The sequence below is a fragment of the Pipra filicauda genome, unplaced genomic scaffold (genome assembly GCF_003945595.2).
Source record: "Pipra filicauda isolate LSUMZ 115617 unplaced genomic scaffold, ASM394559v2 scaffold118_size2161507_pilon, whole genome shotgun sequence".
NCBI lineage: Eukaryota > Metazoa > Chordata > Aves > Passeriformes > Pipridae > Pipra > Pipra filicauda.
This window is the reverse complement of record NW_024103640.1, coordinates 103,157-241,622: the sequence shown is the minus strand read 5'-3', so window position 1 is coordinate 241,622 and position 138,466 is coordinate 103,157. Positions and strand designations below refer to the sequence as shown.

Genomic DNA, 138,466 nt, shown 5'->3' with positions numbered 1-138,466 from the left:
AAAACGAGCAACAAGTGCTTCAGGTCCATCTCCTAATTCCTTCCCTCTGTCAAACCTCAGGAGCATCCCCCTGCCTCGCACACCTCAGCCCCAGCTCAACACCCCCTGCCAGAGCATATTTACCACCTCAAAAAAGCACCTTTGCTCCAAAGGCACCGTGCAAATACTTAAAAAGACGTATTTGCAGAATCTCAAATGCTACAGCAAGCAGGCCTGTGTATTCAGGAGGTAAGAGGATACAAACAGAGTCCCCCATGTGGCATCATCACCTGCCCCACTGACCCGAAATATTCCTGTTTCCTGGGGAGCTGGGGACAGAGAAAGCAGCTCAATAAAAAAGTGGTATAAAATACAAAGGTAACTCCTTCAAGAGGAAGAGCTTGTTAAAGGGAATAATCCTCCTTTAAGCAGATGGAAATGCAATCTTAAATAATACAATCTTGTAGCACATGTACACATAATGATATCAGAAGAACCCAGACTTCATTTCAGAAGATCCTAGACTTAAGGCATCAGGGGAAGTGAACTGAGGTTGTTTCAACTGCCAAAAAACCCAAATCCACAGCTCCCAGAAACCATTACAGTTCTAATTCGATATTTGACCAAGGACATTGCAATTAAACAACAACAACAAAAAAAAGGATCACAGACCAAAGTATTTTCTTTATTATTCTGCTCCTGTTGTTTTCTGTTGTAACTGCAAAAAAAAAATAGCAACTGCTTTCCTGAAGTTCTTCACTAATTTCAGATTTCACAGCAATAAAAAACATAATTCAAATGGCTTAGAAGTTCACCCCTCAAAAGAGAAAAGTATGAGCATGACATACAGGCTGCATATACACAAACATTTTAATTACTATCATACCCAAATAATTCTCCTGGAAAATAAAAATCTCCTCTGACAATTGTTCAATCCTCTGTCCTACTTGCACCTACCTCTCGTGCTGGAGTCCATCTTCCACTCCCAGGAAACACAGAGTGCTGGGACATCAGGGAGCAGAGCAGCACAGAGCCCTCAGGAAACCAGGAGAAAGAGGAAAGAGGGCTGCTGCTGCCCTAAAATAGGCTGAGAGACACAGGTGCCCCACCAAGATCATCACATGGGACCAGCTGGGTGGTTTGTTTGATGTCATCAGCCCATCTCCTTATTCCTCCTGGAAAATCCCTCCTCCAAATCAAAGATTACACCCACCTTGATCCCCAAGCTCATCCAAACGAGTTTCCTGAAGAACAGTGAGCCATACTCGGGTTATGGCAGCTCAGGACATCCAGCAGCATCTGAAAGCCATCACAAGACGTATGGCAGGGAATGACATTAAAGTAGGGCTAAACATGGCAAGAATAGGGGGAGAAAACCAAGTAAAACATACAAGGATTTGGTTTAAAATCATGCTATTTTAATGTACACTCCTAAGGCTTCTTTAGAAAATTAGGAGAGATTATATATCCTGCTAAAATAGGTTTATCAGTTCAAAGAAACCGTCCTACCTGGCCATGGTGGTGTGGCTGGAGCACTGCTGGGGAGCTTTCCTGGGACAGTCACAGGTACAATTTCTCATCAGCATTGTCCTTGTCTGCAGTGATGGGAAAGAAATCACTGTCAGGCTGGAGGTTTTTTATTTTATTTTGAGGTAAGTGCCCTCCTGAGTTGCTTTCCTAGAGCCAGGTTTGTGTAACGGGTTGCCCTTTAAAAAAAACGTAACAGATAAAATAATGAGTTCATGTAACTTCACGACAAAACTATGCAAAGAGCTCAATTTAATCTTCTGTATAAAGAGCCATATGAATTTAAGACTTGGAGGGATCAGAGCCATAAGAAGGCATCCAGTGGAAGGGTGTTTGCAAAATGGTCACTGTCCCTAGTTATGAAAGTTGGCTCTATGTTAATCATTCCTTCAAATACCCACACTTTTTTGTTTTACAAGTGTCTGGAGCACTTTAAATGAGACATTTATTGAGCTGCAGGGTGGGGAGTGGATGAGGATGGACAGAACTGGGTGATAAACTACAGATGTACCCCGGCCAGAATAAATAAATCACTTGGGACTAAGTGGATCACAACTGATTCCCTCATGGAACTTGGAAAACTTTAATGCAGTTGAGGTTTCTGGTGCACCAGTAAACCCAGTGAGCTGCAGAGGATGGGGCAAGAACATACTGGCCAAAAGGAAAAAACACCTATTTTTATTAACAACCACAGGGTAAATATCAGTAAAACTCATACAGCATGAAATGATGGAATAATGTAATGTACAGATATTAAACATGTTTATTTCAGTGTGGCAGAGGCTGCTAGAAAGGCTCAAAAACTTACTGCTGGTCTCCTGTGAGCTTTCATAATAATCTAAAGCAAATTAAAATCAAGTTGATGCATTTACTCAATGCTTATACATCCACACCCAAGCTTTGGGTGCTTCCAAGGGCAGAAGGAACCTGGTGAAGTCAGTGTTTTCCTCAACTGCTCCTCAGAGCAAATGTCTCCAGGAGAAATTCACGGGCTTTGTGTGACGTGGGAGACTTTAAAATGGTTCTAGCAGGGCTTTCTGAGAAGAAATCTGCATTTATACATTATTATGGAGGTTAAGTTACCAAATACAGTAAATAAATCCCTACTCTGAAATCTCATTTTACAAGGAAAAAAAAAAAAAGACATACTGAGGATGGACTTTAAAAGTTCTTGGCAGGCTCAAGATTTTTATGTTAAATCACTGCAGGTGCTTCCATTGGGCTGGACTCATTTGTGGTTTGCTTTGGGTCTGTTGTTTGAATTTCCAGCTGATTCCTCTTGCTTCCAAATGGAAAAGCTTGGCCAGATAAGTACAAATCCCTAATCAGTGGAAACAGAACATATGCTGTAGGTGTCCTTCTGAATGGGACAAGAAACAGGATAATATATATATCATTAAATGGAATGTGGATCTAGGAAGGGGAAAATACCAGAGGAAAAATTTAATGAAGAGGGAAATAAGATGCAACTCTTTCTTAATAAATCAATCATAATTTTGCTGTTTCTATTCGGTTAAGCATTAGTTTTATTTGCTGTCTCTTACCTTATCCTGCTCCTGTTACAATGGTGTGGTCACAAGTTGTGAGTCCATGACAGTGATGGAACGTTCACTTCTCACTGTGGTGGGTGTGGAAAAAGCTACTTAATCGTTCTGTTTTAAGTCAAAAGATCTATTTTCAATGTTTACTGTTGTCTGTGAACAATTTAACCCTTTTAAGGGTTCATGTTCAAATAAAAAAAATACAAAGGTTAATCATTATTTTTAAAAGCATAATCTGAAAAATATTTTATGTTGTTCTGGATTTTTTTTAAAATTTTTTTTTATAACCAGACATCATCTCAGCTATAGAATTCCAAGGTCAGAATACAAGTTCTGGCTGTGTAGAACTGCTGATGACATTCTGTCCCCCTCACTTCTGTCACTTTTACATATAAATTATTGAGACAAAGTGCCAGTATCATTTGCCATGAGCTAGAGAAGAGCAATTTTAATGAGTAATAATGACATAAAAACTTTCCAATCAATCATCTGTTTGTCAGCAGTAAAGTGAATGTGAATTTGGGAAAACTCTGGGAACATTCTTGCTTTGCCACTCAATATATTTTCGTACCCAATAAAACTGTACCAATGAATTCTGAATGTGGACAAAGTTAACAGCCCTTATGCCCAAGCCAAATCCCAAGTTTCTGATTGTTTTATCTCTCTCTTTTGTGTCCTGCCAAAAAGATAAGAAACATGTTGGCACAAAAGAAAAATTATTGCTTGGACTGTTCTACCAGCCAGCGAATCTTTTTCCTATAAATGCAACTTTAACAGAAAAATTCAGTTAAGTAAATAGAAAAGATAAGTGAGACAAGAAGCAATATCAAAATAGCATTTGAAATAAAAGAGTAGTAAGTAATTAAGGGGTTTTTTTATTAAATATTTGTCAAAATTTAAATCTTTAACTCCAGATGGCAGATGACTTTAAAGTGATGTGTGACAATTAACGTTAATTTAATCCCACATGGATCTATCTTACTGTTGCTGTGATCAGATCTCCACATAAATAACATAAATAATGCTAATTAATAATTTATTTTGCATTCCACTGAGGAATAATTAATGAAAGAACAAAGCTATTGTCTCCTGAGTGACATTCTGGTGCTCTCTGAGCACGTAACAGCACAAGTCCGTGATGAGGGATGTCAAATGTCTTAGCCCTCCTTGTGCACTTAGGAAAATACTTTGGTGTTCCTGTTTTAAAAATTCCTGTTCTTGCCTTACCGAGGAGGAAAGTGAGGAATGGTCTGATGGAGGAGCCTCTTCAGCTGCTGGACAGGAGCCTGATCTTGGATTTGGCATCTTTGGATGCTGTTGCCACACTCCCATTTCCAGACTGTGCTCTGGGATCTATAACTAATACAACTGTAAGGTTAGTCACTTGAAGAATTCAGAGGGGTTAATCACAATTCTTTATTTTGAAGTGTATGGGGGTTTTTTTGGTTTTTTGAGGGTTTTTTTTGTGTGTGTGTGGTGAGGATTTGTGGTTTTTTTGGTGTTTTGGGTTTGTTTTTTTTTTTGGTTGGTTGGGTTGGAGTTTTTTGGTGTTTTTTTTTTTTTTTTTTTGTGAGTGAATTACAGCTCTGAACACAACAGGCACAGAAAAAGGTCTTTGGGGCAAAGGAATTTCAAAGACATGTATTTTTCCCCTCAGGAAGGGCCGCGAATTTTTGGCGGTAACGCTGACTACTCTCCCCGACGCCATCTTGGCTCCTGAGGTGCCATTGGCGGGAAAAGGCGGCACTCGGTGCAGGTGTCCTTTGTCTCGCTCCGAGCCCCGTTTGGGCAGGTTTTCCCCCAGATTTCATCCCGAACTGTCTCCAAAGCCGCCTCAGGCGCCAGCTTGAACCTTTTCCTGACACTTTTTACCTCAGAATTCAAGGGTTGTCGAGGGTTGCGATATTCCCGCCTTCGCGCGCTCTGCGCCGCCTGACCCCCCTCACCCGCCGTAGCGCCCGTACGGAACGGAAAGTGGCGCGGGAGCGGCAGAGCCAATGGGTTCCGATCTTACTGCGCGGGGCCGTTGCCAGCAGCCAATCGCGTGGCCGCCCCTTCCAGCCGCGGGCGCAATGGCGGCCGCCACGAGCTGCGGCCGCGCCGCGCTGGGCGCGCTGGGCCGCGATGGCGGCGGGGCCGCGGCGCGATGGCGAAGGGTCCTGCCTGCCCTGCCCGCGGGCGGCTCCGCGCTGCGGCTGCCGCTACTCCCGGGCCGCTCCGCGCTGCGCTGGGTGCCCGCCCGAAATGCCGCGGCGGGGCCCGGGCAGTGCCAGGCCGTGACGGTGGAGGTGGGCGGCAGGTGAGGGGCGCTGAGGGGAGGGGGCGGTGCAGGGGCTGTCCCGGGGGGAGAGAAGGCAAACGTGAGGGGAAACGGGTGCGAAATGCGGAGTATGTCGAGATTAGCTTAGCTAGGGATGTTCTTTGATGGCGATCTTTGCTGATAGGCTCGAAAACACACAGAGAATGAGCCTCAGTGGGTGGAATCATCCTGGCCATCCCTTAGGGACATCCGGGAATAACGAGCCCTAAGGATGCAGTGAATCGAGATGCTGATGGGTGTCTGTGGGTGCCTTGCCACCTTGGCAAAATAACTCAAGGTCCACTTATTAGGTTGGACTGAGTGATCTCAGAGGTGTTTTCCATCCTGATTGACTCTGTGATCCTGTGAGCTCATCCTGGGGGACGAGAGGCTGGGCAGGACCCGGCAGTGTGCCCTGGCAGCCCAGAAAACCAATCCTGGGCTGATCCCACAGCGGGGGCAGCGGGGCAGGGAGGGATTCTGCCCCTCCGACCCCTCAGGCGAGACTCCCCCCTCCTTGCAGAGCTGCTTCCAGCCCTGGGGAACAGCACAGGAAGGACATGGAGCTGCTGGAGAGAGTCCAGAGGAGGCACTAAGATGATCAGAGGGATGGAGCAGCTCTGCTGGGAGAGCTGGGATTGTTCAGCCTGGAGAGGATAAGCTTTGGGGTGACCTAATTGTGGCTTTTCAGTGCCTGGAGGGAGCCTGCAGGAAACATGGAGAGAGGCTGCTGTGGTGGGAAACAGTGCTCTGTGGATTTGCAGACAGCTCCACTGTGCCTGTGAGGGTGTTTCCCACTGGCTGAATCCCACCTGGAACGGTGGTGATTCACTTCTGTCTCCAGGGAATGGCTGGAACTCCAGGTGGCACCCGATGTGGCTGCAAGGCTTTGCTTCAAGGTGAAAGGAGCAGGACACTTGAGGCAAAAGCTCGTTCAAGTTAAGAGGATTTGGTCACTTTTGGCCAAAGAGTTTCGATTTCTGTACCTGAGGTGGATGTTTGTCTTGTGTGAAGTGTAACCTTTGTTCTGTGCAGTTGGGGCTGGAGATTAAAGCAGAATTGCTGGAAAATTTGGTTGAATTCACCATGAGTAACAAATTATGTCTTTCCTTCAGAAAGATGGAGCTGTCTTCTGGAAAACTTGCCAAGTTTGCTGATGGTTGTGCTGTTGTTCAGGTAAAAAAAAAATAAGTAGTGAAAAGTCGTGCAACTTCAAAATTTCTGCATCTTACAAGTCATTGTTAGGGTATCAGAGCCTGTTAGATGTGGGATACAGAGACTCAAGGAGCAACTTAATCCCTAATGAAAAGACAGTTGTGTTCTATAGGAAAAAATTATGTTTGAAAAGCAAAAATATTGGCGTGAAGGGTGGATTTATGGGGTTGTGTCCTGCAAAGAATAATTGTTTTTCGTAATTTAGTTTGTGAATAAGTTTAGAACATCAGGGGTCATTTTATTTGCAGGTAACTTCAGGTCTTTTATCTTTTTTTTTTTTTCTTCAACCCAGCTGGGTGACACAGCAGTGATGGTCACAGCAGTCAGCAAAACCAAGCCTGCTCCATCTCAGTTTATGCCATTAGTGGTAAGTACTTACCAAAACATTAGGTTTGTGATCATTTGTGGAAGATTTAGCAGCAGAATCCTTAAATGGAGGAGTTCAGGGCGCTGGGGGGAGTGAGGAATGCACTGCAATGGCAGACCCTGGAGTTCATGGTAAAATGTCTGGATGTGTAGGATCATTCTCTGTGGATGGGGGATGAGCCCTGGAGCTTGTGTGCCTTGACCTTGTGACCTTTGCCACGACATCCAAGCCCAGATATTCTGTTTTAGTTGGTTTAGGAGGCTCAAAAGGCTTGTGATTATTAAGGAGTGGAACTACGGGGTTGGGGTTGGAACTGGATCATCCTTAAGGTTCTTTCCAGCCCAAGCCATTCTGTAATTCCATGATTGATATTCCACCTTCAGGGAGGGAACAGTGAGTCCCCCAGGGATCTACCCTGGAACAGAGCCTGTTTCATACATGTCACCTGAATTCTGGGTCGACTTTGCTCTGAGCAAGGGATGGGATTATAAAATATATATAAAATATAATTGTGTTATAAATTATATATAAGGTGTCTCTTCTGAGTGCTTGGGTGGCTCTGCAGTGAGTATCAGTTGTCTGTAGGGATGTGTTTTGTTTTTCCAAGGTTGACTATCGACAGAAAGCTGCTGCAGCAGGAAGGATCCCTACAAACTACCTGAGAAGAGAGCTTGGCTCCACAGATAAAGAAATTCTTACAAGCAGAGTCATAGGTAGGCTGAAACCTTTCAGTCACAATGTATTTTAAATATTTTGAGATGTTCTCATGAGTGTTTGGAAATGCAGTCGTTTAGAACTGCTGTTTGCAGGGTTGGTTTTCTGTGGTAATGTCAGGAAATAAAGCTGTAGTTGCTTGTTTATGAGTCTTCATTGGAATTTTAGGGTTGTATACATCATGCTAAATTTCTTTCTGGGTTCTCTGCCTTTTTTTTTTTGGGTGTTTCATTTAAATAATTTGATCAGGTTATTGCAAGACAAATTGAATATTAACTACTGGAAACCAGCTGCTTCTTAGCCTTTGGTTATTTCTTCTGCAGATCGGTCAATCAGACCTCTCTTCCCAGGAGGATACTTTTATGATACACAGGTGGGTCATGTTACCTCCAAAATGGAGAGCTGGGGCATGGGCAATGAAAATTTCACATGACACAGGCACTGCTTTAAGAAAAATGATTTTGAGTAATATCCAGGAAGGGTTTACACTTGGCAAACCATTCTAATAGTGTAATGCTGCTTTTTTACTTTGTCATTAAAGGATTTTTGTTACATCCTATTTTCCAAATTTTGTTGTCCAGATAGAAGAAAACAATTGAAATCTCCTCTGTAAAACAGAGGCAAGGAAGGCCAGTGGTAGATGTTTTATATATGGCACAATATTATACATTAGTGGGGGTTTTGTCAGCTTTCTGCTTTAAATACCTGCACAAATTTCCATCTGCAGTCTGGGCTTGTGTGGATATGTGCAATGTTCTGTTTTACTGTCCTTAGCTTTGTGTTGACAGCTCATAAAAAATGTGTAGGTCACAATTATTCATTGTCTTTTATCTTATGCCAGATCCTTTGTAATCTTTTAGCAGTAGATGGTGTCAATGATCCTGACATTCTGGCCATTAATGGAGGTAAGAGGGCTGGGAGGAATCACTGCTCGTGTGGGATTTCACGGGATCCACCTTTCCTAAGCCACATTTTTATGTCTCATTTTAGCTTCTGCAGCACTTGCACTGTCTGATATCCCCTGGAATGGTCCTATTGGTAAGTGAATACCTTGAAATTATGGATGATTTGAGTGTAATGAGAGACCTAGACCACAGTTCCTGCTTTAGTTTTTTTTAATGAGAAGCTGAATCTAAATGTTGAATTTCAAGCACTGAAAATAATTTTACAATGGATAGGATTATTGCACTTCAAAGGATTATTTTTCCTGGACTAAATAAATTTTTTGAAAGGTTTATAATGCAGAAATAGTGGAGTATAGAGACCAATAAATTATTTTTTTTCTTAATAGTAGCTTAGTCTTGAAAAGCATTGTTTTGAAAATAGCTGGATAAGAATACTTTTTCTCCAGGAACTCAAGAAGAGATTAGTTTAGTTATGCATATTTTTTGGGAAAAGAAATAACCCAACCAGGAACAAATATTTAGCTGTATTTTCCTGTCACCTGCCTTTTTTTTTTTTCTAGAAAACATGTGCTGAAATTACTAAAAAAACCCCAGTAGACTCACAGCATTGTGTGTATAATACTTGGCATTGTCTTCACCCAGAAATAGTACCCAAAAGTAATTCAAAACCAGATAATTTTGTCTTCCACAGTTGTTCTTAATATACACTCAACGTGCTGATATTTTAAAATTAACGTACAGCTTTAATTATTGTTGCTAGATCTATAAATTTCCAAGTAAGATGATGCCTCAAGGAACTTCCTTATTATAACCATAATTTCCTGGGTTTTTTCCTTGTAGGTGCAGTGAGGGTGGGGCTGGTGGATGGGGAGACTGTTATCAACCCCACTCGAAAGCAGATGGCTTCCAGTGCTCTGAATTTGGTCGTGGCTGGAGCTCCACAGAGTCAAGTTGGTAAGTGTTGGGTTCATTTTGATCCGTCGAGTGCCTGAAAACCAAATATTCCTAATGCTTGAAACTTGTGTTTTGGCACGACAGAAATAACCAAATTCACGCAGTTTGGCGTTAATCTGCATTTCCTTAGCCGAGCTAAGCTGCTCTCAAACCACAAACCAGCAAATTACTGCGTTTTTTTACCTTTCCTTTGGTAGTTATGCTGGAAGCAACGGCTGAGAACATCCTGCAGCAGGACTTCTGCCACGCCATCAAGGTGGGGGTGAAGCAGAGCCAGCACATCATCCAGGGCATCCAGCAGCTGGTGAGGGAGCGCGGCGCTGCCAAGAGAACCGTGCAGAAGCTCTTCGGGGCTCCCGAGGACATCGTGGAATGTGCCAGAAAGTAAGCTCAGAACAGATCATGCAGATCTAGCTGGGGCTGGGAATGTCTGTGAATGTCACTGTGGTGCTTTCGTGCTTCTAATGAAAGCAAATATTTAGTCTTCAAAAAAAACCCTTCAATTATAGAAAGGATTTTTAAGCTGTGTTTTTAAAACTTTTCTCTTTCCTTCCTGCAGACTTGCTTCTAACAAGATCTATGCAGTGTTCACAGATTCTAGCCACGACAAAGTAAGTGCTCCAGGCATTATATCATTATTTTTTAATAATTATCACAGTTCAATCAGTAAGATTTAGTTCTTTAAGCTGGTGTTAACATAAACTCATCTCCTTCCTTGCATATATTTGCAACAAGTAATAATAAATCGTTCTGTCAATGGTTATCTACCAGAATATTTATTTGCAGCGTGTGGAGATGGAGACTCCCCTTTTAAAAGGAGGGGAAGTAGGTACAGGATACTGCTGGGAGATTTGCACAAGAGGGAAGTTTTTCATGAGGAGAACCATCAGCCCTTGGAATAATCTCCCCAGGGAAGTGGTGGATTCCCCAGCATTGGCCACTTTTCAAGGGCAGGGTGCTGGGCTGTCTCAGCTAGTCTGTGCCTTTGCCAGGAGAGGCTGCAACCCTTCCAAACCTGATCATTGATTTTTGAATATGTGTGACACTTCTGGTTTTTATTCCTTGAATTCCACAAAACTTTAAACCCAGCAAAACCCCAACGTGTGTTGTTGTTCTGCCCTGTAGAGTTAACTGGTTGCAAATCCTGTGTTCTAGATTTCAAGAGATGAAGCAATTAACAAAATCAGGCTGGAAACAGAAGAGCAGCTGAAAGGTATTTTCTGCCTTCTTAATATTTACAGAGTGCTTAAATGGAATTAGGACTGCTCAAGAGTTACAGTAAAAGGGCTGTAAAATCCGTGTTCCAACTTCAGATGCAATTTCTTTTTTTTTATCCCCAGAAAAGTTCCCAGAGGCTGAGCCTTATGAAATCATGGAGTCTTTCAATGTGGTTTCAAAGGATATTTTTAGAAATCTCGTTCTGAACGAATATAGAAGGTGAGCACTCAGTCAAACTGCTGCTGAATTAGTGTATCTGTCAGCTTTTAATCCAAGATGGGTTTCATTGATCTCATGGTTTCTCCCTGTTCCTTCAGGTGTGACGGGAGAGATTTGACTTCCCTCAGAGACATTAAATGTGAGGTGAACATGTTCAAAATGCTTCATGGATCAGCCTTATTTCAAAGGGGTCAGACACAGGTAGTGCCATTTAAACACCAGAAACTATAAATGACTTACCAAAAGCTGACAGATTTGTCTTTCATTTAAGTGCCAAGTTTCTTTTTTTTCCTCTCATGTAAATGTAATAAGTAGAAATGGTGTGTGGGTTGGGAAGTGGAGGAGAAATCCTTTAAAAGGAACTTCTACAGAACCTGAGCTAAAAAGGGAAACTGTACCCAAAAAATTGCATTAATGAGATTTTTTTTTTCTCTTCTTTGCCTGAAGTGTCAGCTCTTGGGTGGATTGAATTAAGACTGTACTGGAGATTTGGTCTCCTGTGTTTTTCTAGCTCCTTTTCCTATAAGATTCAGCCACTGATCTAACTAATTGCACTTATTTTTGGGTGGTAGTTGCAAACAGTGATTTACTTTTGAGTGTTGTTGCCTGTTATCCCACTAAAAATAACACCCACTGCAGATCTCTGTGGTTGCATCTGGCCCAGTCTCTTAAATAGCTCAGTTGTTTTTTTTTCAATTAGCAGATTAATAATACAGAATAATAATAAATTTCTGTGAAAAGGAGGAAAAAAGTTTGCAGGAGTGGCTGGTGATGGCATCTTATTTGTTGCTGAAATTCCTTCTGCTTCTTCATAAACAGTAAAAGTTGTTTAAAAGGAGTTTATTTTTTTTACTTTGGTTTCTTTTTGTTGCAGGTGCTTTGTACAGTCACGTTCGACTCCCTGGAATCGAGTGTCAAATCAGATCTCATCTCCACAGTGGTGAGGTAGGTACACCTTCTGGTGTTCTGGCAGGGGTAGGAAGAGGGGGAGCAGTTAAACACATGTGATAAAAGTCCCTTCAGCTTCACACAGATACAGTTTTTTGTTAAATTAGACTTGGAAGTGGCCTGTTCTCAAGAGATCACAAGCAGGTATTTTGTGTTAAGGGAATATTGAAACTGGAGAGTATTACAAGAAACATCCAGTCTGGTTTATACATTTAAAATATTTGTGTTCTCTTTTTAACAGAGCAAGGAAAACTTAATTTCTTATTGTAGCAAGTGAGTCCTTGTGCTTTTAACACTTTTTATTGCTGAGGGCTGAAGTGAAACTCCTTCCCTTCAAAGCTCCAGTTCAGTGATCTCATCCCACCACTGTGGCAGCTTTCACATTTTAATGTCTCAGCTTTACTTTACTTTAATTTTTTTGGCCCGGAGGTGTTTGTCCATATTCTGTAATTTTGGTAATTGTGGGTGATCAGCAAATGTATTGATCTGTAAGTTTTCCCTGGGTCCATTTGTGGGCAGAACAATGTAACCTTGAATTACCTGTTGTATGTAAGAAGTGTTTGGTTGCTCATTTTTTGACATGGTCTTGTTTTTAATTAATAGTGGCATAAAAGATAAAAACTTCATGCTGCATTATGAGGTGAGAGCTTTACTGTGTCACAGCTTTCTGCATGATTCACAGAAGGGCTTCGTGGCTTGCTTTTAAACTGATCACTTCCAAGGATATAAATTATCTCCAGCTTTGCTAAAATGCATTTATTTTAATTCATGTGTGAATTGATCAGAACTGAAGTGCTGGTTTCCTAAAAAGCACTGGGTAATTTGTAATGTTAAAAAGTCTGTATAAGTTGGAATATCTTAACATTAGGTGAGCTCCTTAAGAGCAGGTTACTGCTGAAATCAGGATGAACCTGCACTATGGTTTTTGGTGAGTTCTGTTAATGTGCCCAGCTGGCATGGTAAATAAGTGCTTTTACATCTTGGATCTCTCTCAGCCTTTGGAACTCGCCCAGAGTATTTCCTACAGGCATATCTTGTTCCATTATCTGTAGGACAGAAATAACACTCCTGCTATGTTGTTTGACAAGTTTATTTGAAGGGAGCTTGTCATGTTGTTTCTCAGCTCCCTCGCTACTGCTTTTATTCCCCTTTGTTCTGTGGCAGTAAAACATTTACCAAACATTGCCTGGACTGGTCCAGGCTTGCAAACTAAGTGACTGATAAAAGTCAGCTGGTGATTTGATTCTTTTTTTTTTTTTTTTCATTTGTTTTTACCTCGAGATGCCCCAAAACTTTCAAAGACTTTTTTTTCCCAAGTGTGTGTTTAAAAACACGGGTTAATTTTCTGCGCACACGTTTCTTTTACTTCCCAGTTTCCACCTTACGCCACCAACGAGATTGGCAAAGTCACTGGTATGAACAGAAGAGAGCTTGGACACGGTGAGTTCACACCAGAAGAGTCCCATGCTGCAAGTTTTAATATTTCATCTGATTTTTATTTATGTGTCCGGGGTTGTTTTTCAACAGGTGCACTGGCAGAAAGAGCTTTGAAACCGGTCATTCCCCCAGATTTCCCGTTCACAATACGAGTTACTTCTGAAGTCTTAGAGTCTAATGGTATTGGTTTTTTATTTTTAAGCTAGTGCCAAAGACTAAATTTGGTTATCAACGGGTTAGAGGGGATAGATTTCAATATAAATGTTTTTAATAGCTCTGTTACTTGAAGGACTTAAAATAAGAAGCATGTGCGTGCGTGGTCATGAACAATGGACCTTTCCATTTGTATCAGTGTGAGATGTAAACATAAATCATGAGTTTCATAAAATATTTGGGGGCGTTTTTATGCTACAGAGTGAGGAAAATAGCTTGTGTTGAGACCCATTTTTCACTGTTTAATCCCTTTTCCTGTGTCCCAACTCCGTAGGTTCCTCCTCCATGGCTTCTGCCTGCGGTGGAAGTTTGGCACTGATGGATGCAGGTACAAAATACGGCACTTTTAAGGATAAACTGCTTTGGATCGTGTCTTTTAGGATCTAGAAATGACCAAAGGCTTCAAAAATGTCATTTTTTTGTGCTGCTCTCAGGAGTTCCAGTGTCCAGTGCAGTGGCAGGTGTAGCCATAGGTCTCGTTACCAAATGCAGTCAGGAAAAGGGGGATATTGAGGATTATCGGCTGCTGACAGACATCCTGGTGAGTGTTACTGCTTCATCCTGTAAAATGCCTTTTTGGACCTTCTTTTGTAACGCTTTACCCAGTTAATTCTGAAATACTGCTGCTGGAAATACTAGTTTTCTGGTTTGTCTCTCAGACTCCTCCTTTATTTTGAAAAATCTCCAAGAAATGTCCAGTCACGTTTCTTGTATTTTGTGTAATTAGTTATTAGGCTTTTGTGAGCTTTCTTTTTCCGATAGATTTTGTCTTTGGGAGGAGGAGGTTCATATTTCTTGAATAATTTACTGAAAAACACGATATATTGGATGGAGAATAAGCATTTGCTGGGGAGGAAAAATGCACATTGTGATACAGCCACCAACAGCACAAAATCAACTCTGGTTCTGTTGTTCAGAAACTAGTCCACAAAAGCTCTTAATTTCTAAGGAGAGAAGGGAACAGGGTTAACCCTGCACAGCAAAATAAGGCTGAAGAAAAACTCAGAAGTAATTCCAAGGCCTCAGAACTATTTTATGGCTTTTTGAAACACAGAGTGTACTTTTAGTATAGTGAGACCTGGCACTGGGATCAGGTTACTCCAATTTGCTTTCTTCTCTCTGTGCTGGCAGGGAATTGAAGATTATTATGGAGATATGGATTTCAAGATGGCAGGTACTAATAAAGGAATAACTGCCCTGCAGGTATGGTAACACTGAATCTTCCTAAATCTGAGAAGGTGTTAAAAAAGCTTTCCTGACTTACTGATGTGACTTCATTCTTTCCCAAGGTTGATCTAAAACTGCCAGGAATACCAGTAAAAATTGTCATGGAAGCCATTCAGCAAGCCACAAGTAGGTCCATATTTGTATTTGCACCCATTTTATCATATGGAATGATAAATTGTATTAAATTCTAAGTTTTGTGAAAACAAGTAATAAACTAATAATTTTTTGTTCTCGTTGTGGGGAAAAAACCAAGCTGTTATCTTGATAAAACGGCTTTGGTTTAATAAATAAGATCCAAACTAACTCTAAAGTAACTTCAGGCCCATTTTTAAATGTTTCTTGAGCAGTGAGTTCTTAAAACTTCAGTACAAGTCTGTGTCACCTCAGGGAGTTTGTGGGTAAGGGATAATGCTATAAAAAAAACCAGCAAACTTCTTCTCATTTCCCATAAATCCAGCTTGTATTTCCCAGGGTAACTTACTGCCCTCCCTCTGTATTCTGACATGTACAGCTCAAGTGTTCTTGGAGCACATGGAGAACTGAAGCCACGTGCTTTAATAGGGATTTAATTAGTTGGAAAATGTTCAACTCGATCGTGACAGCGAGATTTTAGTAAGAACAAGTAATTCCTACTCAGTGGTGCACCACTTCAAGCAGCTCAGCTGAAATTCCAGGCTGTTGCTCTTACCAGCAATCTGATTTATCTCAGGAATACCTCAAAATAAAAAGTATGTGGTGTTCTAGGTGCATAAATTCAATAGCTGTGCTGTTGTGCTGCAGCAAACGTGCCCCGCCTGAAATGTGCTCAGTTACATCCTCCACTTAGGCAGGAGGCAGGTTTTTATCAGGAGATATTTATCTAGTTTGTAGCAAAAACTGTTATCAATTCATTCTAAGCTTGCACAAAATGATTGATTTCCTTCTCCTTCCCCTCCAGCTGCCAAGAGGGAGATTTTACATATCATGAACCAAACGCTGGCAAAGCCCAGACCCAACAGGAAAGAAAGTGGACCAGTTGTAGGTAATGTTGGTTGTGTGAATTCATACCTTTCATGATAACCTCTTTAACGGTAAACTTCTTAAATCAGCTTTTTTAAATGAATTTTACGTGTTTCTGCCTCTGCCCTATGGGGTTATTTTTAATTTATGGGGGGTTTTTGGTTATTTTGGGGGCGGGGGGTTATATTGCCATGTGGGACAGCACTGCACTATTTCCCTGCACACCAGAAAACAAGATTAAAGTGAAGCTTTGTGAAACTCCTGTACCCATTTTGATTTTCCATGTCAGCAGCAGTGTGGCTTGAGGTAATTTCCAGTCATCAAAGCCTATCCTGTGTCTTCATTTATCTCAGTTCTTGGATGTAATTACATCCATGTTCAGCAAATATTACAGGTAGCTATAGAAGACTAAAACCTGACTTAATGTGACCTATTTCTTGTGGTAGTTTTCAAGATGGCTCTGTTTAGCATTTCAAAGTCTCTTTAAAATGTTCTTTCAGAAACTATCCACGTTCCATTATCAAAAAGATTAAGATTCATCGGTCCTGGGGGTTATAATCTGAAAAAGCTTCAAGCACAGACCGGTGAGGCATCCTTGATTCCTGGGATGATTTATCCCAATGTGTTTCCCTTTGTTTCAGACTTGTATATTTAGGTATTCCAATGCTCAAAGTAAAAATGGGAAAAGGTTGATGGGTGTAGAGTAGCAGGGAAATGGGACTTGAAACTCTTAATGCTCTGCCAGCTTGATTAGTGCTGCTCAGGGGGTTGGGGTGGAGAAAAGGAGGAAAAATCCAATTTCCCTTTGGTGCAGTCCTTTGGCCAGAAAACTGCTCTGGAGGTGCAAGGAATTTTACCATTGTGGCTCCAAAACACTGTCATTTCCATCAGCTGTTGATGAAAGCTGTGGTTTTATTAAAAATCTCTGGGAAATTCATTCATGAAAACCCAAAATGCTTTCAAGAATTTTTTTTCCTGCCACAAAAGGACTACAAAAATAATTCTGTGTTCCTATATGGACCACAAGTTTATCCAGGAAAATATCTGGAATGGGGTTGCACATAAAGCTGTTTAATGCTTAAATTAAAGATGGCTTCAAGTGATTGAAACTCTGAGATCTTAAAGAGTCGGTGCAAAATCATTTTTCTCTCTCCAAGCCTTTACTGACTGAGAGTTTGCTGCTTGCTGGAACGTTCCCCTAAACCCTCTCCTTAAATTTCCCTTTCTGAGGTGTGACTGTGAGTCAGCTGGATGAGGAGACTTACTCTGTGTTTGCCCCCACGCCCGGCGCCATGCACGAAGCGAGGGAGTTTATTGGGGAAATCTGCAAAGATGATGTAAGGACACGCTTCTCAGACATCCTTTTTTGGTTTTTCAGTTTGCTTTTGGGGGAATATTTTTGTCCTAATCTTTTCTTTCTTTTTTTTTTTTTTTTTCCCCTCCTCTACAGCAAGAAGTTAATTTGGAATTTGGTGCGATTTATACAGCCACAATAACTGAAATAAGGTATAAAAACTGCTCTGGAGTAGAAGTAGAAATCAGTGAATTTACATAGATATGTAAATATGATGTGAAATAACTGATTTTTAAGCTGCCACTTACGCAGGTGCCAACGTCACCAGCCTAATTTCTGGTATTTCCTCTGTTGAAAATGTTTTGTGTCCTAATAAGGCTGTTTATTTCTGCTGCTTCTTTGGTTTCTAGAATGCCTCTACAAATTATAAAACCTCAAGCCTTTTTTCACCTTTGTATCTGAAAGAGGTGGTACGGATTTCCTTTCCACTTATTCAATCCAATATTTGTCCTGTAAAATGGTACCTATTACTGAAATATTGTGCCCTGAAATAGGAAATTTCCATCCACTTCTGATTAAGGAAAAACGAGCGGACGTGTTGTTGTTGCTGCGAGATTTTTAAAAAAGGGAGATAAAATTTTGTATATTAGTTCACTAATGCTTGCTCTGGGGACAACGTGCAAAGTGAAATACAGGCTTTTCTGGGTGCATTTTGAAGTAACTGTGCTGTTTTCTGCTGCAGGGATTCGGGAGTGATGGTAAAACTCTATCCAAACATGACACCGGTACTGCTTCATAATTCACAGCTCGATCAAAGGAAGGTAATCATCCTTAGACAAGTATCAAATGGACACTTACATATTTGTTTTTTAACTTATTAGCACAGCTCCAACACTTTCCTGTTGTGCTAGAGTCCATTTCCAGGTTAAAATCTGCTAGATTAGCAGCACCCTTTCGTTTAACTCTGCTTACCCTGGACTTAGAGCTTCAAAAACTCAACTGCCACTGTCCTTTTGACAAGGCTTTTGTGCACATCACCGAGTTCTTTGGCTCTGCAATACTTTTTTCTGTGTGACATTTAGAAGCCTGTTGTTCCTAAGGTAGTGCTGAGCCACTGTGATTGTCTGGAATGGAGCATGAAGAATTCCTGAAAGAAGGAACTTTTATCACTGACCTCACAAAATTAATCACTCTGATATTTTTTTTATTTTATTTTCTGAAAGATTAAACACCCCAGTGCCCTGGGATTGGAAGTTGGACAAGAAATTCAGGTAATTGTATTTTTTTAACTTTAAAGTGCTAATAAACCGCTGTTCATATTTTAGAATTCGAGTGAGTTTTTTTATTTTGTGTTAACGAGGAAAATACTTTGCTGTGTTGGATTCCCATTCTGTGCTGGTTAAAGGCCTGATCATCCCAATATAGATCTGTTTAAGTGTCGTGCTCTTGCTGTGTAGGCACCACTGTTATTTGACAGTCTGAAAAGTGGTTTGTTTTCTCACCAGGTGAAATACTTTGGCCGAGACCCCACTGACGGCAGGATGAGGCTGTCACGGAAAATCCTGCAGTCCCCGGCCACCACCACGCTGAAAACCCTGACTGACAAGAACAGCATCGTGCTGGGAGGGGCTGTTCCACAGACATCCTCCTCATCCCAGTGACAGGCAAGGCCTTAGGATCAGCAGGCTCAATCTGATTTTTACATATTACACTTCCCCTTAGTGCTGTGCACACACTGCTTGACATTTATGGGAAGCGTGTTGGAAGTTGGTTCGAACGCCTGCACGGTTCCAGGCATCCTAAACGGCCTGCTTTCTCCAAAACAAGCTTCTTTGTTCATCTGCAGCATCCTTTTTCTCTACCTTGCCACCATTTTTTTAAAGGGAAAAAAAAAAAAGGCAGGGCGGAGGAAGAAATGAAAAATAAGCTGCTTTCTTGATGAAGTCAATTAGTGGAGTCGATCTCAGTCAATTAATGCAACGCCCAGAGCTCTCCCTTAGTTTTCCTGCATGTATTTGACTGCCAATACTTATGCCTGATTTTTTTTCCCAAAACTTGTGTGGGGTTTTTTTGTCCTTAGAAAGCTGCTAGAAAAGGAAGGTGTCTCATCTTAAAATCAGGAGAAGTTACACGGTGAGACTGGCAAAGGGAAAGGCACAGAGCACCGGCGATAACTCGAGGAAGTCTTCTAGGAATGATTCACAGCAGCAGAAAAAATGAAAGTTCACTGAAGAAATGTTGTTTTTAAGAAATGTTTTTGCATCTCGTGCCTTGATGTCGGTTGGTTACAGAGTATTTTCTCTCTCTTTCAGGAAAAAAGGTGTGATGGCTCGTGGAAATAACAAGTGACCTTTTGCTAGAATCTGTTGATGCCCTGGCAGGAATCTGCAGGTGGATGGTAGTGAATCATATTTTTAAAATAGACACTATTTATGCTTAAAGGTGATGTAGAACTTCAAAGTCTTCAAATGGATTAAAAACCTTTAAAATAAAACCAGAAAGAAACAAAGCTCTTCTCTTGTGTAGCAAGGCTGAGATGAGAATGTGGAACTTTATAGACATTTCAGTGCTTAAGATTCCTCTCACTATCAAGTCCAAATAAAACTGTAGATCTGAGAAGCAAGAATGGCTTTTCAGAGAACAGGATTGAAATGCTGAGCAAAACATAAAGGCTTAGAAGCATCACCTTTAACATGATCGATGCTGTTTTAGATAAATACATCTGTGACTGTCATAGGGTTCAGACTTGCTAAAATATCTGAGCAGAAGGGGGGTTAAACAACCTGGCTGAAACACCATCAGTTATTATCTGGGTCTGTTAGACAGTGAATTTTAAAATATATAATTAAAGCAATAAAATTAAAATACTTATTTTGGAATAAACAATGGATGTGATAAACCTTCCCCCGAAACACTCTCATTAAGAGTGTTGGAATCCCTCTATTAATTATGTTCCATCAGTGGGTTCACTGATCTCTTTTAGACTTCAAAACGTTTCCCAGGGGCTCAGGAGAACGACTCGTTTTTCTGCTGTGGGTACAGACTGTGAAAATCAAAGAGGGTCCTTCTGATGTTCACCAATCTGTATGCAGAACTCAGAAGAAAATCAGCTTCCCACCTGATGGCAAGTGGGCTCTGAACCTCCTGAACGAAAAAACAGAGCACTGGGGAGAGGAGAAATGTGATGTACAGTAAAAAAAGATTCTTTTTTAATTATTATTTTAACTTAAAGTATTAAAGAAGAAAGAAATGACTGGTATACTTCTCTGTAGTTGTCTTTCATCATGTAAGATTGAAAAATTGGTTGGAAAGATGGAAAAAAATATTTCCTCAGCAATCTCTTCCTCTTTTTTGAGGAGTGTTTTCTGTTATTTCTTAATAAGAATTCAAATGTCATTTCTGACTGTGACAGTTGACTGCTATGTTGTTTGTTACATGTCCTGAATAGTGTTAATAAAATGATGTAGGTGATTGTTAAAGTCCCTGAACAGCAGCTCAGATGTTTCCATTTCTGATAACTCTTTTCAGAACCTGATCTCCCCAATTTAAGTGGTTTTCCGAGGTTTATTGTAGAATAAATTTCTGTAAGGCTCCTGTTGGTGCTGCTCCCAGTAAATCAGCTCCTGGAGCGCTGGGGATTGTCTTGTTTGTTGGATGATAAAGGAGGAAGAAAGACTTTGATGTTGCTGTGGCAGAACCTGTACAGTCAGCCTGGCTTTCTGCACCTGTAACAACCTCCAGGCCCTATGGGAAGGGGTGGGGAAAAAACACACTTGGGAATATCTGGGAGGAGCAGAGAGCAGCTGCTCCTACCTGAGGAGAGAAGCTCAATGGGAGCCAAGGACTGAGAAAGCGTGTGCTGGTCTGAGCCTTCCTGGAGGGAAGGCAGGGCTGGGTTCAGACATCCCGGGTTCTCCCCGGAGCCGTCGGAAGCGCAGGCTGGACCGTGGCAGGAGGGACTGGGCTCTCAGGTGATATCAGCCATGAGCAGAAAGCAGGTGGGTTAACAGTGCTTGACAGAGCCAGCTCAGTCCTACTGCAGTAGCTGGTTTTTCATGTTTGAAATAGTGATTTATTTATTTTTTTTTCTCTGCTGCTCCAGATAATTAGCTCCTGTAATGACCCATCTTAAATGGAGCCTTTGAAAGGAAGTGCCTTGGAAAAGCGAAGCTGGGCAGCAAGTCAGGAGGGCCACAAGTGCCTTTAATTGAAAGGAATTGCCTTGCAAAGTGAAGCTGAGCAGTTGCAGCATTACAGCAGGTCAGGAGGGCCACAAATGCCTTTATTTGACAGAGGCAACATTTTCACACGGGCACAAAGAGCTGGGGTATCTTTAAATGCCAGCAGTAAATATTACAAGAACTATCAAAAGCATAAGAGCTGGCCTAATTGTACTTCTGGGATTCCATGCCAGAGGGAGTGGTGCAGTCTCTTGATATCACTGTGAGACATTTTAAGTGATTTAGGAACGAGTTGTCTGTCTTGCTTCTCAAAACTAAAAAATGGGAGCTCCCTGCTGCTCGTGTTGTGGCAGTTGATGAGTTGCTCTGTCTGCAGCCTACCTAACACAACCTCTGTGTTTGATGAGGAGCAGAGAGCTCAACATCACTGCCTCCATGATGGTAATGGGGAGGGATGAGCTGCTGGCAGGTGCACCACCACGGTGGGACATGCTGCCTTGCTTTCTGTGCATCTTACAGGGCAGACATTCAGATATCTTGCTTTCCTGGTCTTAAATCAGGTACATAAGAGCTCTTGCAGCATGTGTTGCGTGTCTTCTCCGGGCAAAGACCCCGGAATGGACTTGCTTGTTGTGGGTATGGATGACAGGTCACGCTGGGGTTCACAACCCCCTGGGTGCTGTGTAGTGCAAAGAGAAGCCCCACATCTGAGTGAATGCAATGCAGGTGTGTTCTGGAGTGATGTTTTTCCACAGAGGTCATTGATTTAATTGCTTGGAGGGATCATGAATTTATTTCACAGCTTAACAGGATAAATAGTTTTTCATGCCAATTCTGCCTCGTGTATCTTCTACTCCTCCTGTACCTGTTCACCATAATAGATAAGAATTATCTACGGCTATTCACCACAATAGATAAGATCTGATAGGTGAGATAAGAATTTGCTCCAGAATATTCTGCTGTGGTTTCTTTTATATATCTGGAGAAGGACTGCATTTAATCTTGAGTAGAAGTCCTGCTTTATTTTTGTGCACTTGGCTTGAAGAGCTAAAAAGCACACGTGGAAGTCGTGCAGAGGGGAGGGAGAGTTTGTGAGTGGCAGATGTCCTGAGGCAGCTGTGGCCAGTGGGGTTTTAGTTTCTTTTTGTATTTTCCTTTTATGGAGTTTTCACTAAGGCAGAAATATGCCCAATGTGTAAAACCTTGAGAGGATCAGTCTGTGTAATACAAAAAAGGTACTGATGCATAGAGGGGAAGAGTGGAACCCCACTGTAAACTGCTTAACGTGACTCTCGAATCATTGTTGGTGAAATTACTGGTGTAACGTGGTCTTTTGTATAGTTACAGACTTATTTATCCATAATGATGAAAATACCCTAAATTATGTTCATATACAGCTAAAGCTAAGTGTAATGATAGTTTCCTCAAAGGTGTATCTTACAGCTGCCATCTTCTGCAAAGAAAATTCATGGTAAATCTTAGAGGCCTGTTACAATGAACATCAGCAAAAGCTGAGATTTAAATGTTACATAGATACAAATTTTCTAAATCTGCCTAAAGAATGTTTCTTTAAGCTATGGAAAAGTTGTACATAGTCACCCAGAGTGGCATATTTTGCTGTGAATTTTTTCTTTCTTTCCCTTCCTCTGGAACAAGATCGAACTTACACCAGAGACATGCCAGTCTTGTAAATAAGAGCTATACCGGTGTAACTGCTTTCACCGTGAGGCAAGAGCCAGAGAAGTCTGGCTTTGTCTGGGAATGAGGCACACCCTGGCCTCAGGAGCACTTGCCCTGCCATCTCCCTTTCCTTTTGGATCCTCAAAAGCTCGGTTCTGAGACACTTTCAAGCTTCTCCTCCTCCCCCAAGTCCCCACTGCTTCACGCAGCTTGACTTCTCGCATCACTTGTGTCCTTTTTCCCTGTTCCCACGCGAACACTGACATGCGATTTATTTTTTATTAGTAGCACAGAGGAGATGTGTAGCTGGTGTTTAGTGTGTAAAACTAAGATTTACGGACACCACGATGCCTGGCATGTGGTTTGTCTTAAACTGTAGTGTTTATAATGGATAATTAAGCTGTTTCTCTGATTTTTGAAGTTTCAGAGGACAGCTTCAACTTCAGTTTAGCTTTTGAGCTTTCTGGGGATCTACAGGGCATCTACAGAATGTATGTTACAGTGTGGCTGTTGCTGTGAGGAGATGCCACTGAATAACCTTTCTGCTGTTTTGTGATACGAGGAAGGACTTTTTTTTTTCTAAAAATGAAAGGCAATGTTTGTGTTTCGTGCGCCGTTTAAATTTATCGTGGCCGGGCTCGCCCGTCATTGTGTCACCGGTTGTGGGTGGCACTTTCTGTGGCGTGAGGGGGGGAGGCGTGTGCTTCGTCAGCGGTGGCACCAGCTTTCAGACACGTTAAAAAAATATCTTTTTAAAGTTTTTTGTCGGGGGGACACTTGAACTATTTCCCCCTTCAGAAGCCGGGGGTGTTACACGGCCCGCACTCCCCAGTGACTGAGGGCCGCCGCCATTTTGTCCCCGCCTCCGCGCTCCCGCCCGGGAGCCGCCCGGGGCCGTGAGGGAGCGAGCGCGGGCTCCGCCCCGTCCCGCCCCGTCCCTCCGTCCCTCCCCTGCTTGTGGCCGCCGTCCCGTCGGCGGCGCGGCGGCAGCGGGCGGCCGCCGTAGCCCCTGCGAGGGGAGCCCGTGGCCGGGCGGGGAGGAAGAGAAAGGCGGCCCGAGTCGGGTTACAAGATGGCGGCGGCGCTGTGGTAGCTGCCGAGGCGGAGCGGCGCCAGCGAGGCCCGGGCCGGGGCGCGGCGGCGCCGACCCGCCATGGACAGCGGCGCGGTGCAGGCCCCGCGCTGCCCCTGAGCGGCCCGGCCGCCCCGCTTGCTCCCCGCCGCCCTCGCCCCATCGCCCCCGCGGAGGCGGAGCGGGCCCGGGGCTGCACCATGTCGGACACCCGCCGGCGGGTGAAGGTCTACACGCTCAACGAGGATCGGCAATGGGACGACAGGGGCACCGGGCACGTCTCCTCCAGCTACGTGGAGCGGCTGAAGGGGATGTCGCTGCTGGTGCGCGCCGAGTCGGACGGTGAGAGCGTGGCCGGGGCTGCCCGGGCCCTTCCCCTCGCCCCCCGCCGCCGGGCTCGGCTCGTGGTGCCTCCCTCCGGACGCCCCGACGAGCATTGTAGTTATTACGCTATCACTGCGCCCTTTCCTGCCCTTACCTTGCGGCTCCGGGCGGAGTTTCCTTCCCCCCACGAGCCACAACAGTGCTTGCCACCGTGGCCCAAGACCTTCCTTCCCCCCCCGCCCCAGTTCGTGGAGTCCTGGAATGGTGGAATACGCTGGGTTGGAAGGGCCCCTGGGGATGAGCAGCCCGGCCCCGCGCAGCACACCCACCCCGCCGGTCCCACCATGTGCTCGTTCGTGCCCGGTGCCCAACCACCCTCGGGGGGGGAAAACTTTCCCTAAAACCCCACCTGGCCCTGCCCTGACTCAGCCCCACGCAGTTACCCCGACCAGCTGCAACTCCTCCACCTGCACGGGGCCGGGGTTGTTACGTGTGACGACATTTTGTTCGCTTTCAGAATGATTTTCTTTGCTTTGGAAATGCTTCCCCACCCCCCCTCCCTTTCTTACTGCTGCAAAAAGTTGTTTGTTTCTTGCTCTTTTTTTCCCCCCTCAGGAATTCCCTGATTGTACTCGAGCCGTGTGGCGTTCCTCGTGTTTTATTGCGCTTTAAAGTCACCTTAAAGGGGCTTTTTTGGAGTGGGGAGGTACGTGCTCCCCACTTCATCAGCCGACAGGTGCTAATGTGCTAAATAAACCACCTAAGACTGGGATAAATTGCTCTGGAGCTGTTGCCAGGAGACATACACTACTTGCATACACAAGATAAAGTCCCCTCTTATAGTATCTGAATGATTCACTTCTGAAGGGCAGCTGAAGGGAATAAAAGCAAGCGGCCCACGTGGCTTCCCTGGGCAAAAACATTTTTATGCTGGGCAGCACCTTAACTGCTGCAAACTCGTGCAGGTTTGGTAAATGGCCTTTGAACAAGCTGCTTCTTGCACCAGGTTTTGGGAGAAAAGAGCGCTGCAAAGAATTTTAGACTAAATTAGAAGAGAGAACTACGTTTTAACGTGGATATTTCTGTGGAGTTTTGCCTTACCCGGCTTATTTTAGGGAGTTATATTTAAAGAAGGCGGTTCTCCCGGATTTTCTGTAAGATTTGGATTAAGCTGAGCCTGTGTTGGCTGCCACACGGGCAGTGGTGTGAGAGGAGTGGAGATGTTTGTTTTGTTGAACTCAGTAAATGTCTCTTCGTACCTTTTTCAGGTTCACTACTGTTAGAATCGAAGATAAATCCAAATACTGCATATCAAAAACAGCAGGCAAGTATTATTGCTAGGCTTTGTTTTTTCTGATTGCTGAGGAATTGTTTTGTGCTTGAAGTAATCGTGTTTTTCAGGAAAACGGGATGACATGGAACTGTTGATGGTGTTTTTTATAGAGGTGAAAAACTTCCTTAGAAGCCTGTAGGGGCTATAACGCTCTGAATTCTAGAAATTAAAATGCGTGTCTTGAAAAAGCGTTTCAGACCTCAGGCTTTGAAGATAATGTATGCAAGTTGGATAAATACTGAACTCATTACAGGAAAAAATAGTTGGAACCATACATGTGTAACTTTTGTCTCCCACCCCGAGCTGTCTGAAATAATTGCTGTCTTATTTCTTTGGCCAGCTCTGTTGAAGCGTATTTATTTACTTCTTGAGTTCTTTTGCTGGAGTAACATAAAGGAATTTGTGGGACTTCTTTCACTATTGTTGCTGTTCAGTTTTTATTTTAAGCCCTGAAAACTTGTGCTGTCCTTGGGAAGGCTCTGAGCCATGGTGAGACTTACCTGCATGGTTCCTTTTCCTTGGGGAAAACCTGCTGCAAAACAAGGCAGTAAAGCAGCTGGGAGCTATGTTAATAGGTCATTTTTGGCTAATCTACTGAAAAAAATCAGCTTACTGAACCTCTACTGCTTTTATCACTTTCATTGTTTTCCCTTTTTCAGCTTTAATTTTTGGTGTCTCTGCCTACATTGTTCTCCTGGGTTTTCTGGATTTTTTTCTGTCTGTTCCTTTGTTCTGCAGTAGATTCTCTGTTCCTTTTGTTTAGTATTTGCTCCTGTTCTTCATCACTGTGGCACCCAGAAGTGTTTCAGCACTGGGAAACAGCAATTTTGTTCTTCCTGAGTCCAAAGAGAGACGTCTTTTAAGGATTTAGTTTTAGTGACAGTGTGAGAATTGGAGAAAGAAACTTTGTTATCTCTTGATCGTGGGTTGGCTCACTTCAGGTTAGGAGGGAGTTGGAGTCCTGGGCCAACCTTTCCAGAAGGATCTGTTTGCTGTGGTTTCTGGGTGGGTTGAGTCAGGTGGGTGACATCCACAGGCTGTCCCTGGGTGGGCCACGCTCAGGAAGGAGGATGGTCTTCGTGGAGCTCTGCAGAGCCTTGCACTGCTTCCTGTTTACTGGGGGAAACCAGTACACATCAAAATACAAATGCAGGCTATGGCCCTGTAGAATTTAAAACGCTTCCTTTTGCACCCTGTTTCCTGAAGCTTCATACAACTGATTAGTTGAAAGCTTTTCTCACTTAATTGGTAGCGAAGTTTCAAGTGACTTAAGTAGCTTTGGTTGTCGTTTTTCATGTGGAAAAGGTAGGTCATAGTTTAGAAAAACCTCAAGCTGAGGTTTATTTTGGTTGGCTTTTGTTCCTGATTCTAATCCTTTTGTGTCCTTGTGGCAGAAAGGGTTTGTTTCGCTGTTCACTCTTTTGAAGAAGTTTAGGTTTGCTTTTTTTAAGAGGAATAATGATTGATGACTTCCAGAGCCAGGTTGATGTTTCCTGGCGGTAGGGAAACGTGCCCTGCCTACACATCTGTCTTCATGTAAATGCCTTGAATGGACTTAGAGGAGAGTTAACTCTTAGACTGTGATTTGTGTAACAGCGTTGTGTGGAAAAAAGGGAGCCAGCTGATTTTTGGGTGCTGTGCATCAGTCTGTGATTATAATCTCTGGTAACGTGGATGCAGAGGACACAGAGCCTGCAGAGATCCCCCTGGACTTTTGGGCCCAGGCTTTGGGAGGTGTGTTCCCCTGTGGAACACCCCACACTGGCCGAGGGGCAGGGTCACATGTGTTCTGGAGCCTCTTGCAGGAGCAGTTTGAAAAGTTGTTACCACACCCATTTGTTGTTTCACCCTCTGCTCGAGGTTGCTGTTCCCTGGCAGGACTGGCAGAAGAGCTGGAACTGCTACAGAAATCCTTGCTAGGAATGCTGCCTCTGATGTTAACTTTTTCTAGGTGTGCTCTGAGATGAAAATGTGTGCAAATCCTGTCTTTTGCCCGGAGTTGCCATCACTCGTGACAACAGAGCCGTTTGCTAGAGGCAAAATCCGAGTTCCTCGAGGCTGGGATTTAACACATTTGCAGGGGGGCTGTTAAAGCAGTTGCCAGAGGGCTTCTTCACTCCTATTTCACTCTGTTCACAGCACTGTGTGGCAGGTCAGATGTAGGAACTGAGGGAGCTGAAAACGTCCTCTTGCTGGATTAATTTCCATCAGCTTGTCCCTCCATCTGATTCCCCGTGCAGCGTGAGGGGCCAGAGCAGGAACGAGGAGAGGGGGAGCAGCAGACGCTGTGCAAACCAGCACTGAAGAGAGGCTTGAACTACTGGGAGCTGAAATTTTTGTTCAGAATTAGTTTTTTTTTTTTTACTTCCTGTGGTGTTTGAGTGAGCTGGGGGGTGTTGCTGGTGGACAGAGCAGCACCATGGGTATGTGGAATACCCAGGGGTTGGCTGAGGTCGTGCAGGAACCGTGTGCCAGATCACTTTATATTGGTTTTGGACTATTATCTTCTGATGAAACCATCCCTCAGTCTTTCTGAAATATTTTTGGAGAAGCTTATGTAACTTGTGCTTTGTGTGGGCAGTACAGATTGTAAGAAGCACCATTCAGTAACTCGAGAACTCTCACAAATTTTTGCCTGCAGTCCCTATGGATGCCTGGAGTCATTTTAAGGTACTGCACTAATTCTCTGACTTGAATCATCCTGGGCTATGAATAGAGCTGCTGAATGTGTGTCCTTTGTTCAGTGAAGCACCTCTGAGCCTCGGCCTACCTGGGAGTGCACTGATTTGAGTGTCAGGGCATCAGTCATTTCACTGAATGTTTCAAGACACACATTTCAGATTTTGAATTTTTTAACAGCTGTAAATTTGTACTTAATAATTCTTTTTTTTTTTTTTTTATTAATCTCTGGAAGAGAACCGGATCAGGGAGCTGATCAGGCTGTTCAGTGCCTGCAGTTGACAGTATTTTTTTCCTTGAAGCCCAGTTCAACTGTTGCCTATAAAATGGCCCACAGCAAACAGAGATCCAGCTGTCCCTGAGCTGGAGATGAGGGGGGACAGCTGGAAGTGAGAACAGTGTCAGCTGTAAGGAGCTGTACCCTCTGTGCACACGAGTGGGCCCAAAAGCAGGGAGGCTCCTGGGAGCATTTGTGGCTGTGGGATAGAAGTGCCAGTGGAACAAGGACACTGCAGTACAAATAAGCAACTCTCATGAGCAGCACTAAAACCGTAGTGCATTGAGCCCAGTTCTTTCCAGAATGGGAGAATTTGGTTTCTTCAAAGAAATCAGTAAAAATCGGTAAGAAAGGAAAAAAAAATGGAGTTTGTGCAAATGGAGTTGGTTTTAGCGTGGCCTGTGACTCTGTTTTGGGAGAGGGAGGCTGATCTCTTGGTATAATGAGCACCTTACAGACAGTAAGCAATGAGCTTATAATTTCCTGGTGTTTCTTTGGATCTCCTTGCTAGGCTTAGACACCACTCCGAATATTTTGTTTCCAGCAAAAGTGATGCGTAAGGTGAAGGCTTGACAAGCCTTGCTAGGTTGTGTGGTGAATATTGAACATTCTAAGTGTGGGAAGTGAGTTACCTCACTGACCATTAAGCAAGGGCTGGCTAGTGTTTAAAAACCACTTTAGTCTTTAAGCTGCGGTAAGGGTCAGGAAGTCAACAAGCGTGGTTGCAGGTTGAACTGTTTTGCTGAAGCCCATCAACTGCAGTGCAGAGTTAGCAGAGAGCTCTTCAGTTTGGACACTTACCTGGGGTGGGTTTGCTGCAGGGTGGTGAACTGCTGCCCTGGTTTCAGCTGGGATAAATTTCTTCCTCTAGTGGATGCTGTGGTTTGGGTTTAGGGTGAGAACAGCACTGATAACACAGGATGTTTTGGTTGTTGCTGAGCGATGCTTTCCTTAAATCAAGGACTGTGGAGTTCCCATGCCCTGCAGGTGAGGAGCTGCACAAGGAGCTGGGAGGGAGCATGGCCAGGGCAGCTGAAGTGGCCGAGGGGATATTCCAAACAATTGGACACCATGGGCAGTAGATAAACTGGGGGGGTTGGCTGGGAGGGGCCGATCCCTGCTCGGGGACATCAGTCAGGGGGCTGAGCAACTGTGTTGTGCACCACTTGTCTGTCTTGGGGTTTATTCTGCTCTTTAGCTTCCTTTTGGTTGCTGCTATTATTATAATTATTAATTATATTTTCCTTTATTACCTGGATTAAACACTATGTCAGCCTGTGGGGTTCACCTTTTCCATTTCTCCTTCCCATCCCACTGGTTTGGGGGAAGTGAGGGAGCAGCTGGCTGGTCCTTAGTTGTCATCTGGGGTTAAACCACATCAACTCTGTATTTAAATGTCAGGGTACAGACCTACCCTCCTCATAGTACAGCAGCAAGTGTCCCAGTAAAACCTCTTACAAAAACTTCTTAGTCTATTCAGAAATTCCAGCGAAACTTCAGAGCTTCTGTACAAGTGCAGGGATGGAATTGGTGGAGACAATAGTGACAGAGGAAAAAAAACCTTGCTCAAATGGCAGCAACTGGCAAGATGCTGGTAACTTTAGTAAGAACTTAGGAGGTTTATACTATTCAGGCTGTGTGTCTTTTAATTCAGAACAGATTATGTGAACATCAGGCCTTATTCCTGTCAGTGCTGGGGCTGTCTGAAACCCCTTCTGAGGAGGAAACTGAAATCTTTGGGGTTTGTTTCAGCTTTACTAAATATGAAAATACTTAAATTGTTCTACTGCAGGTTTAAGTTGATGTTCCTTATGACAGAACAGGTGATTTAGTATTTTAGTGTCATATGTTCTTTTATTGACAAATGTAACTTAATTAAAACTTTCTTCTGTAGACACTGGCTGTAAGGGATTAGAGATTAATATGCAATGCAGACCTGTTTCAGGAATAATTATTTTCTTGGTTTTATCTTAAACAGGACACCCTGATTGTTTGGTCAGAAGCAGAGAACTATGATTTAGCACTGAGTTTTCAAGAAAAAGCTGGCTGTGATGAGATTTGGGAAAAAATCTGCCAGGTACAGTTCACCTTACATATTTTGTTTCTTCCAGGTGTTTTATTGTCTTCTGTGACTTTTGATGCATCCTTTTTAAACCTCCTTGTAAAATAAGCAAATGCTCTTTGTTATTTTTTGTGGCTTTTCTGTGTAAGATCTAAAGTTGCCCCCACTGAGAGCACCAGTTGTGGTTTTAGTGATGGAGTGTCAGGCTTGTGAAAAGTCGATGTAATGGTGACACCCAGGTGCTGGGTGTTTTGGGGAGGTTTGTGGGATTGCTTTTATTAAAAAGGGGCTGCCAGAGCTCCAGGTTTTGATTGTCCTTGTCCCAGTTGGCCCCAGGAGGCAGCTCGCTGGAGTGCAGGGGAACTGCAGACGTGCTGCAAGGAATAAGGAGCTGGATGTGCCAGGGACAGGCAAAGAGGCGGCAGAGCCCAAACTGTCAGACCAAAGACTCAAAAAAAAAAAAAATAGGGGCTAAAAACCCCCAGCTTTCACATGGGAATTACCATAACCTTCCCTGGGACAAAGCAGGCAGTGGAGATGTGCTGTTATGTCAGTTATTGATTATTTTGGTGTGTGATTTGGGACGAGGCAGTAACTGTGTGCACTCTCTGCTCAGGTTCAGGGCAAGGATCCCTCGGTGGAAGTCACACAGGACCTTATTGAGTCGGAAGAGGAGCACATAGAGGAGATGCCTGAAACCAGTCCCTTGATTGACCTTCCCACTTGTGAACTCAACAAACTTGAAGAGATCGCCGACCTCGTTACCTCTGTCCTGTCCTCGCCCATCCGCAGGGAGAAGCTGGCCCTGGCCCTGGAGAACGAAGGCTACATCAAAAAACTGCTGCATCTCTTCCAAGTGTGCGAGAACCTGGAGAACACGGAGGGCTTGCACCACTTGTACGAGATCATCCGGGGCATTCTGTTCCTCAACAAAGCGACTCTGTTCGAGGTGATGTTCTCTGACGAGTGCATCATGGATGTGGTGGGGTGCCTGGAGTACGACCCTTCCTTGGCTCAGCCCAAGCGGCACAGGGAGTTCTTGACCAAAACGGCAAAATTTAAGGAGGTTATTCCTATCACAGACTCTGAACTCAGGCAAAAAATCCACCAGACTTACAGGGTACAGTATATTCAGGACATCATCTTGCCGACACCATCCGTTTTTGAAGAGAATTTTCTTTCTACCCTCACTTCCTTTATTTTCTTCAACAAAGTTGAGATTGTCAGTATGTTGCAGGTAAGTGGTTTTCAGTATGCTCTGGATGGATGATGTGTGGATACCTGTAGCTGTAGTTTCCAGTGGATTACAGTTAATCACACACACTTCCATTTGCACAGTGTCCCTTTCTTTTGGATGCCTTTGCTTTTGTATCTTGAAAAGGTAGATTTCAGGTGAGTAAATTTAATATTTTTTTTAACAGGTTGTAAACAGTGAAAGATTTTTCTCCTTGATTCCCAAGCCACAGAGACCTTTTGAGCTGGTTTTATAGAGGTGTTTAGGGAACAAATATCAGTGTTCTGTATGAGGGGCATTTGTGCTGTGCTTGTAACAAACTCTGTGGATCTGTGATTCCAAAGAGCACGTTCAGAACCATTCCTGTTACACTGCTGTTACTTCATGGTGCTGATTTCAAATGTTCATGTTGCCATAAAAATCAAGGGATTAGTTGCTGGGGTTTTTTCATCCTGATACCCAGAAGTAATAATTAATAAATAGCCAAGATGTCACTGCCAAAAACTGTCCTGCATGGGTGTGCCAACGGAGCTGGAGCGTGGAAGGAGCCTCAGTGAAGAGCTGTGTGTGAGCTTCGGGGCATTTGGGTGTTTCCAGTGTGAACTAAAGGGTACCAAAGGGGCTTTATTCTGGTTTGGATCCATGTCCAAGGAGGGCACATTTGTGTGGAACAGATGACAAAGCTCCTGGGCTGGGTGTGGAGAGCCTCTGTGGAACAGGGAGAATGGAGAAGAGTAAAAACTGTGGGAAGAGAGGGGCTCTGGAGAAATAACATCCATATGGAGTATGGTAATGAGTGCAAATATGGGTGGAATATGGTAAAGAGTTCAACAGAGGACTGGAAAAAAAGTCCAAACTGTATAATTGCACAGAATTGCATGAGTAAGCTTTTTGGCTTCTTTCTACTTTCTTCTTTGTGGCTGAATAGCAGAAAGAAACTAAAAATTAAATCCCCCTTGCAAAATTAACGACTTTGTGTTAAATACAGATTTCCCTTTAAGTTATTTTGCATCTGTTTTCTAAAACTAAAAATAAATTCAGCATTGTTCTCCTGAGGCCACAGTCCTTTCCATTTAGAGATTTTTAAGTCCTGTAAATTTATTTTTCATTGAGGCCTTGCAGTGCTGGATATTTAATTGTGCTGTGGTTTGCTGTTCCCTCTAGTGCTCTTTGCAGGAGGCTCTGAAACCCTCTGACAGTTCTTTGCTGACTCTGTCCCTGCTCTTTGCCATCAGAATATGTGGCACGTAGGTTTGCCTGCTTGTTTTAAAGCTTGTCAAGGAGACGTGGGTGATGGTTTACAAATAATGTTGATCCTGGAGAATTACAACTGAGCAGAAAGCACACGTGGAAAAGCTGTAACTGAGGGGAATTCCCTGGTGGTGTGGAGCTCAGGGCTGCTGTCCCAGCCCTCTGGTGTCAATCAGCTCCTCGTTGTGGCACAAGAGCTCTAAAGCTCCTTTGGGTTTGGTGAGCGCCTTGGACTCCTGTTACCCCAAATCCCCTGGCAAAGCTCCCTGGCTGAGGGCAGCTCATGGGAGGAGCAGATTGTGTTGGCCACAGCAAAGCTCCTTCCTACGTGCCACGGAGCACTGGATCCCAGTGCTGCTGGGGATGGGAGGGAAACAAACCCGGAGCCAGCCTGGGCCCTGGGACATCGGGATTACTCTGGAGCAGCCTTGGGAAAGCAGATCTCTCTAGAGTGGGGATTTTCTGGCATACCTGCTGTTGGTATGGTGTGGGTTTGGTTTTTGACAGGCTTAATGAAGCTGTTCAAGCCAGCAGAGCTTAAAATAAACCACTCAGTCTGTGTACGTTGTGCTCTCTGGGATGTTTGGTCCAGGTATCCCGTGTTTGTAAAGCACTTCTTTCCACACATCTTAAAAAAAAAATCATGAGCCTTTGGCTGCACTGCTGTGACTGTAACAATTGTGTATTAAGTCAGCCTAATAAAGCACAGGTTTTAGTGGCAGCACAAGGCCAAATAGAGAGGTGAGCACCCTCCATGTTCTGCAGTGCCAACCTGGTGTACATTTGTTATAGTGCTGCTGTTCTGCTCCTGCTTGTTCAATGCAGAAGTGCACAGAGTTGGGTCAGTGCATAGTTTTGTAATGCTGTAGCGTGTTACTGTTTGCTTTCAGATTTATATTGTCTTTAAAAGATAACAGACATTTGATTTGAGAGGATGCCAACACGATTCTCCATGTGAAGGAGTGCAGAGAAATCACAGGACAGAGAGGGCAGGAAGTGCCCAAACACTGGAGAGATGGTGATGTCACCCTGGGTTTTTGGTACCTCTTGAGTCCTAAGCAATGGGGTGACTGAAATGCTTTACAAGAAGTGAGGTGTTGTCCTGTATATGTTAAATATCTATTGGTAGTGGAGGGTGTGAATATGAAAAGCCAGTAATAGTCCAAAACCCTCTGGGAATCATCCTGCTGGAAGTGTGCTGGCCTTGCTGCACTGTGGGATCCTACAAAAGTGGAAGCTTTACCTTCTTTCAGGGGCTCTCTAAGCTGTGTTCCTTTTGTGTGTTCCACAGGAAGACGAGAAGTTTCTGTCTGAAGTTTTTGCACAATTAACAGATGAAGCTACAGATGATGACAAACGGTGTGAACTGGTGAGTGTGAGCTCGGGGGGTCCCTCAGCCCTTAAATTGCAGCCAGGAAACAGAAACAGTGGAACTGCTCTGCTGGTTTCTGTGGAATCACCCAGCACGCACACTGCTACAAATTGGAACTGTTTCCTCCTTCCAGAGGGTTGTCAGACTCATGCACCTGTAATTACATTTTCCCTGTGCAACAGGTGAACTTTTTCAAGGAGTTCTGCGCCTTCTCTCAGACGTTACAACCTCAGAACAGAGACGCGTTTTTCAAAACTTTGGCCAAGTTGGGAATTCTTCCAGCTCTTGAAATTGTCATGGTAAGTGAATGCCTGGGGCTGATTTCAGTCAAGTAGAGAAGGCCCCAGCCTTTGCAGCAGGTCTGGGCTGTGCTGAGCAGCCCTGTGTCAGTCTGCTGGGCCAGCTCTGCCCTGCTGAGGCTGGAAGGTGACAGGGACATTCAGAATCCAAAGGCTGCCCCCAGGCTCTGACCTGGGTGCTCTGGCCATTGTTACTCTGCGTGGCAGAGAAGTCTGATCAGTGCAGTCCTTGTGCCAGGGAACTGTAAAGATTGAAAGAGGCTCTTTTTTTTCCTGTGGCAGCTCAGTTGTTGTTGTTGTGGTTGTTGTTGGGACAGGGCCAAAGAAGTATTTTTAGATAATCTTGAACTGTGAGCTGGTCCCTGCCCGAAAGATCACGTAATCCTGTCATTAGCAGATTAATCTTTCCTAATCAGCAGTGGGAAAACATAATTTTTTTTTCACTCTTTTGGTTGCAGCAGCTGTTGCTGCCTGACCATTGCAGTTCATCTTGCTGGTTTATTGTTGTTCTTCTGCAACCCTCTTACTGTGTTTCTCAGAGAAACTTCTGCGGTGAAACGTTCTCAAAACTTTCCAATCCCTTTCCTTTGCAGCTTTACTTGATAATAAATACCAATCTTAATTTGTTCTAACTTATTATTTTTTTTTAATTAGGGAATGGATGATCTGCAAGTTAGATCTGCTGCTACAGATATATTTTCTTATCTGGTAGAATTTAGCCCATCCATGGTCCGAGAATTTGTAATGCAAGAGGCCCAGCAGAGTGATGATGTAAGTGAAAGTGGTTCAGAGTTTGAATATACCAGTTTTAGAGCAAACAGGGGAAAAAACAAGCATATCCCAAGTTCTGGAGAGGTTTGACCCAAAAATGTCGATGTTAGAAACACAGGACAAAGTAGATTTAAAATACAGACATTTGTGAGCGTGTTGGTGTTCCCTGAGTTCACAGTGTGACTGACAGGGATTGTGGGTGTGGAGGGTTGTGCTTGACAGAATTCCTGTATCCCAGTGTATCTCCACGCCTCAGTTTCACTTGAATTTGTCTTCTAAAAACCGACAGAAGTTAGGGGAATTGCTTTCCCCCCTTGGCTGTGTGTGTGACCGTGTTTGTCTGGGGTTTCTGTGCAGGACATCCTCCTCATCAACGTGGTCATCGAGCAGATGATCTGTGACACTGACCCGGAGCTGGGGGGAGCTGTGCAGCTCATGGGGCTGCTGAGGACCCTCATCGACCCCGAGAACATGCTGGCCACAGCCAATGTGAGCAAACACAGCTCTGCTGCCTGGGCAGAGTTAAAAACCTGTACTCTCTGTGTCTGGGCTGACAGGGAATTTTAACAAGCTAAATAGCAAGCTGCAGCTTCCCTCAGCTTTTGATAATAAAACATGTTTTTGGGGCATTGTACAGGTATTCATTAAACAAGTTTTGTCAAGCATTCCGAGTTATTGACGTATTTCCAGCATATCTTTGCATGGTGAGGATTTTGTGGTGACAGTTACCTTGGTTAGGTATCCCAAAATGAAAAAAAGAGTCTTCCTTGAGCGAAGACAAATCTGCAGGCCTGACTGATAACGTCCAGGCAGACCTGGAGGAGTCAGTGGAATTCTTTGTGGGCTGTCTCCCTTGTTACTGTTCTTTCTTATTTAAGAGCTTATGCCCAAATGCCAGTGTTTAATGAGGTGATTTTTCTTTCAGAAAACAGAGAAAAGCGAGTTTCTCAACTTCTTCTACAACCATTGCATGCACGTGCTGACGGCGCCGCTGCTGGCCAACACGGCCCAGGAGAAGGGGGAGAAAGGTACTGCCCTGCTGCTAATCGTGCTAATAGTCTGTTGTTAACAGCACTCGAATTTCACCAGTACAATTCGTAAAACTATTTGCTGTAAAGCAGGAGGTGTCTGCAGGTCACAGGGGCTTTTGTGCAAAAGTTTACAAAACTGCTGTGAGAGCCCTCGGCAGTTTCATGACTCAAAGCAGGGCAGCTTGGAACTCCCTCACCTTGTTTCTTCGTGAACTTTTCCTGGTGCCAGTAAAAGAATTGGAAATCTTTTGTTTGTTGCAAGCAAATAACACTCATTAGTTTGCCTCTAGTGCTTTACAAACAGGAATTTAACATGTCTTGATGCTGACTTTGTGAAGCCTCTTGCCTTGGACTTCATGAACACTCTTTCAAGAGATTAAATCAAACCAATATGTATTTGGTGAAAACATCTGTTTCATCTTCCCCATCTTCTCTTATTAAGTAAAAAAAAAAAATGTTTTGGCATTTTATACAAAAATAAACCTGGTAAAAACATCTGTTGTAGTGCTGAGTGTATTATTTGAAAAATTTAGACCAGGCACTTTATTCTATGTAGGGATAATATTGGAAGTATCAGGTTACATACTTTCACCTCGTTGGGGTTGGAAACTTTGTAATGTAAATTAAATATTATTTAACGTAAATGAAATCTCCCCTGGCTGCATCCTTGTTGCACGTTGATTTCTGTATAGCTTCCAGGAACTTTTCATCTGGTGAAAAGTCTGACCATCTGTAGAATTGATTGTTTATCCCCATACTGACAGAGCCTTGAAAACCTTTTCCTGATGTTTGTTTCTGTTTTCTCTTGGTCAGATGCAGTAGTTGGATCCACTAAGAGTAATACAATTTGTCCTGGTAAGTTTTAATTGACTTTGAGTTTTGGAAGTTACCTTTTGGAAGTTTGCTGTAAAACCAAACTCCATTAAAAACTGTGTCAGGAACTGCGATATCAGCTGAGCCTGGTGAGGATTTGGTGCATGACTGCACATTGTTTATTTTGGTATCATTAAAGTGTTCGTTTCTCTCACAGATAATTATCAAACGGCACAACTACTTGCCTTAATTCTGGAGCTGCTTACTTTTTGTGTGGAGCATCACACATATCACATCAAGAACTACATCATGAACAAAGATTTGCTGAGAAGAGTCCTGGTCTTGATGAATTCCAAACACACCTTCCTGGCCTTGTGTGAGTATGGAGCTGTTGATTTCCTCCTCCAAGCTCTGTGTGCACTTGGGGAAGCTGTTCCAGTGCCAGTGGGCACTTAAAATGCCTGGTAATTCCCTGTTTACTACTGACTGCTGTTGAGTAATTGCTGCTGGACATTAGACAGAGATCAGTGGTCCCTGATGGCTTTCAAACACCCAGGAAAGTGAGAGAAGGAAAAGGAAAGGTGACCTGTCAGCACCTGCTGCTGCTGCACTTGCCCAGGGTGCTCCTGGGTGCTCTGGGTTTGGGGTGCACCTTCCTCAGGGCAGCACAGGCACGGGGTTAGTGAACCCTGGAATTGCTTTGCTCATGCAGGTGCTCTTCGCTTCATGAGGAGGATAATTGGGCTGAAGGATGAGTTCTACAACCGTTACATCACCAAGGGAAACCTCTTTGAGCCCGTGATCAACGCGCTGCTGGACAACGGCACCCGCTACAACCTGCTCAACTCCGCCGTCATCGAGCTCTTCGAGTTCATCCGGGTGGTGAGTCCTGCTCAGCTCTGACCCCTGGGGACATGGCAACCCTTCCCTTCCACCTAAAATCCCTCCTGGACATAAACATCCAGGTCAAGTGACCCCGTAAGGTGCCCGCTGTACGTGCTGTCCCACCGCGGAGGGCCTGTGGGCCCTGCTGGTGTCAAGCTGTCCTGGGGCTCAGTCCTGCTCAGGGCTTCCTTGTGGTGCTTCTGGACCAAACCTGGCACTGAGGAATGAAGGGAAATGTGTTGTATGGCACTAAATCTGGGTATTAGTGGGTCTCAGTGAGACTAATTTGGCTACGAACGTTGTCCTTTAAATCCTACACAAGTGTTTCCCTGGCCAGTGGCAGCTTTGGATCAGTGTGTGTGGGAACACTGTGTGTGTGGGCAGGACAGGCAGGAGCACCCGGCTCCTTGGGAAACAAGGACTTGGAGCAGCTCCTGAGCCACTGGCTGGGAGAGCCTCGACGTGTGGGAGGCTTTCCAGGGAATCTCTGTGCCCTGGGAAAGTGAAGGGCAGTTTTTACTCACAGGATATTGTAGCTGCTGTCTTTTCCAGCAAGAGGAAAATTTGGAATGTTAGGGTTTGATGTGGTGACAGACTTGTTAGAGGGACACTGACCAAGAGGTGCCTTGTCCCATGGGAGCTGCTGTAGTTACTGAGTACTGGGAGAGCTGGAAGCTGCAGGGAGAGCAGGGCACAGCTATCCCAGATAGAACATCGTGGTTCACGAGAGCATCACAGATTGCACTGGGACACTGCTGAGTATTGTCTGTGTCTGTGGGAAATTCAGTAATTATTTCTGGATCTCAGCTCTTTTATTGAAGATAAATCTGAATACTTCACGTTTGTACAATATTGTACAATAATATTTTGGTTCTAGGCAAGGAATCAGTTCCTTTCCAGACTAAACTCAAAAACTTTGAGCTCCTGCCTGTGACCACGTGAGACTGAAACCCTGTCTTGTTCTCCTGCAGGAAGACATTAAGTCCCTTATTGCACATATAGTTGAAAACTTCTATAATGCACTTGAATCTATTGAATATGTTCAGACATTCAAGGGACTGAAGACAAAATATGAGCAAGAAAAAGACCGACAGACCCAGAAGCTGAACAGGTGGGCCCTGCTTTGTGTGCTCTGAGTCTGTCTCGGGGAGCTGGCACATCACTGCCAGCTGGGGTGGGGGTACAGCTGGGAATGGAGGGCCAAACTATCCCCCTGGAAGTCTGGGAGCCGCTGCTGCTCCCCGGTGTGCCCCGGCAGCAGAGCTGGAACCCCTGTGCTGTGTCTCTTGCAGCGTCCCCTCCATCCTGCGCAGCAACAGGTTCCGCAGGGACGCCCGAGCCTTGGAGGAGGATGAGGAGATGTGGTTCAATGAGGATGAGGAGGAAGAAGGAGAAGCTGTTGTCCCTCCAGTTGAGAAGTCAAAGCAGGAGGATGATTTCCCAGATAGCTATGAAAAATTTATGGAGACTAAAAAAGGTACTTACTCTGCTTGAGCTTGTTGGCACTGGAAGGGCTCCTGGCAGACCCATGGATTGTGCCCTGCACCACGAGCAGCACTGAGGGTGTTCTGTGTCAGTCAGGCAGGAGGTCTGAGCGTGTCTTTGCAAGCCAGTTCAGGGTTAAAATAACGAGTTAAACTGCTCCGGGCACACGTTTAGTGTAAATGGCACTCAAAGGCAAGACTGTGCTTGTGTGCTCTGAGTGAGCCCTGGCCCTCAGCGTGTGGGCCCTGCTCAGTTTGCTGCTGAGGGCCCTGGGTGAGGCCGGATGGGGAACTGTCCATTTGGAGACAAAGGACAACCAAAAAACCCGTCGGCTCTCGCCCCGCGCTCGTGCTGTGATGCAGATGGTGCTCCTGGTGTGCAGCTGTTCCTAAGTGTGGCAATGTTTGTCCCTCAGCTAAGGAGAGCGAAGACAAAGAGAATCTTCCAAAAAGGACTTCAGCTGGGGGATTCAAATTCACTTTTTCCCACTCAGCCAGCGCAGCCAACGGTGCCAACGGTGCCAACAGTAAATCGGTGGCAGCTCAGACGTCCCCGGCGAGCTCCAACGGCTCCTCCTCCAAGAGCACGGCCCTGGCCCCGGCGGTGACGGCCCCCAAGGTGGGACAGGGGCTGGCACGGGGGGCTCAGCAAAACCCTGAGCGGGTGGGGGGGGTTTAGGGAAGGGCTGGGCGGGACTGGAGCCCCTTGGTGTCCGGTGCCACGGTCTCATTCCGTGTTTTCCTCACGGCTTCACTGCTGCCACTCCTCAGCTCGTTCCCTGCCCGGTCACTGCTCCATGTACAGGGGAGACTGAGGTTTTTGGGAACTCTGTTAGTGCTCCCTGTCCAGGCAGTTCCCGGGTGTTTCTGAGCAGACAAGGCTCCTCTGTGGTGATGGCCCCTCTGTGGTGCCTGGCACAGCCCTGCACTGTTGGAATCTCCAGCCCCTCAGCACCTATGGAAAAGTGGGGCAGGAATTTGATTGCCCACCCCGAGGCTGAGCAGCCAGAGGGATCTCGGGGTGCACAGCAGGTTTGTGTCCATCCAGCAGGGAGCTTCAGAAGGGGCTTCCAAACAATTGTGAGGCCAGACCCAGAGGAGTGAGGGGGCTCCAGTGTTTTTGCAGCTTCAGGACCACTCTCCAGACAAATGGGTCTTGGAATGCCAAAGGCATCACCAGAAAACCCGCTGCTGCAGCCTGTGGTGTCCTGGCAGATGGGCTGGGGCTTGTCCTAAAATTGCACATTCCTTGGGGTTTTCTCAAGGTGAGAACTTCCTTTTTCCCTTTCTCTACTTGGCAGGGAAGTCTAGTTGGCCTAGTGGATTATCCTGATGATGAAGATGATGATGAAGAGGAGGAGACATCTCCAAGGAAAAGACCTCGTCTGGGTTCATAAAAGAAACCAAAACTTTGGAATAAGAACTTTTCCTACGGGGTTTCAAATGCTGCAACTGTTTCAAGAGCTAAAAAGAGTCTGATTCAGAAAGCTTTCTCCCATGAGTAAATAAGATAATACGAGGAGTAGCAAAAGAAACTCGGTGTATCAGCTAGAAAGGGTTAGTTCTGTAAACACAAAGCTTCCAAGGAACTTAATGTCTTTCTAGAGAGTAAGGAGTCTGCCATTCAGGCTGTCAAAAAAAAGAAAAATGAAAAAAAAAAAAAAGTGGGTTAGTATTCTCAGAACCTGGATGATGGCTTCTCAGCAAGGAAAGTCTCAGGTGTCGGGAGGGCAGGGGGAGGGAAAGGTATGGTAATACTTTTTTTAAAATATATTGCAGGGTTTCCCCAGTGTTTAACAGAACTAGGAAAAAAAATAAAAGTCGAGCTTAAATTTTGAACCCAGTAATCTTAATTTTGTAATGGTGCTGTCAGTTGTGTTCTTTTAGCAATGCCTCTTTTAAAAACAATTTTAAGGGAAAACTAACTCTGTTTGCATAAGAACAATCCATGTTTTGGGACCATTTCTTACCAACTAAATGACATTTCTCATGGTTGGAGGGAGGGAGGCTGCACTTCCAGTGCATGTGGAGTTGGTCAAACAGTTCAGGGGAGCTTTGAGCTCTGTTTCCCCAGAGGAGAGAGCGAAGCTGGATCCAGAATGGGGGGTTTGGCTTGGCTTTTTGGGTTAGATAGTATCAGTAATATCCATGCCAAGGAGCAGAAGCTTCCCCAGTCTCTGCAGGAGCTGCTTGGTGCTGTCCATGGCACAGCCCAGAACTGCTGGCTTCGAGGTGGGCGAGATCCCGAATTCCCGCCGCGCTCCCTGTCGCTCCAAGAGCTGCCTCAGCTGGAGCAGCCCCTGTGTGTGAGTTCACGTTGCAGGATGGAGGTGGGAATGAGAAACACTAACAGGCTTCTCCTCGGGAGGAATTAGAGCAGCAGGTCAACACCCAGGTCAGCGTGGACCAAGCTGGAATTATTGCCAAGAGAACACGGGGATCTGGGGCGGGATCAGCAAGCAGCACCTGAACCTGGGTGGGACAGAAGCTGCTTTTTTAACAAACAAAAGCACATTCCACGTAGGTGACAGGGAGAGGGCAGTTGGGGGAGGCAAACAGTCCAGGTTTTATTTCACAGAGCAGCACATGAACTGTAAATATTTTAATGTTAGTTTGCCCATTGTGATCCGAGATCATGGCAGAGCGAGAGGAAATTTCCCAAGTGTTAAAGGATGGAACCAGCTGCAATCCACCACATAGGTCACTCTTGTAATACGTGTTATGGGTCCATTTCTCCTGGAATAGTTTAAACTGAAGCAGTTTCTCTGTTTTGGAGATTATTTTTTTTTTGGTAGTTTTAATTTTAGCTCTTGTTTGGAAAAAGATGGGCTGTCTGTGTAGATATGAAGTATAGTTTTTTTCCATAAAACAGAAGTTTATTTTGTATTAAAGATACCACTGTACTTGTTTTACACCATTTGTATACATGTGGTGATATTAATGCTGAACTGTAAAATTCAGGAATTAAAATGTGACCCTGTAATTCCATAATTACTGCTTTTGTTTGGTTTGTTACACGGGGTGAATTAACTGTGGCCGTTTTAGGGCATTGTTTGAGATGAGTTGTCCTTGCAGTTCCAGCAGTAACTGTCCAGCACTAGCTGGGATCCCGGTGGGAAGGTGTGAGCTCCTGGATGGACCTGGGGCCAGTGGTGCTGCCCCTGAGGGCTCCAGCCCCCCAGCTGGGACTCCTTGTTTCCACCCCTGGGATGGAGCAGCTCCGGCTCTGAGGAAGCGTTTGCTGGGAAAGTGGAGCTGCAGCCTCACCATCCCCACCTGCCTCTGGCTTTGCTTCCCCAGGGAAGAGGAACTTCCTCAGCAACTGCCCGGCCACGGAGCAGCAGCTGCACTGGATGTGCCTTCACCTTCTGCACCCCGGGAGTGACCTGCGTGTCCTGAGCCTCTGGAACAGCCTCCCCAGCTCAGCCCTGACCCTGCTCTCACCCCCAAGGCCTCGCTGAAGCGCCGGCAGGAGCTTCACAAACAGACCCACAGGAGGTTTCTTTACAGCAACACCAAGGATGTCACGAGTTTTTCCAGGAGCCAAGTGGCGTGAGCTGTCCCACTGAAGCCACCCTGCAGTCCCAGGAGGTGACTCCCAGCACTCTGTGGTGGCTTTGCCTGGGGCTGCCACCCCTCAGTGCTGGTTCCCCAGCCCCGTGTGTTCCCCTGCCTGGGGCCCTCCCACGACCCCCCTTTTTGGAGGAGAACAGAGCACCTGCCAACTGTACCAGTTATAAATGCTATTTTAATAAAAATTACGTGGAACCTGACCAGGTGGGTTTGTCTCTTTTCCTGTGGGTTGCTGGGGCAGTCAGGGGTGTGATGCCCTGGGCAAAGGGGGGTCTCTTTCCCCACTTCCAGTGTCTCAAGGCCAAACCAGTAAAGGATTTAAAACAATTTCTCCTACTCTGGAAGGGAGTTTCTGGTGACAGCCCCGACTTTGCAACTGAAGCAATTCCTTTAATTTAAGTTGTGTTTGTAGCAAACTTGGGCCCTGGGGCTGGTAAAGTGCCCCAGCAGTCTGTGAAAGGCTGTGAGCTGGAGTTCATTCTTACACCCCTAAGCTGCACTACCTTTCTTAAAAATGAGGTGGCCAAGGTTGCACTTCCTTGGGGAATTGGACTTTATTACGTTGCACAGCTGCCAAAGAGTGATTTTATAACGGGCTAATAAAGGGACCAAGTCCTGTACTGTTAAAAATGCCGAAGTTACAATGTCTAGCTCTGACTTGTTGCCATAGGAATGACTTCACCTGCTCTCCATCTCTGCTTCCCTTCTCCAGGCTCTGCAGAGGCCGAGCCAGGGCTGGGCAGTGCAGGGTGTCCCAGGGCCTCCCTGCTGGACAGCCAGGGAATTCCCAGTGCTTGGAAAAGGAGAGCTCGTGCTGTGTGTCAGTGTAACCGAAATACTGATTTACCAAGGACGGAGCTGCTTGTCTGAGAGATCTATAAAGCTAAAGGGTGAGACTGGAAACCAAACCCCCTCACTCAGTGATGACAGAATTTGTTCTAAGAGCACCCTTCTGTTCCTGGGGCCTGCAAGGAGCTCTTAAAGCTATCGCTTATTAATAACCTCTTCTTTTAGTTTCTCTGCCAGCATCTTCCTCTTCTGGAGCAACCTCTGCTTCTCTTCTGACACTTCCTAAACAAAGGGAAAAGGACAGGCCATGAGCAGCTTCCCTGGCAGGGAACAGGGAGCAGAGGGGAGAACATCCCCGAGGGAGCCCAACCAGGACACAGACTAAGAGCAAACAGGCATTTTATCCACTCAGAAACTGAGATGAATCATCAGGGTTTGGTGGTCCTCATGCAAACCAATGCCAACTGATCACTGAAACTTCCAGCCCAAAGCTTCTGCAAACCCAGTGAAAATACTGGAAATATTTCCTCCCTCCTTCCCCCCTCCTGCTGTTTTTGACCCTGCCCCGCTGTCCAGCAGCAGCATCAACACCTGCCCTGGGGGTTTGTGACTGAAGTGTGGGAGTGCTTCACCTGTCTGGGTGTCTCCTCCTCTTTCTGCTCTGTGGTGGGGGGTGTTGGTGCCCTGGTTTTGGACTCTTTCTTCGTGGCCAGCAGCAGGTCTCGTTTTTTCTTCAGATACTCCTCACGTTGCTTCAGCTCCTGTTGTTCGGTTTCTGATAAACTCTGGGGGAGGGAAGATTTAAACCACGTGTTGAAATTAAATTTTGGTATCAATGCCCTGTGCAAGAAAAGCATTTACACCCTATTTGCCTCCAAAACTGTCAGCTGAGAACAAACCCAAGCTGAGTGTTCAAGCCAGAGCTGTCTCCTAAGAAATTATCATGGCACTGAGGCTGAATCCTACTCTGAAAGCAGAATCATGAGCTGAACTCTGCTAATTAACCTGGGAATATCAAAAGTGTTTGCACGCTGGTTTTAGAAGAAAATTAAACTAACCCAAAGCAACCTGATTCCAAGAACAGAAACAACACTGTCTTAAGTGTATATTCCACGTGCAGTCCTGCTCTTGGCCCTGCAGTTCCACGTTTGGGGTTTGTTCTTGTTTGGTTTAGACTTACAGGCCCTTTTCCCCCAGCTTTCTGTGCTGTGTTCTCTGAGTGTTTCCCAGGCCTCTTCTTAGTGTCTTCTTTCCCCTTGGCACAGGAGGGCTGAGGTAAGTTTTCAGTTCCTTTTTGTACTGGGCAGGCTGGTTTTAGGTCTTCCTTCGGAGATTTATGAGATCCCTCTAAGGAATTTTACAGAGAAATTGGAAAGAAGAGAAATGAGATAAGAATAACAAATCAGTGTTTCTTCCACTATCCAGATGTGTCTTCTCATGAAATGGAAAACTTTAAAAAAAAAGGCACATTTCTCCCCTTTTTTCCTGAGGTGGGAGCCAAAGCCTCTCCAGTCACCAGACAGGGGAGCAGGGGGTGTTCCAGAACTTTCCTGAGACTCCTCTCGACCAGAACTCCTCCCAGGTGAGGTGAGGTGCTGCTCCTGCTATTCTTTTATTATTAATGAAGAGCCCTGTGACTGTGCTGTCCTGTCTGCCTGAAGGTGTTCATATATGTGCAAGAAAACAGGTGGGGAAATACCAGTTTGACTCTGTCCATTCAGTTTGAGTCTGTCCATAACAGCTTTAAGCTGGAAAGCGTCACAATCCCACCCAAAACCACAAATGTAACGTTGAAAAAATTAAAATGAGTAACTCAAATCTGAACCAAAGGCAGAAGGATTCAGTTTGGTGGGCTGTGAATGACCCTTAACAGTTGAAGGCTGGTTCCTTCAGAAATATTTGGTGCAATTGTAAATTTAATGTGTAAATTCGGTGTATGAAGGGAGAGAGGGCGGAGCTTTTTGAGTGGATGATTCAGAGTTGCTTGCAGGGAACTTGCTCTTCTTATGGTGGCACAAACACAGTCAGTTCAAAGATAAAAACTGCTGTTGGACTCCTCTATTCCTCCTCCACTTGGAGTAGATTTGGAACACCATGGAATAGTTATAGGCCCTGGGTCGGGAGGGATTCCTGCAGGGCACTTTGTGCCAACACCCTGCTCAGAGCTGGGGTGTTTTACTCACAGCCTGAAAATCTTGGCACGAGTGGGCTCTTGTATAATTTAACCCCCAGCTCATATTGCACACTCAGCATTGCACACCCCCCTCACACCCCCCTCACACCCCCTAAAATTACCTGGGGGACATCTGGCAGTTTCTGCAGCACCCTCAGCTCCCTCTGTGGATTCCTTTACTTTGACAGCTCCTCTCGAATTCCCTGGAGAACTGTGGGTGGCATCTGGTGCTCTGAGTTTAGCTTGTGCCTGAAATCAGAAATCAAGGAAACCAAACGAGGTGTTACAGCCCCTGGCACTGCACTGCAGGCATCCAACTGGCCACACTAGGAAAGCTCCCAGAAGAACCTCCAGGTAAAGCTGTGTTCTTTCACCTTACACACCCCCCAGTCCACCTCTTGGAGCAGTTAAGCCAGCTGGGGTTTGCCCAGAAAATGTCTACACTGTTCATCAACCATCTAACCCACACCAGAGCCCCTCAGCAGTCACTAGAATATGGAATTATTTTGTACTAAAACACCCTCCAAACAACAAAGGCAACACTGAACACTATCACTGAACACCATCACCTTCTCTGTCCGGGGGAATTTGGCTGGGCCTCTGCAACCTGGCTCTTTTAGGAAGAATACTGCTATCCCTGGATAAAGCTGCCTGCTTTCCCAGGGCAGGGGGGGTATTGCCATGACTCCAATCCCCTTTTCCACGTGGTTGGCTCTGCAGGACACCCGGGGCTGGGCTCCTGGAGGGGGTTTCTGGGTGCTGGGGATTAGTTCTGGCAGTGCTGGGGGCACTCCATGAAAACTCTCCTGCCCCTGAAGGGGTCCTGGAGGTAATTCCTGCAGGATTAGGGATGCTGTCATCCCCAGGCAGCTCGTGCTTTGAAGTCTCTTTGATCCTGACAACATCAGTAATTCCCACGTTCCCTGGGCCTCAAAGGTTGACATCTGCTCCCAGGATTTTAGGATTCGGGGCCTGAGGGGGGAATGTGGTTGTCATGGGATACGTGTCCTGATGGCACACTTGGAGTGATCCAGTCACAGCCAGGACAGGAATGTCGGGGTATTCCTTAATTCTAACTCCTGACTTACTCAAAAAGGTCAGGCACTCACCTCCTCAGTCCTCTTTCTTTCCTGCTCTAGGTCATATTCTTCCTTGGATTTTCTGTAACACAGAGCACAAGTGAATACTCAGAACTCATTTAGTGTTAGTGATTTTTAGGTAAATTTAGCACTGCTTAAATATTCCAGGACTATTTGGATACGGATATTTATTAGTATCCAAAATATTTCCATGACTTCAGTGAAAACACACTCTTAATAGAAAATAATAATTGGGAGAAGCACACAAACCCCACTGCCCTCTTTCCCTGTGCAAAAATAACTGTGTGGGAATTCCCAGGGCTTTTCTATCCCTGGTTTAAAGACAGGGAGGGAAGTATTTGCAGGATGGAGAGGGGAAGCAGCACCATCCAATACAACCTGGATTTGTTTCTACACCTGTGAACTGGGAGTGGGGGCTTTTGAGGATATCATTTGTTCAGCAGGATTTTGACAAGAACACTCCTGCCATCAGGAAGATGAAGGCAGTTTCCTGGGAAAGGCTGGAAGAGTCAGGCCCTACAGCCCTTTATTTCTTGTTTTAACAAAACACCCAAAGCAGGAGGGATTTGTTTCTCACCTGAGAACCTCCTTGAGTATTTTCATTTCTTCTTGCTCGATCTCACTGAACACATCAGAACCCTCTGTCAGACACTCAGGCAACACACCTGGAAACAAAAAAATAGGGGAAAAACATTATGTCTTGCTATAAAGGAAATAATTTTGTGCTTCAATGGGCAGAGAGAAGAAAAAAAATATATCCAAAAAAAAGCAAACACAAGAAAACCACATCCACAAACCCAAAGCCATCTAATCCTTCCTCTCTGTAACTGTTTCCAAAGGGGTCCTGGCTGATCCTGGAGGTCCTGGCAGCAAAAAGGCAAAAGTTTCTGCCTATGGAAGTTGGGACATGCCAGGTAAAGCCAAGCTCTGTGCTGGCCAACTGAACCACTCCCAAATGTAGCTGTTAGATGGAAGGGGACATTTAAAAATGATTCCCTGAGAAACAGGAGGCAAACCCAAATGGTGACACTACAGACAGGGAAGAAAGGAGCAGGGAGATGGAAATCCTTTCAGGAACATCAGCAGAGCAGCAAAGCCCGGTGTGGATTATCTTCCTTATCTCCTTTTTCAGGTGTGCATTAGCATGGGGAAGGCTTTAGCTCCTGGTTTCCCTGTGGATTTTTCAGGGTGAAGTGCAGAGTAAGCACAGCAGGCAGTTCAGCAGAATTCAAATTATCTGTGTTGGCATGTTTGAGGAACTCATTGCTCCAACACTCACAATTGTCACCAAAATTCTGTAACCAACAACTCAGTCAAGTCTCACAGAGACTCAGACAAGCAGAAGTGAAAAATGTGTTAAGTTTATAAACACAGGCAGCTGGCACTGGGAATGCAAGCCAAGGACCGAGGATTGAAATCCCAGTCCCAGTAACACCAACTGAACGTTTCCCAGTGACCCGAGCTGGGACAGAACCACAATTCCACACCCATTTTGAATGGATTAAACAGCCCCCCAAAGAACTCTGAAACCCTGAAGGGACCCCCCCTTCACCCCTTCTCACCATTCCTCTCTTTGATGATCCGAATGGCTTGCAGTTGCATTTCAATGTTTTTCTGCACCATCATTTTTTTAAATAGCCTAAAATCCTCTGCTGCCAACACTGTCTGCAGGATGGCCTGGGGGGGAAAACACACCAAAATCAGACCCTGCAGGAACCACAGCCAGCTCAGGCTGCCTGCAGTTACACTGACACTCACATTCTGAAGTTTAATATTTCATTCTCCTACCTGTCTGTTTTTCCAGACATACAGTAACAGTCAGGAAAAGAATTTGGTGGGTCATGCCTTTGGATGAACGTGTCTACAATAATATTATGACAGGACTGGGTTTCCCAGTGTAAGTTTGCAGCTGTAAGTCGTTTGAAAGTTACAGTTTTAACAAGAAAGCTTTTCCATGCTCCATCTCCCCCCAGCTGTACCAGTGCAAACGTAAAGCTAAGAATGAAATCTAAATCATAAAGCTGAGAATTAATCTGTTTGCTTGAGGAAGGCAAATACCTGTGAGGTGTGAGTCTTTGCAAGTGGGGATGAAAAAGCCTCTTGAAACTTCTCCTCATTGATTCCAACCTCTTTGAGATAGTCCTCTAGTAACCTCTCCACCTGTAAGGAAGGACAAGCCTCACTCTGTCAGCTTTTTCCCCAAGAACCACGTGAATTTTCTTCATCACTGCACGTTCTTTTCTGCTGGGGTGCTTCTTAAACTCACAGGAGAATCATTACAACAGTGCCACTCATTTTTTCTGGTGGATGCTGGCTCCTGTTTATCCAGCTGATGCTTTTTAACATCGAGCATTCCCAAGCCCCGTTACAAAAAGAGTGTTTTGGAAATCTGCATGCATTGGTTTATAGGCATTTAAGCTCAAAAAAAAATCCTGTCATTTCTTTCTGCCAACTGAAATTTAAGTCAGAAGATTTCCCAGACTCCCCAGTGAACAAAATACAAGTTGTGTGTGTTCTCAGACCTCCTGCTCTTTGTCATTTTAACTTGACAGAAAATAACATCACTGCCTTCAAGACTGTATTTAGAAGCTTGGTAGATATGTTAATTTTAATTAAAAAGGTAGCACAGAGTAAGATATGAGTGTGTCACAGTCTCTTTTCTACCTATCTGGTGTCTAAGCATGAAAGCACAAAGGACAACTAGAGCTCAAAGGATTTCTAAAGAACAAGCAACGTTAGGAAACTCTAAATAACAAAGATAACCCAATGAGAAGTTCAGCTAAACGCTAATTTAACATTTTAAATCGGTTTTCTTAGAAATTTCCCCCCAACAGTGAATGATGCTCACCAGAGCTTGGTACTCCTGATAAATCTCTGTGTAAGACAACTTGCTTTCTTCTTCATCATCAAAAACTGGGGGGGGAGGGAGGAAGAAACATTTTCCAGTCAGTGTACACAGCGCCACAGATTTACAAGGGAATATATTCAACATGTTTAATCACCTGAAAATATGATTAATGATTTATTATAGTCATGTGTTTCTTCCCCACACTCAGGCCAAGCGTGTGCTTTTGGTAATTTAATGTAATTAAGTGTCATGATTTAATATTGGGGAAATGTATCTTCCTGATAGACTTGTAAGTTGAGGACTGAGCAGCTACATTCACTAAAAATTAAGATTTAATAGAGGAACTACCACAGGAACCTGTGGAGGGGTGTTCCAAGGTGGCAGACGACACAGAGAGCAGGGAATTTCTCTCTCTCCATCTATTTACACTGAGGATGGGTTAATTAATGACTTTTTTAATGAGTTTTTTTAAATGTCAGCCTTTTAGCCAAGGTGATGCAGGAAAATGAGCCCCTGCCTGCATAAAACCAGGCAAACCCAAAGAGGAAATGTGGTGAAGTTCTGTTTTAATCCTGTTTGCATAAACCCATCTCAAGAACTCCTGAGTGGAACTGTCAGGCTCACGATGTCCACGCTGCAGAGGAGGTGGAAGGAGCAGAATGCCAGGGAAGCTGAAAACTAAGGGTTTTGGGGGGGGTAATTTACATTTTTTTCATGCCAACAAAGAAGAGAGGTAATGTAAAACCTGGCAATTAAAGCAGAGGCTTAGAAATAAGGCTGCCTCAATCCCCTTCAGGATTAGCCACTCCGTGTCAGACAAGTCACTTCCCGGGAGCATCCTTTGAAGTGGTTGCAGGAATACGGGAATTCTGCTGGAACTGGTGGGCGAGGGTGGTTTAATCTTCACATGTAGGTGACATCCCTGAGGGGGGTGATGCCCACGGAATTAGTGTGACCTTCACCCACATCTGGGGTGACTTTGTGAGCTCCTCCGACGCCTTTCCCGGCTGGGAGTGCCCCGAGACTGGAGGAGGGGGCAGTTCCTAAAGCAGGAGGCACTGCCACCACTTCCTAACCCTTCCCAGCAAGTGCAGTGAGAGAAATCCAATCACACACTTCAGGCCCCGTAATAAGCAAAGAAAACTTGCTTTTTAATCAGAATCTGGAACAGCAACGTTGCTTTTGGTTTTTTTGCACGAGGCGACAATTTTAATGAAGAAATTAAAAAAATAAAAATCGAATTAATTTAAAATATCTAATAATAAGTTCAAATGGTAAGAAATGTGTACAGTTCTTACTCCCACGGCAACCACCACATTCCCAAAGCCAAGAGGGTGGAGACATTTGACAGCCCCTGTTGCCTCCTGCACCTCCTCCCCTCCGGGGATCCCTCACAGCCCTTTGCAGACCCCCACCTTCCCCTCTGGCTTCTCTGTTCCCTTTGTCCGGGGTGACACAGGGCTGTGCTCTGTCCTCAGGCTCAGGACACGCTGGGATGAAGTTCAGTGCCACGTGCAGGGAGCTGCAGTCAGCATCTCCTCCCGGCTAAGTGGCATTAGGAGTGCTTGGAACGGAGACCTTGGATTTCATTGAGTCAGGGCTCTTAAATCACACAGTCATTGTTCCTTTAGGGGTTTGGCACAGAGCCTTTGGTTGCCCAACAGCAACAAAGATCTGAAGAACCACCCTGTCACGACAAGCCAGGGGACCCTGATATCCCGGGAGACAAGCTCACCATTTTCCTGGTAAAACTGAAAATCCTGCCCAGAACCCCTCAAACGGGATGAGCTCAAGTCAAGTTTGGTTTGAGTCATGGGCTGGTGAGGTGGTTCTGTGCTGGGAGGGAGTCCCAGGCCACAAGGGCTGTTTATTCCTTTTGTACCTTTATCTGCTGGTGCTCACAGCTATTACCAAGCTTATTTATGCCCAAATGATGTTTCAGTGAGCACCTTTGGAACATCTGAGTAAAACCAGAAAGCCTTCTTGCCCTAAATACACACCCATCGATTCAAGTGCAGTTCCACATCAAAGGAAATCAGTGCAGCCATAAGAAATTATGGGAGAGGGAAAGAAAACCATTATGATCATTTACAAGCTGAAGTGCAAGGACTGGGCCCAAGTAACTACAGTTCCAAAATGAATTCCTTACACACCGACTTGCCAAAATTCACATGGTGTTTTCGAGCAATCACAAATTATTGTCAGTTGATGAAAACGTTGCTAATTTGCTTGTCCCGCCCAAAGACCGAATGTTTTGGCAACGTGAAGAACTGTGCCCTGACAAAGTCTGTGGGTGCAAGGGCAGCAGTGGGATCAGCCCAGCAGAAGGCCCCATCCCAGCCCTGGAAAATTACAGCGGGCCCACAATCTTCTTACTGCCTGCAAATTCCCCTCAACCTTCTAAAGAGAGATCATCGCTCCCGAGAGGGATAAATCAATTCCCTGGACACCTAAACCTACACCCTTCGCATGAGACCGCAGCGCTTCGCCAACTTTGGGCAGACTTCCCAGGAGAACGCTTCCAGGCTGGATTGCCCTATCCCTTCCCACCTCCAGCAGCTTTCCCTCCCTCATTTCCTGCTGTAGTAGGGCAAGGTGTACGGGCCCCACCATGATCATGCCTCAGGTAAAAGCTTGGGAGGAGGAGAAATGATTCCGGGTAACTGAGAAGCAATTTTTGTCAATAATCGCAAATTAAAGCTTCTTTCGATTTCCAAAGGGTTTAGGCACTGCTTTCAGACTTGCCCAAATTGTCTCTATTTTGGTACCACAAGGCTCCAGGTATTCTTTGGGCAGCAGAAATTGTTCTGTGAGCAGCAGAAGTAATTTAGCCAAATTTCTACATCAGGAAATGTTTCCTCCTTCCCTCGCTACAGACACACCTGTACAGGTCTCCCCGGGCTACAGGGTGATCCCAGGTCCCCCTCACTGCCTGGACTTCCACTTTTCCAGGCTGTTCCCCAAGTTCTTCCTTGATTCCCTCCTTTCCTTCTTGAGGAAGAAAAGCAGGTTTAACTGGAGTTGCTTCTGAGCTAAACTCATGCACAGGACCAACTGCAACACACGACTGGTACCCACTGATTTTTAGTGCTGACTGTCATTTCTGGGAGGTACTAATTTAGGGCTTCTCACCTCTGAACTGACAACGTTCACACAACTGCAGGAACTTAACTTTGGGCCTTCTCCTCCTCTGTCCCACCGGCCAGGCGGCGCTTTTGGCTGTCCTGCCCCGTTTCCCACGGAAAACCCGCGGCTCTGGGAAAGCCTTGGAGGCCGAGCGGGGCGAAGCTCTCGCCCGGTGTCAGCCGTAAGCTCCCGCCGTAATCCCAGGACGAGCTAATGGATGCGAGTCCTGGCACGGGGCTGGCTCGGGGGCCGGCGCGGGCCCCGGGAGCGCCCGGCGGGGGCCGCGCCCGTTCCCGCACAGCCCCGGGCTCCGGGGGGACCCCGCGGAGCGGGCACAGAGCCCGCGGGGCGATCGGGGACCCGCCCGGCCCGCCCGCCCGGCCCGGCGCTCACCCTCGCAGTTGTGCTCCATGAACTCCAGGATGGGGATGGACCAGGCGGGCCCCCGCAGGAACCCGGCGATCGTGTCCACCACCCACTCCACGTCGTCCTCCTCCTCCGCCGCCATGGCCGGCGGCGCGGCCGCGATGGCCACCGGCGTCACGGGGCGGGACCGCCCGCACCGGGGCCGCCCTCGCGGCATTCCCTGGAATCCGCCCGGCGGGAAGGAGGCCCGGCAGCCGCTCGGCACGGCGGGCTTACCTGGCGCAGGTGGGCGCCGGGCCCGCGCGGCAGCAGGAGGGGTGGGCACCGGGGGGGAAGGTGGGCTGGCGGCAGCATCTCCCGCTCCATCATCCCGCTCCATCGTCCAGCTCCATCAATCGTCCCGCGGCATCCCGGCCGCCCGGGCGCGGGCACCCCGCCCCACTGGAACAGAAGGAATTAGTAACTGCAGTGCTCGGCACCCCCCGAAGCCCGAGGGTACCTGCCGAGGGCAGGGTCACCCAGCACGGCAACAGGTTGCTCAGCCAGGCTGCGGCTTCCCTGTGTTTGGGGATAACCGGGATACGGTGGGACATGGCCCCGCGCCCCCCAGAGACTCCCCCAGCTGTTATACTGCCTCCGTCAGTGTCACAGCACAGCTGGGCTTATGCATTCAATTTTTATAAGGATGATCCCGGGTGGTGGAAAATTCCCGTTACCCCCCATTTTATCATGCCCAGAGTGCAGGGACAGTGTGCAGCAAACAATACCTCGCGTGTGCCCTGCTGGCTGTTGTACCTGGTGCTCTAATTCTAATTAAAACGCTGGTCACTCATCGGGCCTTCGCGGGAACAGGGATAATTTGTAACTCGGTAATGTTGTAAATACCCTACGGCGAAGGAATTGGGAAACGATTTACAAGGCTACAGGTAAGAGGGTTTACATGAACACTCCGTTATTGGGGGGGTTCGTAGGGCTGCTGGTTGTGGCACGTTTCTCCACTAAAATTAAGGTTATTTCTCTCACTGTCCTCGCCTGTTACACTGCTCAGGGACTGGGAAGTTTTTCCCAGTACTGACATTTATTTCCCTCCTAATGCTGGATGAATGGCACTTTACTGGTGTGTCACCGGTAAGTGAAAAACCTCCAAAACAACCAAAACTCTTTGATATCCCCTCATCCTTTTAAAAAGATGTTCATAGCCATTTTATCCCCTCCCAGGGGACTGCCCAACATTGTCACGTTCTGCCCGTTGTTGTCAGGGCAAACACTGGAGTTGTGGTTGTTAACAACACAAGAGATAAAGCAGGAAATGATCCCTGTCTGAGTCACAGAGAAATTATTGCTTATTTTTCTCTTTTCTGTGAACAAGTTGCTATTTCAGACATTTTGACACGTTCTTGGGTCATTGCTTTATACATATATATATATATAAATATAGTAAAAAATATAAATACTGACTGGTAAATTTTGTCAAGGCCTTTCCAGTCTCTGCATTCCACTGAATTCTTTATGTCAGTGCCCAGCTCTCTTCACTCCAGTGGGTTCCACTCATATGCACAATAATAAGGAATTCTTAAATGCCAAAATCTTGGGAATATCTGACTTCTTAGTGGTGAACGTCGCTGTTGATCTATTGCTGCCTTTCTAAATTTATTTATCTATTTATAAACAAAAAAAAGGGGCAAAAAAAGTGAGCAGATGAGCTTTCAGCTTTTGGCAAAGCAATAGTTTTTACACTACCTTTAATTTCTTCCAGGTGGATAATTTTGCAGATGTTTGAGTAGTTTAAAGGATATTGGCAAATGGTTAAACAGTCTTATTATTAATTACTCTTTTGTTTAGGCTTTAATTCTTGTTATTAATTACTCTTTTGTTTAGGCTTTAATTCTTCCATCCCCCTGTTTTGTAATTGTCTTACAGCTGCAACAGCTATAAATATTTTCACTTTAGTAAACCTGATACAACTTTTCCAGTTTGTTTTCATAAATTTTCATTTGGGAGGGGTTCTTTTTTAGGGAGTAAGTCTACCTTTGAAAGGAAATTCTAGAATTGTGGTATAAGTCTGACCTCAAAGAGAACCCCGAGCTCAAGTTTCTGGAAACCTGTGGAGCAAAGGCCTTTTCCTTCAGTTCAACAGACAGAGCTAAATGTGACTTTTGCATGAAAGGTCACAAGTTAAAATACTGCTTGGTTTGGGATTGTTGGCAATTACTTATTGATGAGGTTTTTTGGTTAAATATGTTACACTTCAGGGACTTCCCTGTGCTTTAGTCAAAGCTCAAACAGAAGAGAAATGCAAACACGAAGAAGTGCTTGAAGTCAAGCAGTGAATCCTGAGCTATCCTCATTTTCCTGCCCTCAGGGATGCTGAGCTCCTGCAGGAACTTGTGAAGCTCTTCCTATTTAGGTCATTTTCTTTCCTTTTATAAGGCTTATCTCTTCCCTCAGCACTGGGAGGTTTCACACAAATGTAAGGCTGTTTCCCAAGAATCTCCTCTGCCTGAGAGGCCATTCCTAAGGTAATTATCTAACAATAAGCACGTGCCATCGCTTTTCATGTAATAATGATTCTTAGCTAAATTATCTAATCTTAAAAGCATCTCAAGTGTCCAACATCTAAAGCTTTCACTTTATGACTTGTGGAAATAAGAGACACTAAAACTACAAGAACACTTATTTCTTCCCTCTTTTATGTTTTTTTTTTTCATTTCTATACTTGCCATTTTAACCATGCTCATTTTATCCACACATTTATCCAAAAGTCTATCCATAAATCTGATTTCTTCTGTTTTCCTGAAGCAAATTTTGCTCTTCATTTATGGGATTTATTCCCATATACACCTGTATATTTTCCATGGGGATTTTCTCCATGCATTGACCGAGTATTTTAGCAGCATTTGAGTAATTGCTGCAGTGCTTTCACCATTATTTTTCCTGGGCTGTCTGCACCTCTCGAATTCTAAAAAGCCTTGAAATGATGTGGATTTTTCCGTGCAGCTTCAGCTGTTATTGATGGAAGATGAACTAGAGCAAGGTGAAGTCTGTGGTTTGATTCGAAGCCTGTGAGCTTTGTTACTCTAATCTCTTCTGGCACCGAGTTCTCCAGCCGTGAGCAGGTTAAAAAGGGAAAGGGAAAAGGAAAAAGGAAAAGCTCTGTGACCTTTATTTGGAAGTGGGTAATTCCACTGAACCAGGAAAAGCTCTCACACCCTTACTGACACCATTTCGTACTCCACAGATGCAGCTTTTCCTGGTTCAGTGGAATTACCCACTTCCAAATAAAGGTCACAGAGCTTTTCCTTTTTCCTTTTCCTTTTATTCAGGCACCAGAACAGATCTGAAGGCTGACCTTGGGGTTTCCTTGTCTGCCCAGTGCAAGGGGGAATTAATTAGTTTGGGACATGAGTTGGGTTGGAGTCTTTTAGTGTCACTGCAGGGCTTGGCTTTCAACAAGGCATTTACAGACAAAAGTGCTGCTTCTGGGGGCTCTGTGGAAGGGACTGAAGGAGAGTTTGCATTTCTGAGTTTTATTATCCACATGTTTCAGTTGCCCCCAAGAACTTTGGCTAATTGCAATGTATTCTTGGTTATAAAAGCAAAAAAAAAAAATAAACAAAACCCAAAAGACAATGCATTGGAGAGCCTCACAGAAACTGTGCTTTCTGCTGCAGAAACAGAGAAATCAACGGGATGGACAAGAAAGAAATCTTTCTGGGGAGATACAGATGGAAGTGGTTTGTACAGGCCATGGGTTTCAGATGGCAGGACCTGGAGCACGTGGGATATCGGGATATTTATGCAAATTAGGTGGGCAGATTACACACAGTAGAGAGCAGAACTCGATCCCATTTCCCAGTGTGCCTTATCTGTCGCATCCCAGGTGCAGAAGAGGTTCCGTGCTCACCATGGGATGAAGCCATGTGTTCAGGGTGACACAGCAGGGTCAGGGTGACTTGTTTTGGGATCTGAGCACAGCCCATGAATTCCAAACTCCTCACCCCACCCCACCAACTCATCCCTGCTGCAATTGGCCTCCCAACAGCTTTCAGGTGAGGGGCACCGGGCAATGAGGGGTTTGCCACCACAGCCAGCACTGGGAAGAGTAAAGGTGCTGTGTGGTGTTGCTGCTTCACTCCTGCTCTGCTATTTATTTTCTGCGCCTACGACCACAGGAAGGCACAAAAAACAGAGGTGGGATTGCAGCTGGAGCTTTTCCCAGCTTTATAAACAAGTTAAATGATAGCAGCACTAGCAGGGCTGTTCCTGTTCCTACTTGGAGGGCACGCTGGGTGTAGGATTCCAGTGCCTGCGTGGTTTTCATTAGGCTCTGGGTAAGTTTTCGTAGCGGATTTTTATGAAAGCACCATGAGTTATTTATTATGTAGTTTGTATTTGTGGGATTTTTTACTTGTGCTTTAATGTTATGATTTAAAAAAAAAACAACAAACCAACCCAAAACAGTTCTAGCAGTTTGGCAACTTTGCTTTCATGGAATGTTCATCATCAGGTGACGTAACTGTGGTGATTTTGTGCCTGTACCATGGATTACCTCACAGCAGAACTCAAAGCTGGGGGCTGTGCTCTCATTGCAGAGGACTTATTTCACCCCCTGTGTGCCTTGCTCGTGCTTTTTTAACCTTGTAAAAGTTCCCAAGTGTGGCAAGTGTATAAAACTCGTGAACACTCCTCCCCAAGGTGTGAACGAGCAGGCTGGTTAGAGTTTGTAGGGAACACACACAGGGAGTGAGGTGGGATGAGGAGCAATAAAACCAGTGACTTCACGTTAGTATGACAATGGAAGGCAAGGAGGGGAAAGGTACCGGTGCACAAAGCTTTTGCTGTGGCCTTTTCTCTCTAGTCCCAGTGCTGTTTTCTGGAGAGGCACAGACTGGAACCCACCCTGCTTTCAGCTGGGGGGGACAGGAGTCAGCCAGGGGCTCTTGTTTTCCACAGCCTGCAGGGACAGAGGTTGAATGGGGAGTTTATGAGATAAACTGCTGTCCCCAGAACGAAGGAGCATTGACGATCCTGTCAGACCAGGCTGATCGCTCCTTGCCTCTTTATTGTTGCTGGTTTGGGCTTTGAGGGGTTTTATTGTCTTGGGGTTGGGTTTTTTTAGGAGTGGGGTGGTGCGTTGCTGATGTTTTCTTAGCCAGTTCCTGATCCTGGTTCCTCAGAGCTCGGGATCTGTTGGGGAGGGGTTTGCCATGATGTGTCTCTGCGAGGTTTGATGGAGTTCTGCTGGTTTGCATATGCTCACAGGCTCACGGGGTGAAGCTAATCCATGCTTTTGCACTCTTGGCAGCAATCCTGGCAGGACTGTGGGCCATGAGGAGAGCTGGATGGAGGACAAGGGTTAGAAATTGCATTTGAGACTCTGCTGGGAGTCCTAATACCGGTAATGTGTTCACTGTGATAAAGTAGGGAAAGTGCTTGCTTGGGAAGGCTGACAAGAGACCAGCAAGATCCATTTTGGTGCTGGGGATCAGAAGGCTCCTTCCTGACACTTCACTTGGCTGGACAGGCTTAGCTTACTATTCTAGAGCAAACAACAAAGCAGCTCTGCATTGTGGTGCCAGAGTAGTAACAGAGCACTTCCTGTACTTGAAATTCAATTTTACATTCCCTGCAGAAATACACATGGTTTCCAGTGAAATAAATAGGGTTTAGCATGTTTGGTATTAATATTACTGGCTCCTTGCTGTTTGTATGCATTTTGGTGCCAGAATGCTTTTGTATGAGAAAAATATGGCCTGAAAGCTTTAGTACAGATGAAATGCTGTACTTGGAAAATGCCTCCCAAAGGCCTCCTGTGGTGCTCTGTGCTGTGCACTAATCTGTACTAGGATGGAGCGACTCGAACCCACCCTCACAAAGTGTTTAGCTCCCTGCTGCACAGCCTGGTGAACACTTTCTGTGGCAGGATTTCCAGCTGTAAATCCAGGATGCCGGAGGGGATAAGGGATGGGAAAGAGAAGCACTTCCAGAGTGGCAGACTCTGAAGCTGAGCCAGCGTGAAAGAATGGGATAAGTAAGTCACTGAGCAAGAGGTACCAGTGAATCCCAAAGCCTGTGGTGGTGGGGTTTTGTGCCAGGCCTTCACTGCTCCCCACAGAACCCTCCAGTGAGGAGGGCTGACACTGGCAAGTCAGGACAGGTTGCTCAGAAAGGTCAGTGACAGTCTGTGACAGGCTGAGCGATGCTGTGGTGGGTTAGGAGCAGGTGACTGGGGATACCCGGGGCAGGGATTCTTTGTTTTAAGGTGCACAGTGAGTCTGTATGGTGAAGGGCAATGCTGATGGCACACAGGATAAACACCAACAAGCCCGGGTCTGGACCTTTGGGTGTGCACAGGGGCTGAGAGCTTTGTTCTCAGGGCCCACTCCAGCCCCTGCTGCTCCCCAGGGCTCAGCCAGGCTCTTGCATAAAGCTCTTGGAGCCTAAAGCCAGCCCTGTAAGCACAGAGGACACCGGGGCTCTGATGGGCACAGCAGGTCCCAGAGCAAACTGCCCGGGCTGCTGGGGAGGCAGGTTGGGTGGAGAAGCACCAGGGGGGCTGCAAAGCAAAGCCCAGCTCAGAGGCATCCATAGCAAAGTCAGTGCCAACCCACCGAGCCCTCGAGTCCCTTGGGACCAGAAGCAGATGTGTGATCTCGTGCCAGTCGTGCATCGTCTGGGCTCAGATGGTTTCAGGGAGCAGTAACTGAGCTCGGTGCCCTTAATTTGTTCCAGTCCCCTGTGTGGGCACACCCTGCAGCAGCAGCAGCTCTTCATTTTCAAATCAGCACTTCTCTGACCAGATTTTATACACAACGCTCTCAAAATTCCTCATGTGCTGTTCCTCTTGTATTTTTTCCCACGTCAGAAAACTTGTTTTAATGCTTTTTCTCCTTTTCTCCTAATAATCTGTTGTCTCATAATACACCTTATTTATTTCCTAACTCCTTACCTGCCAAAATTTCCGATTTTTTCCCCCCCCCCTTCTCATCTTCTGGATCAAAGCATTTTTAAGTTGGTCTGTACCACAGATCAGCACTGTTATTTTTGTTGAAGATTTGGTGGATTTTAGTTACACAGTTTTAGGCAGAGCCAGGATTACAGAGAGGTTTGGGAGCAGCAAGGCTCGTGTGTATCCACATCAGCCTAATAGAAAAACCGTGTGCAAATTTCTGGGGCTTTATTTGCACGTTAAAGTAGAAAGTTTAATTCACTTTGTAGCTGAGCAGTCGCCCTCAAGCTTTCTACTCCTGTGCATCTCTACAAACACAAATCCTCACGGGGGCACTCTTGGTTCAAGCACAGAGCAGAGGAGGTGCAGTTTCAGCTGGAGTTTTCCTTTGTAGTGCACTGACAAAAAAAAAAGCCTAAGGAGCTCCTAGGATGACTTTCAAGTCACGGTTAAAAATAAGCTAAAATAAGTGTTACATAAGGTAAAGGAGCTTCAGTTCTACGATTCTGTTATGAAGTGAATCTAGTTATATAATGTCTGCTGCCAGAATTTCAACTTTCACTTCAAATAGGGTCACACTAGGAATGAAGGCTTAGTACTGAGAAATGGTATTTACCTGACTTACCTTTATCAATATTTTTCTTGTTTCTTCTGCAACTGCCATTTTTTTTTGCGTGTGTAAAAGCAGGGGGGAAATAAACTGTCACTGTGTGTGATGTTATGGATTTCCTGCTGTTACAGGCTGTGATACATAACCCATAGTGACAGGGAAAACTGGGATACTTATGGGAAGGATTTATTTGGGAATTTAGAGGGAGCTTCCTGCTTGGTGTCCATTTCTCAAACCCATGATAATTGAACTGAAATTATTTCTAACCCTCTGTGCCGTCAAGCTTCTTTTCCTGTCTCTTGAACAGCTGGATTTCTCTTTGTTATTGCTGTTAATAAGCACTGGGAGAATTATTAGCTCTTCAAAGAGCAGACATATAAATATGACATTATCAGAACAATGCCATCATAAAACAGCTCCAGAAAAATGGCATTAAACCCCTCTTTTTGCCTTTTTTTTTTTTTTTTGTCTTGCTGCAAGAGCATTTAGTGGGCAAAACTGAACCGTGCCACGGGCCCTGGAGTGAGAAATTCCTTCGGAGAAACAAGCCTTGTGTTGTTCACCAGGAGGATTAGCGGTTCCTAAACGCCTGAGTCATTTCTCAGGCACGGTCCGTGTAGCTGTGACAAAGGACACTCCAGAGCTCCTGACACTCCTCTCAGCGCAGGTAGGGCCGGGCTGGGGGAAGGCTCCGGGGCTCGGAGGTGGATAATCTGAGCGGGAGGTGACTCGTGGGCTGTTCCCACCATTAGTGCCCGAGCCCTGGGCAGCAGCCCCTGCTTCCCTTCCCTTCCACAGGCAGGGTGGGAGCTCCAGCTCCAAGCAGGGATCTCCTCGCAGGCAGGAGCCCTCGCCGTGCTTTGGGATAATGATTATTATTGCTGCCAACACCCCTCTTGGGTGACTGTCAGCCTGAACTATAGCACCAAATTGGCTGTCCTCCTTTGCTAATTAATTTTGTTTGTAAAATACTCCTCCGAGGGAGAGGGAATAAATGTTGCCATTAAGGACTTAAATAGGCTTTCAGATGAAATGCCATAACCAGCTGCAGGTCAGCAACAAACCATTCTTTGTTAAGGTGTTTTCCTTTTGCAGAGATACAGCCTGAACAAGCTGAATAATCTCATCCTTTTAAGGCAGACCGTTAAGGTGGACTAATTCTGTGATCAAAAATATCTCATGGGTCACAGTAGCAGAAAGGAATAGATTCTGAACTGTTCATTATTTTAGTGTAACACTTCCTGAAAAACTGTGTGAAAAGGGCTACAGTGTTCTACTTGCTTTGTATATTTATATAGTTTGACCTATATTTAAAAGTAATAACCTTAAGCAAAATTAAACCCTTTCTGGCCCACAGAAAAAAATATCACGCTGAAATCAAGACTGATACACACAGAAATCAGAATTCTAATCTTACCCAGGTTATTAAAAAAAAAAAATCAAAGAAGTCATAGACTCCTTTAGGTTGGAAAAGACCTTTAAGATCGAGTCCAACCATCAACCCAGCACTGCCAAGGCCAGCACTAAACCACGTCCCCAAGTGTCACATTTACACGTCTTAAAGCCCTCTGGGGCTGGTGACTCCACCACTTCCCTGGGCAGCCTGTTTCAGCAATAATTTAAGCGGCTCGTTGATTAATATTATCATTAAAATATCAGTAGTGTACGAAATTGCTTCACAATAGATAAAAGAAAAAACCCAACCAACCAACTGACATCTCGGTGTAAGTGTGAAATCACAAGGAAAAATATTAGTCTTTTGGCTTTTGAGCCACTGCACACCAACCCTTAACTCAGGAATTGTGTCACAGGGCAGCACGTAAAAACCAGGGGGAACTTCAGCACTGTATGACCACCTTAGGAAGAAATATAGCGTTTTAGGGGTATATAAAGCTGGCAAGAAGAGTCCACCCAAGGGAGACGTTTAGACGCTACAAAGGAGGAGGCAGGAAATAAGCTGTTGGTGGCAGTGGCTCGGAAAAGCCTGAATTAAACGGCCTAAAGTGTCACTGGAGGTTTTAGCAGAAAAAAGAATTAGCTGGCACAGAAAAATATTTGAATGATACATTTGAAAGCCTGGTAGGTTTGGGTAAAAAAACGGCTTATTTTCCAGAGACGAACAGCGTTAGGTAAGAATTTCAATTTTGTGTTAATCTCCAGTTAAATTGACAATTAAAGCGATGCCACAGGGAGTTGAACCCTCCGGACTCAGAGCAAACAAAGGGGTCTTAGAGTTACCAGTGGCCTCTGAAAGAGGTGTGAATGGGGAGGCTGTTCCCAGCTTTAGGTGGCTCTTGATCCACACTCTTGAAAGAAGCTTCTTCAGGAATCCCATCTAATAAGTGTAATTACCATTTTTTGACCTGGCATTAGTTACTTCTTCATTACTTTTATTTTTTTTCTATTAATTGGTTAAAATATTTTTATATCACTCTTTTTAATGTGATGCTGTAAAAGAATAACGTGTGTTTTCTTGTTCTACAAGCCTGTCAAAAGATTTTCCTGAAGGCAAAATAAGGGATATCTTAAAAGCTTTTAATTGTTTCACTAGTATTTCATAGAGAGAAAAGCTGTTTTCAGATGTAAATAATTTGCCAAATAACCAGGGGTAAAATCAGACATGGAAATGGATAGGATAATGGATAGGATAATCCTGAGCTCAGAGGTTTGAACAGAAGTGATTCTACCACAATTGTGTTTTTAGTGCTGTGTATTTTTCCTTCTTCTTGTGGGCATAAGGAAGTCCATAACTAAGTAGACAAATGGAAACCTCAAACACAGAAATGTGCTGCATCCAGTTCATCATGTAGTGACCTTGGGAAGATCCCAAGTGCCATCTCCAGCTGGAGAGGAATGCCTCTAATGAGCCACGCTGCCAGCAGAGGTTAATGCAGGGCTCTGGAAGTTAATAACTCCTCCTGAGCTCGGGAGCCTGGCTCTCATGGCAGCATCACCCAAGGTACTGGGGGCAGGTGGCATCGAGCCTGAAAACGTGGGTGAGAGGAGGGAGGCACCAGCAAAGGACGGGGGGGCAGCTCCCAGCGAAGTGGTGCTGGTTAAGCAAACTTAGGGTCATAGTAAAGCAGAACTGAGGCAGCTGGAGTTCGGAGGGGTACGGAATTCTTTCCCAGGGGTTACAAAACCTCTGGTGTTCTGCGAGGCTGAGCGGTGGGAGCGCCCCTCGCTAAAGGAAAGCCCCAGGGAAGGAACCCAGCTCCTTGTTTGTGTCCGTCCCTCAGGGCTCCGAGGTGCCACGGTGCTGCTGGTGCCACGGTGCTGCTGGTGCCACGGTGCTGCTGGTGCCACGGTGCTGCTGGTGCCACGCCGTGCCTCGCTTTGTGCAGACACCCGGCCAGCTGTGCCTGCTGACAGCGAGCACCCCGGGCTGCACTCTGCTCCTCCTGCTGACAGCGAGCACCCCGGGCTGCACTCTGCTCCTCCTGCTGACAGCGAGCACCCCGGGCTGCACTCTGCTCCTCTGCACTCTGCTCCTCGGCGGAGGAAGTGCAGAGCTGCTCTGCCGTTCGTCTCCCTGACCCAGTTCGTAGGAAACGCTGCTCGCACTGGCATGGCCTTGTTTGACAGAAGGCATGTCAGCAAGGGCTTGTGCTCAGTCTCACTCCACTGGCCACAACAGGAGTGAGTACCAAAGCCATTGTCCTGGTAACTGCTGTTCTTGCTGTAGTGCTTAATGCTCGATTTTTGGGGGGGGGGTGGGGGGGGAATCTATTTTCCTTGTACGCAGCAAATACCAAAGGGAAATTCCCAACCAACATTATTAGGCAGTCTTGTAGCTGGCAGCTGACAGCCAGAAACACAGCTGGACGTTTTATTGGCTGAACAGGAAGGAGATCTGAATTGCAACACTAAGTTCAAAAGAGTTTTCTTTGAAAGGCACTATTTCCCTGACACTCTCTTACAGCGAGTCTCATCCTATGGAAATATTTAGGAACAGCTATTCAATTTAAAAATCAAGGTAAGTACTTGGCCTATTTTTGATCCCATCAGCTGACCTGCCACAGTAACATCCTTCCCGCCACTCCAACTGCTTGAAAAGAAACAAAGAGCTGCAGGCACCTCCCTCCTCAGATGAATCCCGGTGTTACATGTAATACTTTCACCGGCTCTTTCATGGTTTAAGAACTGTCTGTGTAGCCCTTCCAGGAAAGTGTGGATGTGTCAGGTGGGCATGGCTGGAAATGGTCACTGCCTGTTCCTGCAATGAGCATTCTGCCTGACAGGAATTCTGATGCCTGTGATGCAGAGAACTGCCCAGGATGGCACGTACCCACTCAGGGTATTTTGTCTGCTGTCTCTACACTTATTTCTTGCTACTTGGTACAACGGGACACAAACTGCAAAATGTCTGGGACCTGTAAAAAACCTTAAATGGACAATGCCAGCTTTCACCAAGCCCCCGCTGTTTTGTTCTTAATTTTTCCCTCCAAACACTCTCATTTTGAGGTTACTTACGGTTTTCTCAGAAAATTCCCTGAAGGTTGATGGGGGATTTTGGTCACCTCAGAGCAGACACTGCAGCAGGGAAGAAATCTTCAAGAATTGTTGTGGAATTTTCAGTTCTTTATTCACGTTACAGAGGGATTTCCCCTTCTTTTCACTCCTGTGGAACAAGAAGTAACTTTTAGCTTGCTGTGTTTGTGGGACCTTTAGGAATTCCTAGCAATACTTAAAAAGGCTCAGCCCCTCAGTGCCTTTACTCTTCCCTTTCTTTCCCCATCTATTCCTATAGCCTTGCTTTGAGAGGGAGCAAACACAGGACAAGGAAGGTGACTCTCCTCGCCATCAGCTTGCAGTTTTCGCTAGACACTGTCCTCTCGAGTCAGCCCATGATCAGAAAATTCAGGCTTTGACTGTGCTTTCATAACCCTGCCGTGGATCCCAAGCATCCACATTTGGTCTGTGTTTTTCCCCTTTTCTGATGTCTCATCAGGCAAAGGCCTATCAACACAGCAGGAAGCAAAACCAGCAGCAGCAGCAGCGTCACCTCCTTTCTCGAGAGGAGAGGAAGAGAAAACCACTGTGTCTTGCAGCAGCTAAGAAGGGCAGGGTGCTGGTAATTTATTCCCCAAACAGTCCCTGGCTCACTGAGGGCAGGGCTGAGCAGAAATCTTTGGACCAACTCAGCCAAGGTAAGTGGGGCTGTGCAGTTACACCTTCCTGCCCTCTGCAGGTTTAAGGCATCGCTCGGTGTTCTAGTGGTTCTTTTTCAGATTTTATTTTGCAACAACAGGCACAGGAAATGATGCCAGGAGCAAAACGAGTTCCCTGAGAAGATGAAGTAACCCTGTGATTTGCAGATCTGGGGTCTGGGCACAGATGATTGAACGTTTCCATGTCTTCTGTGTCGAGTCTTCGTGGAACCAAAGGAGGTGCAAGAGAAAGGAGCTGGGGATGCTTCACCTGTACAAGAACAAACACTGCTCTTCAAACAACAAGGGTAATCTCTAAATCCCTTTGCTCAAAGGAGTAGGCTACACACTGTATTAAACACTGACAGTTCTGTCCTAGAGAATGAGATGGGAAAGAGAAGTCCTGTTCTCTGTGCGTTTTTTCAAATTATAAAAAGGATAATTTTTTTAGTTCCAAAGTACTCCCGAATATACATTCTTATAATAGTTAAAACCATTAAAATTTAATTTAATAATAATGTTTCTTCTCTGTTTCTGGGTCAGTTGTCAACTTCCTCAGCTGGTGCTGAATTGGAGTAACAAAGTTCTGGGATTAACCACTGTAAATGTAGTCATTAAACTTGCTTTTAGGTGCCTTCCCAGGTAGAAAGTGCTAAAACAGTGCAGCCAAATATATCACAAACTACAGGTTATAGTGGTGTTGCTCCATCCCCTGAATTAGAGCTGTGACTTGTAAGTATTTCCTAGATCAGTGCTCCTGAGGACTCCCGACAGCCATGCCAAAAAATGGAAACCTTCCCTATTCGGCTTGGGATCAGAGGAACAACTCAAAAGACAAACATTTCAATGCATTCCGAGGGTTGTCCATCAAAGAAGGAATCAGCCATCAAAGGCTGACACCTTCCTGTCCAGGGGTGAGTTGTCTCACCTCTCTGAGGTGGCTGCAGTCCAGTTCCTTCTGGCTCTGATGCCTCTGCAAACGTCAGCCCTGGCAGCCACTCGTCCTGGTCCAAGTCCGTGTGTCCCTGAAAATGAGGTAAATGCTCTTACACTTGGTGGGACAGAGTGGAAATCACAGACACTTTGGGGCTTCTCCACAGGTTTTCAGGCCTCTTAGTCCTGAAAAAAAAACCCAAACAAACCAAACCAAAACCGAAAATAAAACTCCTCAGACTGTTTCTGGAGAGCTTTTCTGAAATTTTATCTTGTGCTGATGTTTCCGGTTCAAATAAGGAACCGTAAATCATCTGAGACCAAACAGATGACGAGGCATTTCATAGAGACATTGTGCAGTATTTATCTCAAACAGCTTCTGCAGGAACGGTGCTCGACAGCCGTGCAGGCCAACTGCAGGATGAGGATGGGGGAGCAAAACCACCTGAAACTCTTTAATCCCATTTTTAACGTTATGGAATCTCAGCACAAAACGTTTTCTCCGGGAGCCAGCTGGTGTTAGGAACACGTGACTACTACGTGGGCTATCAACCTCTTCCAGCCAGTCTCTAATTCCTAGAAATTGCTTTATGCCCAAGTCATTACTGCCTAATTAGAGCCCACAAGGGAAGTTCCATGGCACTGTGGGCACAATTGCATGTTTGGAGGCTCCTGCCAGACACAGGGACTGTAAGTGCTTGGTTGGTCAGGCTCGTACAAAAATGCTTTTGTAGCTGCCTTCAAGGGCTGGGAGTTTATTGGCAGTTATTTCACCCATGGATCACCAGGTTCTTATTCAGAACCAAGACTGCAGAGTTTTCCTTTGCCCTTCCTTATTTCTTTTGTTTTGAGTTCACTCAAAAGGTCTGGTTTTGGGGGCGGGGGGGGGGAAGACCTGGTTATGGCTGAAAAAGTCTTAATTGTGAGAATCAAAACAGTCATGTAACTATGAAACATTGTTTTTAAAAAATCTAATATTTCAAGGTCCACTTTATTTTTCTAATCTAATTTTAGACCTTCTTCATGGGAAAAAGGTCACGATTGGAATTTTTTTTTCCCAGTCTTGGACCATTAGGACAAATATTATATCCAGTATTTGGGTTAAGAAAAAACTAATCTGTTTAGGTGTTGCTTGATGTTTTTCAAAAGGACTTAATTTCAGTCATTTTTATTGCAATGTTTTGTGGGTTTGGTTTTTTTTGGTTTTTTGTTTTTTTTTTTTTTTTGGTGGTTTTTTTTTCTTATTGTATGTGCAAAACTAAAGGTATTGGGGAAAAAATGCTGCTGCAGTTTAATTTATACTACACAGAACCGAAGCTGGATTTAGCTGGAGATTTTTTGAGATGCTTTGTCAATAGACTATATAATGTATTAAGCAGATATGGCCCTGTGTGTTAATGCAGGATTGGAGATTGGAAGCACAAGTGGCAGGAAGTGGCTCAGGGAAGGGACAATGGCTCAGGCCAGCAAACTGCTTGTCATCCTCTGCTTCCCTGAGAAACCCATCCAGAAAACTGGATTTTGCATTAATGTGGGTGTCTGGATTTCACCCCCTGAGGGGGAAACCTGTCCTGATTCTGGATTCCACCCGCCGAGGGGAAAACCTGCCGAGTTTTTCCCCTCACAGACACCTTTACTCGCAAAAAGGAGAATGGAAGAGCATCTGCCTCCTGCACCAAGTTTTCCCCCTCACAGGTACTTTTATTCCCTTAAGGGGAGTGGAAAAGCACCTCCTTCCTCATGCCTTTTTCCCCTCATGGGCACCTTTATTCTGCATGAAGGGAATGGAAAAACACTGAGTATTTCCCTCACAGGTATCTTTATTCTCCTAAGAGGAGTGGGGAATCTCTCTCCCCTGCCAAGTTTTCCCCTCACGGGCACCTTTATTCCCCAAGAAGGGAACGGAAGAGCATCTCCCTCCTGTGCCGAGTTTTTCCCCTCACAGGTACATTTCTGCCCCTAAGGGCAATGAAAAAGCATCTCCTTCTCGCCCTCACAGCTACCTTTATTCCGCATGAGGGGAATGGAAGAGCATCTCCTTCCCTCGCTGACTTTTTCCTTCACAGGCACCTTTATTCCCCAAGAGATGAATGGAAGAGCATTTCCCTCCCTCCCGCACTTTTTCCCTCACAGGCACCTTTATTCTCCTGAGGGAAATGGGGAATATCCCTCCCGTGACGAGTTTTTCCCTCACAGGCACCTTTATTCCCCAAGAGACGAATGGGAGAGCATTTCCCTCCGTCCCGCACTTTTCCCCTCGCAGGCACCTTTATTCTCCTGAGGGAGATGGAGAATATCCCTCCCGCGACGAGTTTTTCCCTCACGGGCACCTTTATTCCCCAAGAGGGGAATGGAAGAGCATCGTCTCTGCGGGGCACGTTTATTCCCCGGGAGGTGGGCGGAGGAGCCTGCCGGTCTCTCTCCGCGGAGGCTCTGAGGGCTCGGGGCTCTGAGGGTTGGGGACACTCTGAGGGTCGGGGACACTCTGAGGGTTTGGTCTCCCGCGGCTCTGAGGGCTCCGGGCTCTGCCCGCAGCCGCATCGCTCGCTCGCGCGCGCGCGTCCTGCAGCGGTTCCCCCCCGGCCCCGCCCCTCTCTAATCGCGCCGCCATCCCCGCGCGGCGGCGGCGGAGGGATACGCGGCTGCGGGCGGAGGGATCCACACGGCGGAGCCGCCCCGGGCAGGGAGAGCGGGCGGGAGGGAGGGGAGGAGGGAGGGGAGCGGGGCGAGCAGGGGGCGAGCGATGCGGCGCGGCCGCGCGGGCTGAGGCGAGGCAGCCCCGCTGCGGGCACGACGGCGGTGGGCGGCGGAGCCGGTGCCGCGGGAGCGGCGGGAGAACAGCCGGGGAGGGGTCCGGGGGGCTCCGGCCGCGGCGAGGGGAGAGCGGAGCCTGAGGGGAGGCGGCCGGCGCGGGGGAAGGGCGAGGCTGCGGGGCCGGGCGGCGCGTGCCGGTCCTGCCGCGCTCCGGAGGCGCAGTTGAGTGGAAAAGGGAAGGGGGTAGAAAAGGGAAGCGGTTTAAAATAGCCCCCGGTCGCTCCGGGGGGTGGCTCCCGGTCCGTGCCGTGGCGGGGGGGCAGCGGGGCTCTGGTGCAGCCGCAGCCCGGGGGGCTTGGCCGTGAGAGGGGCGGGGGGCTCTGCCCTCGCTGCTCCCCTCGCCCGCCCGCCCTCGGGGCTTTTTTTGTGTGGGGAACGGGCAGGATGAGCTTGCGGAGTTTTGCTGGAATTTCTCCTTCCTTTCTGAGGCGCTGCCGCTGCTGAAGCAGATTTTCCCCTTCCTCTCTTTTTTTTTTTGTCTGATGCAGAATCCCAGTAGCTAGGCAGCCTCCCTCTTTTCTTTCCTCCCTTCCTTCCTTCCACCCCTCCGCTATGTAGGGAGGGACGGGCATCAATGGAAAGGCTGAAATACGCGTAGATGGACTTGCAGATGCATTTTTTCATGAAAGAGGAGGATAAATCCCGCTTGCCCCCGCACTGACTTTTTTATTGCTGTTGCATCGCCTGGAAAAATGGGTTTCGCTCGCTCCTGCTGAATCCTCGGAGCATTCCAGAGAGTTGCTGCAGCGAAGGACTTCTCTAATTTTTTTTGCGTCGGAGGAGCTGCGTTGATGTTCACCGCTTTTTTGTAAAATGGAGAACGAGATCTTCACACCCCTTCTGGAGCAGTTCATGTCGAGCCCTCTCGTCACCTGGGTAAGCGTTCATTTTGCCTCCCCCCCGTTACTCGTTTTATTTGCTCATTGTTCGACGAGAAGTGCCTTGCGGCAAGAGAGCGAGGTGGAGTTAATGTCAGGGTGGTGGTGATGATGAGCATTATGTTTTAGGTTAAGACATTCGGACCGTTAGCCGGAGGAAATGGGACCAACCTGGAGGAATATGTGGCGCTGGTGGATGGAGTGTATCTGAACGAAGTCATGCTGCAAATGTGAGTGTGGGCAGGCGCTGCCTCGGGGTTATTTCTTTTTTTTTTTTTTTTTTTTTTTTTTTTTGCTGTTCTATTTCTCCTATATTTTTGCTTCCTTGTGAAAAAATCCTTTTCCCCCCTCCCCGTGTTGACCTTGGGGAAATTTTTCTTTTGTACGTGACACGGTCATGTGGTGAGCGAAGAGGAGGCTTGGGAGCCTGGCAGATCCTGTGCGATGTCCGAGGGATGTATTTGCAGGATGTATAGTGTGATACAGGCTGAATCACGGCTGGAGAATTTACTGGAAAACGGGATGACTGTAAATACTTTCCCAGATTTCCACTGAGAGGAGTAAGGATTCATTCTGCTGTTAAGTCCTGCTCATAACCAAAAATCTGAATAAATTTGCTTGGCTGATAAGATTCTAATCCATATCTTGGCTCACGTGACCTACAACTTGAGGCTGGCATGCGAGTCACACAGTGCTCACTGAGCAAATGGACTGGCCTTTAACTCCTTCCTCTTTATTTTCCACGCTTCCAAATTCGAGTGGATAGCAGCTGAGCTGATAGTTTGAGAGTATAGAGTGTATTCTGGCTGCAAACCACGGAAGAACCGTTTTTACCTGGGTTTGTAAACCGTTCATTGGAGAACTCTGATTGTTAGAAGGATTTCTTGACAGTGGTTTTTTGTTAATCATCATTTTGACTGGAATGTTGCCCACTGCTGTAATGCTGGAGAGTAACACTTCTGTCAGGTGTCTGGTGATAGACTCATGAAAGTGTTACTAGTGCAAAAATTTCTACATACTTTTTGATATTTTAAGTCTTTACAGAGAAATAAGCCTTTGGTTTGTACAGGTATGGAAAACTAGGCTTGTGGCTGGAAACTGGGTACACCAGTGCATGAGCAGCTTGTGTTGGCAGCTGTTCCTCAGGAACACTGCTCAGGGATGGGCATCCTCTTAACTCTGTTTGTAGTTTTTTACTCATATTTAGGACTTTAAAAGTTCATGCAGTTGGTGTTCAGTTGGTATTCGCATCTTTTTGCAACCACAGTTTTCTTTGTCACCTACCTCTGCTCAGCCAAAATTCCAAGTATTCACTTAAAATATTCCCTCTAATGTTGAGAAACATGGGAAACTTGGTGGAATTGAACTTTATGGAAAACAAAAAACCAAAAACCTGAGTCGATTCTGGCACATTATTTTTATTTTACAATTTATTTTTTTCCTTGGGCTACTTGTAAATTAAATGTCTTGTCAGCTACATCCATGCATTTAACATGGAGAGCTTCTACTTGGTAAAAAAGTTTGACTCAGGGAAGGCAAATTTAGCACTGGAACAAGGTGATTCTGAAGAATATAGTCCTGGAGTTAAACTTTATCAGTAATTTTTTTAACAGTGAGTATAAATTGATACCCAGCACACGCTTGTGAAGTGGAAAGCTGTTGGGAAGGAACATTCCCGTGCCTAAGGCACCGTGTGTTGAGTTTGGCTTTGACTTTGTGCATCTTTGACCCCATGCCATGATTGCTGGAGTTTACTCAGGAGGTGCTGGGTGTGTAGGTATAAAAAAACCACACACTGGAGATGTAAACTGAAAAGAGTTTGGTAAGTCAGAGCAGTTAAAAACTACCTGAAACTAGAGGTGAATGTAAAAGGATCGGCGTACAAAGAAAATTAATTTTAGAAATATGTACCCACACTGGAAGGTGTGTTTTACTTTAAATACATTATTTGGGAGGTGAGGTTGGTTACTGCTTAGAATTGCCTTTCATGACTGTGTTCATATTTTGGGAAGGTTCAGTTTGTTTTGGGTTTTGTGCCAGGACTGAAAGAGGGGAAAAACTGTTTCATGTTTTGCAGACTGATTCTGTCAGCGGTGAAGTCACTGTGGAAAGCTGTGTTCACCTCCAGTCCTGTTCACCTTCAATATCCACTTATTAAGCACACATCTTCCTTTGCAAAGAGGCAGCCCCAACTAACCATCCACAGAACTTATTTCCAGTGTTTGCCATTTTTATTTCTTTTATTTTCCTTTCATTCTTGACTACCACGTGTTGAGGAAATGTGGCAGGAAAGTTTGTGTCACGTGACTTCAAAAGAGAGGTGTTTTTCGTCAGAATGTTGGGATTGGAGGTTTTGTTGTTGTTTGGTTGGTTTGGTTTGGGGTTTTTTTTTGAAAGCTCTCAGTGACTTCCCACGAGAACAAGCTCTGTGGTGAGGAGCTCTGGCAGTGGAGGCTGTTAGAGGTGCTGTGCTCCTGCTCCCCATATACTTTAATACTTAACTGTGTTCTTGCCAAATGTTGGAAAACCAAATTCTGTGACCCCAAAAGTGAGCGTTAAATATTGGATTAGGCATGGTTTGCAAACAGTGACACAGTCAAAAAAAAAAAAGTGGCTTTGTTAGTTAGGGAAGGTTTTTAATTCAGTCAGAAAAGAGTTAATCCTGCCCTCCATCAGCTACCAGTGGGAGTTTGTCAGGACAGGATTTGTTTCTCCTTGTGCTTGTCTGGATCAACTTTATTTCCCACAATTGTAATGATTCAGAGGAAATAGGTGTGAGCACTGGAATAGTTGCAGGATGCTGATGGGACTGAGACTGTAGGGTCTGTCAGCACTGAGTTTATTAGTACCTCATGCACGAGAGGGGAAAATTCATTGCATTCCTTGTCTGTCTTTTGACTTTGGCTTTTTGGACACTTCTGAACATGTGAAAATTGCACAGATTCCATTCGGTGTCCAGTTATATCTGAAGAGCTCTTCCTTTGTTGGAGATGCTACAGGCTCATTTAATTATTGCTTTTTTAATTTTGTTTTTAATTAAGGAGAGTCCCAGCGTTACAATATTAGCTCCCCACTTGAGAGAATGCCTCTAATTTCCTGTTTAAATTTAGGCCCAGTTCTTCAAAAGTGTTGGGTTACCTACCTTCTGCTGGGATCAGTCAGTATCTGATACTTGGGCATAGAAACCCATCTGTCTTTCTAAATCTGAGCCTTTATCTTTGTGTTCTTTGATACAAAAAGGGGGCCACGCTGCCTGCAAATCAGTCAGAGCCCAGAGATCCCTGCAGGGCTGCTCTGCCAGGGCAGGGAGGGGGGACACGCCAGGAACCCTTCATACCTTCCCTGCACCTCTGTATCATGATCCTTCTGACATGGGAAAGTTAAAATCTGTTGTGTGCAGTGCTGACATCAGTGAACCACTGTCATTCAGTGGATTAGTCACCTGTTGCACATCTCTGCACAATTGCAGTAAAATAATACTTGCTTGTCCCAGAGGTACTTTTCCAGCACCTGACTGGCATCACCTCAGGGGCTTTTTATAGTCTGAGCATTGTGCTGTTTGTGTTCCTCTGATCCAAAAACATCAAGGTAACTTTACAGAAACACTCATTTTCTGAGTGCTGTTTAATTCACATTTTTTGATAGGTTCCTGTTCTCTGATATTTAACTGAATTCCAACAGGATTGTGTAAGAAATGCTGGGAGTCTTGTAGTGTGAGCTGTGGTTCCCAGACTGACAGGGGTCTTGCTAGTTCCTTTGAATAAAAACAGACAGCTGCAAGTAGTTACGAGATTGGGGCTTTCATTACATTTACCACCACCATTAATATTTGGTCAAGCAACAAAGACTCGAAACTGTATTTTACTTTTTTTGTTTTATTTTACTATGCTTTGCAGTTGTGGAAAGAAATCTGGTTTAAAGGAACTCTTGGACACAGACTGTGTGCAGGGTTGGTAACGTGCAGACCCAAACTCTGAATTAATTTAATCCACTGTCTGGAAAACCTGGCTGCTTGCACCCCAGTGTGCCATTTATAACTTTGCTCTTAATTTAATCTATTAACCAGGACTTTCCATATCAGTTGCTGCATCCAGACATGCTGAAAGCCGCTTCAAAGGGCGAGATATTTTATCCTCCTCCTGTTTTTTTTCCCCTTTTGCTATTCTCGCACTGCTTTTCCCTGGCTGGATTCACTTGCAGGCCTTTCCCACCCCTCAGATTTTCCAGGTGGACGGGCTGAGTGTTTCCTTGCCCGGCTCTGGCGGTGTGTGCCCAGAATGTGGACTGCTGCCCTGGCTGCTCTTCTGAGCTCTCAGTCTTCACTTGTGAGCTTTTTTCCAAGCACTGGAGCCTGCCAGCCCATACTTCTGGCTTGCCTATATCTTTCCCTGAAAGCTGGACTCGGTCTCTGGTGCAGCAGCCAGCTGCCTGCTCTGGGAAAGGGAGCAGGAACAGCCACTCCGCTCCAATTAACTCCTTCTTGGGAACACCAAGCAGCAAGAGGCAGGTTCTGCCTGGGTGGGGAAATAGGGAAAAGAGGGAAATGAAATCGGTGACTTTGGCTGTAGGAGCATCTATTTTAGGACGAAGGTCAAATATGATGAAGTCTGCACCTTTCTCACTTTGTTGTAGCAAGTGCATTTGATTCCCACTTCTCAGACGTGCTCTGTTGGGTTTCCACAGGTGCAAGGTACATCTCCCTCTCAAAGTTTGGAGCTGTTGCTCTCTCCTGCAGCAGCAGCAGAGCCTAGGTTTTTCTTCAGGAAAGATGGATTTCTAACAGTAATTTTTCTTCTGTAAATGGTCCAGCACAATGTGCAGCGTGGTCAGGAACTGTTGGGATTAAAACCTTTTGATTACAGAAAAGGAAAACATCATCATCATCATCACGGAACATCTGCCTGCAGTGAGCTCTGAAGTAGGCAGATGAGGGGCATGTGGGCTGGTATCTGCACTGCTGAGGGGCTTGGTAGGAAAAGGGAAGAAAGAGTGGGTTGAACATGGAATGTTTGAAGTGTTTGATCTTGGCTTATGTTTCACTAGGGTTTCTAATGCACGTGTACCCTTTTCCACAGTTGATGTCCCCTTTCCTTCCTCCTGGCTGCTCTGACTTATTGCTGAGCAGCAAACTCTTCTGTGCTTTGCTCTTGTTCCTTGCAGAATTTTGAAGATAAGGAATTAAATCATCTAATCTTCCTCTACATGTATGCATCCACTTCTTTTCTCTCTTCTTCATGTGCTGTCTTGATTATCTGTCTTTGTCTCCTTATTTCTTTTGGTAGTGTACTACTTATCCCACCCTTAGTCTGGGCTGCTCGCTGGGGCCAGGGAATAAAGGCTGGACTAAAAACCATTTTTAATACATGCAGAGGTGGTTTTTTGGGTCTGTCTACCTGTTTCATGACTAACCATCTCAGATCTGAAAATAACTTGTTTCAGCATTGAAAACATTCTGGTGAGGAAATAACATATATTATATTCACTGTGGCTTTTGTAATGTCATTTTCAGAGGATTTTGCATTGCACTTACCTCTGTCTGCTGTTCCAAAGCACTCCATGAAAATCATGGCAGCAGTAAAATCCAGAGTTTTAGGTGAGCTGCAGATCCCTTTCCTGGGGCACTACTTCAGGTTTCCTGGCTGGTCTGGAGGTCTCTACACCACAAACCTTGGCAAAATATTGCTGTGCTCTGATCTTTCCTTTAAAACCTACCCATGTTAACTGACAAATTGGTTGCTAAATCAAGCACATCATACCCTTTGCCAAATTTGACAAGCTTGCTTCTAGATTTTCCTCATTTGTTTCTTCTGCTAAGAAAGGAATTGGAAGGTTTGTGTTCTTTCATATGTTCATCTTATTTTGGTTCCTCTAAACTGAATACCAGCTTGTTTCCTTGTCTTCCCTACTGCACCACTTTTCCCTATGTAGTAATTATTTAGGGATCAAGGCATTTTTTTTTGGAACTGCTGGTTTGTTAGAGCACATGACCTCGGTGGTCAGAGATTATTTGGGAATAACTGCGTGAGTCTGTGGGTTTGCTTTGTTTGGGAGTCCAGGATTTATCCTGAGGATGCTCCAGAGGCAGTTGTTGTTGAGCAGCGTTTACAAAATGCCTCCCTCTCGTTTCATGGGATTAATTGATGCCAAGGCATTGAATGGAAGCAAAGCTGCTGCTTGACCCAAGTGAAAATTACCTTCTGTTACACTTTTACCCTGGGAAATGGTAAGGGGTGAACTCCTAAATGGTGTGTGCCATATTCCTGGCCACTGAGTGAATCTTGGAATGTGTTGCTCCCAAATTTGCTTCCTTTCCTGCAGTGATATGAGATAAAACCACTTAGGTTTATTGCAGAATTCTGTCTTGGTTTAAGCTTCAGGGAGATATTTGCTCTAGTTTTTCTTTGTGTGGTATCTTTGTTTTTCTTAAATAAGCCCTTGAGCGAGGAGTGTCTGGTGTAATTTCCTGGTAGCTTGGGAATACACTTGCTGTGTGTTTAGTGTTGTGTGTGCTGGACAAAACCAGCCTACAGACAGTACTTGATGTGTCAGAGAAGGGAGACAAATGTCACACTGTCACTAGGCTGAAAACTGGTATGGCCAAAGGTGAATATGTATTTTAGTGTTATTATTTTACTCCTAGAAGGTTTATTTCCCTTCGTGAGAAAGGGAAATGCTAAAGTAATAGTGCTCCAACCAAAAGCCTTCAGTGGAAGTCATTGTGGCGCTATTTTTACAGCTGAAGATCCTTTTAGTCACAAGAACTGCAATATTTGGGTGGCTCTGGTGTCATTTCACTTGGCTGGTCGCGCATTGTTTCCTGTGGGTTTAATGCTCCGGGTGCTGAGATGTTTGACCTGTGGTCAGGCTGCTTTGACTCTGAAGTGCTCGTTTGTTTCGAGAATTTACAGCTCCAGCAAAGCTCCTCAAGAGGGAAAATGAGGGAACGTTTTTCCAAGTCTTCCAAAGGAGGAATTGGTCGTGGTAGTGCTGTGATTATCAAAGAAAGCGAAGTGCATGGTGCCGTGGTGCTGGAAGTTTGGTGGGACAGAAGAAAAAAAACTTATGCATACAAACTACCCCAAGAGGTTTTTTTCAGCCTTGCATAAAGAAGACTGCATAAGTGTGTATTGTTTTAAAATCCTACGTAGCAATTTCCCCCTGCATTCATATTTTAAGTGTCTTAGAAAGCGTGTTAGCTCCACAAATGCCATTTGCTCGGGGCAATAAGTGTTTATTGTCTTCTCCTCTGTGCTGCTCGCTGCTTCCTGTCAGCGATGACAACTTGCTGGCCCCGTTCTGCCGCTTTTATAACTGTTCCTGATGTTCCTTCCCGAGGGATACCTGCGTGTTTGCACGGTGTCGTTCCCAGGGCAGGTTGTCGAAGCCCTTTGTGCCGTCAGTGCCCTGTGATGTTGGGTGCCAGGTCGTGCCGCGCCTTGGGATGCCGAGCTGGGAGCGCCGAGTGCCGCCAACTTCATCTGGTTGTTGTCGCAGGATCGTCGTGGGGGTCGATGTTTGCGGTGTTTTAGTGCTCGGGTGCTTTGAGGTGTTAATCGCCAAGTCGAGGAGTTTGCAGTTGCTCTTTTAATTAGTACTGCGCTGAACGGATCTTCAAGTTGGAACTCCTTTCAGAAGTAAAGAGCTGACCCTGAGAGGGAAAGTAACATCAGGGCTTGAAGTAGAAGTCAAACCTTCGGGATTGCTGATCCTCAGGAGTTTGTTTCTGTGCCGTGTCCATCCCTGACCTTTGTAGCCTGTACACTCCTGCATCCTGGGCACCTTTTGGCTTTAGTTGAATTTGGAAAGTGGTGTAGAGCAAGTCCTGCAGCATTTTCACTCTCCCTTTTCAAACAGTAGTTCATACTAGTTAGAAAAGCCCTCAAAAACCGACCAAGCAAACCAAGAAGATACTCAGAGTTGTTGGAGTGAAGTGTGTTTGTCAGCCTTTCTGCTTCTTATGCATTTCCTCAAAAAAAAGGATTTGTTTGTTCATGTTTCTTCTAGAATTCTCAAGGTTTTAATACCTACGTGTGTTTATTTTGAGTGGCAGCATTAAGTGTTCTGGGATGCTTTGAATCCCATGGGTTTTCCCTCCCGTGAGTAACACTTTTTACTTTGATGGAGGCCAGTTCACCTTTTGCAAGCTCCACGTCGTCATTGATTGTCGTGGGGAGCTCACTCAGGTTACTCAGTGACTCACTGGGTTCAATTTTTGGCAATTTTTGATTTTTTTCACCTTTTAGTGTGATAGGAAAAGAGTAGTCAAGGTCAAGGTGAAACAGTAGTAATAAAGTCATTTCATACCAGCGATGCTAAAAACAGAGGTTGCTCTCTAAACTTGGAACTTAGAGATTTTCAGGGGGTGTTAATTCAGTGTATGGTTAGTCAGTGACAGGTGAACTCTCTTCTTTCCTTGCGCATTTTGCTCACCTGCAGCACCTTATTGCTGTTAAGGAACAGAGACAGGACGAACAATAAATCTGGGCTGTTCTGGGCTCTGTTGTTTTGTGTTTTTTTTTTTTAAACCCCGGGAGGGAGAACTCAAAGCTCGGTCAGCAGCCTCCTGAACAGCCGTGATTTCGCGTGGCTGTTCGTGTGTTCCCACGTGAGGGGCTGTCCCTTGGTGCCGTGGGGTCCCCCGCAGGTCAGGGCAGCCCCGGGGTGCTGTGCTGGGCAAGGGGGGCACGGGGTTAGTGGGCGGGCCAGCAGCCCTCGGAGCACACGTGAACCGTGAGTAATGAGGCAGCTCCTCCGCTGGCGGTGCCGGCGCGATTGCTCGGGCACCGGGCAGCGCTCCGGGAGCGGGGCAGCCCGGTCAGATGCCGGGAGCAGGGAAGCTCCACGTATGCCCGGGATCCACTCACATGCCCTTGGCACGGCTCCCTGTGATCCCCACCGGCCGGCCCATTTGTTTTAGGCCAGTTGGTCGGGGTGGTTTTTGTTTTTTTTTTTTTTTTTTTTGAAAGTAGGCGTTGGGCTGCAGCCTCCTAATAGCTTATGATGTTGGACATAATCCTGGGAAGTGGGGTTTTGTGCAGGGGCCAAAAGACTCTGGATGTTAGACCTACTTCCTAAAGCTCACACTATCACGAGGCAAAAAACGTTTGATGCAGCTTTGAACTTCTGGCTCTCAATCTTTGCTAAGTGCAGAGCTAGAAAAGGGTCCTTAAACTGAATTTTAATACCTTGTTTTGTGGCAAAGGGTATCTCAGTGCTTGGAATGGTTCTCCAGGGGTTTGAGCAGATGTCTGCAGGGATACATGACCAATTTAACTGTGCACTGCCTGGTGCTTGGGCACGATTGTCTCAACATGTTTGCACGTTCCAGGTTAGGGTCAGAGCATCCTTTTCCTGGGTCCAGTGTAAGTGCACAAAGATCCAGTGGCTAAGCAGGGTTGGGAAGTGAATCCTTGAGCATCTCTGGAGCGTAACATCCCTTGTGTGTTGAGCACATGGGGTGTGCCTGGGGCAATATCTGCGGGCATCGTGTCCAGTGTCATCCACACCCCGTGGCCTCAGGGCTGGCACGTCCTGCCAGGTGCTCTGCAAGAGGGAGGAGGATTTTATTGCCTCTGTTTTTCAGATGAACACGTGCTGAGTTAGTTCTCTGCACGGGTCAGCAGCGGACAGTCTGTGTGAGGAATTATTCTGTAGGGAAGGTGGATGCAGGAGGAGTTTGAAGGGTGGCATCTTGTCCCAGCCTTTCTAGAACGTGTGTGATACTGGTTATATGGTAAATTCAGGATCTGCCCCCTTCCTTAGCACTGTCCTTCCTGCAGACTCACCCAAAGTGACGATTTTTCCATGGATCAGGCAATCAGCTGGTGAAGCCCAGTGCTCCTTTAGTCCCACCTGCTTCTGATAACTTCATTGCCTCAATGTACCACTTACTGGGGTGTTGCTTCAAATGTCTAAGCAATTAAATGTTATCAGTTATTCTCCCTCGAAGGCCCCAGTTTTATTTTGACTTTGTACTGCTTTGTCAGTAAAAGGACACTGCTCTGTTAAATCTCTTTGTAAAACACATTTTGTGCACGCTTGTTGTTTCCTTGCCAATAGTAATATTGAAAGGCTGCTTTATTACTTGAAATCTATCGAAAAATTCTGTTATTAGTGAAATATTTGGAAGATAGCAAGAGTGAGCCTCAGCATTGTGGTTAAAAGGACTTTGCAAAAAATTTAACTTTAGTGAGCGAGCAACATGTACTTGTACAAGTGAGTGCTGTGGTGCTAAACCACAGGGTACCAGCCAATATTTATTACTCTTTGAGATGTTCACTTGCACAGAATTTTTTCCAAAGTGCTGTTGCAGCATTTCACTGCACTTTACCCGGATAGATCCAAACAATGGAATATTTAAAATTAGGGTGCGTTGCGATACCAGACTTAATCATTAAGTACCATCAAGGAACAGATGGCAGGAGGGGACACAACTGGTTTGCAGTCTGCACAGATTTAAGCATGAAGCCATTAAGCTATCACATTCCCATTTCTGATAGATTTTGGTCAATGAAAAATGAAAGGCACATAATCCCTGATTATTTGGAGTCTCAATCCGCGATTCATGACACTGGTAGTATTTCCAAATCACCCAGGTTCCCCCTGCAATGAGGAGTTTTTAAACTAATGCATCAGTGGGAGGGGATGCTCCTGTCTGCTTTTGCTGCCATTGAAATTAATGGCTCTTGTCAGAAGTAGGTTGCTCTTAAATGTAAAATTGCTGAAGGGGATCTTTCACCGCTCTGCTTCCTATCGACTTGTGCACAGATTTGCCCTATTTTGCTGGGCTGTTTGCCACTGAAGCAGTTCAGCATCTCCACCTCAGAAAAAGGAGCAGATCATGGCCTTAAAAGTGGTTATAGTAGCCACCAGAATCTCAGCTTTAAAACCAGCTTTTTAAAACCGTATCTCTTACAAAGGTCTGTTTTGGAACCAGTTTATACTCCAAAATGGTTTCATTTGCCTCCTGTATTCCAGACAGCAGGTACCAGTTTATTTCAGTGGTATTGGACCAAAAGTATTCTAATAAAGAGAGCTGTTTTGCATTAAATAAAATGTAATTATTAGAAGCATTTTATTGGTCATAAAAATTAAACAATTCAATATACGAATAGAAGTAATCTATTAAAATCTTCAATGAATTTTCGAAAAATGTAAACTAGTTTATAGCTGTTCTTTTGAGCCATACAGGTTTGGGCAGTTTTATGTTTAGATTTTTTTATCTTTGTGCATGAAAAATAATTGCACCTCGTGTTTCATTAGTTATTTCGAATGCATGGTCAGAAAATCAGTATGTCCTGGCTTGGACCAGTCTGGCAAAGTACAATTCTACAAAGAATATAGGATGGAAAATGTGGAGCCAACATCGTGCTGTGGTATTTCCTCTTGAGAGGGACAGATTAAGACATCTTAGTCATGGCTAACACGTTAACTGAGAGTGTCAAAGACAACTCACATCCCTTGCTTGAGGAGTAATGAGACAATACAACATTCTCAAACAAAAACAACCAAGAAATCTGCTACCTGTAGTGAGCTGTTGAGGGTACTTGTTTAATTAAATTAGAAATGATTGGTAGAGATTAGCAGTGTTACTGGTATCCAAGCACCTTGGTTTTGTTGATCCTCAAAAGCAAGGGGTTCAACTTCTTGCCACCGTTTCCTGTTTTAAAGTTCTGCTGGAAAATGTGAAGGAAATTCGGAGTTTGGGGGTTTCTGTTGGACCCGTCGGCGTAAGGTTTTGGAAAAAAAATTAAAATTCTTAAAATAAATTTGTTCTGTGCTCCAGGTTGTCCCAAGAGTGATCATCTGCCCTAGCATGACATTCTGATTTTAATTGTTGATCATCTGCCCCAGCAGAGCATCCTATAACTGGACTCTGAGTTTGGTCAAGATGCAGTTCCAGAGCACATCAGTGGCCCAAGTTTTCCCAGCAAAAAATTCACAATCTCAGTAAACAGTTTCCTGCAATTTGTGCCAAAAAAAAAAAGGATTTAAGAAAAAAAAAAGTTGAATGCCTTCTGCCTAGACCAGTCTAAATATTCCAGCAGAGCTTCTGAAATGGGAAAATGCAAAGCCTGGGCTTTGGTGACATTTGTGTTCTGAATTCCTGTGGTTGCACGCTGAGTTTTGTGTTGATGCCCGAAATGAGAGCTGTGACAATGTCCAGGAGGCTCCAGTGCCCTGTGCTCGGAGTGCTCTGCAGGGAGAGTCCTCTCCAACGCGGGGCTGCAGAAGCGCCGCCGCCGAAGATGATGAAAAAGCCCGGAGATAATCCCGTGGTCATTAAGATTAAACATGAAGATTAAGGGCCCCAAATCGGCCTTTTGGAGATATGAATGTAGAAATAGGAGACTTCAGCTGATCTCTGTAGGTCAGCAGGGTTTATCGTGGATTTTCTCTTTGATTTTAACAAATCTGAATGAATTCAGCGTGGAAAGGAGTTCAGTTCTGTGCATCTGCAAAGAGGAGTTATTTTTAGCCCCTTTAGTTCCTCCTGCAGCCACAGGTTGGCTGAACTAATAAATCCAAGGTGACACCTCAGTCACACAGTTTGGGCTGATGTATTATTCTCAGATGTACTTTTAATTGTTTATAGTATTTTTAGGATCATGGTGATGAGCATTTGGGAATGAGGCAATTACCCATGTCCTAATTTTCCTAGATTTATGTTCACATATACAAAAAAAGGGTGCTGTGCTTACTGCTTTTATTTCATAAATGGCTGTGTATTGGCAGTGCATTTTATATATGACCCAACTTCCTTTCCCAGCACCGTTTTTCCTCTTATTTCTGTATGTCCTTATGAGCCAGGAAATGCTGAGAGCAGTAAACTGAAGGAAAGACATCAATATATATCCTTTAAAAATTCTGGTGTGCTGGAAGTCGAGCAAGCTGTGAAAGGCAGATACAAAGTTTTACCAGGGAGAGAGGTTGGTGCTTTCTGCTTGGAGCGCAGCAGCCCAGCCAGCTGCTCATTTAGCTGATAATAATGTCATTAAACTGCACAATAATGCCATTAAACAGCACAAGTCGTGTTGTGCAACTGCATCGAGTGTCTCTGTAAAAGGAACTTCACTTTGGCCATCCCTTAGGGATTGTTTAACGCTTCAGGAGGGTGTTGAGGGGGAGTGCTTTGATTCTGTGTTGTTTGCCATGGAAAATCCCAAGGAAAGGTTGTCACAGTGTCCTGTGTGTGTTAATAACTCGCTGTGTCCTGAGGTATTGACAAAGGGTGACTCATCCGCATTTCCTCAGGTCCTTTCTGCTTTGGGAAGGAAGGAGAGATTGATTTCCTCTCTGAAGCCAGAGAAAACTCTGGTGGTATGTGATAACACATGACAACATACCAGTTAATAACCCCTTTGTTGACAGGTCTCAACCATCTGTAAATATATTTAAAATAATTTAATATGTGTTAGCATGATGTATTTCATTTTGGGTTCTAAAAGCCAAAAATGACGTTGCTTCTTGCGCCTCATGATAGCAAAACAGCATTTTATAAGGTACACATCAAGTGTACCTTTAGCTTTATGGTAGAGAGTTTCAAGATTCATGGTCAGTTTATTCTCTTTTGTCCCTGTTTTCTCTTGCAGCAATCCAAAGTCTGCCAATCAGAGGATAAACAAAAAAGTCAACAATGATGCCTCGTTAAGGATTCAAAATTTGTCTATTTTGGTGAAACAAATCAAAACTTACTATCAGGTCAGTAATTGTTTCTTGTGTTGTGCTTTGCCTGGAATTATTGTTAAGTGTTCTTTTATAACCATGCCTTTGAATGTAAGAAAAATAAGATGAATATTTCGAGAGACTTGTAGGAATGGTTGTTTATATATCTGGTCAAATGTTTTATCATGTTTAATTTACAGCTGTAGTGGAAACACTTATATGTGAATGATGATCTGTTAATGTAACAGATACTCTGTGTGTTGAATTACTCCTGTAGTACAGTAAATACTGCTGGTTGATATTTGTGAGCTGCAGCAAGTTTTGTGCCTGTGAGGGAGATCATTACACGTGCATTTAACGTTACCAGCGGAGCTTTTGTAAGAAAAACGGGACAAAACACACTGGGTTTAGAAATAATTTCATTTTCAGCAGGACAAAACCTTTGCTCTGCCTCTCCCTGTGCATCCTGGCCTGGCCTGTGCTGATGTCTGTGCCCCTCCTGTGTACACATGGAGCGTGTGCTTTCCCAAACTCCCGAGTGCAGTGAGAATTCCCAGCTGTCGCTGCCGGGACCGGCCAGCGGACGTTATTCCAGCGCTTCCCGTCCTTCTGTCCTTGGCAGCCCCTGCACGTGGGTTTATGTGCTGCCTGCTATGACCCAGATGCTTTTCCTTTTCCTAATGGAAGTGGTTTTCCACCAGGCATTAGTGCTCCACAACTGGTGCAGCAGAAGGCACAGGCACTGACGGGATTGATCTTTATTGGAATACAAAGCATTCCCTGTGCTCCACTGGCCTCGTGATATCAGCCAGTCCCAGTGCTCCAGGACCAGGCAGAATTCCTGGCAGTTGGGTGAATGTTCAGGATTGGGAACATTGCTCCAAAGCTTCGTGAGAGAAAGCATTTATTATATCTTTTTTTTAAAGTTAAAAAAGCATTTTTATTGAAGAAATATTAAAACCACACCTTTGAAGATCGAACAACACTTTTAACTGTTTTACACTTTTTTCCCTCCTTTTCCCTCCCAAGTTTCTTGGACTTGTGAGGTGCCTCATGTGAGGGAACATGGAAACACTGCACAGCTTGTGTTTTAGCAGGAATAAGGATTTGTTTTGGGGATAAAGGGTGGGCTGGAGCCTTTGCTCCCCCTCCAGCTCAGAGCAGAGCCGGGGCTGTGTGGGAGAGGCAGCTCAGCAAACTCCAAGGAAGGGTCAGTTGAGTTCCTGTCACCTGTGAAATCCCCCCAGGCAGGAAATCCTGGGCTTGATGGATGCCCTGGAATGGAACTGAGAGGCCTCCCATAGCCTGGAGTGGGAGCTCTCACACCTCAGTGCTTCCCAGTGTTCCCTGTGTCTGCCTGAGATCCAGGAGCAGGGAACGTGGAAAGCAGTGGCTGTGCTGAGATCTGCTATTTCTCCCTGCCTGGAATATTACAGCAGGAATCAGACATGGACATGGGGATTTTTAATTTTTAGCATTATGTTAACCTAACTCTTAAAGCTTCTTATTGTGAGCTTGTCTGTCTGAGTTTATTCCATGTGATTTTATAACATCTGTGGAAAATGCCCTCTCATTTTAGCAAACAATTGCATCAGTTTGTGCTTGTCAAAAAAAGCTGCTCTGGGAGGACATAACATGCAAAATTAAAATGGTATGTGTAAAGCTTTAGGAAAGGAAATACTCCTGAGCTCTAAAAGTTTGTACAAGCAAGGCAGAATTTTGTAAACGGGCTGAATTGATTTTTGCAGGTTAAACAAGAGTTAAAAAATCTGTGAGTTTTTTTCTAGAAGTTTTTTCTGGCGAGTTCAGAAGGACACACAGGTTGGGAGCAGGGCTGGAGTTAATGCAGGGTGACAGAGGAGGTGGCACACACCTCTGGAGCGAGGCAGAGGTGTTGTAAGGAAACAGCTGATAGTGTCATTTTTTGGTTGGTGTTGTAAGGAAACAGATGACAGTGTCATTTTTTGGTTACTGCTGCTCACACCCTGCCTCATGGTATGGTGTGATCAGCTTTATGACAGCAGCATGGAATTATTGGAGCTGTTACCAAAAAAAAAAACCAACAAAAAAGCCACCAAGCCCCCAGTTTGTAGCAATATTTGGTTTTCTTTCACGGTAGCTATAAGTATTCATTGAATTCCTCGTGTTTTATCCGTTCTGTATAGATTTAAAACATCCTGTTTTAAACACCCTTCATATCTTCATTTTTTAAAAAATTGTCTTTATCAAGTGGATAGTACAGCTTGGTTGAAATTCATGATCTTTGAGTAGGTCAAAGCTGCTTTCTCCCTCCTCATGATTTGTCTCAGGCATGTGCTGTGAAAGCACATATTTTTCAGTCTAGTATTAATCCATTCAGATATAATTTTTTATGTCCTGTATTAACTGGTGGGAACTTTCAAGTACAGCTATAACTAATAATTTCTACAGGTGTTTTTGAAGGAGTATTGGGCTTTTCTTAGGTTAGGTTTTTAGGCTGGAGTGTGACACCTCCACGTACCTTTGGCTGTTCTGGAATACATTGCCTTGGAGCAGGAACATTTTCTGTATTAATGACTCTGTCACTGTGGAAAAACAAAAAGCCTGGCTCCCGAGCTGCTGCTGGGATGGCATCTGCTGGGAATAAACATCTGGGAATAGGAGAAAGACTACTCTGCTTCAGGAGAATTAGGCTCTGTCTAGACTGAGGATTTGACCCGATTACAGCCGGTCCTGGCCAGGGCACCTCTCCATTGCTGGAACGTGGGGGGCAGCCAGGCAGAGCTGGTGGCTGGCACTTCCATCCAGTTCCATGGCATTGTGCAGGCAGGGGGTGGTACCTTTATACTCCCAGCTCTCCCAGTGCCACTGCACCAAAGCCCCCTGAGGATTTTCACATCCATTTTGGGGAAGCCAAAGAGACTCATGGAGGGGAGAGGAAATTGATATTTTGCACCATAAATGCAGCTTAGAGCCAAGAAAATAAACATTTATCGATAACTTACCCGGAGAAACACAAACATAATAATTTAAAGGGGTTTTGCTGCATTCTCACTGAGGATCTAGTGGGCTTAAGATCCATAAGCCAGCTCATTGCCACGAGAGGATTTTGCTGTGTGGAGATGACTGTGCAAACCAGTAAAACAGGGCTTTTGTAGCACTAACTCATAGCCTGTAAGTTTGGTTTTTTTCATTAGAGTCCAGATAATTAAGTGTTTAACATCTATGCATTAAGACCTGAAAAAATTCAAACTATTTGTGTAACACTAGTGGTTGTTGGTATTTGATGTTTGCTTTCCTTCGATGCATATGGTGTAAATGACATTGTAATTAACTTTTACAGGAGAACTTGCAGCAGCTCATCATGATGTCTTTGCCAAACGTGTTAATAATTGGCAAAAATCCCTTTTCTGGTAAGTTTATTTTTGACTAAGATAAAAATGTGCACTGCTGTGATAATTTGTGTGAGTTCACTGGCAATAAAATTCATATAGGATCGAGCCCTTTCGACAGAAAATTGTGTGAGTGCTTTGGCAAATAAGTGGGTTAATAATGATTAGGAATGGTTTAATGATTTAATAATGGTTTTCTTTGTTCACACAAGGGGTCCACACTATGCAGAAATGTGATTTGTCCCTCTCTCAGGATTTATATTGGACCAGAGTTCATTTCCCAGCGACCAGTGAGCCACTGATAGCACAGAGTTTAAGTTTCCTGTACTCCCAGCTGCTGCACTTCCAACTTCCTTCACCTGTGTCACCGCTGAGGAAATTCAATGCATCTCACCTGATCCAGCTCCTAATCCCTGTTTTTCCTTCCCCCAGATCCTCTGCTTCTCTTGCATCCTTACCTGACAGTTATTGCTCTGACCACCTTGCTTTCTCCCCCGAACTGACACTGTCTTCTCCATGCTCCCACCTTCTCTGCTTCCAGCTCTGAGAGTTGCAATTTTGAGCCCAGGACACTTAACCTGTGTGGAGCCAGCTGACTGTCCACAGCCTCCTGGGAATCTCTGCACCATGCTCTCAATTCCAGAAGCACGGAGCAGACACACCTGGCCTGCATGGAGCCACTCTGGATGGGGCAGAGTTTATTTACTTGGGTCTAATGTGTCCCAGGTTCTCCTGATGTTCTGACACCTCAGCAGAGAGGTTAGGAACTCCTCTAACAGGCTGTGCAGCTTCCCCTGGCTTGTTTTATTTATTTGGGATGTCTCCTATCCATGCTTCCGTGTCTGTGACACCAGGGCTTTCTCATGAGCCAGAAGAACCATCTGTGTTTCCTCACTTTGCAATCCCAAGGTTCATAACCTTGGTATTTTCCATATCCCATCTGCACACATCCCATTTATGTAGATATCTTGCTTTTTAATTCTTTTTTACCTGCTGCTTTTGGATATTGCTGCTTTTGCTGCTGAGGTCACAGCCTTTTGAGTTTCTCTGTGTGTAGCTGCTGTCATATGCACAAGAAGTGGTGTCAATGTGGTCTCTTTTTTTCCAAGACAGTGGAATGCACCATGCTTTCCTATTTTGATTCCAGACTTTCTTAAGGTTTTCGAAAGACTCCGTGGATTTAATGGAAAAAACAGATTCGAAAAAAAACCCCGGTCATTGAGTTTTTTAGTGATGTTTATTGTTCTCTTCGAGATACTGAGACAAAGTGTCTTGGTATTGTGTAGTATAAGATGAAATTTTATTAAAGCTGCACTATAAAACCCCACAGAGATAAGACTGTATTTAGTTGTACACATAAAAAAATCTATGCCTTGTCATTAATAAGGAGGTGTCTTCGTGTTTTGGGATCTCAGCCAAATCTGTGCAGCTTCTGTGGTTTGGCAGCTGGTGTGTGCATTGCTCTCCTGTGGGTTTGGGAGAGAAAATCAGGACTTCCCTGTAGCACAGCCCTCGTATTAAAAAAGAATTGTTATGTTTGGGCAACATTCTTGCAGGTGTTTCACATTCCTGCCAGAGTCCCTCGCAGAGCTGGGTCTGAATCCAGAGATAGGCCTGTTCCTTTGGGGTCCCTCCTGAACCTTTCCCCTTTGGAAGTCAGGCCTTGCTGTGTCAGCTTGAGAAGGATCTCGTTCCAAAATGGATTTTTAAGCTTTATTTGGTGGGCAAGTGCAGGGCTGTTAAACCCTTGGAGAGGCCTGCAGTGTAAATCTGATTGCCCCAAGGCAAGGCCCCGCAGCAAAAGTCAAGGCTCTGATAATCACTCGGATTTGCTCCACTAAAGCTTGGGCTGGAGCTGGGATTTTTCACAGGAATGTCTCCTGGTTGTTCCCCTTAAGGAATGATCAGTAGAGAAATAGCAGAAGATCGGGAATTGCAAGAGCAGATGAGATTTAAGGAAGAGAAACGTGTCTGGCTCCATGGGAGGCAGTTGGCTCAGCCAGGGAAATGCAGGTGGAATGCTGGGTTTGAGCTCTGACAAAACAGGTCATCAGGGACTTTATCAGGAAACATCTCAGCTGAGCTAATTGGCAGGAAGCCAGTTGGAGGAGAAAACTGGAGGAGAGGAGCTGCAGCCTGGAAATGGGAAATTAAATTACAGGGGGAAAGGGGAGAGGAGATAATGACGAGGAAAAAGGCCTTTAACGGGGGAAAGGGGAGATTAAAGCAAGGCCCTGTTTCTGAGGGAGCCATCCAGGAGAGGAGGGAAAGTCAGGGATGAGAGGGAGTATGAAAGTCAGGGATAAGAGTGAGCACAGGGAAGATCAAAGGGGAGCACAGGGTAGGGACAGAGTTCAAGCAGCGAGTTGGAGGGTGTAGAAGAGAATGATTATTTCTGTGTTTGTGGTGGAGGGGGTAGAAGAGAATGATTATTTCTGTGTTTGTGGTGGAGGGGGTAGAAGAGAATGATTATTTCTGTGTTTGTGGTGGAGGGAAAGGAAGCAAAATGCACAGGATGTTTGGCAGCAGAGGGAAGCTGAGGTCGGTCAGTATTTTGCAGTGTTCCTTCAGGGAATGGGGGACAAAGACAAGGCAGCAACATTCAGGTGGGTGTTTAAAAGCCAGTCAGGAGATGGGGAGTGAAGAGGAGTTCAGGGCTTGCTTAAAAAATAAAAAAGTGTGATTAATTTATTGGGATAAAAGAATGATGGATGTGAGCTGTGGGGATGGATTCCTCCTGTTCCAGTATTCCAGTTAACCCTCATTGAGACAGGCAGCCAGGTGGAATTCCCCTTCTTCAGCCAAAGTGGCTTCTGGTAAAACACAACTCATTGAAGTTTCTTCTGGTTCCACCTAAAAGGCTTCCCAGCTCGAGACTTTGGGATGCAGGAAGTGTATAAATGATAAAAAATCTCCCATTTGAGTTCATGTTCTTCGTAACTTCCCTTGAAAAAAACCTAACATTCCGTGTTCATTGGGATTATCCCCATAATTCAGCTCCCTCTGAAAGAAGTGGGCTGAGTCAATGCCTGAGCTATTTTGCCCTCCTCGAAGGCTTTGCTTCATGGCATTTATATTCTAGATATAGACTGTTATTTCTATATTTAGTAGCAAGACAGGGACATTCTGAATGTGAAAAGTAAGAAATGTTTTTTACTAATCTGTAAACAGAGTTCTTTCACTTAAGCTTCTTTAGGAGATTAAGATGCTTAAGGCCAGATTTGGAAATACATTTTGATTTTTTTTGATGTGCAGATGAATATCTAATGCAGCTTTGGGGAAGAATTTAAGTGAACTTGTCACCTAACTCTGCCAGCTCGGGGGTGGCAGGGAATTTAAGCACTGGTGGAACTTCTCTGGAGGTGCCTGAGGTGACCACTGAAAACTTGATTGTAGGTCTCCAGAGTGCTCCTAAAAACGTCCCTCTGAAGTTTTGCTGTTCCAAGGGCTGAATTTATGGGGGTTTTTGTCCACTTCAAATTATTCTGTTATGGATGTTGGGTTTTTAACTCGGAAAATTGGCAGTGAAATGGCAAAAAGCACTAAGCTGAAAGGTGGAAAGATGGGGCTTTCCTCCTCTGTTTTCTAAACAAGGTTAACATTAATTAGTGGAAATAGTGAGAAAACCTGATGTTTTCTGAGGGGTAGGGGAAGAAGCCCAAATTACCTTTTTACACCTACCATTTTTTCTTCTTGTCTTCTTAGAGCCAGGTACTGAAGAAGTAAAAAAGCTCCTCCTGCTTTTACTTGGTTGTGCAGTTCAGGTGGGTTTAATTATGTTTATGTCTGTATGGAATTGTTTTAACTGCTCCTGATCTCTTTTCTTACTATTTTAATACCTGAGGTGGTGTAAAACTTAGTCCTCCCTTCCTCCAGTGCTACTAAAATCTGAATATCCTGACAGTTAAAATGGCTATAACCCTACACCTCTTAGTGCACAAAACATGGAATTTCTGATAGTTTATTCATTTCAATAGTGTTCATTTGCCTGATGCTGTAAAGAAAGGAAGAAAACAGTAAACTACTGAAGAATTATCTTGCTGATACATCTTACTGCATCTGTTTCATGTATTTAATAAATACACTATCATAAAATTTGAACAAGGAGCTATTTTAAGAAAACTCTTCCTTGCCCCATTTCAGCCTGTTTTTTCTTTATCATTAAATTAGTGTTGAAGAGTTGTAATTACTGTAGCATGATATAAACCAAGGGTTTTATTGGTCAGCAGAACGACTGAGTAATAATTTAGTCATGTGAACATTGCAATGGCAACTTTATAAGTTGTAAATCTTAGAAATATAAAAGAGGACTGAAAATACTTGTGCTGATACATGTATAAAATAGGTGTCTTTATTTTTAGTGTCAGAAAAAAGAAGAATTTATCGAGAGAATCCAAGGCCTGGATTTTGACACCAGAGCAGCTGTTGCAGCCCATATTCAGGAGGTACATTGAGGGGGTTTTTGGGCTTTTAATTTATTTTTTTTGAGGTGTAATGCTGTGCTGTAGGAAGATGAACTGCATTTGTTCAAAAGCAGGTCAATCAAACGTGTGATTTGCCTATCCAGAGGTTTCAGTAAGCAGAAAAAAGCCTTTGTTTTTTCACTTGATTCACAAAAAGATTTCCTGACGGAGCATTTTTGGGTTACACTGTTAAAGCAGTACCAGGAAACAAGTCTGTTGCTTCAAGGCATTCTTAAGAGTTACAGCAAATTAAGTTTAGTGACGTTTTCATGTGCAGATTTATTTATAAAATATAATCCCAGTCCCACGTTTGTGATGTCTAATATGTCATTGTCATGGTCTAATATGTCTGGCTTTTTGTTTTGCCAGAGGTACAAGGGGCTGCTCTCAGGTAGACAAAAACTCTTCCATTACATACAATTTAATCTATTAAATGAATATATTAATATTTTCCTACCTTGCCTAGAGGATTTAACCCACAGGGTTGCAGCTTTATTTTCTTTGTGCTCCCTTTCTACTCTGACAAGTCCCAGAGGATGTTTTTGCTCTCTCCTTCTGTCCCGTGTAGGTAACTCACAACCAGGAGAACGTGTTTGATCTGCAGTGGATGGATGTCATTGTGCTGACACAGGAGTATGTTGAACCTCTCTTGAAAAACATGGCACTGCATTTGAAAAGACTTATAGATGAGAGAGATGAGCACTCAGAGGTACGGATCGGGGTTGGGAAGGGAAATACAAGGCCAGGATTATCATGGGGCTGTGTGAGAGTGAAGAAGCAGAAATGTGTTTAATAACCATTACAAGTTCTGACCATCTCGGTGGTGCCAGGTTTGCCCCTCAGTGGAGTGTGGCTCTGTCAGTGTTGCAGTTATTCCAAATATTCCTTGGATGGGCAGCAACTGCTTTTCCTGCTCACAGCCTGGATAGGAGTCAAACAGAGGGTAGAGGATGTGTGGTGATGCTTTTTTGCAAAGCAAAGGAAAAATAGCTTTAAAATACAAGAGATCTTCGTGTTTGGATAACACCCTTATTTATCTGAGGAAATAGGGATATTCCTGTGGGTCTGGTGCTTCCCTCAGCTGGCAGGGATGCTGCTGCCACCAGAGAGCATCTTTGGAGACACTCATTTATCCTCATGTCCCAGGAATTCTTGCTTTTCACTACCCAATCCATTCTGAGCACTGAGAATGCTGTGCACTTTAAAAGTCTAAATTTCAAGTTAAAAATAAAGGAGCCCAAACACTCCTGTTAAACACCTGTGGCTCTTTGCTTTGTGGGTGTAGGGGCACAAGCAGGGCTTCGAACTTCCTTAGGGGTGTGCTGGTTTAAAGGTAAACCAGCAGGGGAAATGAACTCAACTCAAAAGAGAGATTGTAAGTCAGAATAACAATTTAATAAAATAATACAATAAATATGATTATACAGACAAACAATTGGTTTTAACCCACAAAACCCAACTGTATAACCCAGCACCCTGGGGCATGAACAGATTGGTGTTCTTTGGGCCCCCTGAGTCCAAAGGAAAAGGAGAGGGGAAAACACCTGTTGGTGAGAGTGCTGGTGCAGTCTGGTTGGAAAGTGGTGGTTGCAGGCTGGTTGAGAGTGGTGGCCTCAGTCTGGTTGAAAAGTGGTGGTCTCAGTCTTCTTCTGGATCCCACAAGTGGTTAAAAAAGTCCCAAGACCCCAAGATTATCTATCCTCCAGTTCAGGCAGGAATGCCCAGTGCCTCCCTCAGGGCGGGGAGTTCCACACTGGGTGTGAGCACAGGAGCACCCTCCTGTCTCATGGGCCTCTTAACACCCAGTTCATAGCCTGAGGAGTCAGGGCTGCTCTGGGCAGAGGGTGTAAATGGTCTGTTGAGAACAGTTTCTGGGCAGTGGCACGGAAGGCTGTAGAATACCCAGTTTTGGGTTACACCCATCCAGTGATGAACTGGTCCCAGCTGTTCTAACTAGGACAAGGGTTCGAAACCTTTCCGCTATTCCTGCATCGCTCCGGCCTTTGGTTTGTTAAAGGTGCAGGTTGGTGGCTGTCTGAGGGCAGTTGTGTATTTTTCCTCCCTGTCCTTGTTTTCCCGCCGTGCCAGACCATCATCGAGCTGTCGGAGGAGCGGGACTGTCTCCGTTTCCTCCCTCACGCGTCGGCGGCGCAGTCCCCGTGCGGCTCCCCCGGCATGAAGCGCACGGAGAGCCGGCAGCACCTCTCCGTGGAGCTGGCAGATGCTAAAGCCAAGATCAGGAGGCTCAGGCAGGAGCTGTGAGTACCTGTGTTCAGTTGAAAACATTCATTTTGGCACACTGGGAGTGGTCTTCAGGCAAATCCTTCGTCCTTTCAAACATTGGTTGACGTGGTTTTTTTGGAAGCGCGTTTTTATAATTGGAACGGGTTTGTGGAGCCAGGTGACCAACACAGCTTTTCACCTGTGCCTGTCTGGGTTTGGATTCTGGATCATATGGATGTTTTAGCCATGAACACGCTGAACTCGGTGCCAGTTCTGTGTCTTCAGTGCTCAGAGCACCCTGAAGAACTGGCTGTTTGAGCAGTGTCTGGAGTGTGTTACAGCACAGTAACAGGCTCTTTGCTCCACAGAACTCGTCTCTTGGAAGTACTCACAGCTAATTTAATGCAGCCCTTTTGCTCTTACATATTTTGTAAATATTGTTGTTTCAGAGGCACGCTCTTTGTGCTTGTCTGTTGTTCATTATCATTAATGAATGTCTGACTGCAGTTTTAGTACTTGTGTGTTCAGCTGTGTTCCTGAGAGAATATCTCTGCAGTTGAGGCAGCTCTGGGGTGACACACTCAACAACAATTACACGGGGCAGGCAGGTGGGGACTGGAAGCAAGAGCTGTGTGCTGACCATTCAGGGATCAGTAGCAAAAATATCCTTTTTAAAAGGAAGTAGTTCAGGAGTAATTCCTGCTCAGCAGCAGGTTCCTTCTCAGTGACCTGCTTGGTGTTGGAAGCACACCTGTGGTTCATTCATGCTTCATGAAGTGTTTAAATTTGTTGCAGACAGGACAAAAATCTCCACTAGAATAATTTCCTGTCCCTCGTCTCTTAATCTCTTTCTGTGTGAAAGGTTTCTTGTCTGCACAGACACTTGTTTTCTCCTGCAAGCTACTCCTGATCCAGCAGGTATCAGTGGGTGCTTTAAGTCTAGGAACAAATCTGAGCAGAGTGAAGGGTAATTTGAAGAGAAGAATGATAATGGACCTGTGGAGAATCTGTTGTTCTAGCAGAGTGAAGTGTGTGTCCTGAACTAAGAACAGAGATGTTAAACCTGAAGAGGTTCAGCATGTACAGTAACTTATTATAGTGTACAAACAGCTTTAAATAAAGATTATTTTTTTAAATTCAGCAGAGAGAGGAGACAGGTGAATTAAATTACCAGCTGAAGGTGCACGAGTCCCAGTTGCCAGTGTGCTGCCCTGCTGGTGTCAGAGTTTGTTGATCAGATCGTTTCTAGCTGGCTGCATTAAGTGTCTCGTTGATTGACTCCCAGGATCCCCTTCCCCCACCACCCCGTGGCCTTCCCGAGGAACAGAGGACAAAAGAGGGGGCTCTTTTTCCCTGATGTCTGTATCATTGTGTGGCTGCTGCAGTGAGCCCGCCCAGGATATTCTATAAACAGCTGCACCAGGAAAATTAGTGAAAAAATTGCTGTTATTAGTTTGATTGACAGTTAATAGATAGCCTAAACAGTGAACACTGGCATGTTCTGTATAATTTAGTCCAATCCTCTCCAGCGTGGAGCTGAAGGATGCAATTAGGGCAGCACTGATGGCTCAGAACAGTTCACATTTTACACTCTTCAGTCCATAAATAAATTTCCTTTGCGTGCAGCACTATCTGTAAAACACCAGACTTGGCTACATTAACTTCTGGCTGCAGCATTCACTGTTTTAAAACACTGCATCTATTTGATTTAATTTGAAATTACGTGAATTCCACAGTTGAAAATGTTCAGCTTAACATTTATTCCTAATCTGGCTTTGGCACTGGGCCTTCGTACCTGGTTTAACAGGCACCGGAGCCGCTGGAATTTCATATAAAAAGGTCCATAAAGGTTGTTTTTCACTCGGATGCAAAGCAGGGATTGGAGGCTTGGAGTACAGAAACCTTGGAGCTGGAAGTTGCACACCTGGTTTGCTGTGTGGAACAACAACAGGAGTGTGAATGGTCATGGAAAAGTGCCAGAAATGCAGGATCCGTTGTGTCTGTGGGCAGGGATGCTGCGCTGAGCTGCCTCTCCTGCATTTGTAGGCTCTCAGTGACCTTTTCCAAACAATGTCTGCTTGCAAAAACATCATTCATGGTGAAATTGGCTCATTTTTGAGAACAACTGCTCTGGTTTAGTTTAAAACAGATCTGTTTTTTTATTAGTATGGTTTTGCTTTCAGATTGTATTATGCATTTCAGTCCATTCAATTCTCTTATTTCCCCCTTATCCATTCATTCCAAAATGTGAAATAACACAGTAACACCTTTCAATGTGCAATATATCTTTTAAGATCATACAATACTGGATGGGGCAGGTCTTTTCAGCAGCAAATTCTGTTTGTTCTGAGGTGCAGCTGAATATTGAACATCAGGTATTGTGTGTCTTTGAGACAATTATTTCCCTTGCACTTACTGATTGTTTAACAAACTCGTTTTTGAAGGATTGAGAAGTAAGTGTTAGCTGGAATTTAAGGAGGAGTCCTGTCAGAATTGATCACAAATTTGAGTAGACTAAGACACTTGCTTCCATAAAACTAAAATTCATTATGTGTTTCATGACATTATTAAGGTTCTTAAGCAGAATCTTATTCAGTTGAGTAGAGGCACCTGAAAACCTTATTTCTCCTCTGTAAGGAAAAGAAAAATTATAGAACAGAAGTATAGAAGTGCTTTTAAAATTGGTTTTGCCTGATCTGTGGCAGGATGCATCAGTGGCCACTGGAAAATATTTAGAGCTTTCCAGTGTATATTCTGAAATAATTCTGAGTTTCCTTTTGGGTGTGAATCTCCTGGTACATATTCATGTGTATTCTCTTATTACACCCTGTTTTCTGCCCTGCACAAGTAGGAAATCTTGGGGAACAACTTGAAGGACTGGGAAAAGTCTGAGCAAATTCAAAAGATTAGCTAAAGACTAAACCCTAAAGGCTGTGATGTCCCTGAGATCGTGGATTAGAGGGTGGAAGTGTCACGGATCTCAGCCTTTGGTTCTCAGAGGAGATGATCATCAGCAGGTTTTGTGGTTGCATTTCACTGGTTTGTGTTCTCTCTTTTAAGGGAGGAAAAGACTGAGCAGCTGCTTGACTGTAAACAAGAACTTGAACAGATGGAAGCTGAACTGAAGAGACTTCAGCAAGAGGTATGTTTAAGAAAAAAGGACGAATTGTTGCCTCCACCAGAACAATTCCCTTTTTTGGTATTAATAACTACATTTTCATTAATATTATTTGTTTCATTTTGCACTCTGAACATGATCTGGTGTAATTTATTCCTTTATTTAGTATATTATGCTGGAAAAAAATACTCTGAGATAGGTTAGTATTTCTTCTCTCTTTTTTTTTTTTTTTTTTTTTCCACAAAAACTGTGTCCGAGAGCGTATCCTCTGAGCTTGTATTCCCAAAATCAACACCCTCAGATTTGGTCTGGTTTCCCTTTATACTTCGAGTCTGTGTGTTGACAGTGAGGGAAAACATCTGTTTAGTTTATGATTAGCATGTGAGTGTATAAAATTATCAGGAGCCCTTGAAACAGGCGTTTCCCTGGAAATCCATCACCCGGATCGAGCGCCCAGAACACCACTTTTTCTTTTTCCCTTTGTCCAAATGAGCTGATGTTCCTCTGCAATCCCTGAATTTAACTGAGGGGCACATCCTGCCTGCAATGCCTGTGTTTCCCTGCTCCCAGAACATGAGCCTGCTGTCGGACGCCCGCTCCGCCAGGGTGTACCGGGACGAGCTGGACGCGCTGCGGGAGAAGGCGATCCGGGTGGACAAGCTGGAGAGCGAGGTCGGCCGCTACAAGGAGAGGCTCCACGACATCGAGTTCTACAAAGCCAGAGTGGAGGTACTGTCCAGGTCCCCAGAGCCACGATGCCAAAATGGGCAGAAACGAGACTGCCCAGAGACAGTTTTGAGTCTTTAGGCAGCAAAGGTATTTATTGTGAGCAACGCTGGGGAACCAGCTCCCAAACCAGCTCCCAAGTTCTCAGGGAAAAGGCAGGTAATTGATACAGTTTTTATGAGTGATTACAACATCTATACCTGCATATTCATTTAATTTCACAATCTGAATTCTCATATTCATAATAGATGGAGTCTGGGTGGAGCTTGAGGCAGAGCTGTCCTTTTAGGGAGTCCTGGTGGTCTTTCCAGTCCTTCAGCCTCAAGAGGGTCCTCTTTGTCATCAACTTTTCCTGACTACGTACTGGGAGCTTGCAAAAACCCCCCTGATTCAGCTGTTTATCTCCCCAGATGTCCATTCTATCTAATTCATGACTACTGAGTTGTCCTTTCTGTTCTCTTTTCATTAGTACAGAACATAGGTAGGCAGAGCTCTGGAACAGGGTGCCCCTTGTCCCTTTAACATTAATGTTGCATTCCTCAGAGAGAGGGGCTGGAACATCCCCTCAGAACAGAATTCCAGCAGCTCAGAACTCTTGCTCGGTTTCACCCAACACAAAAAAACTCTGGCAAAGAGCTAAGGAAAAAAAAAAACTATGAAAAATCCAAACTAGCTAAACTATATGAAAATAAACATATTTATGTATGTTCAGAGTTATATACGTTTGAAATATTATGTGGAATCCTCTGTGTAGGATATATTGAGAAACCCAAGGAGAGATTAATTTAAAAATTGCTGTAAATATAATCATTTCACTCTCCTCTTGTGGGTCTCCTAAGGGAAGACAGTTTTTTAAGTAAAGTCTTGAGGAAATGGTGGCTGTTGACATAAATGAGTCCAGCACAATGGTATTCCATGCATAAAACACCCTGAAAAAAGCTGTGCTGACACCAGGCAAGGGAGGCTGACAGTTCTAGGAATTAATAATTTAGGAAACAAATCAACATGCAGGGTTTTAGTAGCCCACCATTCTGTCTGTAAATGCCAAGTTCATTGGGCAAATGCCATATGATAAGAAAATTGGGAGAGGAAAAGAGATTAGTGTACAGGATTTGAAACCAGTGGGAATTTCATTTTCATAGAATGCTTGAACTAGTAAAACCCCTAAAATTTGTTGATGTGTTTCAAGCTTGTAAACTGCCTGATTTTTCAATAGAGGCAGATGTCAATCGGTTGGGTTTGCTTCATAATAATAATAATTACGAGTTAATATTTGTGTGGGGAGGAGTGTGATGGATAAATATTTATGTTTTACTCACTAATCTTTTTTCAGATCTTGCAGCTGACTGGGCTGAAGTTTGAAAAGTTTTGTCTTTGTATCATGACTAGAATTGCCAATCATCTATTTCTACACGTTATTGTCATCAGGTGCCATTAAAAGAAATCCTCTGTGTGCAGAAATTAAAGGTGTTCAGGACCTTTGGGAATGGCTGGTTGTATTTTAGGGATGTGGGTACATTTTCAGCATCATGGCCTGACTTTGGGCCCAGTGGCCTATAAACCTAATTATGGGCTGTACCTGCAATACATCTTCCCAAATCACAGCTCAAATCACAGAGATATTTATGTTTGGTTATGATTATCAACACCTTCGTTATTCTTAATGGTTTAGGGAGCATTTAATCTAATTTATGTGAAGTTTTGTTGTCAGAAATGTGTTGTTTTCTAAGAAGTCTGTTACAGCTTCCGAATGAATCTTTCTGGCATTAGGTTTCTAAAACTGGTGGTGAAGTTTGTGTGAACAAGGAAATACTTTTGATTTGAGATTTATTTTTTTGTTGTTGTTGCTTAATTCTTGCAGGAGTTAAAGGAAGACAATCAGGTGCTGCTGGAAACCAAGACAATGTTGGAAGATCAGCTGGAGGGGACTCGAGCCCGTTCAGACAAACTGCACGAGTTAGAGAAGGAGAATCTGCAATTAAAAGCTAAATTGCATGATATGGAGATGGTGAGTGTCAGGACAGGGTGACAAGACAGTTGGTGCACGCTGAATTTCGTGCCCATTTTTAATAAAAGAACCTCCAAAACAGTGGGGGAGAGAAGGAAGGAGCCTCTTGGTTTACTGACACATTAGTAAGAGCAATAGGATCAATTTTTTGGATGAGAAGACTGTTGTCACTTAAATCCTGTGTTTATCCTGGATACCCTCTTTCCTGATCCTTGGAAAGAAGTGAATTTGGAAAAGGTGAAGAACCATTGCTGTAGGTTATGAGGAGAAGAGGTTTCTCTCTACTGGTTGTTCCTCTTCCCTCCAAAATTCTCCCTGCTTTTGCCATTTTTTCCCCCTCTCACTTGGGAGGGAGAAGATCCCATTAGCCAACCATAAAATGCACTTTACACTTCTCTGTGAGGTGCCAGAGAATAAAATCCTTGGCACACACTGAGATTTTTCTAACACTTGCAATGATTTTCCAGGAGCGTGACATGGACAGAAAGAAGATTGAGGAGCTCATGGAGGAGAATATGACCCTGGAGATGGCTCAGAAGCAAAGCATGGATGAGTCTTTGCATCTTGGCTGGGAACTGGAACAGATCAACAGGACTACTGAACTCTCTGAAGGTAAAAATGCCCAGTTAATGCTGCAAAGGGGTGAAATGGGAAAATTGCCATTTCAGAGGCTGCACAGCATTAGGAAATGAAAGGTCTTTGTTTCTGAAGTACAGAGTCTGTTGTCCTCTGGAGAGGTGCTCATTCCCAGGTATCCTTGGAGACACAGCCTGCATGAGAAGTCTGTTCTTGTCACTCTTGTTCAGTTAAATAGAGGTGTAAACCCCACAGATACCTTGAAGTGACTTTATTTTGCCATTCAGAGCAGATCAGGACTATTCTGGCTTTGTTGTTCTCAGAGTTAAGAAGAAGTTGTTTGCAGGGGTAGCTGTGGCAAAAATGTGGATTATCCCAACATAACATGCTTGGTCATACGCTGGATCCCTTGTGGAAATTTAGAGATACACCCTGAGCTGTGGGAAACAAATCTCTGCTGGGATTAGGAACATTGGGAGAACAGAACATTTTCTTTGATGCATCTGCTGGGTGATTAATCCAAGAAGGCCTTGGAGGGCCTTCAAAGGCTGCTAAATCCCCTAAGTCTGAAAATACCGAGTCACGAGAACCCCAGGTTAAGAATCCTTTTTATTTTTATGTGTGATACTGGTGTTTTATTCCTGCAGTGCCCCAGAAATCGCTGGGCCATGAGGTGAACGAGCTGACATCCAGCAGGTTGCTGAAGCTGGAGATGGAAAACCAGAGTTTGCTGAAGACAGTGGAAGAACTGCAGAGCGCCGTGGGCTCTGTGGAGGGCAGCAGTTCCAGGATCCTGAAAATGGAGAAGGAAAACCAAAGACTTAGCAAAAAGGTAATGGAGTTCTGTGTCAGCTGCCTAGTGCTGGGGGCTGTTTTCTTTCTAAAGGATGATTTTACCAGTTGCTGTTATTTTTGGTGCAGTATGACAAGGTTCTAAGTGGTGTTATGGTAAAAGATAAAATCACCTCAGAGTGGTTTTTCTCTTTTGGGTTTTACTTGTTTGTTCCTGTAAGAATGTGACCAGTTGATTCTTACACCACTGAGGGAAAAATATGAACATATTTGGGGTATAATGAGTAATGAGAGTGTTTTAGGGTACTTGGAAACATTAATTTTTGTAACTATTAAGCAGGAGAAAGTGCATGTGGAAAGTTGGGCCTGTGTCCTCATTTTTAGGTGAGAAAGCAAGAAGGTGGGTCAAAGAATTGAGGAGCAGGTGAAGAGAGGAATTTGTCAGATTGATCCATGCTGATCTGCAGTGTTTTACTGCTCAAATTATATCCATCAAAGAGACTAATTCAGTCAGTGATATTTATAGAAAATAAAAATTTGGGGAAAAACACCTGGCTAATTACAGTGGAGTGAAATGTCTAAAGTTCCTGAAATAGCTTTTCCTTCAGCAGCTGTTCCAAGTGAAAGACTATTCTTAGAGTGGGTAAGAGATAATTAGAAAAAAAAAAGGGAGAATTGAAAGAAATCCCTCCTGTATTCCATAATTCTCTGAGTTTCTGTGCAGTGTCCCGGGGGTACAAAAGGAAGGAAGAGGGATGAGAAGCACACAGATGGGATTCAGGTCAGCAAATTGCTTCATGGAGGAACAAATTCCAGCCTACTGCCTTTTTGTAAACCTGTTTCTCAGTATTTAGCTGCAGTTATTGCCTAATTCAGGTGATTTGTTCCTAAACATTCCCCCTGTGTGGGGTCTGAGTTATGTGGACATTGAATATAGATCTTCCAGCAGGTGATTGTTTAAAAGTGCAACGTGTGTGTTGCTTCTAATTAACTTATTATGACTTAAGTGTGACAAAAAAAAAAAAAATCATGCTTGGGTGTTTTAAATTTTAAATAGCTTTGCTGTCTGGTGACACCGAGTTGGAACCATTTGGCAAAACCAACCTAATATTGAATTCCCAAGGAATCATCATAATTATCTCTTGGAATAGTTAAGTAAGATCAAACAGCATTCAACCTTTTATAAGTTAACAGGGACTTGGAGGAACAGTATAAATCTCAGTGAAATGGAATTTTAAGAGGAGAAAAAAAAAAAAGATGCTTAGGGAAATATCCAGAGCCTGAGAAAACCTGACCCTTTTTTTTTTATGCAAAAGTGCTTTATAGATACAGTCTGCTGAGCCAGGGAGAAAATTCTGGCAGAAGTAAATGTATTCCCAGAAGAAATTAGTTGTTTCAATTAAAGATGAGAAAATTCCACTTTATGTGTTCTCTTCTGTGTTTTATATGTTGACTCCTACGAGGGTGCCTTCAAGCTAAGAGTAATACAAGTGTCATTTTTTAAGTGCATTTTAAAATAAATTTGTCTCTCTTTTCCCAGCTGGAAGAGCTGGAGAATGAAATGAGCCAAGAGAAACAAAGTCTTCAGAACAGTCAAAATCTGAGCAAGGATTTGATGAAAGAGAAAGCACAGCTTGAAAAGACACTGGAAGCACTTAAAGAAAACTCCGAGCGACAAGTGAGGGTGGAATTCCGAGTTTTCCCTCTGCTTTGTGCTCTGCTGGTTCTCCTTTTGTGGGTTTTCCCAGGCAGGAGGGGACTGTAAATGCAGATTTGTGGGCTTTTCTGAGCTCTGCAGTGAGAGACAGGACTCATTTAACCAGGGCTTTGCTGCTTTAGAACTTTTGGGGGGGTTTAGAACCCTTCTGTGGCTTCTGCGGGCTGGGCATTTGCTCCGAGGGTGTGGCTCAGCCAAGGTAGGAATTTGGGAAGTTTGGAGGGAAGGCAGACACCTCTCCATGGAGGAGAACAGGTCCCAGGCAGCTGGGCAGCGTTTGGAGCAGTGTCAGTGTTCATCACAGTTCCAGCAGCCTGTCCCACGGGTGGGATCCACCACATCCAGCTCCGTCCTTGCCCCCTCCACCGGAATGTTTCCCAGCTGGCACTCTCTGGGCTTATTTCTGGGAAAAGCAGAGGTGATCTCAGGGATGTGGGGAATCCTGATGGCACTCAGCAACAGTTTGAGAGGAGACACATCAAGGTGACACTGATTTGTGAGTTAAAAAAAAACCCTGGACACGCTGCTCCAAAACAGAGAAAGGAAATCGGGAAGAATTATTTTCTTCCTAGGAAACATATTCCTGGATCTACCTCAAGGATAAAGGCAGAACTTACATCTCAATTTTCACTTTAACTGGCATCTGGGTCCTTGTAAAGATGAACCTGCACCTGGTGGGCACTGGCACCTCCTAAAGGTGTCTGCAGAGCAATCCAGAGGACACGTGGAAAAAAGTCTTCTGGAAACTTCTGGGAATCCCATATTTAGTAATTGTGTCCTTCAGAATTACAGCTGGAGTTATCTTTTATTTTTCATGTGTATCTTTTTATGTAGTTATGCCACTTACACCCCCTGATGACATTGCCATTTTTAAGTGCAATTTAAAAAGTACAGCATTCTGAAATACAGAATATTGTGTTTCAGAATGCTGAAGGTTTTTAAAGGCCTGATTTAATCAGTAAATGAAATTCCAGGCTTAGAAAAGAAAGAAGAAGAAAAAAAAAAAAGCTTGGCACTGAAGCTTTACTTTCATTTAAAGATACATATGTTGTTTTAAACGTGTTGGGGTAGGACTGACATTTCAGTGGGACTGTTTCTGCTTCAAAATAATAAATATATTTTAAAATAACATGCTCGAGGGCTGGTGGCTCAGGAGCATCTTCCACACCTCTTACAAATCCTGGATGGGACTGGAGTGAGGTTCATTTGAGCTCGTCAAAAACAGAACCATTCCTGATGATTTTGTGTTAAACTGGGACGATGGAAGCAGAATCCATGGGAAGCAATTCCAGCTGTTCAGGGACACACCAGGTGCTCCCGAGCTGTGAGTTGGTTGCTGGTGGCTCCTTTCAGAGCAGTTTGGCATTGCCATGGGTGTGTAATTAATAGTTTTACATCCACACTCCACTAGGAGAGAACAGTCTATAATTTTCTTGCTCTGTTTTTCACTGCAAGCAGCACTTTTGCTTTTCTGCAGCAGAGTTTATTGTTGAAACACCCCTTACACTGGGTTATTAGTGTACAGTTAAATATTGATCCAAACAGTTCTCTGCATTTTGCTGTCTGTTGTTACGTGTCCAAATCGCTCCAAATTATTTGGAGCAACCGAACAACTCGATAAATACTAAAAATTGAGATGCGAGTTCTGCCTTTGTCCCTGAGGCAGATCTGGGAATATGTTTCCTCATTCAAATATGATTTACTTTCTCTGAAGCTGTTTTGGAACAGTGTGTCCAAGGGTTCTTTTTAAGTCAAAAATCAGTGTAGCTTTGTGTTTCTTCTCAAATTGTTGCTGGGTGTGATCAGGGTTCCCTCATATCCCACACCTCACCTCTGCTTTTCCCAAATGAAATAAAGCTGCTTCTGTGGCTCCCACACCTCCCTCCATCTCAGGTTGGGTTTAGAACTTGACTCCTGTTCTTTGTGGACTAACATCCCTGATAATTACAGAGGTTAAGAGAAATAATCTAATTCATCCACAAATGAAAATGCAATTCTGCTGAGGCACAGATAAAGCTTGGGTTTGATTGGTGCTTTTTTTAAGTTTTGGGTTTGTGTTGTGTATTAATATTAAAGAAGAGGAGATTTGAAGATTCAGTTTGACTTACTTTGTTGTCAAACTTCCACCTGGGTACATATATAGTGTTTATGATTCTTCAAAGAAATACCAGTAGAGTCAAAAAATTGTTTTTTAACTCAAAAGGGAAATGTGATGTAATCTTACTGTCTTAGCAGCTTTCAGTTTGTATATGAATTAATTCCTTGTTGGTGTGTTGTTCACCAGTTCACCGTTTTTCTCCCCAAATTAGATTAAACTGTTAGAACAAGAAAATGAGCACTTGAATCAAACCGTGGCCTCTCTCAGGCAACGCTCACAGATCAGCGCCGAGGCAAGAATGAAGGAGATTGAAAAGGAAAACAAAATCCTTCACGAGTCCATTAAAGAGACCAGCAGTAAGTTAAACAAGATGGAGTTTGAGAAGAAACAAGTCAGGAAAGAACTGGAACACTACAAAGAGAAAGGGGAGAGGGCAGAGGAGCTGGAGAACGAGCTGCATCGGCTGGAGAAGGAGAACGAGCTGCTACAGAAAAAAATCACTAATCTGAAAATCACCTGTGAGAAGATCGAGGCCTTGGAACAGGAGAACTCCGACCTGGAGACGGAGAACAGAAAGCTGAAAAAAACCTTGGACAGCCTAAAAAACCTCACTTTCCAGCTGGAGTCCTTGGAAAAGGAGAACGCGCAGCTCGACGAGGAAAACTTGGAGCTGAGGAGGACAATTGAATCCTTGAAGTGTACAAGCATTAAAGTGGCACAGCTACAGTTGGAAAATAAAGAGCTGGAGAGTGAAAAGGAGCAGCTCAAAAAGAGCCTTGAGCTCATGAAAGCCTCTTTTAAGAAGACTGAACGCTTGGAGGTCAGCTACCAAGGGCTGGACACGGAAAACCAAAGGCTCCAGAAGGCCCTGGAAAACAGCAATAAGAAGATTCAGCAATTAGAAAGCGAGCTCCAGGATTTAGAGTCTGAGAATCAGACCCTGCAGAAGAACTTGGAAGAGTTAAAAATCTCTAGTAAGCGCCTGGAGCAGTTGGAGAAGGAGAACAAGTTGTTAGAGCAAGAGACTTCTCAACTGGAGAAGGATAAGAAACAGCTAGAAAAGGAAAATAAAAGGCTTAGACAGCAGGCAGAGATTAAAGATAGTACTTTAGAGGAGAACAACGTCAAGATTAGTAACCTGGAAAGGGAGAATAAATCTCTGTTCAAGGAAATCGTGGTGTACAAAGAGTCCTGCCTGCGCCTGAAAGAACTGGAGAAGGAAAATAAGGAACTGGTGAAAAGAGCAACCATTGATAAGAAAACCCTGGTCACCTTGAGAGAGGTAAAGAAATTGGTTATTCCCTTCCACCATAATCTGCTTGTCATGGGGAGAAATCAGAGCTGTGTTTCTGAAAAAAGGCTCTACTTTGTGGGTTTTTAGGCTTTAACCTGTGTGCTCTCACCATCTTTGTGCTTACAGCAGGGAAAGCATTGGATAATCACAATTTATCAAACGTTTTCCCTTCACTGTCGTGCTCAAGACCAAATTTAAAGGGAAATTCTACAAGAAAGGAAGAGAGTACGGTGAAATCATAGTTGCAGTGTAGTGTCTGATCCAGCTGAGAGCTGACAACTGGAGGGAGGGGAGAGTTAACGCTGAATTATTCAAGTCATGTAGTGATCAAAGGCTCCTGTCTGAGCACTCCTAGAACTGAGACTACGTTATTTGATTTCTGTGGAAACACTGACTTGTGTTTTCTTCTCTGCAAGGACCTGGTGAATGAAAAACTGAAGACTCAACAGATGAACAACGATCTGGAGAAACTTGCCCACGAGCTGGAGAAGATAGGCCTGAACAAGGAGCGGCTCCTGGAGGACGAGCAGAGCAGCGACGACAGGTGAGGGTGGCAGGGCCCACCTGAGAGAGAGAGCAAAGGAGGGGCTTTTTGATTCAGGAAGGGAAAACGGCCTTGTGCATCTCTGGGATTTTTTTGGCACACTCACAGACCCAAAATGGAACTCTGAAATGAATGAAAGAGCTGATGTGCTGTTACATTCTGTGACAGTGAGTTGCCACTTTTTGTTGCTAAGGAACTCACTGAAGTATGTCAGTAGATCCAGTTAATTATAATTAAATGTTTCGTGTTCCAGCCAGCAGCAGGAACAGTGGCAGTAAGAGATAATCAGCTCAAAGTGTATTTTTTTTCCTTTTTGACACAAATGGCTTTTACACCTTGAACTGTCTCATTCTTTCCTTACAACTAATCCCTCCTACAAAAGGAAGCTGCATTCCCACTGGCCCTGGTGGAAGTATCCAGTCCTTGAGTGTCTCCAGAACTTGGTGCTGGCTCCATCCCTCCTCCACACCTGCCATTGGGAAGCAGCTGCTACCCTGACATCTGTTTCCTCTGCTGGGTTTCCCTCTTCTGTCTTACCCTGCAGGGATTTAGGGAAAACCTGTGGCAGGAGAAAAGCAGAGTATCATGGGCCTCTGGCCAAGCTTTATTGCCCAGTGCTGTTCAGTGGGGTGGTCTGTTATTACAACTGATTGTCATGAACGTGTAGGTTGATTTGGGGTTTTCTGTGTCAAAAGAAACCCACATAACTGGATTAAAAACCCATATGGTTCCCTTTTTTACTGCCAGGGCTCTGTTACTGAGGTGGTGCCAGAGTCCTGGGGGTAAATCTGTTACCACCTCTTGTTTTCTCAGCTCCCAGATGAGCTCAGGAAAGGCTTCAGAACTTTTTCTAGTCCGGTCATTTTGATGATGGAAATGAAAAAGGTACAATTTTTCTCTTCCTAATTGGAGAGAGTTGCTTGTGTTTTTAATGAATATTCTTGGTAGCACTTCAGTCTTTCCAGTGGGCTCTAAACTGGCCACGTTTTATGAGTTAATTTGGAAGTGTTTCCCATTTTCCCTTTTCTTTCCAATGTCTGTTGTCCTTGGACAAACGCATTCATGGACTTTGAATCTGAATACCCAGGTGTCAATGACATTAGAAAATTTGTACCATCTTTCATTGTTAGGTGTTCAAAAGGAAACTGGATATTGGATCTCTGCTATTTGTCTTTTTTACGTAATTTTGTGACTTTTCAGTTGCAGAAATTCTTATTTCCAACCAAATCTGTGCTTCAGCTCAAGGAGGTGAAATATTTTATATTCCACTAGTCATAGGCTGCCTACGGTTCCTGAAATCCCTGAGAATTACTTGTCATATCTTCAAATGTAGGATTCCCATCCTTCTACTTGATGCCACTGGACAGCTTTCTGCTTATTAATTCTCTTCCCATTGGTCTTCTGCTCCAGTTCCTGGCTGGATCTAATGCTCTTGTCCATTCAGGAGCCTCCTGCAGTCTGTGCCCTTCACTGAACTGATAGATCCTTCAGCAGCCAGCATTAAAAAGGGGGATATTCGTGGTTTGTTCTCTCCAGCTGTGGGGAGCAGTGGGATGTTTTCCAGGTTCTGAGCCTTGTGCACGGGGACTGAACTGCTTCAAGTGATTAATGAGTGTGGTTTTCAGTATTTTCTGTAGAGGGGACACAGTTATAAATTGATACAGCCTAAATCTGACCACTTCTGTCCCAAATAGGCACTTTGGGGTTTTTGGGTGCCCTACAATATTGTAAATATGGTGATAAATGGAAGCTTTACCCCTCGGGGGTGCTGACAGTCTTAAAATCCCAGCAACTGGGCTGAGGGCACAATTTGCACAGTCAGGCACCAAATGAGTGTGCACCTGCACAGTCCTTCCCTCTGTGAGCTGGCAGGGAATGGGAACTGAGGGAAATCCTGCTCTGCAAATCCTTCCCATCCTAATTGGGTTGGGGTCCCCGCTGGATCCTCTGGAGCGGAGCCAGGAGGAGGAGTGCAGTCACCACACCCAGGGTAATGATCCAGATAAACAGCCCCCTCCTTTTTGCGTGCCTAAAACACGTCTGAAAGAAAGGAGGGGTCAAAAATGGGCTTTCCTACCATCTTCTGTCGGCTTCAGGCACGGGACTCGCTGGGAATACCAAGGTGTCTCCATGCTCTTGACTTCCCAGCATTTTTGAGGGTGGCCACGAGGCTTCGTTCCAGGGTTCAAATGCCTCAAATAGGTTTGGAAAACACGGACTTTTTTTTGTTCTTGACCAGTAGGTACAAGCTCCTGGAGTCCAAACTGGAATCCACGCTCAAGAAGTCTCTGGAAATCAAAGAAGAGAAAATCGCTGCTTTGGAGGCTCGTTTGGAAGAGTCCACAAATCTCAACCAGCAGCTGCGTCAGGAGCTGAAAACAGTAAGGAAAAGGGCATTTTTCTGTGAGATTAAATGGTTCCTGTGTGAGCTGTTGTTAGTTCTGGTTTTGGGTAAGGCTGCAGAAAAGCTGGGTGTTGTTTAGGTAATGGAAAGCAGGACAAAGGTGTGCCTGCTTTCAAATCTGTGTTGGAATCGCATGAAAAGCTGTAGAGTTTATTCGTTGTTCATTGAAAATGTCAGGTGGATAAATTATCTGGGGCTGATTTGATTTGGGATGTCATTTCCAGTTATATTTCCCCACCTGCCTTCAAGAGCCTGAGCAGAGTGGTTAAAAAAAGAAATGCAGTCGCCTTAGCTGTAGGATTTTATTATAAAACTGTGGGGGTACAGTTGAAAACACTGAAATAAAATAGGAAATAGAGGTCTCCTGCTGTTAGGAAATGTTTGTTAGGGTGAAGTTATCCATACCCATAAGTAATTTGTGCAGCATCTCCCCAGACATGTACAAAAAGCAAATTTACAGTCACAGTAACATAGAACTCCCTATTCTTTGAGAAGTGGCACGGCCAAGTAATAAATTAGGATGTCTAAAATGGGAAATTCTAAACCTAATCTGAGTTGTCATAAACAATTCCAGGTGAAAAAGAACTACGAAGCTCTCAAGCAAAGACAAGAAGAGGAGAGGATGGTTCAGAATTCCCCGCCGAGAAGCGGAGAAGAAAATCAGTCCGTCAACAAGTGGGAGAAGGAAAATCAGGAAACGACCAGAGAATTGCTGAAAGTTAAAGATAGACTAATTGAAGTGGAGAGGAATGTAAGATGTGATTTAAATATGACTGTGGTTGTTTGTTGTTGGCTGTTGCAGTCCTACGAATGAGTGTTGGTGAAGTCTGTCATTTGTCATCTGGTTCACATCCCAAGAGGAATCTGAGTTAAATAGTTTATGGAGCAGCTGGATTCTGCTCTGAGGGATGCCTTAAAACACTTGACAGGCATTTCAAAGGAAATATGAAAACCTGAATTTGCCCTTTTGGATGCAGAGCTCTCTCTTAAATCCCTCTGATCTAACCCTTATTCTCCTGGGGCCTGGAGGTGTCTCTGCTGTCCCTCCAGAAGTCCAGCACTCATTACCTGGTTTTCCATCATAACCCTGTGTGTTCCTTGGTCCTGGAGGGTGACTCCCAGTGTTGTTGCACCCCGTGAATCCCTTGGAGAAGCAGCTGTGAGCTCACCCTCTGTGTTTGTTTTCCCCCCGTGCCCAGAACGCGACGCTGCAGGCGGAGAAGCAGGCGCTGAAGACGCAGCTGAAGCAGCTCGAGACTCAGAACAACAACCTGCAGGCCCAGATCCTGGCCCTGCAGAGACAGAGCGTGTCCCTGCAGGAGCAGAACACCACCCTGCAGACCCAGAATGCCAAGCTCCAGGTGAGGGTTTCCCCTTTGGCTCCCAAAAATAAAATTACGGCCGTTTTTCCAAACAAAATCAATGTGGTCTAAGTCACATTTTGCTTCTGGTGCCAACCTGGGAAAGAAGGTAATGTGGAAATAATCTGCACTCAGAGAGGACAAATAATAGTCTGTCTGCTGATGAATAATTCCAGTCCTAGAAGTTGGTTTTAATCCTTCACGTTTGTCCAATTTAAACTCTTGACTTTATACTCTTTAAACTCTCAATTTTATAGACTTATGAGTAGGGTAGGTTCTCTTATCCTTCTCTTAAGCCTTCTAAGATTGCTTGGGGTTTTTTTATTTTAGTTATACATCTAAATTAGGTCAGGGAAGTGGTGTGTCCAGAGAGATTGTAATAAATTTTGTCTCTTTTTATAAGTAACTTAAAAAAAAAAAAAGGCAGAGCCATACCTAAAAGGAAAATCAAGATGCTTACTAAAGTATAGAATATATATAAAAAAAATATAGAATACTAAAAAAAAAACCCAAAGAAACCCCTACCTAAATATGTAAAGACTGAATGTAGATAATTCAGAGGCAAAAGAAAGGTGATGTTTGACCATGGAAATGATTAAAATGGTTCACCTGGAATCTTGCAGCTCTCATGGCCAAGATTCAGATGTTGTCCTTCCTACTTCAGTAGGGTTATTAAATAGATATCTCTTTTTTGTCTCTAAAAATGAAATGTTCTTGCTAATGGATCGAATGCTTTTTGGAGTTCTAAGAATCCAAATTCCTTAAAGAGGGAGCAAAAAGTCCACAATCCAGCAGAGGCAGTGTCAGAAAGGGTGGAGGGCTGGTGGAAATCCAGGCGTCAGGGACTTTCTAAACGAGGCAAATATGCATTTGGTGAAGGCCTGGAGTTCTCATCCTGACTTTCTGGGAAGCAGAACAAAGTTGTCCCAGGGTTGCACTTTGTGCTGCCACATTGAAATCTCGTTAGTGCACAGCACTCCGAGGAAACAGGACTTCTGGGCCTTCTCTGATTGTTCAAAAGCACTGGGCAGGGACATGGAAATATCCCCTTTTAACCACAGGAGGATTTGTCTCTGGGATTCAGAACTCTGAGTATTTTGTAACCCTGTTTGTCAGGAAAACCCAGGAGTATCTGTGCAGTTCCTTTTTTGCCTCATGCACAATGGCACAGGCCTTTCCTCTCTGGCAAGACAGCTCTCCATCAACTCCAGATTAAACTGAAAGGTGGAGTATGTTCCTGAAAATCAGAACTATCAGCTCCATCTGAAGTGAAATCTCTGTCAGAACTGCTCCTGGCAGCTAATTCTTCTCTCCCTGCTGGTACCCACGAGGAGCAGACAAGAGAGGGGATGTTTTAGGGGGTAACTGGGAGCTGACAAAACTGGGGATTCAGCCTGGGCTGTGCCGTGAGACATGACTTCATTTCCAGGGAAAGGTTCAGCTTTCTCCTGTGTAACAAAGAGCACTGCAGTTCCAACAGGAAGGGATTTGTTCCCTGGTAACAGCAGGCACTGCAGTGGGAGATGGAATTTTTTTCCCCTTAATAGATAGCCCGAGGGTTTTAGAAGCCTCAGGAGTTTGTGGTTTTCGTCTCTTGAATAGGAAAGAGAAGGGAATGAGCCTGATACAGGTCAGGTGACGAGATATCCAAGGATTAGATTTGGTTAATCTTTCCAGAGGCACAAAAAGTGAAGTTGTGGGTTGGTTGGGTTTTTTTTAAATTTGTCTAATGTTAAAGGCTTTAGTGTGTTAATAGACATTAATAACGCTCTGACATAATTCTGAACTAGCTCCACAAAAGAGTACAAAACAGAATGTGGGGAGTTCCTTCCAGCTGCTGTTATTTTATTTCCCTTTCTCTCTGTTAAATGGATGCTCCTGTTTGAACTCTCATTGTAAAAGGGTACGTGGGCACCATAGAGATTTTAAGGTGACAATACAGATTCTGTACAATAGAGGTGTTCTTAAAAATAGATCTCTGTGCCAGCATGAAAGTTCCTTTTATTTTAGTCATGTCACAGATTTGGCTTATAATAGGATCACTGAGGAGCCATTTCTCCCAGATGTTTTGATACCAGAGGAAAATGTTGTTCTTGTCTAGATAGCACTTTAACAGGTATTGAAAGGTAAATAAGAATTTGATTATTTAATCGAATTAACCAGTGCTTAATTGATTAATCAAATCAATTTAATCATATGGTTCAATGCTTTCCTGTGATACTACCATAAAAATATTCCTGGAATACTTTGAATTGGAGTTGACTGTTGGGGTGTAAGAAAAGAGTATTGCCCTGAAAGGTTGGCAGGTAATGGAACAACCAGAAGGTCACTGAGGGTTAGGAGATAGACACAATAATCCAGACCACGAAATTAATTCACAACAACCATTTGTGGCCGCAGGTGGAAAACTCCACGCTGAACTCCCAGAGCACGTCCCTGATGAACCAGAACGCCCAGCTGCTCATCCAGCAGTCGGCCCTGGAGAACGAGAACGAGGGCGTGCTCAAGGACAGGGAGGACCTCAAGGGCCTGTACGAGGCCCTGCTGAAGGACCACGAGAAGCTGGAGCAGCTGCACGAGCGCCAGGCGGCCGAGTACGAGTCGCTCATCGCCAAGCACGGCAGCCTCAAGGCCGCCCACAAGAACCTGGAGGTGGAGCACAAGGACCTGGAGGACAGGTGAGCACTGCCCTGCTGAGCAGCAACCACTAACAAGTTTGGGTAGAACTAGCTTGACTTAAATCCTCAAGATTTTGTGCTGGTTTAAAGGTAAACCAGCAGGGGAAATGAACCCAACTCAAAGGAGAGATTATAAGTCAGAATAACAATTTAATAAAATAATATAATAAATACAATTATACAGACAAACAGTTGGTTTTAACCCACAAAACCCAAATGTATAACCCAGCACCCTGGGGCATGAACAGAGTGGTGTTCTTTGGGCCCCCTGAGTCCAAAGGAAAAGGAGAGGGGAAAACCTGTTGGTGAGAGTGCTGGTGCAGTCTGGTTGAAAAGTGGTGGTCTCAGTCTGGTTGAGAGTGGTGGTCTCAGTCTTCCTCTGGATCCCACAAGTGGTTAAAAAAGTCCCAAGACCCCAAGATTATCTATCCTCCAGTTCAGGCAGGAATGCCCAGTGCCTCCCTCAGGGCGGGGAGTTCCACACTGGGTGTGAGCACAGGAGCATCCTCCTGTCTCATGGGCCAGTTTAGCCTGAGGAGTCAGGGCTGCTCTGGGCAGAGGGTGTAAATGGCCTATTGATAACAGTTTCTGGGAGTGGCACAGAAGGCTGTAGAATACCCAGTTTTGGGTTACACCCATCCGGTGATGAACTGTCCCAGCTGTTCTAACTAGGACAGATTTGCAACTTTAAACAGTCACCATTTCATAAAAACTCCATATTCTCTTCAGTCCACAAAAAGGCATTTAAATATTGTCTTGGTGTGCAGGTACAATCAGCTGCTGAAACAGAAGGTGCAACTGGAAGAGCTGGAGAAAGTTCTGAAGGCAGAACAGGAGAAGATGCTGCAGCAAAGTGAAAAGCACGAAACGGTGGCGGCAGAATATAAAAAACTTCGCGATGAGAACGAAAGGTAAAGATGAGTCTGACGTGTGTTAGTGGAACTCTGAGCACCTGCCAGTGCAGCCTCAGCAAGTGTTGTGTCCCTTCACATCTCTGAACACCTGATGCTGCAACTCGGGGCTTCCATGATCCCACAAAAATAATTGTTACATCCCGAGGGTGCGTGTGGGACAGAGGGATGTGGGACAAAGAGAACCCAGGGATCAATGTATCTGTGCTAAATCAATAACCTCTCTGACTGCCAAAGTTTGGACCATTCCTATTTCCATCCTGTTTTCTGTGGGCAAGAAATCCTGGCTGTTTGTAGGATTTTTTTTTTCTTTTGAAAAGTGGCATCTTAAAACTAGTTGTGATGTAGAGATCCTGAACACAGAGAGAACACAGAAGGTTTGGATTCAAGGCAGAACACATTCCTAGGAAAATGAGACCGGGATGACTTCCCTACAGCCTGGGATAGTAAGGAATTTGTGTTTGATGGAGCAGTAGGAGCCTTGGAAATGCCATGTGGGTAACAAATACATTCCCACCTGCCTTTCTTCTTTGCTGGTGTCTCCCAATCCCAGGCTCACTCACACCTACAGTCAGCTCGTGAGGGAGAATGAGGTTCTCCAGACCGACCACAAGAATCTGAAAACGCTGTTGAACAATTCCAAGCTGGAGCAAACGCGGTTGGAAGCGGAGTTTTCCAAGCTCAAAGAACAGTACCAGCAACTGGATATTACGTCGACAAAGCTGAATAATCAGTGTGAGGTATGTGAGAATTCTGGAATATTTATAGAAGTGTATTTGTGGACTCATAAATTCGTGGGAAGTGCTGGAGAATTAGTCATTTGGTTTAGAGATAATGAAGCGGGTCCAGAGACTAATTAATTTGCCTGTTGTACAGGCTCATGTTGGTTTAAATTATTTAAAGAATCGGAGAGGCTTTTATCAGGTGATTCATGATTTAGTTTTCTGTTTATTGGACTCTCAGAATGCCTTTGTGGACGCACATTTTCTTGATGATCTCGTTATCCTTGTGTAAAATACACTCACATGTGTACACAGGGGCCATTTCATGTATTTTACAGCTGCTTAGCCAGCTCAAAGGGAACCTGGAGGAGGAGAACAGGCATCTGCTGGATCAAATTCAGACTTTAATGCTGCAAAATAGGACATTACTGGAGCAGAACATGGAAAGCAAGGATCTCTTCCATGTGGAGCAAAGGCAGTACATGTGAGTTTTGAAAATCACTGAGATACACTGATTTTCTTTAAAAAGCTTCTGTTAGATATGGAATTAAACTCGCATGCTGCTTCTGAAACAAAATTTTCAATTGTAAATGTAAAGCAGATAAAAACTAAGAACCTTATAATTGTAGTTCTGAAGGATCAGTGCAACTGTGATTGTTATTGATTATTCAGAGGGGGAACAAAAATGTTTTTTATTCCTCATTCTACTACTGGCCAAATTTAGAATGGTAATCTCAACTTTTTAGTGAATTTGAGGGAAGAGAAAACAGGCTTGTCTAAATTACATTTATTATTTAAAAAGGGGGGAAAATCCGTGGTGTAATAAGGGCGAATGGAAACTTTCTCAATTTTATATCATAAAGTTAAACCTGTCTGCTTGTTTGCTGTGTCTCTTGCTTTTTCAATAAGAAGCAAGTGTTACATTAGAATTCTTCACCAAAGATGACAGCTCTGAGATAACAGATCCCCAAGGGAAAGCTCTGCCCACACATTCCATACATTTTTGCACATCCATTATCCCTGGTTTCTGTTTGCAGTGACAAGCTCAATGAGCTGAGGCGGCAGAAGGAGAAACTGGAGGAGAAGATAATGGATCAGTATAAGTTCTATGAGCCATCTCCACCCCGAAGGTACCTGTGAACACGATAGCAGAGCAAAACACGACTTCAGGGCATGACCTGTTCTGCCCCAGCTGAAAATCGAGGTCTCCCCAAGTTCAGGGGGGCAGAACCACGTCTGTGTTTTGCATATGAATTAGGGGAAGCCTGAGGGCATAAACAATGTGTGTAAGTGTGCTGTGTCCTTGGTAACAGGAGGGGCAACTGGATCACCCTGAAGATGAGGAAGCTGATCAAGTCCAAGAAGGACGGGAACCGGGAGCGGCTCAAGTCCGTGACCCTCACGCCCACGCGCTCGGAATCCAGCGAGGGCTTCCTGCAGCTGCCCCACCAGGACAGCCAGGACAGCTCCTCGGTGGGCTCCAACTCCCTGGAGGATGGGCAGACCATGGGCACCAAAAAGAGTAGCAGTGAGTACTGCAGGACGCTTCATTCTGCTAATAAACCCTGGCTTAAGTGTTGGGAAAGTCTGTGTCTTTTGGAGGGGTTTTAAAGGTAAAGTCTTTAGGAGCAGAGCCTGAGTTAATGTGAGGGCAGATTTATGGTGACTTCTTGCAGACTCCCTGGAGTGTTGGGGCAGGAACAAGTTTTTAGCATTTCTGGAGCTAAATGTTGAAGCTGCATTTGCAGTGCGTGGGTAAGGTGAAGCAGGCACTGCTCCTGGGTCAGGCAAGCAGGATTCTGGATGGAATGTCAGATGTCACCACTCGTACCTCTTTTGTTTCTCCCTCTTGTCCCAGCATGAATCTCTCCCCTTGTCCTGGGAAGTGTTTTCCAAGCTATGGCTGTGCTAACATCCTTAAAAACACCTTCTGCCTGAAGGTGTTTCCCAGCACCTCACAAAACCAGTGAGGAAAACTTCTGATCAAGCTGGAAGGTGCAGCAGGAAGAGTTCATGTAGAGACATGGCCTCTTAAGAGGATGGGGATTGTTAGTGATCCCAAAATGAGAGCTAAAGTGGGAAGGGTTGCAGGGGGTGTGGATAGGTGGAATATTCCAGACACAATTTGCTAACCTTGGAAGAGCCTCACAGCCATCACATGAGGGTGCCTATGGTATAAAAGGCCAGAGTCTGTTTATTATTATTTATTACCTATATTGTTTTACCTATATTGTTTATGATCCACTCTTGGTGTGGATCATAAGCTGCCCAGTTTCTCACAACTTGAGAGATAATATTGCAGCCAGGTTATCAGGATGTGATGGGTCTATTTAATAATTATGCACCAAAAGCATTTTGGCTGTGCATGTAAAAGCATCAGAATACATGAGCATTAGCAGTCACTTCCAATCTTTGCACTACTCCTTTTAAATTTAATGTCTTGAGTTTCAAAAAAGCAGCAGGTTGATTTTTCTGGGGCTCGTGCCAGCTGTGAATCTGCTGTGTTAGAAATGATTAAAGCCATTACGATGTATTTTTTTTAATTCTGTGCTTCTTGCAGAAGCTTAGTCAAAGTTAAAACCACCAAAAAATGCTATTTCAGGGTGACTTTCAATCAGATTTGTGAGTGTTTTTTTAATAACTGAAGACAATAGTATGTTCAGAGGTACACTTTAGCACTTTTGTTGCTAACTTGTCCCGTTGGGAAGCCCAGCTTTTTTCAGTCCGAGGTTCAAAACAGCTACTTTTGAACTTTAAAATAAAAAGCCACTGTTGCTTTTACATCCTGAGCGGTGTGGGGCGGGGGGCGAGCGGAGCTGCCGTGGGTGTGTCTGTGAGTGTGCACGCTGTGGGTCAGCCCATCTGCTTCTGTGTCCCCACTGTCATGCTGTGGCAGGGCTTTGGTGTGCCCGTGTTCTCCTCGTGCCCCTCGGGACCCCGTGGGGTGCAGTTCCCCCTCCCGGGGAGCCACGGCCGCAGTTCCGCTGGCTGAGCCTCAAAGGAGGTTTGGAGCTGTGCAGACCTCATTAATTTTCTACTCCGTGGGCCTCGTTCGTGTCCCCCTTAATCCCAGTGTGTTTATCCACAAACTGGAAGGGCTGATCTAATTCTGGATCCAAACCTTCCGCCGTTACGCACGTCGCCATGGAAACCCCGGGATTTGACAGAATTCGGGTGCCTCGGGTGCCAACTCAACTCTGACAATCTTGCTGAGGCAGTTGGTGTCTCAGAGTGAAGAGTATCTCAGTGTGACAAGTGCTAGTGATGGGGCACATTTTGCAGCCTGTTTCTTCTGCTCCTAGAGGGACTGTAAATCCTAAATCCCGGGATACTGTGGGGCCTTTCTTTTCTGTAAGGAGCAGTTTGGCAGCAGCAGCTTCCACTGCAGGAGCTCCAGGAGGGAACACATGTGAGCTGCCATGCTGAGGTGCTGGAGCTCCACCCTGGCTGATGGCAGTGCTGGCTCTGGGAAGAGCCGAGTTCCGTCCCAGCCTGGGAAGGGACGTGGTTCCAGCGGGAACTGCTGAGGTGAAATGTCCTGCATGTCCCTCAGGAGGCAGGAGAAGGCAGCTCACCTCCCCTGGCACACACCAGTGGTGTTCTCCTCAGCTAGAGGGCAGAGTATTTGACACAGAGATCCCAAGGGCTCTAGGGTTCCTATCCCACACATTCCCTGTTGGAGATGCTGATCCCACAGTTGATTACCCTGCTGCTGCCACTGCTGATGAAGAGATTTGGTGTGTGCCAGCTCTGGAAGGTGGTGATGGAGACAGACCCCTTTGCCACGCTCATGTGTTCCCAAGCCCTGTTATCTCACAGGGGATCCTGGCCCAAAATTCCCCTGTTGTGCAGAGAAAGCAGCACCTGAGGTGTCCCAGCATTCCCCAAGCCCCTGTGATCCCAGAGTGTGGGAGCTGGGAAGGAGGGGGTCCTGCATGGCTGTTGCTGTCCCTGCAGGTGGTGAGCATGTGTGTGCTCCTGACTGCAGGCCTTCACCTTGGCTTTTCATTCTCTGCTGGAAGTACAGCCTCCTCCTTCCCAGATCCTGACCCCAAATCCTTCCTGGTCACTGCTGATGATCAGCTGAGTGCCACGGTCCTGACACCTGCTCTGGGCAGGATGGGACCACTCGGAGCTTTCCCATAGAAGGCCCAGGGCAGGCAGGGGGGATTTTTGTTTTCTGTGGACAAAACCAGATTCCCTTTGCTGCCTTCCACTGTAGCCTTTCCAGGTGATTACCAAAGTCCTAAGGAATGAGGGCTCTTAGTAAGCTGGATCTCTGGTAGTAGCACCGGGAGCAGACACATCATATCATAGTGGAAGTAAAAAAAGTCTGTTGGGCTCCATTTCCTATCACCAGGACATTTAGAAGATGTCTGCCTCATATTTTCTTGTGTGCATGAACAAAACCCTTTGAAGATTTTAATACAGAATTCCTCAGAGGGTTGTTTGCAAACAGGAGGAGGGTCACAAAACAGGAGATTTCCTGATCAGGGGAGGAATTCTGCCATACTCATCATTCCTTCTCAGCTCAGAAAGCAGGAACATGTTCTCAGAATATTGAAAAGAGAAAGAACACTTAATTTCTGCTGTAGCTCTGCCATTTCAGTGTTAATCATCATTATCATTCCAGGACATTTCTTGAGTTGGATTTTAAGCAGACATTACTTACATTATTCTCCCTTCAAGCAGGTTTTGCATTTTCCCAAGGGCCAGGTTTTGATGCAGGATTCCCAGGACAAAGGCCAGGTTCTGGTGCAGGATTTCCAGGACATCAGTAGTTGCAAGGGAGTTTCCTGGTGGGTACAGTTAAATCAGCCCTTTTGGAGGTGATCTCTGTTAACGGACAGGACAAATGACTCCAATGATTCTTGAACACGCTCTGGTTATTTTTTTAATAAGATTAGGGAGTTTTTAATTAAGAGGACTCAGTTATCTTGTCTACAAAGGATTATAGAGGGGCGAGTTATCTTGTCTGTTAAAGGATTATAGAAGTTCCAGAAGAGTCATGTGTCATCTTGGTGCCAAAAAAATAGAAATAGAACAGAATGACCTCTTTGGTTCCATTGCACTGGGAACCTCTTCCTCTGGGTGCAGACACAGGATGAGGCAGTGGAGAGGGAGGTGTCTTTATTTGCCTTTCAGGGTCCCCCATGTGCACTTGTAAATGCATATGTATATATGCACTGCTCCATCCTTTAATGCTGTTTGTAATTTTAACTCTGTAATTCTCCTCATAGAACGTACCTCAGTTTGCTCTGGGCCCTCCCAAAACCTCGCAGCAACGCTCACGTTTGGATTTGCTGTGGTTTTGTTTCCTTTGGGGTTTTTTCAGCTGAGAAATCTGCACCTTTGAAGCAGATTATTTTGGTGAAACACTAAAATCACTGCTCACAGAGTGCACTGGACAGGAGGCCCTTGTGGGTTTTCTGCAAGTAGGTGTCCGAAATTCTTAGTGAGCACAAAATGAAAGAACTGAAGACTGATAATAAATTGTGTCCTGGTAGGTTTGTAGGACAAACCATGACCAAAATTAATTAACCTCACAAAATAACGATGCGAACGTATTTTAAAGTAGAAGCTGTACTTAGAGTTGCGTTTTTCTTTATGTTCAAAAAGTGTTATTTTCCACAGTAAGAATTATGTAATGGACCATTTCTGTAACCACCTGCAAAGAAGTTACATTTCTTTTTTTTTTTTTTTTTTTAATAAAACCTTTCAAGAGCTTCAAACTGTTGAAGCAGAGGAGTAGTGGGGAGTATTCCACTGCCCACCATAGTGCTGGGGAGTATTCCACTGCCCACCATAATTCTTGGTGCATTCCCGAGTATGTGAAGGTTCTCCTAGTGCAGTTTTCCCGTTGCAGGGTAGTTCCCATCCCTCATGCCCACCCAGCAGCGTGACAGTGATAGCTTTTAGCATAGCCTACATAGCTTAAGCTCGAGACATTCATTTCTGTCCTTAGTTTCAACATTTAACTTCCATCTGTTCTTCTCCCCTTTTTTTCTTTCATTTCCCTGTTTCCGTTTTTCCTCATGCTATGACATAAAAGTGGGTGCACTGAAAAGACTGCCCTTTTTGAGGAACAGACCGAAGGAAAAAGACAAAATGAAGGCCTTCTACCGTCGCTCCATGTGTAAGACTTTATGACAGTTCAGCTTCTTCTCAATGGCTACACTGGCTTCCTTACTAATTTTTCACTAACCTCTCCCTGGACTGCGCTGTATTTTTCCTCCTCTTTGGCAATGTGCAAGTCCTGCTATGGTACAAGGAGCTGGAGCTTTTTCTTTTTACTTCCCCCCCCCCTTTTTTTTTTTTAATTTTTTTTTAAGAAAAAACCTTGGCACTGAATACTTTATATATGTGCACACACACACACACACTCACCCACACGTCCCCACGCACATCCATATAATCTATTCAGTGCATTGTGACTGCATATATTTGTATACATAGTTGTCTATATACACATGGCCCCATGTGTATATAAATTTACAGTGCACTGCGTTCACAGAGACGGTTCTAAATGACACGTTCTGCTAAGAAATCCCTGTGATTTTTTTTGTTTTGTTTTGTTTAAAGGAAGTGTAGGCAATTGTGCAAGGCTCTCTGGTGGTCTGTCACTCTGCAGAGTACTCCTCAGTTGTCGTTGCCAGAACGTTGTATTGATTTCCTCTGTCTCCTTTTGTTTTCTGACGAGGGGTGGACAGTTTTGCTGAGCTGGGGGCAGTGCAGGTGAATCTCATCCGCTGTTGTATCTCGCTCTGTCGCTCTGTGCCCCCGTGTGCCCGCAGTAAAACCTGCACCGCACCAGGATCCCGTGGCACCGCTGGCACTCCCGGCCGAGCACCTTTTCTCCCCGTCCATCCCGCGTTCCCGTGGCACGCGCGGCGTGCCCAGGCTCTCACGCGCACCTGGCACGTCCTGGCATGGCGAGGACCCCGTAGACGCCCCTCCCTGCCCCCGAGCCGATTGCATGACGTTGTCTGTCCGTGCCAGCCCCGAGCCGCTCCCGCGCTTACGGACCTGTCGAGCTTTGCGATGCGCAGTGCGAGCGAGCGGGACGGTGCCCGCGCTGATCATCTGCTTTCATTTGCATCCCAGCCATGAATGACCTGGTGCAGTCCATGGTCCTGGCAGGAGGACAATGGACAGGTAGTTCTGAGCATCTGGAGGGCCCCGATGATATGTCCACGGGTAAAAGGAGGAAGGAATTGGGAGCTATGGCCTTCTCCACCACAGCCATCAACTTTGCCACTGTCAACTCCTCCACAGGCTTCAGATCCAAGCAGTTGCTAAATAATAAAGGTATAGGTAGAAGCTTTTTGCACCGCGATGTAACTGTGTAATGTTGATTTTTTTCTTATGCTTTAAGTTTCTCTACAAAAAGCAATCTTAATAACTCAGCTGCAGCAATAAAAGATAATGCGTAGGTTTAATAACTGCAGTTATAAAATGTTCCAGGGTTTTTCCTGCAGAATATATCCTAAGGAAAAAAATGGATTGCTTTGAAAAGTATTTTAATATGTTATACCAATGACAAGTATTTCAATAATCTTTTCCTTTTATTTTATTTTACATCTTCTTTTATGTCTCTGTGTGTAGATACTACATCCTATGAAGATGTAAGTCCCCAAGGTATTAGTGATGATTCTAGTACAGGATCAAGAGTTCATGGTAAGATGTGAACTTTAACTGTATGAATTAAGGATATATGATGTGAATGTTAACACAGTTTGCAAAAATACAGTGAATGACTTGGTTGCAATGAGCATGTTCTCTCTGATTTCCATATCTCTCCAATGTATTGTATCATTTCTTCAGACTCTCCTTTTCTTCCTTATCTCCTACATCAGACAGATGTTCTGTGTCTCTGGTAGAAAGTACCTGTGAAGTGCATCTGAACAGGATCAAAGCATTTTCCCCTTCAGTGGGAAAGTGTTGTAACTTCCACTTAGAGTTAATAGTAAATAAAAGAAGTTATCATTTCAATCCTAAAAAACCCAAATCCCAATCTGGCCCGAGTTTTCAAAGTTTGTTGTTCAGTGAAGCCTAAATTTGCCATGTGCTGTAGTTTATAGAAGCATTCCATGTTCCTTCAAGCAAAGCTTTGAAGTGAAAGCTGTAGTAGGTTACTTAGAAGTGAAGTTTTAACTCCTGTATAAACATTTACAATTAACATGAGCAGCAGGCATTTTTGAGGCTACTAACAGAGCATTTCCCTTGTATTGGCTCAGGAGTGCAGGACTTTGTCTGTGCAGATGCTCTTGCTCCTGCTGCTCGTGGCCTTCCAGCCCTGTGCCAGGTTCCCTGTCAGATCTGTTGTAAGTGCCCTGACCACGAGCAGCCCCTGCATGTCCCTCCTTCCACCCGTCCCCGCCTCCCCCTGACAGTCACTCTCAGTTCTAAACAGACCCTCTCTTTCTCTCTCTGTTTCCTCTCCCCTCTACTGTGCTATTCCTCCAGTGCCCTTTTCCAAAGTGTCCTCTTGGACCGCCTGGAAATTGCTCCGCTTTCTGATGTGTAAGAACCCCTGTGTTGCCCGTGGGCATGCTGGGCCTGTGTCAGTGCATGCCCTGCCTGAGCATTCTGGCAGCAGAATGTGAAGGGACCGTGGCCTCTGCTGCAATCTTGTTCACCACCGTGTCTCCTAATTTTCCATTCAGCTTCCAGACCAGCCAGCCTTGATAGTGGCAGGACATCCACTAGCAATAGCAATAACAATGCTTCACTCCATGAAGTCAAAGGTATGCTGGAGGGGAATTCACATCCGTGCTTCATTACTTCCATTCTTTTCTCTGTGAGATCATCTGTATAGATTAAAAAAAAAAAAACAAAACAAAACCCACAGCCAAAAAATTCCCCCTGCAAACCACAGCAGGTGCTTCCCTAAGTATTTCAGAGCCTTCATTCCCCAGATTGGGAACAAAGGTGTTACTAGAACTGATGATTTTAATAAATATCAAAAGGATGGTGTTGCTTTCTAAGTTACCAGCTATTTTAAATCAAACCTTACCCAGGTAGCAATGGTACAAAATAAGAATTCCTCCCAAATTACTTTAAAAGAAGTTGCTCCTTTTTTTTTTTTCTCCAAGCATCCTCCTGCACTGCTGCTGTGGGCTGTGTGCTGTACAACTGGCCAAGGTGGCCTCTGTGATACATCCTGGAAACCTTTCTGGTTTGGATTTAACGGGTTAACAACAGCCCTGGATCTACCAGGACTCTCTAAATTACATCTATGGTGATACATTTTTGTATCTAGTGGCTATTCTAGGTGCTGTACAGCCTAGAGCACTGCCAGCTCAAGACTTCATTTAATATTCATGGCTGCATTTATGGAATGGTGTCTGTTTGTTTGGAAATTTGGGAATGAATGCCAGCTGAGTGTTTCTAATAGTTTATATGACATCTCTTTGATTACTCCCTTCTGTAAAAGATTCCTTGAGGTCCTCCTTGCCTCAGTTTGGAAATCCCTGCTGTAAGCAATTCATCTTTGTTCAAACTTAATTTCGTTTCTTAAGAGTAACACGAAGTCAGAAATACTTGATTATCCCTGAGTATTTTTTTTAGCAATTCACCATTTCTGACAAATAAAAACAATTGGGCTTGTGGCATTTATTTTGCATTTGACACCATGTGCTTCCTTCAGGTCCCAGTTGTAACCAACTAGGAGTAACAGCAGAAAGTGTTGGAGAAGCAGCATTCCTAAGTAGATCTTGTTGGAGGAAATATTTCCTTTCCATTAAACCTTTTGTATTTCATTTAACATCCTATTGCCACGTGCCTCCCAGTGATGCTGAACAAGAGCAGAGGTGTATCCTTAGCCTCTTGGAATGTAATGTTATGTGGGTGGAGGCCCAGATTATAATGAGAAGGAGTTTTTATTCAAAAAAAAAAATCACGTTTGAAGTGCTGCAAAAGGTAAGTCAGGGGAGTGAAAAAGGACAACTGGTTTATTTTTAGTCATTTGAAGAGAATTAGTGTTCTGGATCTGAGGCAGGTTGTACACGTTCCCGGCCGTGCCGTGTGTTTCTGATGGAATCCCTGCTCCCCTTGCCCCCAGCAGGCGCAGTGAACAGCCAGAGCCGGCCCCAGAGCCACAGCAGTGGGGAGTTCAGCCTCCTGCACGAGCACGAGGCCTGGTCCAGCAGCAGCAGCAGCCCCACCCAGTACCTGAAGGGTCCCACCCGCTCCAGCCCCGTGCCCCAGCTGAGAACTCCGGAGGCGCTGGAGAGCCGTGGAAAACCCCCCAAAACGGGCTCTCCCGGCAGCGAAGTGGTCACCCTGCAGCAGTTCCTGGAGGAGAGCAACAAGAGAAACTCCAGTGAGGTCAGTCTGGAGGCTCTTCTGGCTACGTGGTGTCGCTTGGACGTGCTCAGTTAGTGCCAGGCGCAGGGAGGAGAATTGCTGTAGAGCTTTGTGGAGCTGTTGGTCTCTCCTGTGTATCCTGATACACTGCACCTGCTGCACCACACACCACATCGTTTGGAACTCCAGAGGCCCCTGGGTTGGTGAGGAAGTCCTGCCCCTGGTGCCCGGGACACTCGCAGTGCGGAGGGAAGGCCAGGACTCCTTCCAGTCCAGCACATCTGTTCAGCAGGAGCTGTTGTCAGCTCTGTCCTGCATCAGCAGCAAGGGAGATGTTTGGCTTCATGCCCTGAGGAGACTCTTGTCTGCTTCAGTTCTGTCTTTGTAACATTAATGGGAAACAAAAAGCGACCTTGGAGCTTATTGAAATCTGAGAGGGATCAGACCAAGGGAATGTTTCTGTAAAGCAGTGACAGTTTGTTAGACACCTCAAATCACCTTTTCTGTGCTGGTATTCCATTTTCTTCCTCCCTAGTTCTTGAGTAGATCTGCCCAAAACCCAGAAGGGCTGTAGGATAAAGCCAGGCAGTCACTTGTGACCAGGATGTCTCAGGAGGAAGGGTCAGGCTCTGTCTTATTTAAATGGCACAAGTGAAATGGAAAAAATACACATTCCCAGCTGGTCTGATTGGGGTTGTCTGGGACAGAGACTTGGATCTGGAGGAGATTCTACACTTCTTTGTTAAATGCTTGCACTGATCTCTCACCTGTGGTCTCCTTGACATGGATTTTTAGGTTTTAAGTGTGTATGTATTATACATGTTTAATACTGCTTTTAGAGCTGACAAATCAAAAAAACCATAATAATCTTTGTATGGTCGTTCTGCATTTATGTTCCCAAAGATTTCTTAGGAAAAGGTAAAGATTAACAGTTATAAAATCGTATAAAATGATAAATGTATGTCTCCTGGTTTGGGCAGATGAAATCCGCAAGTGAGGAGAACCTTCTAGATGAAGTGATGAGGAGCCTGTCTGAGTCCGCTGAGCTGGCAGGGAGGGAGAGGCTCCGGAAGCAGCCGGGCGCCGGCTGTGGGATCGTGAGATCCTTGAGTGTCAAAACCACCGTGGATTTCTCGGACGGCCGATCCCTGAAGCCGGAGCAGCTGGTGAGGCCCAGCCTGCGTAAGACTGACGATCTCTACTTCAGCAGCTCCCCCATCAAATTCCCGCCCGGAGCCCAGGGCAAGGCCCGGGCGGTGAAGGACAAGCTCCAGGCGACTGTGTCCCAGCGCCAGTCCCGGGACTGCAATCCCTACGCCACCTTACCTCGTGCCAGCAGCGTCATCTCCACGGCGGAAGGGACCACCCGGAGGACGAGCATCCATGACTTTTTGTCCAAGGACAGTCGGCCGCCCGTGTCGGTGGATCCGGCGGCGCCCGCGGCCGACAGGAGCGCTCCGCCCAGCTCCAGTGAGTACTCAGCACACGGGTTCTCCTCCCCCTGTGCCCACTGGGTGCCCTACAGAGCAGGGGGTGTCCCGCAGGGCGAGGCCACGCCGCGTAACTTGGGATGTAACTCCGAGGTGCCCAGGCCTTCCAGGCCGGAAAGGCCAAATTGCGGGGAGAGGACTTTGCCGAGCGCGAGCGTGTTCTGGGATAAAGTCAGTGGATCTGGGCCTGGCAGCGCAGGATCCTTTACTGTGCCCCAGCCATTCTTATCCCTGAACACGGAGTTAGTCAGTAATATCAGTGGAGTGCCCCAGAGACCCACCTCCCGAGCAGCTGAGCAGGCAAATCTGTCAGCGTTTAGGTCAGTGCCCTGGATCCAGGAACAGCCTCGTGCTGCTCAGAGCCCTGCCCAGGGCGAGCCACGGGCAGCCCAGCCCAGGGAGCCCGTCCCTGCCCCCGGTGCCAGCACCGGCGAGGCCGAGTGCCCGCTGCTGGTGTCGGAGGATAACCAGACCCTGTGGTATGAGTATGGCTGTGTATGAGGAGGAGGTGTGTCGCTACACGTGTTCGAGTCTAACATGCCGTAGGGCTGTTCTCCGTGCCCGCTGGATCACAGAGAAAACTCCCCTCCAACGAACAGCCCCTCTCTGGTCGGTCCGTGGGTGGTTGTGTCCCGTGGCCGTGGACTGTGGCATGTTGGAATGTGGAACTGTAACCCCACCAAAGCCTGCATGAGACCTTAATTGCACTGTGTACATCCTGCATGCCTCCATAATGCTGTGTTGTTGTTTGTCACGCACCACAAACGTTGGGTGTTCTCCTCTTGGTCACTGCTGCATGTCAAACCACACGCATGCTGCGTCCCGGGAACGGCATTCCTGGGAAAGGACGGTGCTGCCAGTTGTGCTCCAGCTCTCAGGGGTGTCGGGAACACGTGGATCATCTGCCTGGAGTAAAAATGCTTTTTTTCCCCTTTGAGAAACGAAAAGAAGCATTTAGAGATATCTCAGTGTCTCCTTGCCCTTCTCATTTATGCCACGTCCTGGCATAAATGCACGAGGAACAAATCACAGCCCGATCATTCAGTGCCTCCAGTTTGCACAATAAATACCAATTACTGAGCAACAAACACACAGAGCATTCATAATCCTGGACAGAAATGATAATTCTTATGAAGAGGTGATAAATAGTCACGTGATACCCAGCACTTGTCATGAAAAAATGGCCTTTTCCACCTTTTCCCTTTGGTCTGCTCTGCCTTTCCACGTCTGGGGTACAGCTGTGGGGAAGGGTTTGGTTTTATCAGGAGTCAAATAACAGACTCCTTGTGATGTGTAGGAATAAAATCCTGTCTTGAGTATGGTGGAAATCCATTTTTAATTCTCAACAGAAATGACACTGACATAGCAGAAAACAAGATGGTGTAACAAAATAACAGAAAAAATGTTAAATTAACACAGTTAAATAAAAGAAAGAATAACCAAGTTGCTCGCAAGGTTAGGGGAGGATAGGAATACTTCAGGGAATAACTCCTTAAATCCCAGATGAGCAGCTGAAGAGAAATGTGGAAGTTATTAATGTGCCACTGCCTCTGCAAGTGCTTGAAACTCCTCAGTGGCAAATATAAACAGTTTAAAATTGTACCAGACTTAAGCAGTAACTACCTGAGGCTTCAGACACGAGCCCTTCTCTGCAAGAGGACGTGGTCAGGCCAGCTGTGGGAGCCAAAATTACATCCCTCACAAAAAACCTGAATGGAAGTTAAATATTGAGAGTAACCAGCGTCACATTTGGGTTTTTACACTGACTTGATCCTGCAGCAGCTTTGTGGCACTCACAGAACTGCTCTGTGGGCTGAGCTTTAATTCCTTAGTGCTTGACTGGGAGGGGCAGGGAATCCACAGTTCCCAGGGAAGAGCAGCAGATATTCCATGTGGGAGAGTGGGAGGGCTCTGCTTTGTACAGGAGAGGGAGCCCTGCATTTCCAGGTGGGGAAAAGGAGTGAGGGCAGGATATTGCCTGTTCCAAAGGCGTTCTGTGGGATCAGTGTCCTGGTCTTGCCTCGTGGGGTTTGTCTTCACTCCCATTAATCTGTAGATGTGTTGGAATTGTGTTGGAGATGAGGAGTGCTGGTATCCCAACGTGTGCCCCACACTTTTGATAAGTTATTTAAGGAGTTGCAGTCTCAGCTCTGAGAGCACTTCATATAAACTCACACTGTGCTGCCAGGAGCTGTTGTTTTCTTACCTGGGCCTTGCAGAGCTTCTGCTTGTTCTGGGCAGAACAAGGTCTGTAGGAGTGTCCTGGAGCACCAGTGTCTCGGATCTCCAGGAGCTGGACACCAGCCTTGTCCAGCTCAAGCCACTGCTTTGCATTGCTTCATAAATGTGTTGGTCAGCAGCAGTGGAAGTGTTCTGTGATAGAGTGTTCAGTGCTCAGAATAATGACTTACAACATTTGTGTTTTGGATATGAAAGACAGCCAATGTTTTCATGAACAGAAGGTTCATTTTTTTGCTCTGCTTTTTGGTCTTTACACTTAAGCAGGAAGTTTGTGGATGTCTCCCTTGGTTTATGCTTAAACAGTGGAAGGATCTGTGGAATTCCTCCCGTTCCCAATCCCTGCTGCTCCTGAGCTGTGCACTTGGCTGGCTGTGACACACGTGGATCCCTGGCCCGTTCCTTGGTCCCTGCTGCCTGGAGATCTGCTCCGGGAGTTAGGACTGCACGGCACTGATTAAACACGTGGCTGCTGGCCAGGGAGGTTGCGTTGTGCAGGCTCAGCAGTTTGCTCCCAGTGCAGCTTTGCCTGATGCTGTGCTGTGAGAGCCTGGGGAACTCAGAGCCTGCATTTTGCATGTTCAAGCTGTCGCATGCCAAGAGCATTTCCCGGTTTGCAGAGTGGAACGGGAATGTTTCTGTCGCCGCGCGGGAGGTCAGAACACAGCGAGGGGAGTTCTCTGCTAGGGTCAGTCAGCTGGGCTTGCATCTCATCACTGTTTTTGCTTCCCATACATGCAAAGATGTAGGGTTGGTGTGGCTAAAAGTGACCCATATCTGACTGTGCTTTGCAAGTAATGCCTGTTCCAAATGCTGAGGTGAATGGCAGTGAGTGCAGCTGAGTAGGCACTTGCAGTGAGTTTCTTCTGTCCCTCTCCTCTGTCCTTTCCTCTTAAAAACAGCAAAGAAGTGTTTATATATCCTTTTGCTCTCCTAATGAGTAGAATGTATTTAATGCATGAGGGGTTTTTTCGTGTCCTGATGAACACAATGAATAACCTGAAATGCTTTTCTCTGCAGATGTGGAAGCTATCCCAGAAAGCAGAAATTCAAAAAGCAGGTCTAGGGAGCAACAAAGCTCCTAATTCTATTCCCCACTACATGAGCTGTGGGCCAAGTGGTGAGTTTCCTGCCCAGACTGTAAATGAGATGAATTTCATTTACAACAAACTAACAGCATTACATCTCAGACCCAGAGCACATTGCATTAACCAGATGTAAATACTGCTTTGCTTAACTGGCTTCTCTCGCGCTCACCGGTTAGGCCAGGACCGACTAGTTAGGTCAGGACTAGTGGCCCTCAGGAGGGAACCTCATCCCATTCAGCCTTTTTGCCTGTAAAAAATGCCAGTTTCTTTTGATTTTATTTTTTTTTTTGCCACATCTCACGAAGAAGGTCCAAAGAAAAACCCCGTTAAGAACCAGCAGCGAAGTCAGTTGTTAGAAAGGGAGCAGGTAAATCCCCCAGGTGTGGAGTGGCCCCCGGGCCGTGCCTTTGTGTGCTGCTCTGAGCCCCTGTGCTGCATGCTCTAGTGCTGTTAGTTCTGTTCGTGCTCACCTCTGTGTTGTGCCTCTGCTCCTGCAGCTTTTTCTCACGTTCTTTTCTCTTTCTGCCTTTCGACTGCACACAGAGAGAAAAGTGTCCTTCAGTATCTCAGTGTGAAGCCTTTATATCTGAAGTAACAAGACAGCGACTGTAGGAGTCATTAATAAAAAAAAAATAAAAATTGAGGGAATTTTGTACATCCTTCGTGACTAGAGCAGGCAAGACATAAAAACCTACCTACCTTCCTTCCTTCCTTGAATCAAGGAGCTCTACTGGAGTCTACTGCCGAAAATGTGTAGATGGGCTTAGGAATTATTGCACATTGCACTGTTAAGATCTACTGAATAAAGGACAGTTCTCATCTCCCTAAGGACCGAGGATTTTAAGGTCTCAAGAATTACTCCAGGGAAACAAACAAACAAACAAACAAACAAAACAAACTTCTTTCATCTTCTGTTTTTGAAATTAGCCACTGATTTGCTTAAGCTTCTGCTAATAATTAGCCAAAAACCCCCATAACTGGCAGTTTCTCTTTACGGCTGTAAATCTAAAGGAAACGCTGTAGTATTTTGTTGAAATGGACTGTATATACAGATACAAAAACCTCACAGCTACTGGCACTTCACTGCCTTATTTGGTTTGCATAATCTGCATGAAATTGCTCTTAAAAAGAAAAAAAAAAGTTTATGCTGATTTTTTTGTTGCATACTGCAAGAGAAAAAAATCTGTTTACATCCATGGGAAAGTTGGGGAACTAACAGAAGTGGGAGTCATGGGATTATGGTGTTATAGAGAAACTGTTTGTCTTTTGTGTTTTTCACCTTCCCGAGTTACTCTGCATATGTACGTTCAGATGTTTCTGACAGGAAATTGTCAGGTCTGAGTTTTCTATAACGTTTATTTTAATATAAGGCTGTTTTCCACAAATGCCATTTCCAGGTTACGACTGTCTTACGATGTTTGTGTATCGACTAATTCTTTTCTTTTTTTTTTATTGTTTGTCTCTTGACATGAGCTGATTGTGGCTTAGGAGGTTTCTTGATGGCAAAAAAAGAAATGTAAATAATATCATATGCATTTTACAATCAGTTCCCTTGAAGGTTCTCTTTTACTAGATCCGTTTTGTTCGTTCTTGATTTCTATTAAAGTCAACAGACGTTCTTGGTACCTTGGGTGGTTGCATATATTTGTGTCTGGGAAGATTTGCAGCGAGCTCAGAGGAAATGGAGAGGAGCTTGGATCCAAAAGGAGTTGTTATACATTATTAAATCCAATAAGCACATTCCTATTCCTGTCGTGGAAGGTTCCATTCCCTGTGTCACCTCCCAGGTCCAGAAGGTCACCTCCATCCCCTCAGTGATGGTGAGCCTGACTCTGCTGAATGCAGTTCAACAGATCCAAGACCATGACATCTTGTCAGAAAGGGGGAAAAAAGAGGCAAGTTCAATAAGCTTTAGAAGGGGACACATTTTTTGCTTTTTTTTCTTTAAAGGGACTTCCTTCTGAAATATTTTTTATGTTAAAATGGGCTAAAAGATCTACACTAAAGGCGTGGCGGGTATGGAAGAGAATTCAAAGACCAGAAACATTAGGAAAATATCTCTTTAATTCTAAAGGACAGCTTGTTCAAGCTCCTTTCAGGGCCTGTGACTGGGTTTTCCTCACTGAGGGCAGAGGACTGATGCAGTTCCAACCCTCAAACCCAAACCATTTAACAGCGTTCCTGTTTTCAGGAGTGTTGTTTCCATCACACAGGAATCCCCTCAGGTCTCATTGACCAGCTCAGCTCTTCTCTGGAGGCGTCCAGTTGTCCAGGGTTACCCTTCCCAGCTCCCACAATTTGCTTTTTGCACAGTGTTGCACCTTCTCAGAGCATCTGTGGGGTCACAAACTGTACAGCTGCTGTTTAACTCATCCCTTGGACCAGAAATGACCCCCATCCAAACCCTCCAGGGACATTCCTCGGAGGAGATTTGGGGGAGCAGGATCCTCCCTGGCGAGTCAGCTCTGGGGGCCCCAGTCCTGCCAGGGCCCCTCTGTGCCATCCTGAGCGGGTTTGGACCCACTTTGTCTCCGTCAGCACAAAGGCCAGAGTGGGATTTTGGGTTGTATTTGCCAAATTAGCCACGAGCAGCAGCAGAGACACGGGAGCACTTCAGGGATTTAATCTGCTTCTCCCAGCACTTTGTTTTGCAGGGAAGTTTCGGGACAGTCCAGCAGTCAGGAGGGGCTGGGAGCTGCTGATTCCTGCTTGCTTTTTCCTTCCTTCCTCTTCCCAGTCAGTGCCCTTAAAACAAAGTAAAAAAGCAGATTTGGGAGCCACTTCTCAGTTCCTGGAACACGGAGTCTCAGAGAAGCAGCAGTTGGAGGCCCAGCTTTGTTCCCCTGGAGTGCCAGGTCCAGGTTAGGAAGGAGGTTGTCATGCTATACCATGTGTATGTTTTATTTACTTTTCTGATAGTCTGTGAGAATTTAGTAACATTCCCAACAGGTACTATTATTTCTAAACATTGTCCAGGACATGATGCAGCCTAACAAAGGAGCTCATGTGTGATTTTATTTTTTTTTTTTTTTTTTTAGAGGTAGCTGATGATGTATATGTAAATAATGCTTTGATATTAATAAAACTGCCTTAAAGGAATGTACCTAGGTGTGAAACAGAACTTAAAAAGCTCTTATTTAAACTGTAATTTCCTTTACATATTGATTTTTTTTTAATGTTCGCCATTGTATACATTTATTAATGATGTTATTAAAATGCCAAACCAAATAATTTTTATTCTTATTTCGTCGTGTGTATGTTCATACACACTTTTTCTGGAAACTGATGTTACTGGCAGGGTGTTGGTGTCGTGGTCAGTCGGTGATGTGTGCAGTGAGTATTTCTTCTGGAAGGAAAAAAAACCGATAAAACTGTAGCAGAATTTTTCTGGACCGTGTGTGTAGTTTGTTCTGGGGGATTTGTGTAGACCTGGGTAGCTTTTAAGTAAGTGTACACTATTTTGATACTTTTATTTCAAAAAAAAAAACAAAGAAAACAACGCTAATTTCGTAAGTAAAGACAAAAAGAAATCATTACAGATTTGACAGATATATTATTTGAAGCTTTAGTTTTGCCTGGGGGTTATTTTTGCTGAGCCATTCTCAGGATCCCCCCCCGAGGATGAAAATAGTTACACTTCAGGCAGTGCAGGTTCTAGGATTGGGCACGTGCCTTGAAATCAGTTTGTCACATTTAAAACATTCCAGAGCTAAAAACCTTGACAATCAAATCTAGTACTCATTTTTTAAGGGATAAGGGATTTTGGGGTAGAAGAAAGAAGAAACCTGTAGGGGGAGGGAGAGTGAGTGGCTGGCAGAGGGCAAGATAAATGTTACTGGACGTTTTTCTAGTGACTCTTCCTACAGCTGCAGCATTTTTAGGTCCCTTCTTTCCCACTGGAGATGATTCCCATGAGAGCTGGGGTTGGTTTGTGTCTGACAAGGTGGAGGGAGGAATCTAAACTGCTGGATGGTGAAATGTTCTGTCTCCAGGAGCTCTGAGAACAGGTGCCAGATCCTTCCAAAACACAGGAAACCACGGTAAGGAGGCGGGTGAAGGAACTTGCCTTGCCCTAGAAGACACTTTTTCTTACTCAGATAATAGTAACTGTTCATTCTCCCAAGATCACAACTCCTTTGATGTGTTTTTAATTCCTGCTCCTGTGGGTTTGATTTCTGTTCACCTCAGCTGCTGCTGGTGCTCTTGGCTGGTGCTAATGACATTTTCATTAGGCTGCATCCAAAAGCCTTCACCCCCCATCACCTTCAGGTTCCATCCCTCACTTTCACTGCTCCCCTCTCCTGATGTCAAGTTTAAACCTTCAAGGCCAGTCCCGCACCTGGGAGGTTCCAGTTTTATCTGTTCCATTAACAAAGATTATAAAATTATTTAAATAATGCCTTTTATACTTACTAGTTACCTAGTGCAGACATGATTTAATTTACACTAAGTTTATACTTAGTGCATACACGTTGCAAATGTCTTTTTAAGAACACTGCTAAACTTCTAATAACTCAAAGACAGTATTTTCTCTCACTAGGTTATCCAATATAAACTTACACAATTGAAAAAAAAATATGAAAAAGGAGTACGCCTTCTTTTTATTTGTAACAAGATTTTCACCAGGTTTTCTCTACCAGATCTATGTCTAGTAGTAGAAAAGTGAACTTCCACTATTTGACATCTTCATCGAAGTGTAGGATGATGGGGTCGTGGCCTGTTGATCTCACGAACTTCAGGAAGTCCTCGGGGCTTAATCCCATGGTTGCAGAATTTGTCATGGGGTGAAAATACACCTTTTCGTGGCCCCCTTCCAGCAGGGCAGCGTCCAGCACCAGCCTCACGTCCCCCTGGTCACAGAAGAGGGCGAGTGGCGTGGCACAGCCCTGGCCCACCCGGAGCTTCTCCAGCATGGAGTTCTCCTCAGCAAACCTGAGGTTCCCGCTGCCGAGGCCCAGTTTTTTAGCCAGGTCGTTTAAATTGACCTGCCTGTTGTGCAGGACAGTCACCAGCCAGAACCCTTTCTTCTTTTTGTCTTTAAGAAACAGGTTTTTACTGTGACCTCCTTTCATGTGCTGGACGTGGAGCATCATTTCTTCCACGGTGAGCACCTGGAAAACAGCACCGGTGTGGTGTGAGACTATATCCCATTAGGCTCCCAGCTGTGTCCTGGCAGGTACCTGCTGTTAAACACTTAGAAAATACCCAATGTTCCATCTGGCCTAAAAGCTGTACCCTTTTATGAGGAAATTTGAACAGAACGCGAATGAAATGTGACAGGCTGCTGCTGGATAATGTCTGTGTTGTCATACAGCAATATCTCACTTTAAGGCAGCTCCGAGAGTGCTGTTTGCAGCTCCGTTGCACACACACGGCAGCGACGTGGCACGTGTGCTTTCAGCTGGGAGCCAGGAAAAGTTTGGAAGGCAGCTTGGATACTGTAGGGGTCAGGGGAAGGAGCGGGGTGGGTTGTACCTCCTCAAACTGCTGAGGAACTGGAGGGGAAAAGGGGAAATCTGGAGGCAAAAGCGCAGTCAGTGCGATCCCAAAACAAACCCCCAGATGTTCTGCCAGGCCCTGCATTTGACGTTCCCCATTGATAATTACCCTGAACAGCGCGCTCGGGGCCTCATCCCGCTGCCGCCGGATTCCTTGCCGGGTTCCCCGCCGGGTTCCCCGCCGGATTCCTTGCCGGGTTCCCCGCCGGGTTCCCCGCCGGATTCCTTGCCGGGTTCCCCGCCGGGTTCCCCGCCGGGTTCCCTGCCGGGTTCCCTGCCGGGTTCCCCGCCGGGTTCCCGGGATGCCCGCGGGCTGTGCCGTACCTGGGGGTGCTCGGCCGTGACGGTGGCGATGCCCAGGTCCCGCAGCCGCCGCTCCAGCGCCTCCCGCAGCTCCGGCCCCGCCGCCATCGCCTCCCGCCGCCCCTTCCGCCGCGGGAGCCCGCCCAGGAGCGGCGGCGAGCGCGGGGAACGGGCAAATGTCATAAATCCGAGTTAATTTACCAAGGGACAACCCCCCGGGGCTCAGCCTCCTGCCGCCCTCCCACCGCGCCGGGGGAACCAAAGGTCTCCGTCACACCCGCACCTCCCCTCCCGCGCAGCTCAAGGTGTGTCATGTCTCTTAAAACCACCTCCCGCTCGGAGATCACACGTTGCTCCGACACACACCCGCTGTGAACTGTATTTAATGTTGGTTTCAAGCCGGATCTTTCTCTCACATTAAATGAACCTATTCATTTTTATCTGCATGTCCTTACTGTGATTTCAGGTTCTGGCTGGTTGCTTATATATTGTGCTGAAAACGTTGCTGCTAAGTAAGGAAGTTAAGAAAAAATCGAAGCTAAAAAAAAAAAAGAATCAAAGTAAGGTAAACTTTATGAGACACCTGAATTTTTTTAAATTTTTTTAAAGGCATCCAATAATAATCAGGAATTGCCACTGAGGGACAAAGCCAAGCATTAATGGCCACAGAGTTAAGCGGAAAATATTTCTGCAACCCAAACCAACGTCCCGACCTATGACATCTATATTTGTTCTCAGTTTGCCCTTCAGAAAAACGGGCAATCTGTAATAAAGCTTTAAATGAAAGCAGGATGACTCTGTGGTTAAGACACATGTGGGTAAAATATGATCCCATGCTAATTCCCAGAGCCTTACAGCAGCACACGGGAAGATTTCCAGGCGGCATCCAGTGGAAGATCAACTCAAAAAGCAGATTTGCTGTAAACTCTGATGGCTGTTTCGCACGCTAAATTTTATCTTTCCAATAAAACGTTTTTCAGGTCAGTCCCAGGCAGTCCCAGGATGTGTTGCCCTCAGCATGGGACTGGCTGGCAACTCTGCGCAGTCCCCGTGCAGGAATTGCTTTTAATGCCTTTGCACAACTTTTCATATTTAAGCTTTTTTTCTTTTTTTTTTTACTGTGGTTTATTTTGAGGTGATTTTTCCCATTGTACCCATGGAGAAACACGTGAGGGCCCTGTGCCAAGGTGTCAGTACCTGGAGCATTCACCAGCAGCTGGTGCCTCAGAAATTCAAAACATTTATTTTTTTTTTCAACACTCAGCATCATAAATGAGCAAATAACTTGAGGTACTGAGAGCAGCAAAACACATAGGTACTGCTCAGGAGGGTATAAAACTACCTGTGTGAACTACCCCAGGTCCCACATGATGGGCAAAGCGTGTAAAATGCACAGCTCAAATGAACATAAAGGAATTTATGGCCATGACACGCAGTTTCCAGCGTCTGGGCAGGGATTGCAGCGCTGTCCCAAGCGGACCCTTGGGATTATCCCCGGGTCTTACAACCATCATTAACCAGGGAACACCGAGGATTTTTCATTCATAGACCTTCCTCTTAGATTTTTGTTTTTCCCGGTCCATTAAGTGGCGTTATTTTAGAGACACCAAATTAGACCACGTTAAAAGCTTTAAACTGGAGGTTGGGCGGGGGGGGGAGGACATTGCGAAGAAAATAAAACTGCTAGCTCCCGGCAGGAGAAAACCGAATTTTTTTATATATGTGTGCGTGCGTATAGATATATTTATACATATATA

General features: G+C 45.0%; 5 protein-coding genes and 3 long non-coding RNA genes across 34 annotated transcripts; 4 read left to right on the top strand and 4 right to left on the bottom strand.

The window, feature by feature from the left end:
- Positions 1-674: 674 nt before the first annotated feature.
- LOC113991663 lies at positions 675-4,520 on the bottom strand. Of its 6 annotated transcripts, none has more exons than XR_005565179.1 (5): positions 3,051-3,280; positions 2,656-2,827; positions 1,489-1,685; positions 937-1,278; positions 675-697 (listed from the first exon to the last, which is right to left on the bottom strand). It is a non-coding gene; the product is annotated as an uncharacterized LOC113991663 (long non-coding RNA). The 6 variants fall into 6 exon arrangements; XR_005565180.1 differs by having other exon boundaries at positions 676-697; positions 1,193-1,278; XR_005565184.1 differs by adding an exon at positions 4,275-4,520 and having other exon boundaries at positions 678-1,278; positions 3,051-3,124.
- Positions 4,521-5,119: 599 nt separating this feature from the next.
- PNPT1 (polyribonucleotide nucleotidyltransferase 1) lies at positions 5,120-20,549 on the top strand. Of its 2 annotated transcripts, none has more exons than XM_027728166.2 (29): positions 5,120-5,346; positions 6,462-6,522; positions 6,854-6,928; positions 7,536-7,641; positions 7,966-8,015; positions 8,484-8,547; positions 8,633-8,680; positions 9,388-9,501; positions 9,699-9,885; positions 10,061-10,112; positions 10,657-10,714; positions 10,842-10,938; positions 11,037-11,139; positions 11,813-11,883; positions 12,490-12,526; positions 13,260-13,326; positions 13,414-13,503; positions 13,811-13,864; positions 13,971-14,077; positions 14,668-14,739; positions 14,826-14,889; positions 15,701-15,784; positions 16,263-16,346; positions 16,993-17,099; positions 17,213-17,268; positions 17,799-17,877; positions 18,280-18,327; positions 18,562-18,720; positions 19,369-20,549. In XM_027728166.2, the coding sequence occupies exons 1-28, from the start codon at positions 5,120-5,122 to the stop codon at positions 18,715-18,717; spliced, it is 2,418 nt and encodes an 805-aa protein (XP_027583967.1). In that variant the 3' UTR covers positions 18,718-18,720; positions 19,369-20,549. The 2 variants fall into 2 exon arrangements, with proteins under 2 accessions (XP_027583967.1, XP_039241677.1); XM_039385743.1 differs by having other exon boundaries at positions 5,161-5,346; positions 6,466-6,522.
- A 3,316-nt stretch (positions 20,550-23,865) lies between these two features.
- PPP4R3B (protein phosphatase 4 regulatory subunit 3B) lies at positions 23,866-42,795 on the top strand. 3 transcript variants are annotated; one of them, XM_027728161.2, is made up of 16 exons: positions 23,866-24,331; positions 25,582-25,637; positions 30,581-30,679; positions 31,281-31,901; positions 34,441-34,518; positions 34,704-34,820; positions 35,475-35,591; positions 35,949-36,080; positions 36,517-36,619; positions 37,436-37,477; positions 37,653-37,811; positions 38,148-38,317; positions 39,292-39,431; positions 39,613-39,797; positions 40,299-40,423; positions 41,106-42,795. In XM_027728161.2, exons 1-16 carry the CDS (start codon positions 24,190-24,192, stop codon positions 41,199-41,201), a joined length of 2,382 nt encoding a protein of 793 aa, XP_027583962.1. In that variant the 5' UTR covers positions 23,866-24,189; the 3' UTR covers positions 41,202-42,795. The 3 variants fall into 3 exon arrangements, with proteins under 3 accessions (XP_027583962.1, XP_027583961.1, XP_039241673.1); XM_027728160.2 differs by having other exon boundaries at positions 23,867-24,331; positions 40,221-40,423; XM_039385739.1 differs by lacking the exon at positions 23,866-24,331 and adding an exon at positions 25,001-25,019 and having other exon boundaries at positions 40,221-40,423.
- A 737-nt stretch (positions 42,796-43,532) lies between these two features.
- On the bottom strand, positions 43,533-54,220 carry CFAP36 (cilia and flagella associated protein 36). 2 transcript variants are annotated; one of them, XM_027728162.2, is made up of 10 exons: positions 54,056-54,220; positions 50,288-50,352; positions 49,498-49,599; positions 49,002-49,116; positions 48,017-48,104; positions 47,449-47,500; positions 46,462-46,588; positions 45,347-45,513; positions 44,799-44,951; positions 43,533-44,448 (listed from the first exon to the last, which is right to left on the bottom strand). In XM_027728162.2, the coding sequence occupies exons 1-10, from the start codon at positions 54,156-54,158 to the stop codon at positions 44,362-44,364; spliced, it is 1,059 nt and encodes a 352-aa protein (XP_027583963.2). In that variant the 5' UTR covers positions 54,159-54,220; the 3' UTR covers positions 43,533-44,361. The 2 variants fall into 2 exon arrangements, with proteins under 2 accessions (XP_027583963.2, XP_027583965.1); XM_027728164.2 differs by lacking the exon at positions 54,056-54,220 and adding an exon at positions 53,807-53,952.
- Positions 54,073-68,319, top strand: LOC113991657. Of its 4 annotated transcripts, none has more exons than XR_005565169.1 (4): positions 54,073-55,928; positions 61,819-62,005; positions 66,290-66,796; positions 67,236-68,319. It is a non-coding gene; the product is annotated as an uncharacterized LOC113991657 (long non-coding RNA). The 4 variants fall into 4 exon arrangements; XR_005565167.1 differs by lacking the exon at positions 67,236-68,319 and having other exon boundaries at positions 66,290-66,488; positions 66,590-67,205; XR_005565168.1 differs by lacking the exon at positions 67,236-68,319 and having other exon boundaries at positions 66,290-66,488; positions 66,570-67,205.
- LOC113991656 lies at positions 55,067-69,911 on the bottom strand. 2 transcript variants are annotated; one of them, XR_005565162.1, is made up of 4 exons: positions 69,689-69,911; positions 67,417-67,513; positions 65,812-65,959; positions 55,067-55,437 (listed from the first exon to the last, which is right to left on the bottom strand). It is a non-coding gene; the product is annotated as an uncharacterized LOC113991656 (long non-coding RNA). The 2 variants fall into 2 exon arrangements; XR_005565164.1 differs by lacking the exon at positions 55,067-55,437 and adding an exon at positions 57,924-59,117.
- Positions 69,912-70,303: 392 nt separating this feature from the next.
- Positions 70,304-134,290, top strand: CCDC88A (coiled-coil domain containing 88A). Of its 14 annotated transcripts, none has more exons than XM_027728190.2 (35): positions 70,306-71,111; positions 71,243-71,343; positions 84,706-84,814; positions 88,101-88,170; positions 91,855-91,913; positions 92,511-92,594; positions 93,181-93,321; positions 94,701-94,870; positions 97,896-97,977; positions 98,524-98,682; positions 100,541-100,687; positions 101,155-101,299; positions 101,911-102,095; positions 103,596-103,733; positions 106,082-107,152; positions 107,581-107,708; positions 109,948-110,089; positions 110,687-110,863; positions 111,312-111,473; positions 113,874-114,151; positions 114,919-115,062; positions 115,616-115,802; positions 116,123-116,268; positions 116,822-116,914; positions 117,098-117,312; positions 121,837-121,920; positions 122,889-123,092; positions 123,390-123,461; positions 124,022-124,108; positions 124,251-124,307; positions 124,451-124,531; positions 125,851-126,113; positions 127,073-127,562; positions 130,841-130,940; positions 131,452-134,290. In XM_027728190.2, exons 1-34 carry the CDS (start codon positions 71,049-71,051, stop codon positions 130,903-130,905), a joined length of 5,799 nt encoding a protein of 1,932 aa, XP_027583991.2. In that variant the 5' UTR covers positions 70,306-71,048; the 3' UTR covers positions 130,906-130,940; positions 131,452-134,290. The 14 variants fall into 14 exon arrangements, with proteins under 14 accessions (XP_027583988.2, XP_027583987.2, XP_027583989.1 ...); XM_027728189.2 differs by having other exon boundaries at positions 125,848-126,113; XM_027728191.2 differs by lacking the exon at positions 121,837-121,920 and having other exon boundaries at positions 125,848-126,113.
- Positions 134,291-135,484: 1,194 nt separating this feature from the next.
- LOC113991680 (prolyl-tRNA synthetase associated domain-containing protein 1-like) lies at positions 135,485-136,817 on the bottom strand. Its single transcript, XM_027728204.2, has 2 exons — positions 136,731-136,817; positions 135,485-136,019 (listed from the first exon to the last, which is right to left on the bottom strand). The coding sequence occupies exons 1-2, from the start codon at positions 136,815-136,817 to the stop codon at positions 135,582-135,584; spliced, it is 525 nt and encodes a 174-aa protein (XP_027584005.1). The 3' UTR covers positions 135,485-135,581.
- Between the last annotated feature and the right edge of the window lie 1,649 nt (positions 136,818-138,466).

Excerpts from the sequence above, each read along its gene's own strand:
- LOC113991680 (XM_027728204.2), bottom strand. The coding sequence starts at position 136,817 with ATGGCGGCGGGGCCGGAGCTGCGGGAGGCGCTGGAGCGGCGGCTGCGG. Across the intron at positions 136,020-136,730 it reads TCACGGCCGAGCACCCCCAG|GTGCTCACCGTGGAAGAAAT; the intron begins GTACGGCACAGC and ends GCTGTTTTCCAG.
- CFAP36 (XM_027728164.2), bottom strand. The coding sequence starts at position 53,921 with ATGGCGGCGGAGGAGGAGGACGACGTGGAGTGGGTGGTGGACACGATC. Across the intron at positions 47,501-48,016 it reads ATACTCAAGGAGGTTCTCAG|AAAATCCAAGGAAGAATATG; the intron begins GTGAGAAACAAA and ends TCTGTGTTACAG. Across the intron at positions 46,589-47,448 it reads AAAGAAAGAGGACTGAGGAG|GCACAAGCTAAACTCAGAGC; the intron begins GTGAGTGCCTGA and ends TTCTGATTTCAG.
- PPP4R3B (XM_027728160.2), top strand. The coding sequence starts at position 24,190 with ATGTCGGACACCCGCCGGCGGGTGAAGGTCTACACGCTCAACGAGGAT. Across the intron at positions 36,620-37,435 it reads CCAGGAGAAGGGGGAGAAAG|ATGCAGTAGTTGGATCCACT; the intron begins GTACTGCCCTGC and ends TCTCTTGGTCAG. Across the intron at positions 40,424-41,105 it reads CGGCGGTGACGGCCCCCAAG|GGAAGTCTAGTTGGCCTAGT; the intron begins GTGGGACAGGGG and ends TCTACTTGGCAG.
- PNPT1 (XM_027728166.2), top strand. The coding sequence starts at position 5,120 with ATGGCGGCCGCCACGAGCTGCGGCCGCGCCGCGCTGGGCGCGCTGGGC. Across the intron at positions 13,865-13,970 it reads TTTGGCACTGATGGATGCAG|GAGTTCCAGTGTCCAGTGCA; the intron begins GTACAAAATACG and ends TGCTGCTCTCAG. Across the intron at positions 18,328-18,561 it reads AAGTTGGACAAGAAATTCAG|GTGAAATACTTTGGCCGAGA; the intron begins GTAATTGTATTT and ends TTTTCTCACCAG.
- CCDC88A (XM_027728186.2), top strand. The coding sequence starts at position 71,049 with ATGGAGAACGAGATCTTCACACCCCTTCTGGAGCAGTTCATGTCGAGC. Across the intron at positions 110,864-111,311 it reads TAATTGAAGTGGAGAGGAAT|AACGCGACGCTGCAGGCGGA; the intron begins GTAAGATGTGAT and ends CCCCGTGCCCAG. Across the intron at positions 111,474-113,873 it reads CCCAGAATGCCAAGCTCCAG|GTGGAAAACTCCACGCTGAA; the intron begins GTGAGGGTTTCC and ends TTGTGGCCGCAG.